Raw genomic sequence first — 144179 nt, forward strand, 5'->3', positions numbered from 1 at the left:
CTATTGTCGTTCTTTTAACGCAACGTAACGTAAACAACACTGCTAGCTAGCCAGCCAGCCCCGAATAGTAGCACTGTAGAAACTATTACACTCAACGGAACGACTTGATTAGTGTAGTGTCAACAACGCAGCTACTGCCAGCTAGCCTACTTCAGCAGTACTGTATCATTTTAATCATTCTAGTCAATAAGATTCTTGCTACGTAAGCTTAACTTTCTGAACATTCGAGACGTGTAGTCCACTTGTCATTCCAATCTCCTTGCATTAGCGTAGCCTCTTCTGTAGCCTGTCAACTATGTGTCTGTCTATCCCTGTTCTCTCCTCTCTGCACAGACCATACAAACGCTCCACACCGCGTGGCCGCGGCCACCTAATCTGGTGGTCCCAGCGCGTACGACCCACGTGGAGTTCCAGGTCTCCGGTAGCCTCTGGAACTGCCGATCTGCGGCCAACAAGGCAGAGTTCATCTCAGCCTATGCCTCCCTCCAGTCCCTCGACTTCTTGGCACTGACGGAAACATGGATCACCACAGATAACACTGCTACTCCTACTGCTCTCTCCTCGTCCGCCCACGTGTTCTCGCACACCCCGAGAGCTTCTGGTCAGCGGGGTGGTGGCACCGGGATCCTCTTCTCTCCCAAGTGGTCTTTCTCTCTTTCTCCCTTACCCATCTGTCTATCGCCTCCTTTGAATTCCATGCTGTCACAGTTACCAGCCCTTTCAAGCTTAACATCCTTATCATTTATCGCCCTCCAGGTTCCCTTGGAGAGTTCATCAATGAGCTTGATGCCTTGATAAGCTCCTTTCCTGAGGACGGCTCACCTCTCAAAGTTCTGGGCGACTTTAACCTCCCCACGTCTACCTTTGACTCATTCCTCTCTGCCTCCTTCTTTCCACTCCTCTCCTCTTTTGACCTCACCCTCTCACCTTCCCCCTACTCACAAAGCAGGCAATACGCTTGACCTCATCTTTACTAGATGCTGTTCTTCCACTAACCTCATTGCAACTCCTCCAAGTCTCCGACCACTACCTTGTATCCTTTTCCCTCTCGCTCTCATCCAACACTTCCCACACTGCCCCTACTCGGATGGTATCGCGCCGTCCCAACCTTCGCTCTCTCTCCCCCGCTACTCTCTCCTCTTCCATCCTATCATCTCTTCCCTCTGCTCAAACTTTCTCCAACCTATCTCCTGATTCTGCCTCCTCAACCCTCCTCTCCTCCCTTTCTGCATCCTTTGACTCTCTATGTCCCCTATCCTCCAGGCCGGCTCGGTCCTCCCCTCCCGCTCCGTGGCTCGACGACTCATTGCGAGCTCACAGAACAGGGCTCCGGGCAGCCGAGCGGAAATGGAGGAAAACTCGCCTCCCTGCGGACCTGGCATCCTTTCACTCCCTCCTCTCTACATTTTCCTCCTCTGTCTCTGCTGCTAAAGCCACTTTCTACCATTCTAAATTCCAAGCATCTGCCTCTAACCCTAGGAAGCTCTTTGCCACCTTCTCCTCCCTCCTGAATCCTCCTCCCCCTCCCTCCTCCTCTCTGCAGATGACTTCGTCAACCATTTTGAAAAGAAGGTCGACGACATCCGATCCTCGTTTGCTAAGTCAAACGACACCGCTGGTTCTGCTCACACTGCCCTACCCTATGCTCTGACCTCTTTCTCCCTCTCTCTCCAGATGAAATCTCGCGTCTTGTGATGGCCGGCCGCCCAACAACCTGCCCGCTTGACCCTATCCCCTCCTCTCTTCTCCAGACCATTTCCGGAGACCTTCTCCCTTACCTCACCTCGCTCATCAACTCATCCCTGACCGCTGGCTACGTCCCTCCCGTCTTCAAGAGAGCGAGAGTTGCACCCTTCTGAAAAAACCTACACTCGATCCCTCCGATGTCAACAACTACAGACCAGTATCCCTTCTCTCTTTTCTCTCCAAAACTCTTGAGCGTGCCGTCCTTGGCCAGCTCTACCGCTATCTCTCTCAGAATGACCTTCTTGATCCAAATCAGTCAGGTTTCAAGACTAGTCATTCAACTGAGACTGCTCTTCTCTGTATCACGGAGGCGCTCCGCACTGCTAAAGCTAACTCTCTCTCCTCTGCTCTCATCCTTCTAGACCTATCGGCTGCCTTCGATACTGTGAACCATCAGATCCTCCTCTCCACCCTCTCCGAGTTGGGCATCTCCGGCGCGGCCCACGCTTGGATTGCGTCCTACCTGACAGGTCGCTCCTACCAGGTGGCGTGGCGAGAATCTGTCTCCTCACCACGTGCTCTCACCACTGGTGTCCCCAGGGCTCTGTTCTAGGCCCTCTCTTATTCTCGCTATACACCAAGTCACTTGGCTCTGTCATAACCTCACACGGTCTCTCCTATCATTGCTATGCAGACGACACACAATTAATCTTCTCCTTTCCCCCTTCTGATGACCAGGTGGCGAATCGCATCTCTGCATGTCTGGCAGACATATCAGTGTGGATGACGGATCACCACCTCAAGCTGAACCTCAGCAAGACGGAGCTCCTCTTCCTCCCGGGAATGACTGCCCGTTCCATGATCTCGCCATCACGGTTGACAACTCCATCGTGTCCTCCTCCCAGAGCGCTAAGAACCTTGGCGTGATCCTGGACAACACCCTGTCGTTCTCAACTAACATCAAGGCGGTGTCCCGTTCCTGTAGGTTCATGCTCTACAACATCCGCAGAGTACGACCCTGCCTCACACAGGAAGCGGCGCAGGTCCTAATCCAGGCACTTGTCATCTCCCGTCTTGATTACTGCAACTCGCTGTTGGCTGGGCTCCCTGCCTGTGCCATTAAACCCCTACAACTCATCCAGAACGCCGCAGCCCGTCTGGTGTTCAACCTTCCCAAGTTCTCTCACGTCACCCCGCTCCTCCGCTCTCTCCACTGGCTTCCAGTTGAAGCTTGCATCCACTACAAGACCATGGTGCTTGCCTACGGAGCTGTGAGGGGAACGGCACCTCAGTACCTCCAGGCTCTGATCAGGCCCTACACCCAAACACGGGCACTGCGTTCATCCACCTCTGGCCTGCTCGCCTCCCTACCACTGAGGAAGTACAGTTCCCGCTCAGCCCAGTCAAAACTGTTCGCTGCTCTGGCCCCCAATGGTGGAACAAACTCCCTCACGACGCCAGGACAGCGGAGTCAATCACCACCTTCCGGAGACACCTGAAACCCCACCTCTTCAAGGAATACCTAGGATAGGGTAAGTAATCCTTCTCACCCCCCTAAAAATATTTAGATGCACTATTGTAAGTGGCTGTTCCACTGGATGTCATAAGGTGTATGCACCAATTTGTAAGTCGCTCTGGATAAGAGCGTCTGCTAAATGACTTAAATGTAAATGTAAGCCATTAAAAGGTAATTTACCACCTTCACAAGTGTAGTCTCAGTGCTATGATGGGGTCTAATACGAGTTATCTGTGAGTTGTCTGAGAATTTATAGCATGACTTTTGATGCTCCTTGGTTGGGGTCTGAGCAGATAATTTGTTGCGATTGTGATTATGATCAGTGATTAGTTCATTGACTATAACTGCCTTTGAAGTGAGGGATCTAACACTAAGTAGCCCTATTTTGAGATGTGAGGTATCACGATCTCTTTCAATAATGGCAGGAATGGAGGAGGTCTTTATTCTAGTGAGATTGCTAAGGCGAACACCGTCATGTTTAGTTTTGCCCAACCTAGGTCGAGGCACAGACAGTCTCAATGGGGATAGCTGAGCTGACTACACTGACTATGCTAGTGGCAGACTCCACTAAGCGGGCAGGCTGGCTAACAGCCTGTTGCCTGGCCTGCACCCTATTTCATTGTGGAGCTAGAGAAGTTAGAGCCCTGTCTATGTTGGTAGATAAGATGAGAGCACCCCTCGAGCTAGGATGGAGTCAGTCACGCCTCAACAGGCCAGGTCCTGTTTGTGGGAGAGTCCCAGAAAGAGGGCTAATTATCTACAAATTCTATCTTTTGGGAGGGGCAGAAAACAGTTTTTAACCAGCGATTGAGTTGTGAGACTCTGCTGTAGAGCTCATCAACTCCCCCTAACTGGGAGGGGGCTAGAGACAATTACTCGATGCCGACACATCTTTCTAGCTGATTTACACGCTGAAGCTATGTTGCGCTTGGTGACCTCTGACTGTTTCATCCTAACATCGTTGGTGCCGACGTGGATTACATACTCTCTACACTAGCCTGTTTTAGTTTTAGCCAGCACCATCTTCAGATTAGCCTTAACGTCGGTAGCCCTGCTACCTGGTAAACAGTGTATGATCGCTGGATGATTTGTTTTAAGTCTAATACTGCGGGTAATGGAGTCGCCAATGACTAGGGTTTTCAATTTGTCAAAGCTAATGGTGGGAAGCTTCGGCGTCTCAGACTCCGTAACGTGAGGAGTAGAGACCAGAGAAGGCTTGGCCTCAGACTCAGACTCGCTGCTTAATTAATGGGGAAAACCGGTTGAAAGTTTGTCGGCTGAATGAGCGACACCGGTTGAGCATTCCTACAGCACTTCCACCCAGCTCCACGACCACGGGTAAAACCTTGCTGAGATTATCAATGTATTTGTTACATTGTTGTATCATCAATTTCTCTAGCCGAAATGTCTTGATGGCCTTGACCAGTTCATCTTTGCTTGTAGGTTTAGCAGTTATGGATTAATGTTTTCAGTTGATGCCAAACAAGTTAGATCGGGTTTAAATCAGGAGACCTACATGTAGAGATTTAAAAAAACATTTGTATATATACTGTAGGTCTACCGTAGGCGGTTTATTTATTTCTATTTAACCTTTATGTTACTACATAATGGTCTACTTTCTCTGCGGGCATCTTGACCCAGTTTATGTCCTCATTTGCAATGCAAACCCGGTTGGTAGTGTGTTTTGGGTCATTGTCTGCATTTGGAGAAGAAACAAATGTATTTAGCCTAACAGGCAACTTTAGATACAATACTAGAAACATACATGTAAATAGGCCTAAACATAACAAAATATTGCTATACTCCTACCTTGAAAGAAACGATGTGGTCCCAGAAACACCTCTCTGACATAGGGTCCAGCATATCACTTGAGGATTTATTGATGACTCCAGGATGCTGGCCTTCTAGGCAGAGTTCCTCTGTCCAGTGTCTGCGTTCATTTGCCCATTTTAATCTTTTATTTTTATTGGCTAGTCTGAGATGGCTTTTTCTTTGCAACTCTGCAGAGAAGGCCAGCATCCCGAAGTCGCCTCTTCACTGTTGATGTTGAGACTGGTGTTTTGCGGGCACTATTTAATGAAGCTGCCAGTTGAGGACTTGCGAGGCATCTGTTTCTCAAACTAGACACTAATGTACTTGTCCTCTTGCTCAGTTGTGATCAATTAGCCTTTTAAGATGATAAAACTCAGATTAGCTAACACAATGTGCCATTGGAACACAGGAGTGATGGTTGCTGATAATGGGCCTCTGTACGCCTATGTAGATATTCCATTAAGGATCTGTCGTTTCCAGCTACAATAGTCATTTACAACATTAACAAATGTCTACACTGTATTTCTTATCAATTTGGTGTTATTGTAATGGACGAAAAAATGTGCTTTTCTTTTAAAACAAGGACATATCTAAGTGACTCCAAACTTTTGAACGGTAGTGTACATATTAACTTGTCTTACCGAGCCTTTCCATAAGTCCATGTAAGTTTTTTCAACTGTCTTCTGACTGTGATTAGAACGATGTTGATGTGCCGTGATGCAAGCAGATTACACATGGCATTTGCCGATCGCTCATCATTTTCATTCATCAGTGAGTCGATGGCTTGAATAGTCTTGCTGGAAATGGAATTCAACGTAAAAATGTGCAGCATACAGTAAAGATCAGCAGTCGATTTATTTAAGGATTATTTTTAGCATTACTAGGCCTACTTTGCAGTATTGTCACCTACTGTACCTGTTCGTTTTCCTGGGATTTCGCGTTCGGCGGAACACAGGCATCTGATGATAGTGTCTGCGAATAGCACTGTCCGTGACTAAAATCCCCAAGTCTACCAGTATCTTTTAAATGTCTCCAGTAGATTTTCCGTTCCCCCTGAAAGCCCTAATCTGCTCACTTAAATTAATAGAGTTCCTGGTCATGGTGCTGCAGTATGTTGTTACAGCATAATCAAAGTGAGAACAATCGGCGATCTGCTGTATTCTTATGCCCTACTGTAAACTGAAAGTCACACCTTTCCAGTACTCCTCAACCCGCCCCAAACTCCACCCTTAACACAGTTACCATTCAAAAACAAGCTGTTTCTCTAAAGAAAAATATGACAATGCGACCAAACAGACAAAATGGACAGTGTTTTCTTCCAGTCAGCTTCTTTCTATGGTGCTACCCGCTTCAGGGTTAGGACTGTAAACACCAGAGGACATGAAAATGAGCTGGAGCTGAAAGGATCACCAAAACTAAAAAGGCATTTAGGTTTCAGTGTGTTTTCAAATTTTTTTTTTATATAGCCTATCAATGTGTAGGCAAACTGTGTATTAAAATCTATAGTGATATAAAAATATTATTGTGCCCTAAAAACGTGAATGTGTTTTTGCAGAGCATACAACCATGCCGACAACCATCCGTGAACAAAGGGCTGGACAACGGGCTGCACCGAAAAAACAAATGGTTGACAAGAAAGCGATTATTGTTGCCAGATTCTTAAAAATGTGTACGCAGCATGTGTGTGTTGGAGTTACTTTTAATTCTTAATTGATCTACCGTTTCTATCATAGGCCACTGTAAATCAATGGGGGCTCAGGGCGGTACCATTCTGCTCATCTGATGGAGGTGCACATGGATCAGATTCAAACTTTGAAGACCGAGATCGAGTCATTGAAGGCAGACCAGCAGAAAGAGAAACATTATCTGAGGGCAGAGATACGGGCGACAGCTGATGCATTGGTCCAGAGCCAGGCAGTATTGGCAGAGAGTCAGGCGGCATTGGTAGAGAGTCAGAAGGAGAATGACGCATTGAAGAGGGCGAGGAACGATATGGATTCACAATCCATGCCAGGCACACCTGTGAGCTCTGGAAATCCACCTCCGACAGGCAGAGTCAATATACCTGGCAGGTTCGTCAGGTCGTCGGTTCACCCTGACATTTCCATTCCTCTCCTGACAACAGAACTCCACCAACTGCACACCAGGCACAGGCAAGGGCCGTCCGAACAGTTATGCTGTTCTGCTATTCCAAGGATGTGTAACCGAAGCGAGATACCACGGGTGGAGACAGAATACCAACTGGGATATATCCCGAGGCAAATGTGGCTTAGTGAACCTCAGAGTGTTCATCATTAATACTGTGTCTCAGAAGTTTCTCTCCATGACTGATGCAACCCGAAAAAGAATTAAAGACAGAGTTAATGAGTACTTGAGGTCACAGAGAAAGTTTGGACATGGTCTGCTCTCCCTTATGTAAGGAATTAGGCACTTTACCATGTTTACTACAGCATTACTGTAGGTTATGTTTACTTGTCAGACTGAACAGTAGTCTAATAAACAAATGCAGACGGCTTCTATCTTCCAAATCATTAAATGTTTATTATCCAAATGTTTAAATTGCGTGTGGGCAACCTCATGTCGGATAAAGCATATTCTGGACAGTACTGCATTTCTTCCTCAGTATCTTCATATTAAAATAATGATACAAATACAGATGTTTATTTAGTTATTGATCAATAATGATTTACTATGGGAATAAATATCAATGAATGACAGAAATATTGGAACAAAGCAGGCTAATGAAGGTAAACAAATTGTTGTTTACTGGAAAACACTCTTCAAACACACACAGTCAGCACTGGGATGTCCTTGTCCAAAAACTAGGGAATGTGGTTTAAAATGGTTTTTCTTCTTCTTGCTCACTCTAGGTTATATGAAAATGAAATCATCGCCAAAATAGTTATTTTTTAAACAAAGCGATTATTATTTTAGAATTATATTAAAGACCCTCAGATATTCCCACATATCAGATATTCATTTAGAATCCTCCAATCCTCTAAATGTAATTATTGATGGAGAGTCACGCCATAGAAAAAAATATTTTTAGATATACTGTAGGCCTACCGTAGGCGACATGAGGTGCTGATAAAAGTGGTGTAGGTCTTATTTAAAAAGCATATTGAAGTTAGTACTGCTCTTACTGTAGTACAGCGCCATATTTTCCATTCCATCCTAACAGAAACGCTGAGTTTTTCATTTTTCTTGGAATAGAAACACCATAATATTAATCAAATTAACAAAAAAATAAAAAAATAAAATCAAAAACAGGATTTAAATTATCTCGTACAGCCACTATTGAAGGCTATCAAATGCTTCTCAAAGATGCCCTCTGGTGGTCAAACTAGCACTACCTAGCATTATTGGTAACAATGATTGACAATTAAATAACATGCCACAGAATTCTGCGGCAGCCCGCAGGGTGTGCTGCAGTGTGGCGCAACTTTTAAAGGAGTAACCACTGTAGGTCTCCTGAATTAAACCCGATCGAACTTGTTTGGCATCAACTGAAAACATTCATCCGTAAATGATACAAGTCTCCCCCTTCTTGACAAGAGTCTATGGTCCTGCTAATAGCCCATAATGGGTGGATGGATGGCTTATTTTGTATTACAATGTATTGAACAAGTTAATTAATTACACTCATTTACCATTCTCATTGTCGGACTGGAAACGTTGTTTGCAGAGTTCACGATCTCGTTTTCATGTCCTTGTGTAAACGTGAGCGGTTGTAATCTGAATACAAGGGAAAAGTCCCGGTAATAGCCCATCCTAGAAACGTTTGCAGAATTCACAGCCTGCAATGCTTGTTTTCTCTCCCAGTCAGGCAAAGTACAGCGGCAAAGTAAAGTCAGGCAAAGTACAGCGCTATCTTCTCTCCATAGTACTCTCGGATGTGGTCCAGAGGCTGGAAGTTCTGGCCCAGCGAGCCCAGTACTGTCGGAGGATCTGCCTCATGCTCAAGGACTGGGAGTCCACCGCCTCCCCCTCTGGCATCTCAAATGGACCCTGCAGGGACATCAGAAGACAGAGGCAGACGGTGGCTAACTATTCAGGTTTGGGGTTACAGGCAGAGTCAAAGGTGCCATGCACATTGTGACTTGACATTCAGTGGCATGAGACGCCCCATTCCAGATTACGGTAAGGTTTAACATTACAGAGTCCGATTCATAAGATTAGTGAGATTTTGAGTTATGTTTATCAGAAGATCCCTGGGAGTGGGTGGACAGAAATGAAATCATATGCACATATACAGTGCATTCGGAAAGTAGGAGGAAACCTGGCACAATCCTTACGGTGAAGCCTGGTGGTGGCAGCATCATGCTGGGAGACTAGTCAGGATGGAGGTAAAAAATGAACAGAGCAAAGTACAGAGATCCTTGATGAAAACCTGCTCCAGAGCGCTCAGGACCTCAGACTGGGGCGAAGGTTTACCTTCCAACAGTACAACAACACTAAGCACACAGCCAAGACAACACAGTAATGGCTTCGGGACAAGTCTCTGAATGTTCCCGAGTGGCCCAGTCAGAGCCTGGACATGAACCTGATCTAACATCTTTGGAGAGGATTGAAAATAGATGTACAGCAACGCTCCTCATCCAACGTGACAAAGCTTGAGAGGAGAAACTCCCCAAATACAGGTGTGCCAAGCTTGTAGTGCCATACCCAAGAAGACTCGATGCTGTAATCGCTGCCAAAAGTGCTTCAAGAAAGTACTGAGTAAAGGGTCTGAATACTTATGTTATTGTGATATTTCATTTTTTTCATGTTTTTCTTTGTCGTTATGGGGTTGTGTGTGTAGATTGATGAAATAGTTTTTTCGCCCATCAATTTTAGAATAAGGCTGTATTGTAACAAAATGTGGAAAAAGTCAAGGGGTCTGAATACATTCCGAAAGCACTGAACATATTTGTTTTAAGGAAATTGGTTGAACTGGGAAATAATACAAGCCTAACAGATCCACATCTGGTACTGGTAGCATATTGGTTTTATAGTTGCCACCTGTAATAGTCTGTTGTATAGCAATGCACAATTGAAAGGTCTGCTCTGTCATTTGTTGAGTTGTTCCAGCAAGTTAACAAAGATTTAGGTAAACACGATCTCTAAAAAGGAACATGGGTGATTAATCTCTTCTATCCAGTGGTATAAAATATTTAATTAAAAATACTTTAAAGTACTACTTAAGTCGTTTTTGGAGGTATCTGCACTTTTATTTTTGACAATATTTACTTTTACTCCCAAATATTTTCCCTGGCATCCAAAAGTACAAGTTCGATTTTGAATGCTCAGGCAGAACAGAATTCACGCACCTATCAATATAACTTGTTGTCATCCCTACTGCTTCTAATCTGGTGGACTCACTAAACACAAATACTGCATTTGTACATGATTGTTTTTTAAATCGTGCTGTCAGGTTTGCTTAATATAGGGGAATTTGATGTATTGCGTTTACTTAAGTATGACAATTGAGTACTTTTCCCACCACTATACTTAAGTACATTTAAAACCAGATACTTTTACGAGAGTCATTTTCTATCAAGGTATCTTTACCTTTACTCAAGTTTGAAATGTAATACTTTTTCCACCACTGCTTCTGTCCCTGACCATCATGATTTTAAACTAATCATCTCTAACCTTACAAGTTATTTAATGAAATATGTTACCTAATAATTTTGTAGCCATTAGTTCAGTGGCTGGTTGACACATTTTATAGAAACTATGCAGTTGGTGATTAGAAAAAATCCATGCTTTTAGCAATTGAACCATTTCTGATACCCTTGCCAACCCTCAGCAGCCACTAACAATACATATTTCAGACTCATATTGCATGCATTTTCATTATTAGACATCGGTGAATGCCATTAGAACATTTCAAATCAAATTGATTTTCTTACTTGCAAGCCTTTAACCAACACTGCAGTTTTAAGAAAGTATTTACTAAAATAAACTGAAGTAAAACGTTATATATATATATTTAAAGACTATCATTTAGGAGCAACAATAAAATAACAGTTGCAAGGCTAAATACAGTGGGTATTGGTACAGACTCAATGTGCGAGGGCACAGGTTAGTCGAGGTAATTGAGGTAATATGTACGTAGGTAAAGGTAATGTGACTATGCATGGATAATAAACAATAAACATAGCCATTTGTTTAGCTTGGGGGTAGAAGCAGTTAAGAAGCCTCTTGGATCTAGACTTGGCGCTCCGGTACAGCTTGCCGTGCGGTAGCAGAGAGAACAGTATATGACTAGGGTGGCTGGAATCTGACAATTTTTAGGGTCTGCCTCTGACACCATTTGGTATAGAGGTCCTGGATGGCAGGAAGCTTGGCCCCGGTGATGTACTGGGCTGTATGCACTACCCTCTGAAGTGCCTTGCGGTCAGAGGCTGAGCAGTTGCCATACCAGGCGGTGATGCAACCAGACAGGATGCTCTCGATGGTGCAGCTGTAGAACCTTTTGAGGATCTGAGGACCCATGCCAAATCATTTCAGTCTCCTGTGGGGAAATAGGTATTGTCATGCCCTCTGCAGGACTGTCTTGGTATGTTTGGACCGTGAAAGTTTGTTGATGATGTGGACACCAAGGAACTTAAAGCTCTCAACCTGCTCAACTACAGCCTTGTCGATGAGAATGCGGGCGTGCTCGGTCCTCCTTTTCCTGTAGTCCACAATCATCTCCTTTGTCTTGGGCACCTTGAGGGAGAGTTTGTTATCCTGGCACTACACGGCCACTCTGACCTCCTTCCTATTGACTGTCTGATTGTTGTCGTTGATCAGGCCCTACCACTGTTGTGTCTTCGGCAAACTTAATGATGGTATTGGAGTCGTGCTTGGTCATGCAGTCATGGGTGAACAGGGAGTACAGTAGGGAACTGAGCCTGCGTTTAAACTATACATGCTTAAGACCTGTCTTAAGCATGTATGACCCTAATGTATTATAATCATCTCATAATGAACGTGACTAAATCATTTCTCTCCCTATCCAGGTTTTAATCTCAACATGTAGTCCATAAATTCTCAGATTAACACAATTAACTCATTCATTTACACTGTTTTCCCTTCTCTTCTTTCTCTTAATTTGAGCTCACCTGTGTTCATTCAGTTTCACTCTTATGATGCACACCCTATCAGGAATCAAGGTAAGACCCATATGCAGACTGTCGAAGTAACAATGTTTATTATAGCAACAGGTGCAGGTAACAACATGTCAAGGCAGGCAGGGGTCGATAATCCAGAGTATAGGGACAAAGGTACAGGATGGCAGGCAGGCTCAGGTCAGGCAGCGGTCGGTAATCCAAAGGTTTAATATGCAAAGATGTGAGGACGGCAGGTGGGCTCAGGGTCAGGGCAGGCAGAGTAGGCGGGCTCAGAAACAGGACAAACAATGGTCAAAACCAGGGGGCGAGAAAAGGAGAGATTGGGAAAAAGCAGGAGCTGAGAAAAACGCTGGTTGACTCGACAAACTGTCAATGGACAAACAGAGAACACAAGTATAAATACAAAGGGGATAATGGGGCAGATGGGCGACACCTGGAGGGGGGTGGAGACAATCACAAGGACAGGTGAAACAGATGGGTGTGACAGTACCCCGCTCGAGTAGTCTCAAGATCCTGGTTGGCTCGCTCCGACTGGCCATTGGACTGGGGGTGGAACCCAGAGGACAGGCTGGCCAATGGCCCAATGAGGGCGTAGAATGCCTACCAGAACCGGGACGAGAACTGAGGGCCCCGGGCGGAGACCATGTCCATGGGCAGTCCATGGATCTGGAAGATGGTTCCCAATCAGAGACAATGACTAACACCTGCCTCTGATTGAGAACCATATCAGGCCAAACATAGAAATAGACAAACCAGACACACAACATAGAATGCCCACCCAGCTCACGTCCTGGCCAGTACTAAAACAAGGAAAACACACACAAACGATGGTCAGAACGTGACAGGAGCTCAGATGAAAACATGTAATAACCTAATATCCAATGTTTCAATAGACAAGCTGTCTTCATCAGGGTATAATGACAAACACTGTGGGGTGACTAGTTTATATAGTGTCAAAGGACACACACAGGTGTCTGTAATCATGGCCGGGTGTTGCCTGATATCATTGGTTAATTCTCAGATTTAAAAAAATAACATACCAAAAACATGAATTGATAGCATACGATCATAGAAACAATTTGGCTACATAGGCCTAAAGACATTTACAATAGCAAAATCACAATAATGGCTTCAGATCAAAGTTTACATTGAGACCTGTCACATTCTGACCTTAGTTATTTTATTTTATCTTTGTGTTAGTTTGGTCAGGGCGTGAGTTGGGTTGGGTAGTCCATGTTCTCTTTTCTTTGTTGTATATTTCTGTGTTTGGCCTGGTATGGTTCACAATCAGAGGCAGCTGTCGATCGTTGTCTCTGAGAATCATACTTAGGTAGCCTGTTTTCCCCCATTTTAGTTGTGGGTGATTATTTTCTGTTGAGTGTTTTTCGTCACCTTACAGCACTGTTCGTTTGTTGTTTTTGTTGTTTTGTTCAGTGTTCAGTTGTTTTATTAAAATAAATGGACACTTACCACGCTGCGCATTGGTCCTCCTCTTCTTCCACCACGCTGCGCATTGGTCCTCCTCTTCTTCCACCAATGACAGCCGTTACAAAACCGAGACGAGCAAGGATCTTTAAATTAAAGATCCAGGCAGCCTCTCGTTTTAACAATAAATTGTCAAGGTTAGCCTCCCGGGTGGCGCAGTGCCACCAGAGACCCTGGGTTCTCGCCCAGGCTTTGTCGCAACCGGGAGGTCCTTGGGACGACGCACAATTGGCCTAGCGTCGTCCGGGTTAGGGAGGGCTTGGCTGGTAGGGATATCCTTGTCTCATCGCGCACCAGCGACTCCTGTGGCGGGCTGGGCGCAGTGTGCGCTAACCAAGGTTGCCAGGTGCACGGCGTTTCCTCTGACGCATTGGTGCAGCTGGCTTCCGGGTTGGATGCGTGCTGTGTTAAGAAGCAGTGCGGCTTGGTTGGGTATCGGGGACGCATGACTTTCAATCTTCGTCTCTCCCGAGCCCGTACGGGAGTTGTAGCGATGGGACAAGATAGTAGCTACTAAAACAATTGGATACCACGAAATTGGGGAGAAAATAAAATATATATATATATTTTTTGTCAAGGTTAGAGATCGACCGATTAATCGGAATGGCTGATTAATTAGGGCCGATTTCAAGTTTTCATAACAATCGGAAATCTGTATTTTTGGACACCGATTTTGCCGTTTTTTTTTACGCCATTATTTAACTAGTCAAGTCAGTTAAGAACACATTCTTACTTTCAATGATGGCCTAGGAACGATGGGTTAACTGCCTTGATCAGGGGCAGAACGACAGAGTTTTACCTTGTCAGCTCAGGGATTCAATCTTACGGTTAAATAGTCCAACGCTCTAACCACCTGCCCCACGAGGAGCCTGCCTGTTACGCGAATGCAGTTAGAAGCCAAGGTAAATAGCTAACTAGCATTAAACTTGTCTTATAAAAACAATCAATCAATCAATAATAATCACTAGTTATAACTACACATGGTTGATGATATTACTAGTTTATCTAGCGTGGAATGCCATCCGTTAGATAAAATACAGAACGGTTCCGTATTTCACTGAAAGAATAAACGTGTGTTATGTTATAATTAAGTCTGATTTGATAGAGCAGTCTGACTGAGCGATGGTAGGCACCAGCAGGCTCGTAAGCATTCATTAAAACAGCACTTTTGTGCGTTTTGCCAGCAGCTCTTCGCATTGCTTCAAGCATTAGCTGTTTATGACTTCAAGCATATCAACTCCCGAGATTAGACTGGTGTAACCAATGTGAAATGGCTAGCCAGTTAGCGGGGTGAGCGTTAATAGCTTTTCAAATGTCACTCGCTCTGAGACTTGGAGTAGTTGTTCCCCTTGCTCTGCATGGGTAACGCTGCTTCGAGGGTGGCTGTTGTCAATGTGTTCCTGGCTCAAGCCCAGGTAGCGGCGAGGAGAGGGATGGAAGCTATACTGTTACACTGGCAATACTAAAGTGCCTATAAGAACATCCAATAGTTAAAGGTATATGAAATACAAATCATATAGAGAGAAATAGTCCAATAATTCCTATAATAACTACAACCTAAAACTTCTTACCTGGGAATATTGAAGACTCATGTTAAAAGGAACCACCAGCTTTCATATGTTCTCATGTTCTGAGCAAGGAACTTATACGTTAGCTTTCTTGCATGGCACATATTGCACTTTTACTTTCTTCTCCAACACTTTGTTTTTGCATTATTTAAACCAAATTGAACATGTTTCATTATTTATTTGAGGCTAAATTGATTTTATTGATGTTTTATATTAAGTTAAAATAAGTGTTCATTCAGTATGGTTGTAATTGTCATTATTACAAATAAATAAATACAATTGGGCGATTAATCGGTATCGGCTTTTTTGGTCCTCCAATAATCGGTATCGGCTTTGAAAAATCATAATCGGTCGACCTCCAGTCAAGGTCACCCCCTCTCCTAGGGAGGGTGACACGTTCGATGCCGATATAACTTAGGGATGAAATCAAGCGGTTGGCTTCCAAAAAGTGGGATGCAACTGGATAAGTCGAGTTTTGCACCTAATGGTGCTCCGAGAATCGTACTTTTAATTTGCGCTTTGTTTTACCCACAGAATTTTTACCATAAGGACAAGTTCCAAGATAAATAACTGCCTTAGTGGAACAAAGGTGTGATAACACCTTTTGATTGGGATCTGTTTCCCTGTTTTGGGGGTGTTTGAAGGATCTACATTTATAAGTGCCATTGCATTGAGCACAGCCATTACAATTGTAGTATCCATCCAGTAGGGGCGCAAATAGACATTGTGCAGGGATATCTTGGGGTGGTAAATCAGAGTTTACCAATTTATCTGAGGTTTGTGCCCCGCGAGAATATGACCAAGGGATGGTCCGAAAACACATTACCAATACTGTCATCAGATCTTAGAATGTGCCAATGTTTGAACGATTCCCTTCATTTGTTCAAAGCACTTTGAATAGTAGGTAGTTCTTTGCATCTCAGCCATATTCTTTTGATTCAACATAATTGGCTGTAGGGCAAACTGTTTTCAAGGGACTGTTACGATCAGTAGGTTTCCTGTAAAGATCAGTGTATAGAACACTATCCTCACACAAGATCAGAAGATCAAGGAAACTGATTTGAATGTGTGTCAGATTGCACAGTAAATCTCAGATGCGAAGAACAAGAGTTAAGAAAAGCATGGAATGCCTGGAGCTGTTTTGCATCACTCCTCCATAGAACAAAAATATCATAAATATACTGTTTCCAAATAATGATGTTAGAGGATATTTTAGAGGATTGAAAATGGACTGTTTCTCCATGTAACCCACATACAAATTAGCATAGTTAGGAGCCATGGGGGATCCCATAGCAGTACCCTTCATCTGAATAAAGAAATAATTTAGAAACATGAAGTAGTTGTGTCTGAGTACTATTTCAGCCAATGTTATAATGCATGCACTGGAAGGTAGTTCATTAGGGTCACGTTGCAGAAGAAAATGTTCCATAGTTTCAATTACCGCCCTCGTGTGGAATATTTGGGTATAACGACTCAACATCAAAATTAACTATGAAAGTATTCTCAGGGAGAGGATCAAGAGATTCAATAATATAGATCATACTGCTGGTGTCCTTTACAAAGGAGGCGAGATGTTCTGCAAGTGGTTTAATAAAGAAGTCAACAAAAGTCGATAGAGGGGCCATTAATGCATCAATGCCCACTACAATAGGGCGCCCTGGAGGTTTTGTAACATTCTTGTGTAATTTTGTAAAAGTGTAGAAAATGAACATTTTAGGGTGTTAAATAACCAAAAAGTAACAAAACTTCTTGGCTATCTGACCAGAAATTAAATACCCATATAAGACAGTAAAGATAGTGTTCTTAAATTGGACAGTGGGTCGCTTGAGTTTCTTGTAAAATGTGTTGTCAAGCAGTTGTCTATGACACTCATTAACATAAATGTTCCTATCCATGAGTATAACCGACCCACCCTTATCAGCAGGGCGGGTAAGGACTGATGTTTCAGATTGTAAATCAAGCAAAGCTTTTTTCCATCCTTTGGTAAATTATGGAAAGATTAAACTAGAAACGTCCCCTTTTCAGGACCTTGTCTTTCAAAGATAATTCATAAAAATCCAAATAACTTCACAGATCTTCATTGTAAAGGGTTTAAACACTGTTTCCCATGCTTGTTCAATGAACCATAAACAATTAATGAACATGCACCTGTGGAATGGTCGCTAAGACACTAACAGCTTACAGACAATTAAGGTCACAGTAATGAAAACTTAGGACACTAAAGAGGCCTTTCTACTGACTCTGAAAAACACAAAAAAAGATGCCCAGGGTCCCTGCTCATCTGCATGAATGTGCCTTAGGCATGCTGCATGAGGACTGCAGATGTGGCCAGGGCAATACATTGCAATGTCTGTACTGTGAGATGCCTAAGACAGCACTACAGGGAGACAGGACAGACAGCTGATCATCCTCGCAGTGGCAGACCATGTGTAACAACACCTGCACAGGATCGGTACATCCGAACATCACACCTGCGGGACAGGTACAGGATGGCAACAACTGCCCAAATTACGCCAGGAACTCACAATCCCTCCATCAGTGCTCAGACGGTTCGCAATAGGCTGAGAGAGGCTGGACTGAGGGCTTGTAGGCCTGTTGTTAGGCAGGTCCTCACCAGACATCACCAGCGACCCACCGTCGCTGGACCAGACAGGACTGGCAAAGTCTTACTTCAAAAAAGAAGTCTGAGTATGTGCAGGTGAGCAGCCTACATGTTCAGTAGAAATATCACAAATAGGGGAGCTAAATGATTCTAAATTATTTCTAAAAAACTTACATGTCTACCTTAACATTGAAACCGTTGCACGGAGTTGTAGGCACAAAAGATAACCCTTTATCAAGAAAGGAGACATGGGCAGGGCTCAATATCTTGCGTGATAAATAGAAGACACTCAGTCCCGTGGGTTCTGGGACCGTGTGAACGGTCCCCTCTGCCTCTGGTAGTTGTTTCTTCTTACCCCGTCTGGTGTGGCATCTCGTCGCACGTGTCCGGGGCCACCTCCGGGCTTCTGTCGGCCCCGTCGGAGGCGCTGGTTTTAGAGTGTTGGTCAGACAGGGGTGGATAGAAGTAAGCGGACACCCTCCAACATCTGTCATGGAGAGGGGCAGGACCTCTTTCATCAGGGTTTCTCCAGAAGTAGCCTTTGTCTTGGAATCATTTCTTGATTTTATGCTCCTTTATTTTTGTAGACTACTTGTCCTGGAGTGCTTGATTAGTTTTCATCAGTTCATTGAATATGCCATCATTAACATCTCCTTGCAGAGCTGTGCGATTCTCTTCAATCGTGTTATCCATTTCAATCAATAGTTTCCATTTAAATCAATAGAACATTTGTTCAGGATGGCACACCAGCTCTCGCACAAGTCTTCCATGCCAGATACAGTTGGGACATACTTAAGACACAGAAGTGACTGCCTGCTGTATCTATGTATGTATGTACCCTGTCCTGAGACAGGTTTTTTCAGACCGTGATCACTTGACAGCAGACTGGCTTAGTTGTTTCTCAGAGATGGAGAGAGGCACAAGCAAGTCGCTAGGCAGGTGCTGACTGACAGGACAGTGTTCATTAGGCACCAAACAGAAGAAAATGGGGCTGAAACAGGACTAACCTACCTGGACTAACAAATGCTCATTTTCATTTTTTACATTGCAAAACATTTTTTTTAAATGTTTTCCGTTGCATGCCCTAATGAACACAACAACCCTGGTGGTTTTTGTCTAGTCTCGCTGGCAACCCTGTTTCTACTATCAAAACTCAAAATGGACCTTAAAATTTATTTTGACTTCAGTTTTTAATTTCAACACTCATCTCCAAGAAATGCCGGCCGGTAGCTTTTAGCATAATGTTCCACATTGGAATAAAAAAGCCTAAGTAAGTAAATAAGTCAAATGATAGCTTTCTCTTCACCAGGCTTTAATACAGTTCAGATAGTGTGAAAAGTATATGACTAGATGGCTGAAGAAATAAGAGAATTGTGGAGTGACAGAGACAGACAGGTACACAGCACATCAGACCAAATAGAGAACACTTAATGACATTAGCTGGCTAATTAAAGGCTTTTACACACTTTCAAGTTATAATTTTTGCTTGCACTTTAAATATAGACCTGTGTAATTTCATGAAGTAAATATTTAAGGCTAACCCCGACCAACCCTCTATGTGAAAGCACTTCCCCCTGACTTCTAACCCCTGGCCTTGTGTACCTCGTCATGGAGTTTGGAGGGCACAACGCTCAATTCTAAATGTGTAGTGCAGAATAGACATAGCTAACTCTCTCTGTGTTAGATATTTGATTCCACAAAATGTATGATACTGACCGTTATAATGAACTGGGAAGATGAATCATCAGCGTCCGTTATTGTTGCGAAATTGAATGGCAGATCTTTCCAGGGCAGTTCACCTAAACAGGGGGGCTTCTGATTGAAGCCAATATCAACTGACTGTAATTGGTTAAACCTCATGGTCTTACATTAGACAGCACAACTCCATCTACCTGTCGTGATACAATGGGATTGTCCTGTACGGGTTAGGATTTGGTGTGGTGCAGTGCTAGTATGCTCATGAGTAATGCCACATCTCCATGTCTTCTAGTGAAACAACTTTGCAAAGTGCAGACAGGAGCAAGTAGAGATAAAACATTAACATAGCTTGATTGAACAAGAGTCCAACAATATCCAGATTAACAAAGGTATCCTGTACCCACCCTCCCTCACGAAAAGACAGTCTTGCAGCACTTTGGAGTAGAGCATGTACAAACAAGGAGTTCTTTAGGAACATATTTCTTCTTCAACATATCCAGTCATTTCAAATACATCTTTTTGGAATGTGAGGTGAAATCACTGCAGCTGACTTGACATTGTTGATAGTCCAACGTAAGTGGGGATGAAGTATCAAAGCAATCTGCAAACATATGCACACGTGTACATATGCACACTATGCACGGATGCACCCACGAACAGGCACACACACACGCACACACACGCACCCACACAACCGCAAGCATACACACACATGCAGAAACTGTCCTTTTGCAATGAAGCTGACAGCTTAAACACAGTAAACATCAAACAAGCTTCGAAGGTTGTTCATACACACATACACAACTTCGGCCCCTTAGCGTACAGAGAAACAAAGAATCAACTGGAGACAAGGAACAAAAAATGATAATAATAATATCTTTGGCAAAAAGCAGTTTTAAAAATGAGAATGTCATTTTAACTTTGTCAACTTCAGAATATGCCAATAAAAAACAACAACAACTAAAACACACAGGTAAGCAAGTGGTGAGTGTCCCTACAACCGGAGTCACAGCCAGTCCAGCACTGTCTGTAGGTCCCAGATGGACCTCTGCTCATCTTGTGGTTGGATGCTTCAGTGTGAAGTTTCCCTTAAATACAGATCTCCGATCAGCTTTCCCTCCCCTATTCCTAATCTTAACCATTGTTGGGGAAAATGCTAAATTGAACCAAGATCAGCATCTAGGGGCAACGCACCCTACTCCTGGTTGGATCAACATTGTTAAGTGGCTTTCCTATGTATCCTTTCTATGTACTCAAATTGCTCTCCACCAATCTTTAAGAAATGGGATAGCTATAAGCAATATGGTGGCAAGGCCTATCAGTAGGCTTCAATATTGCTTTCACCTGTCCATTGATTTTGTGTTTAATGATTTTGATTTTGTATATTTTGAATATTAAGATCCTCACCCCTGCTATGAGGTCACAATGAAGCACATTCAAAAAGATGAATTGTGATGTCACAGAGGGAGCTGAGTGGTGTCTGTGAGGACTCACAGAAGCCAGTGCACTTCATGTGAAGCAACAGAGAAAGAGGGAGAGCTGAGTCTATATGGCTCCATCAGCCACATTGTACTATATGTATACTATATAAGGAATGCAGGCCGGAAGCAGTGGTTCTCTCTTGTGGAAGGAAGCCTTATGTGCCTCAAGGCAAGTAATATAGGGAATAGGGATGACATTTGAGATAAAGCCATATACAATGTTCAATCACGGTGAAGTTTCTGCACTTCCTGTGAGGTCATAGAGGCAGCTGAACCCATCCTGTGATGTCACAGCCAAGTTTCTGTGCTTCCTGCGAGGTCACAAAGGCAGCTGAACCCATCCTGTGATGTTACAGTGGTTTCAGTGAGAGCCCTCAGTCAGTAGAGGGCTCCGGTTTAAATTGTAAACAGGACACACAGCGAGTACAGAGACAACACAGTAGCACAGAGAAAGGGGAGGGGATAGACAGTCTATAGTGGCTCCTCCTCCCCGGCCCCCTACCAAGTCCAGCAAATAATAAATAAAACGTGCCTTTGTGCCCCACCGGTGGAGGGGTTGACTGGGGCATGGAGAAAGAGGAATAATACCATAACACTGGAATTACACACACATCAGCTGATTACAACATTTCTCTCCACGTGACGTGCCTCCCTCTCGCTCACCTGAGTCTGTCCTGCTCTACCTACAAACCACTAGTAATCCAGCATCATGTACAAAGAAAAGAAAACTAGAAGAAAAAACATCAGATGATTAGTTAGAGGTTCTCTTCCTCCTCCTCTTGATTCTCCAAACAGCTTCCACAGACAGCACCCCCCCACTGGTTCTCTAAGGCCCTACCACACCACGCAGCGGTGACCCGAGTTCATAGGGGAGCCAGTGGGGCATTGGAAGTGCTCAGCAAAGTCTGGCGAGTTGGAGAGGGTGCCGATGACGCGATATTTTGGGGGGCTGTGGGGGTCCGTCATGAGTCCTTCGTGGGCGCTCTCCGGGGTTCGCACGGAACACCACACCTGAGAGAAGAGAGGATCTTCCGATAAATTAAACAGGCAGTAGCTAGATTACTCTCCTCTCTAGCTTCCCAACTGTTGCATAGTGTTTTAATAGTGTTTTATTTATTTGTACCCACATTTGTTCATCCACTTCTCCAACAGTAGTTTTAATATTCCACTCTTACTTTCACCCCCAATTGCATGTGAACTCCATCTCATTTCACCCTCTTGTCTTATATCATGATGTAGGAGTTCATCCTGAGAGCGTGACCTGACTTGAAAAACTTGGGCCCCTAGTTTTATAGCTTATGATATTGTCATGCAAACCCTGAGCCCTAATCATGAGTATTTGATACGTGAACTTTATTAGGATGTGTGTAACGCATCTAGTTGACACTCTCATCACCTACCTGGGCAAATCCCACAAAGAATAGTTGGTCATTGGTCAGGTTGACCGCTGGCAGCCTCTTCTCCTCACCGTTCTCCTGCACCCACGCCTGGTACGCCTGAACACAACAGGACATTTGTTTTTACAATAATAACATTATCCGCCACTCTGATGGCCCTGAGGTGAAGTATAGTAAGACTATTGTATAGTATAATAAGAGTCTGTAACGGCGTTCTTCGTTTGTAGAAAGAGAGTCGGACCGAAATGCAGCGTGGTGGTTACTCATGTCTTTAATAAATGAAGAGCGATACATGAAATAACTTAATACAAAAGCAAAACAACAAAAGGAACGTGAAAGGCTGTAATTAGGTTATCTGGTGAAACAACACAGAGACAGGAACAATCACCCTACGGAATACACAGTGAAACCCAGGCTACCTAAATACGGTTCCCCATCAGAGACAACAAGAATCACCTGACTCTGATTGAGAACCGCCTCAGGCAGCCAAGCCTATACTAGACACACCCCTAATCAACCACAATCCCAATGCCTACAAAAACCCCAATACGACAATACAATAACCCCATGTCACACCCTGGCCTGAACAAATAATTAAAGAAAACACAAAATACTAAGACCAAGGCGTGACAGAGTCATGCTGTCCAGGATCCCACCACTGACACCATGTGAAATAAAACCGTAATAACATCATAGTAACATGTTGTTACATAGTAGTAACTATGCAATTGCTTTATAAATACATAGCAATGGATTTGGCAATAATGGATTGAGCTATAACTGCTCAACCCCATTACTGTTACAAAATAACTGAACTTTACTACAGCTAATAATTATTACAGTGATAAATAAGTTAGTATGTGAGCAACTAAATGTAATACATTATCAATTCGGGAGACCTACTCACCTTATAGGCTGCCTTTAGGCCTCCGTTGTCAGCAATGTTCTCTCCCAGCGTCTGCTTGCCATTTATATGCTCCCCATTGATTGTAAACCCGTTGTACTGTTCCACCATGCATTCCGTGTGGTTCTTAAATGCTTCCACAGAGGAATTTTGCCACCATGGTCGAAGGTTACCGTCTTTGTCGTATTCCCTGCCTGATTAAGGAAAAATCATCTTAAATAGTGCTTAACCTTTACAAACATGCACACCTAGTAATCATGTCTGTGCATGCATGCTAGTGTGTGTTGGTCAGTTGGTGTTTTGTGAGGATGCGTCCATGAGTTCTGTGGAATCTGTTAAATGTGGACACCAACCTTGGTCATCAAAGGCATGAGTGAGCTCGTGTCCCATCACCACTCCTATCCCCCCGAAGTTCAGTGCTCTGCAGAGAATTCACATGGGGTCAGAACAGCAAGCGAGCGCACACACACACACACACACACACACACACACACACACACACACACACACACACACACACACACACACACACACACACACACACACACACACACACACACACACACACACACACACACACACACACTCACTCACTCACTCACTCACTCACTTGGGGTGATCCTGGGCATAAAAGGGTGCCTGAAGGATTCCAGCTGGGAAGACAATGCCATTCTTGGTGGGCATGTAGTAGGCGTTGACTGTGGGAGGGGTCATACTCCATCTAGAAGGATGGTGGCAGAGATGTGTATAAAAAGCAAACCTGTGAAAGCTGGTGAGAGTAGGACGACTAATTGTCATTCTGAAATGGACTTAATGGAATAGTATGTGTTTGATACCGTTCCATTCATTGTGCTCAAGCCAATACAATGAGCCTGTCCTCCGTGACACCAGACAACACTGGAGCAAAAAGCATCCAACTTAATGTAGTGTTTGACCAGAGTCAAATTTGTGCACTTTATAGGGAATAGAGCGCAATTTCAGATCAAATGACGATGGTGATGTTGATAATGATGATGAGTGCAGCTGATGAAGACTCACTGGTCTCTGTTGGGCGGCTTGCGGAGCTGATCGGCCATCACCCTGGCGGAGAAATTGTAGAAGTTGAGTGCGTTCTGAAAGAAGTTTTCTTCCGAGACGTCATACTATGGAGAGGGACAGACATACAGACAGAATGACGGGCAATAAATAATTACTCACTGATTAGAAACATTAAAAGGTGTCGTTGTCATTTCACCTTCAACTTCAACTTGTTTGAAGAACTCACAGGGTTCAATGTATGGGACTCAATGTATGGTGTTCAATCATGACACATCTCAACAAAAGGTACTAACTCACCCCGTCATAAACATCATCCAGTTCTTTGGGTTCCAGGATGAAGTCAGGGAATCCAATCATGTCGTAGATGGCGTCTGCCTGAAGACCAAGAGAGCAAAAGGGATAAGAGAGGGCAAGATGGAGGAAGGGGACAAGAAACCTCCTGATTTCAACATTTGGAGGTCTGGAAAAAGAGGGCTAACTACTGTATTGTAACCTGTAAACCCATATTACTCCCTCCCTGTTCTCTCTCTCTCTTACATGTGCGCAGGTGTGCACAGGTATGCATGTGCACGCGCACGCACACACACATTCTTTCACAGACATAGATAGCCTCTGGCACCCAAACATAGCCTATCCAGTAGGTGACATCATCTCTGACCTTGTCTTTGGCTGCCTGACGCGTTTGTTTGTCCATCCACTTGAGGTGATCAAGAGCATCTTTGAAGGCAGTACGGATTTCATTGATCATCCCCTCTGCCTTATTGTGGGGTGAGAGACAGACATTAAATGTAAGAAGCAAGAAAGAGGGAAAGATGATGTAGATCCTTCTTTGACAATTACACTTAGATATAGACTAAATACCCGGGGCAATCTCGCGAATTATAATAAAAACCAAGAACACTTGCACGTGAGAGTCTATTTCCAACCTGTATAAAGCTACCAGCCCTTCTTCTGTGCCTCCTCTCTCTCCCCTTCCACATCTCTCTCTTCTACTTGCCCCTCTTTTCTCTACCAGATAACAATCTCTCCATTTTAATAGCATGTTTTTTCTCTCCTATATTGGTCTCTCCCCTCTGCAGGACAGAGAACTATTACTAAATTAGTATTTACTTAAATGTAAACATTTATAATAATTTACAGGAAATATATAAACATTATAATCTGTACAATTCATAAGTATTTATAACATTATACAAAGCATTCATAAGTATTCATAAACATTTAAGCATTTAAAATAGATTATACATGAAAATTATAATAATGTCCAAGGAGAATAAGATCATTTTTTAATGACCTTTTATTAGGCCTATACATGGTAACCACTAGGGGACAGTCATGGATTGTTCACCATGGTAAAACACTTGAATAGACTCTAATGCAGTTGTGCGCCTATTATACTCACAATCTCTTTGCTGTGTTTATCAAACGTAGCTTTGACAAAGAGTGCTCCCAGGGCGAAGCCAAGCGTGTCATCTGTGTTCCCAATGCAGGTCTGCCATCGTGGTGTGCAGGACTGAGCGAACACACACACACACACACACACACACACACACACACACACACACACACACACACACACACACACACACACACACACACACACACACACACACACACACACACACACACACACACACACACACACACACAATAAGTTTCTCACCAGCTGTTTACTGTGCTGAGGCAGCACACATTCCTTGCTGTGAGCCCAAACAGAGTCTCACATACAAATCACCAGGTCTAGTTACCCTGACACAGATTAAGCATAGTCCTGGACTAAAAAGCTTACTAAACAGAGAATCTCCATTGAAATGCCTTTTTAGTCAAGGACTAGGATTTATCTGTGTCTGGGAAACTGGCCCTAACAAGGTATTTCCTGACGCAGGGTTATCCCTAGGGCACTACTTTTAACCGAAGCCAAAAGTCGGACTCAGCCTAAAAACACACCTTCTTGGTTCCATACAGGCTCTCTAGCAGCTTGTCCTGGGCGTTCTCAAAGCGCTGGTCCAGACTGGACGCTCCTTTCTGCACCAGGTTCCAGATCATGTAGTTGTTGAGCAGGCTGAGGGCGGGGAGAGACAGAAGAGACAGGGAGAAACAGGGAGAGATGAGGAGAGACGGGAGGAAGAGGCAACATGAGGACAAGTTGGTGACAAGGATAAGAAAATAAAAAAATAGTTGGGGCAATCCAATGACTGTGTTTCCTCATGGGCAAAGCTGGTTGCATGGACGTTATTATGACGTATTTCATCATGTTATGGTCAGGTCAGGTTATATAAAGAATTTTGGTAACACTTTCTACGAAGACCATATGCATAATGTAGGCCGTCATTGTAAATAATAATTTGTTCTTAACTTACTTGCCTAGTTAAATAAAGGTTAAATATATATATTTTAAATACACAGCAATATACAGTACCAGTCAAAAGTTGACACACCTACTATTTTAATGGTTTATCTTTGCTATGTTTTTATTTTTTTACTATTTTCTACATTGTAGAATAATAGTGAAGACATCAAAACTATGAAATAACACATTTGGAATCATGTAGTAACCAACAAAGTGTTAAACAAATCAAAATGTATTTTAGTCGCCACTCTTTGCCTTGACAGCTTTGCACACTCTTGGCATTCTCTCAACCAGCTTCATGAGGTAGTCACCTGGAATGCATTTCAATGAACAGCTGTGTTTGTTAAATGTGTGGAATTTCTTTCCTCCTTAATGCAGGGGTGGTATACAGAAGATATCCCTATTTGGTAAAATGACCAAGTCCATATTATGGCAAGAACAGCTCATGTAAGAAAAGAGAAATGACGGGTCCATCATTACTTTAAGACATGAAGGTCAGTCAATTCGGGAAAAATTTGAAGAACTTTGAAAGTTTCTTCAAGTGCAGTCGCAAAAACCATCAAGCACTATGATGAAACTGGCTCTCATGAAGACCGCCACAGGATAAGAAGACCTGGAATTACCTCTGCTGCAGAGGATAAGTTTATTAGAGTTACCAGCCTCAGAAATTGCAGCCAAAATAAATGCTTCAGAGTTCAAGTAACAGACACATCTCAACATCAACCGTTCAGAGAAGACTGAGTGAATCAGGCCTTCATGGTCAAATTGCTGCAAAGAAACCACTATTGAAGGACACCAATAAGAAGAAGAGACTTGCTTGGGCAAAGGAACACGAGGAACACTGACATAAGACCAGTGGAAATCTGTTCTTTGGTCTGATGAGTCCAAACTTGAGATTTTTGGTTCCAACCGCCATGTCTTTTTTGTATTGGGTTCAAACACACCAAAGCACCCACATGACACATAAAACAAAAGATAAAACAGTGAACTGTTTGTACTGAATTAGCTAAATATAAAACAGTACATCATATAACATCCCTACACCACCACATATCCACAACACAAAATGTTCTATACAACAATATCACAATGTGTGCGTATGCATGTGTCTGTACCTTTGCGTGTGTCTCTTGTAGTTCCATAAGTGTGTCTTTTTACTTGCTTTTTCAATCTGATTCTACTGCTTGCACGAGTTACCTGATGTGGAATAGAGATCCCTGTAGTCAAGGCTCTATGTAGTACTGTACTTGATCCACATTACAGCAGGGGGTGTAAAGCCATAACACATACGTTTTTCTATGATTGATAATGTCAAAAGCTGAACTGAAGTCTCACAAGACAGCCCCCACAATCATTTTATCATCAATTTCTCTCAGCCAATCATCAGCAATTTGTGTAAGTGTTGTGCTTGTTGAGTCTTTGTGAGATGCAGAGTAGGTGAACCAATGATCTCCTCACTTGTGGTTCTGTGAAGCATGGAGGTGGAGGTGCGATGGTGCTTCGCTGGTGACACTGTCTGTGATTTATTTAGAATTCAAGGCACACTTAACAAGCATTGCTACCACAGCATTCTCCAGGCTGTGAAAGGGCTATTTGACCAAGGAGTTCTCAACTGGCAGCTTCATTAAATAGTACGCGTAAATAACCAGTCTCAATGGCAACAGTGAAGAGGCGACTCCGGGATGCTGTTGCAAAGAAAAAGCCATATCTAAGACTGGCCAATAAAAATAAAAGATTAAGATGGGCAAAAGAACACAGACACTGGACAGAGGAACTCTTCCACAAGGCCAGCATCCCTGAGTCACCTCTTCACTGTTGACATTGAGAACTATTTAATGAAGCTGCCAGTTGAGGACTTGTGAGGCATCTGTTTCTCAAACTAGACATTCTAATGTACTTGTCCTCTTGTTCAGATGTGCACCGGGGCCTCCCACTCCTCTTTCGATTCTGGTTAGAGCCAGTTTGTGCTGTTCTGAGAAGGGAATAGTACACAGTAGTGTACGAGATTTTCAGTTTATTCGCAGTTTCTCGCATGGAATAGCCTTAGAGTTTCAGAAGAAGGTTTTTTGTTTCTAGACATTTTGAGCCTGTAATCGAACACACAAATGCTGATGCTCCGGATACTCAACTAGTATAAAGAAGGCCAATTGTATTGATTAATTAAATCAGAACAGGTTTTCAGCATAACTGCAAAATGGTTCTCTGATGATCAATTAAGAGCTAGACCTCAGCTGAATCTGGTAATGAATGGTGTGGCTGTTGAACAAGTTGAGGAGACTAAACTCCTTGGCATTACCTTAGATTATAAACTGTCATGGTCAAAAACATACAGATTCAATTTGGTTGTAAAGATGGGGAGAGGTCTAGCCGTAATAAAGAGTTGCTCTACTTTTTTGACACCACATTCCAAAAGCAAGTTCTGCAGGCTCTAGTTTTGTCTAATCTTGATTATTGTCCAGTTGTGTGGTCCAGTGCTGCCAGGAAAGACCTAGTTAAGCTGCAGCTGGCCCAGAACCGAGCAGCACATTTTGCTCTTCATTGTAATCTGAGGGCTGATATAAATACTATGCATGCCAGTCTCTCGTCAAAGAGTTGAGGAGAAACTGACTGCATCCCTTCTTATTATAAGAAACATTAACTTCACTAGGGTAGGGCAGCATTCGGAATTTTGGATGAAAAGTGTGCCCAAATTAAACTGCCTGCTTCTCAGTCCCAGAAGATAGGATATGCATTTTTCTTTTCACCTTTATTTAACCAGGTAGGCTAGTGGAGAACAAGTTCTCATTTGCAACTGCGACCTGGCCAAGATAAAGCATAGCAGTGTGAACAGACAACACAGAGTTACACATGGCGTAAACAATTTACAAGTCAATAACACAGTAGGAAAAAAAAGAGTCTATATACATTGTGTGCAAAAGGCATGAGGAGGTAGGCGAATAATTACAATTTTGCAGATTAACACTGGAGTGATAAATGATCAGATGGTCATGTACAGGTAGAGATACTGGTGTGCAAAAGAGCAGAAAAGTAAATAAATATAAACAGTATGGAGATGAGGTAGGTCAAATTGGGTGGGCTATTTACGGATAGCCTATGTACAACTGCAGCGATCGGTTAGCTGCTCAGATAGCAGATGTTTGAAGTTGGTGAGTGAGATAAAAGTTTCCAACTTCAGCGATTTTTGCAATTCGTTCCAGTCACAGGCAGCAGAGAACTGGAACGAAAGGCGGCCAAATGAGGTGTTGGCTTTAGGGATGATCAGTGAGATACACCTGCTGGAGCGCGTGCTACGGGTGGGTGTTCCCATCGTGACCAGTGAACTGAGATAAGGCGGAGCTTTACCTAGCATGGACTTGTAGATGACCTGGAGCCAGTGGGTCTGACGACGAATATGTAGCGAGGGCCAGCCGACTAGAGCATACAGGTTGCAGTGGTGGGTGGTATAAGGTGCTTTAGTAACAAAACGGATGGCACTGTGAAACTGCATCCAGTTTGCGGAGTAGAGTATTGGAACCTATTTTGTAGATGACATCGCCAAAGTCGAGGATCGGTAGGATAGTCAGTTTTACTAGGGTAAGTTTGGCAGCGTGAGTGAAGAAGGCTTTGATTTTCGATTGGAGATGTTTGATATGAGTCTGGAAGGAGAGTTTACAGTCTAGCCAGACACCTAGGTACATAGATTTCCACATATTCTAGGTCGGAACCATCCAGGGTGGTGATGCTAGTCGGGCGTGCGGGTGCAGGCAGCGAACGGTTGAACAAATTACATACACATTCAAGAAAAACAATCACATTCCTCAACAAATAAGTCCTCGATAAATATTTTGAATTGCATGAGAGGCATCTTGGTTTTACTAGCGTTTAAGAGCAGTTGGAGGCCATGGAAGGAGTGTTGTATGGCATTGAAACTCGTTTGGAGGTTAGTGTCCAAGGACGGGCCGGAAGTATACAGAATGGTGTCGTCTGCGTAGAGGTGGATCAGGGAATAACCCGCAGCAAGAGCAACATCAATGATATATACAGAGAAAAAAGTTGGCCCAAGATTTGAACCCTGTGGCACCCCTACTGAGTCTGCCGTTAAGAATATGGTGATTGACAGAGTCGAAAGCCTTGGCAAGGTCGATGAAGACGGCTGCACAGTACTGTCTTTTATCGATGGCGGTTATGATATCGTTTAGTACCTTGAGCGTGGCTGAGGTGCACCCGTGACCGGTTCGGAAGCCAGATTGCACAGCGGAGAAAGTACGGTGGGATTCGAGATGGTCAGTGACCTGTTTGTTGACTTGGCTTTCGAAGACCTTAGAAAGGCAGGGTAGGATGGATATAGGTCTGTAACAGTTTGGGTCCAGGGTGTCTCCCCCTTTGAAGAGGGGGATGACTGCGGCAGCTTTCCAATCCTTGGGGATCTCAGACGATATGTAAAGAGAGGTTGAACAGGCTGGTAATAGGGGTTGCGAAAATGGCGGCGGATAGTTTCAGAAATAGAGGGTCCAGATTGTCAAGCCCAGCTGATTTGTACGGGTCCAGGTTTTGCAGCTCTTTCGGAACATCTGATATCTGGATTTGGGTAAAGGAGAACCTGGAGAGGCTTGGGCGAGTAGCTGCGGGGGGGGGGGGCGTAGCTGTTGGCTGAGGTTGGAGTAGTCAGGAGGAAGGCATGGCCAGCCGTTGAGAAATGCTTGTTGAAGTTTTCGATAATCATGGATTTATCGGTGGTGACCGTGTTACCTAGCCTCAGTGCAGTGGACAGCTGGGAGGAGTTGCTCTTGTTCTCCATGGACTTCACAGTGTCCCAGATCTTTTTGGAGTTAGAGCTACAGGATGCAAATTTCTGCCTGAAGAAGCTGGCCTTTGCTTTCCTGACTGACTGTGTGTATTGGTTCCTGACTTCCCTGAACAGTTGCATATCGCGGGGACTATTCAATGCTATTGCAGTCCGCCATAGGATGTTTTTGTGCTGGTCGAGGGCAGTCAGGTCTGGAGTGAACCAAGGGCTATACCTGTTCTTAGTTATGCATTTTTTGAATGGAGCATGCTTATCAAAAATGGTGAGGAAGTTACTTTTAAAGAATGACCAGGCTTCCTCAACTGCGGGATGAGATCAATATCCTTCCAGGATACCTGGGCCAGGTCGATTAGAAAGGCCTGCTCGCAGAAGTGTTTCAGGGAGCGTTTGACAGTGATGAGGGGTGGTCGTTGGACTGCGGATCCGTAGCGGATACAGGCAATGAAGCAATGATCGCTGAGATCTTGGTTGAAGACAGCGGAGGTGTATTGGAGGGCCAGTTGGTCAGGATGACGTCTATGAGGGTGCCCTTGTTTACAGATTTGGGGTTGTACCTGGTTGGTTCCTTGATGATTTGTGTGAGATTGAGGGCATCTAGCTTAGATTGTAGGACTGCCGGGGTGTCAAGCATATCCCAGTTTAGATCACCTAACAGAACAAACTCTGAAGCTAGATGGGGGGCGATCAATTCATAAATGGTGTTCAGGGCACAGCTGGGAGCTGAGGGGGGTTGGTAGCAGGCGGCAACAGTGAGAGATTTATTTCTGGAGAGAGTCATTTTTAAAATTAGTAGTTCGAACTGTTTGGGTATGGACCTAGAAAGTAGTATGACATTACTTTGCAGGCTATCTCTGCAGTAGACTGCAACTCCTCCCCCTTTGGCAGTTCTATCTTGACGGAAAATGTTATAGTTGGGTATGGAAATCTCTGAATTTTTAGTGGCCTTCCTGAGCCAGGATTCAGACATGGCAAGGACATCAGGGTTAGCAGAGTGTGCTAAAGCAGTGAGTAAAACAAACTTAAGGAGGCTTCTGATGTTGACATGCATGAAACCATATAATTAGTAGATTTGGATAGAAAACACTCTGAAAACACACAGTTTACAAAACTGTTACAATAATTGTCTGTGAGTATAACAGAACTGATATGGCAGGCGAAAATACAACCAGGAAGTGCTATTATTTTTCCATTGAAAGCCTATCCACCATACAAAGAATAAGGCCCTAGTTCACGAGCTCCGTGTCTTCCTCCACATGTAGCCAGTCGTTAGGCATTGTTTCAGGCTTTTACTCTGAAAAATGAGTGAGATACAGCTCTGTCATTCAGTGGCCAGTGGAAATTTCCATTCAACAGCCATGCGCCCTGATCGTGAACGTGCCTTTCTTGTTTCCTATTCCTATTCCTTGTTTCCTTTTCCTATTGACAAAGCTTTTGTCCAGTTGAAATATTATTAATTATTTTTGACAAAAACAACCGGAGGATTGATTTTAAACATTGTTTGGCATGTTTCTACTATCGTTTGGCATGTTTCTACTTTTATTGTACTTTTTATGAACTTTGTCCTGGAATTCGTGCCCGCGCTTTCTGCATTCGGATTACTGGACAAAACACGTGAACAAAAAGGAGGGACATTATCGACCAAAATGAACATTTATTGTCTAACATGGAGACCTGGGAGTGCCACCAGATGAAGATCATCAAATGTAAGTGATTTATTTTAATGCTATTTCTGACTTTTATGACACCTCTCCTTGTTTGGAAAATGGCTGTATGGGTTTCTGTGGCTTGGAGCTGACCAAACATAATCGCAGTGTGCTTTCGCCATAAGGCATTTTTGAAATCTGACTCAGCGGTTGCGTTAAGGAGAAGTTTATCTATAATTCCATGTTTAACACTTGTATCGTTTCTCAATGTTTATGATGAGTATTTCTGTTATTGATGTGGCTCTCTGCATTTTCACCGGATGTTTGCTTGAGACAATGCGTCAATGTAAACTGAGATTTTTGGATATAAATATGAACTTTATCGAACAAAACATACATGTATTGTGTAACATGAAGTCCTATGAATGCCATCTGATGAAGATCATTAAAGGTTAGTGATTAATTTTATCTCTATTTCTGCTTTTTGTGACTCCTCTCTTTGGCTGGAAAAATGGCTGTGTTTTTCTGTGAATAGGTACTGACCTAACATAATTGTTTGGTGTGCTTTCGCAGTAAAGCCATTTTGAAATCGGACACCGTGGTTGGATTTACAAGAAGTATATATTTAAACTGGTGGATAATACTTGTATGTTTGAGGAATTTTAATCATGTGATTTCTGTTGTTTTTAATTTGGCACCCTGCAATTTCAATGGCTGTTGTCGAGGTGGGACGCTAGCGTGTCAAATGTGTCGAAAATCACAAATTGGTTGCATAGTCAACTTCCACACACCTCTGACACACACACTTATCCCACAAGACATGCCACCAAGGGTCTTTTCACAGTACCCCCCTCACCCCCAAAAAATGTGTGTGGTTCTGTCCTTGAGCTGTTCTTGTCTATTGATGTTCTGTATAATGTTTCATGTTTTGTGTGGACCCCAGAAAGAGTAATGGGGATCCTAATAAAATACCAAAAACAGCAAATACCATATGGCTACATATGGACAGTACCAAAATAAATGATCTAATGACTGCCACAATCTGAGGAGCTGGGAAGTTTATTTCCCTCATATAACATCCTATTTATTGCAAAAATGTTGTAGAATTATTTAAATTGAAAAATTCTACGTTCCGAATCCGGCATCATTTGCATGTCAATTCATAAACCATGTGCCATGGAATCTCTTCCCAACTATTTTTCAATCTATATGGCACATCTGTAAATGTTTTGGCCCTTAAATGAAACTGGTATATATATTTATTTTTCACACTTTATTATTTTTTTTAAAAACAATTTGGGTCTTTAATGAAGGGCCAACAGACAGGGCCACTTTTTCCCCCTTCCACTTACCTCGTCCATTTTTGTAGTAAGGCTGCAATTAGTTGGTTGTAATTTTGGATAGAGCAAGGATTTCCATATATTTGTGTTAACTGCATGTGTAACATTCACTACCATTCAAAGGTTTAGGGTCACTTAGAAATGTCCTTGTTTTTTGAAGAAAAGCTCATTTTTGGTCCATTAAAATAACATCAAATTGATCCGAAATACAGTGTAGACATTGTTAATGTTGTAAATTACTATTCTTGCTGGAAATGGCAGATTTTTAATGGAATGTCTACATAGGCATACAGAGGCCCAATATGGCACATTGTGTTAGCTAATCCAAGTTTATAATTTTAAAAGGCTAACTGATCATTAGAAAACCCTTTTGCAATTATGTTAGCACAGTTGAAAACTGTTGTCCTGATTAAAGAAGCAATAAAACTGGCCTTTAGACTAGTTGAGTATCTGGAGCATCAGCATTTGTGTGTTCGATTACAGGCTCAAAATGGGCAGAAACAAATAACTTTCTCCTCAGCCTATTCTTGTTCTAAGAAATAAAGGCTGTTCCATGCGAGAAACTGCCAAGAAACTGAAGAACTTGTACAATGCTGTGTACTACACCCTTCACAGAACAGAACAAATATTTTGATTGCAATAATAAATATATATGCCGATAGTGGACAACCTTGTTTTAATCCTCTTGACAGTTTAAAACTTTCTGAGATGTAGCCATTATTTACTATTTTACACCTAGGGTTAGTATAAATAACTTTGACCCATTTTATAAGAGATTCTCCAAAATTGAAATATTCCAGGCATTTATATATAAACTTTATCAAAGGCCTTTTCAAAGTCAGCTATGAATTCCAGGCCTGGATTCCCAGATATTTCATAGTGTTCTATTGTTTCCAGTACTTGTCTATTATTATCTCCAATGTATTGTCCATGTAAAAAAAAAACTGTCTGATTAGGATGCATAATATCCAACAATACCTTTTTAATTCTATGCGCGAATAGTTTTAGCATCAAGACACTGAAGTGAAAGAGGCCTCCATTTTTTTTTACATTGGATCCTGTTTCAGTATTAATGAAATCAGACCTTCTTGTTGAGTGTCCGATAATCTACCATTTATACAGGAGTGGTTAAAACATGTTAATAATGGTCCTCTGAGTATATAAAAAAGGTTTTGGTATACCTATATAATAATAATAATAATATATGCCATTTAGCAGACGCTTTTATCCAAAGCGACTTACAGTCATGTGTGCATACATTCTACGTATGGGTGGTCCCGGGAATCGAACCCACTACCCTGGCATTACAAGCGCCATGCTCTACCAACTGAGCTACAGAAGGACCTCCACTGGTATGCCACCCAGCCCTGGAGTTTTTCCAGACATAAAGGCTTTAATTACATCAAGAAGTTCCTCCTCTGTAATTTGGCCATCACATGAGTCCTTCTGTGCAGCTGTTAATTTTACAGTAATAGGGAAAAAATCCATACAATTAGCTTTGGTTAGTGGAGATGGAGGAGACTAAGATGAAAACATATTCTTAAAGTATTTTACTTCCTCTTTCAAAATATTGTTTGCTGAATGATGGGCGACTCCCAGTACATTTTCTGTAAATCATTTTTGGTAGCATTTCAATTTTGAAGATTAAAAAATAATTTTTCACCCTATTCCATCCAGTTCAATTTATTATTATAATATATTACGCTGGATCTTTTCTTTATTTTGAGCCTCTATGGTACAGTTAAATTGATATCCATCTACACTGTTAGTCCTTTCATTTTCTTTGTTAATATGAACTCTTTTGAACTACATTTCTTTTGTTTTAGAGATGAGTATGGAATTGCATGGCCTCTAAGGCACATTTAAAAGTGTCCCATACAATTAGGGGGATCTGCTTTTACCTATGTTATGTCGGAAAAAGACCGTTATAAATTATTCTGTCCTATTTAAAAACAAGTTATCATCCAATAGTCTTTAATTCAATTTCCAATATCCTCGACCACGTGGAACCTCCGTAAGCGAAATATATATGCCAATTATGTGATGGTCCGACCGCATTCTGTCCCCATCAACACTTTTTAAACTTTTGGTGCCAGAGAGAATGACATAAGAAAGTAATCAAGTCGACTAGATTGATTGAGCCTACACCATGTATATCTCACTAGGTCTGGAAATGTAAGCCTCCATTTACAATTGACGTCGGAAGTTTACATACACTTAGGTTGGAGTCATTAAAACTCGTTTTTCAACCACTCCACAAATTTCTTTATAACAAACAATAGTTCTGGCAAGTCGGGTAGGACATCTACTTGGTGCATGACAAGTAATCTTTCCAACAATTATTTACAGACAGATTATTTCACTTAAAATTCACTGTATCACAATTCCAGTGGGTCAGAAGTTTACATACACTAAATTGACTGTGCCTTTGAACAGCTTGGAATATTCCAGAAAATTATTTCATGGCTTTATGCGTGTGTGTGTATGCGCGTATATATATATATATATACACACACACACACACACGCATACTCAGGCTGACTGGCTCTCATTCAGGCAAATGAGAAATAAGTGCACTCAGGCTATCCGGAAGGCCAAAGTAAGTACCTTTATAAGGAGCAGGTCTCACTCTGTGGGTCTAACCCCAAGAAGTTCTGGAAAATGGTTAAAGACCTAGAGTATAAACCCTCCTCCTAACAGGTGCCCACATCGCTTAATGTTGATGTGGTTGTTACTGACAAGAAGCACATAGCTGAGCTCTTTAATCATCACTTCATTAAGTCAGAATTCCTATTTGACTCAGCCATGCCTCCTTGCCCATCAAACATTTCCTCATCTCCCACCCCTTCTAATGCAACTAGCCCCGATGCTTCTCCCTCTATTTCCCCTGCCCCGCTACAAAGTTTCTTCCTGCAGGCGGTCACTGAGTCCGAGGTGCTAAAGGAGCTCCCGAAACTTGACCCCCAAAAAACATCTTGGTCAGATGGTTTAGACCCTTTATTCTTTAAGGTTGCTGCCCCTATAATCGTCAGGCCGATCTCTGACCTTTTTAACCTGTCTCTCCTCTCTGAGGAGATTCCCATTGCTTTTAAGGCAGCCACAGTTAGTCCTTTATTTAAAGAGGGAGATCAAGCTGATTCTAACTGTTATAGGCCAATTTCTATGTTGCCCTGTTTATCAAAAAGATGGAAAAACGTGTCAATAAATCAACTGACTGGCATTCTTGATGTCTATAGTATTCTATCTGGAATGCAATCTGGTTTTCACTCATGTTATGGATGTGTCACTGCAACCTTAAAGGTCCTCAACTATGTCACCACTGCCCTTGAATCTAAGCAATATTGTGCTGCTATTTTTGTTTGACTTGGCCAAAGCTTTTTATACGGTAGACCCTTCCATTCTTGTGGGCCGGCTAAGGAGTATTGGTATCTCTGAAGGGTCTTTGGCCTGGTTTGCTAACTACCTCTCTCAAAGGGTGCAGTGTATAAAGTCAGAACATCTGCTGTCTCAGCCACTGCTTGTCACCAAGGGAATACCCCAAGGCTCAATCCTAGGCCCCAGGCTCTACTCAATTTACATCAACAACATAGCCCAGGCAGTAGGAAGCTCTCTCATCCATTTATATGCATTTGATACAGTCTTATACTCAACTGGCCCCTCTGAATTTGTGTTAAACTCTCTACAACAAAGTGTTCTTAGTGTCCAACAAGCTTTCTCTGCCCTTAACCTGGTTCTAAACATCTCCAAAACAAAATGTATGTGGTTTGGTAAGAAGAATGCCCCCCTCCTCACAGGTGTGATTACTACCTATGAGGATTTAGAGCTTGAGGTAGTCACCTCATACAAGTACTTGGGAGTATGATTAGATGGTACACTGTCCTTCTCTCAGCACATATCAAAGCTGCAGGCTAAAGTTAAATCTAGACTTGGTTTCCTCTTTCAACCCAGCTGCCAAACTAGCCCTGTTTTAGATGACCATCCTACACATGCTAGATTATAGAGACATAATTCATAGAACGGCAGGTAAGGGTGCTCTCGAGAGACTAGATGTGCTTTACCATTCGGCCATCAGATTTGCCACCAATGCTCCTTATAGGACACATCACTGCACTCTATAGGCATCTGTAAACTGGTCATCTCTGTATACCCGTAGCAAGACCCACTGGTTGATCCTTATTTATAAAACTGTCTTAGGCCTCACTCCCCCCTATCTGAGATATCTACTGCAGCCCTTATCCTCCACATACAATCCCCGTTCTGCCATTCACATTCTGTTAAAGGTCCCCAAAGCACACACATATTCCTGGGTCGCTCATCTTCTACGATAACCTGCCTAAATGACTACCGACCCGTAGCACTCACGTCTGTAGCCATGAAGTGCTTTGAAAGGCTGGTCATGGCTCACATCAACACCATTATCCCAGAAACCCTAGACCCACTTCAATTTGCATACTAGCCTAACAGGCCACCCCTGGGGGTAAGTGTAGGTAACAACACATCGGTCACACTGATCCTCAACATGGGGGTCCATCAGATGTACATGCTCAGTCCCCACCTGTACTCCAGACCCCAGCACCTCTCTGATTCAGAGGTTTAAATGCGGAAGACACATTTCAGTTGAAGGCATTCAGTTGTACCCTCAACGGGTTCTACAGCTGCACCATCGAGAGCATGGAGCATGACTGGTTGCATCACCGCCTGGTATGGCAACTGCTCGGCCTCCGACCGCAAGGCACTGCAGAGGGTAGTGTGAACGGCCCAGTATATCACTGGGGCCAAGCTTCCTGCCATATATCCAGGACCTCTATACCAGGTGGTGTCAGAGGAAGGCCCTAAAAATTGTCAAATACTTCAGCCCCCTTAATCATGGACTGTTCTCTCTGCTACCGCACGGCAAGCGGTACTGGAGCGCCAAGTCTAGGTCCAAGTTGCTTCTAAACAGCTTCTACCCCCAAGCAATAAGACTCCTGAACATCTAATGGCTACCAAGACTATTTGTACTGCTGCTACTCTCTGTTATATTATCTATGCATAGTCACTTTAAAAACTCTACCAATAGTGGTTCCTCCTTTAAAAGTTGTGTCATACTGCAGCACACCTTGCGGGTTGCTGCAGAATCCTATGGCACGCTATTATAGCAGGTTTGTGTATTATATAGTGTATTATAGCAGGTTTGTGTTTTTTGTCATGAATCTTGTTCTGGAGGCAGCTCTGCGAATTGTCAGTTGCTGGCACAGCCACAAAGTCATTACATTTTAAACCTGACCTTGTGTAGCAAAAATCGCAGTTCTGCCTCCAGGACAAGACATGAAAAAAACTGGTAGCGCAGAAGAATGGCTGCCGATTCAGCTATGTCACAATGTGTTACGGATGGACCTTGGAGTATTTCCTGACCACGTGACCTGACTTTTGGCTGACGGGGGATAAGTACGACCAGGTTGAGTTACGTCCAGGTCCTTACCTGCGCTCAGTCTTGTTGATCAGGTCAGACACCTGCTGCAAGTACTCCTTGGCATATAGCACCACAGGCTCTGTGTCGTTCAGGTCCAGAGGGGACAGGGCAGAGGACAGGTAGTCCAGCCAGTCCACTGCCGGAGCCAACAGCTGAGGGCGAGAGAGGTTAGAGGTCAGGGGTCACCCTTATGAAAAAAACAGTTCAACACAAAAACAATGTTTTTAGACATTTTCAGAACTCAAAAGTGTCCCACATAACTGCATCTTTTAATTTAGACACAATTTTGTATCTATTCAATTCATGATGCATATTGTTGGATCCACACAAGAGATCTCAACATTGTATTGTATTTTTAAGCAGTTGGAATTCCCTCCATATAGATAGATGGTGGACTAACCACAATACCATATGGCTACATGATTTAGGCTACATTCCAATTTCTCCCGAAGTTTGCACTAATACACTCCCCCCCATGGACTTAAAAGGAATGGACTCGCGTAAGGAATATGGTGGAAATTCCCTCCAGCCATGCTTGATCCAAACCAATGATTTTAAATGCATTAGTGAAGGGAGAAGGGTAGAGAATCTGAACGCAACCTTTGATTTGTAAACTATTCCTTAAAACTAAACCAAATTATCCATAATATTTAGAGAGAGAGAGAAAGAGAGAGCGCGAGAGAGAGAGACAAAACAGTGAGAGGACCCTGCAGCCCTCATAAATTTGTATTCCAGGTCCCAGACGCAATCACAGCCGCCCCTATCCTGGAAGGTAAGAAGGGGTATTACAGTAAAATCCTCAGCCCTCAGCCCCAGACCCACATCCAAACTGCTTTAATCCAGAACGTGGGAGCCGAGGACAGAGCAGGGAGGGAGAAAGATGATGGGATGGAGGCTGTTGTTTAGTTGTTTGGTCTTTAATGCACAAAAAAGTACAGTAAATACAAACCTGCCAAGTAAAATAAAGGCTAAATAAAATTTAATAAATACAAATATAGTATGACTACCTGTTTTTTCTGACAATCCTTATGATGCATTGTAACATGCTTAATAATTAGTGTGGTCACAATACCAGAATTTTGACACAATATATATTACCGCCACGAGTCATGACTGCCATCAAATTCCATGTGACCGTAACTAAGCATCTCCAAAACTGCATTCTGATGCCGGTACCTAATGGCCTGGAACTCAACGCCCTATTGTCTAATCACTCTGACATCAATGCAAATGCAATTGAAAATTAAGACAAACACTTCATGAGAGCCCTGGCATTCAGAGTTTAAGCGGAATAGGATCACCTGTTGCGCAACGAGAGCCAGCATCTCAAAGCTGCTTGATGCATGGAATTAAATAAGTGTTCCTATTAACCCATGTTGCCAAGATTTCTATAGGTTATGCTATGCAATTATGTGAGAAAACAGAGTTTGATGGTCTCTATTAAAAAGAGGTGGGGACTGAGCATGTACACCTGATGGACCCCCATGTTGAGGATCAGTGTGACTGATCCCACTAGTTTTCTATAGCCTTGGCATAATATATTTATTTCTCAACTCTCCTAAAATAAAGCACGTTACCTACCTGGCTGGCATGAAAATGAACAGTGGGAAAAGCGTTGTCGGATGACATGTCATTTTCACCTGCCCCTGTTCTGATAGGTGTATGATTATGCCCCATTCTAAATACAAAATAATTCTACACATTCAGTACCAGTCAAAAGTTTGGACACACCTAGTCATTCAAGAGTTTTTCTTTATTTTTTACTATTTTCTCCATTGTAGAATAATAGTGAGACATCAAAACTATGAAATAACACACAGGGAATAATGTAGTAACCAAAAAAGTGTTAAACAAATCTAAATACATTTTATATTTAAGATTCTTCAAAGTAGCCACCCTTTGCCTTGATGACAGCTTTGCACACTCCTGGAATTCTCTCAACCAGGTAGTCACCTGTGATGCTTTTCCAAAAGTCTTGAAGTAGTTCCCACTGCCATGGTTTCACCTGTCACGATAGGGCAGCAGACTGTCCTAGTGGCATTAATAAAACTCAGGTGTATTCTATTTACTCATTATGATTTCTCTGAAAGAGGTGTGTTTTCTGTTGTCCTTTGCAGAAGCTTGAATTTATTTCCTGTGTGTGTTTGTTTCCCCGAGTGAGTTTGAGACCTAGTGTTTGTTGTTTTTCTAGTGTACTGTGATCCTTTGGCTACCGTTTCTCAATAAAGTATTTATGTTTATCCTTAAACAATTATTCCTCGTCTGGTCTCTTCTCTGCACATGGGTCCAACCTCACCACATCACAGCAAGCTTCTGACAAACATGGACCCAGCAGAGATCAACCAGATCAAGAATGTTGTAATCCACCAAGGAGCACTGCTGGTGCGGCAGCAAGAACAACTCTCCCAAATGTCAGAGACTCTCCGGGCACTTACCGACTCCCTCCAACGACAGTCCAACCTCAACCCAGGAGGAGTCAATGCCTATGTCTCATTGCCCAGTGCTACAGGCATCGCCATAGTTCCTCCAGGGAACCTGCACAGGTAACCCAAGATCCCAGCCCCGGAGCGGTAGGACGGCCAGGGGTTCAAGGGTTTCCTCCTGCCTATTCGAGCTACAGTCCTCCTCGTTCCACACCGATCAGACCATGATCATCTCTCTACTCTCGGGCAAGGCTCTGGCGTGGGCAATGGCGGTGTGGGAACAGAAGCCACCATCCTGCAACTCCATATTAGCTTTGACTGCAGAGCTGCGATGAGTCTTCGACCACTCAGTTGGCAGACGAGAAGTGGCCTGCTGACTGTTCAACTTCCGCCATGGGAACAGACCAGTGGTTGACTTCGCCATCAACTTCCACACCCTCGCCGCCAAGAGTGGGTGGAATACGGAGGCCCTAGTCACCGTTTTCCACCTGGCTTTGTTTTACTCCAAGGAGTAACTGGCTTCTCGGGAACTGGGAGGGGATATTGAGGCCCTGATAACGCTGGCAATCAAGATCGAAAACCACCTCCCAGAACGCGTGAGACAGCGCATTTTTTGACACCATCCCCGTATCCCGGTTTCCTGAGCACCCCACGCCCACCATTGTGGAGTCCATGCAGCTGGGACACACATGGCTGAGCCCACACATGGCTGAGCCCACAGGAGTGTGACAAGCACATGCGAAGGCTGCTGCCTCTACTGCGGAGGTCTCAGCCATCTCCGTGCTACATGCCCAGAGTGGAGGGGATTCACCAGATTCAAGCCTTCGTGGACTCCGGGGCTGCAGATAATCAAGACTTTGACAATAGAATTACAAATCCAGTGTGTGAAATGTCCCATCCCTCTACAGATTCATGCCCCCATTGGCTCTGGCCAGGTGGAATATCAGACCAAGCCCATTCTACTGCAGGTTGGGGTGAATCACTCAAAAGTTTTCGTTTGATCACGGCTTCCGAGAACTTCCTTATCCTAGGGTACCCCTGGCTAGCGCTACATAACCTACTACTCTCCTGGTCCACAGGACACCTACTAGACTGGGGTAAGAACTGCCAGACTAAATGTCTAAGACCCCCACCTAGAGCCTTGCCGCATTCCCCTGCTTCCATTGAAGACCAAGACTTTTCCGCTCACCCTCCTGAATACCTTGAATGCCTTCAGTAAGAGGCCACCCGACACCCTCCCTCCTCATCGTCCATACGATGGGTGAAAAGCTTGCCCAAAGTAAACTGCCTACTACTCAGGCCCAGAAGCTAGGATATGCATATAATTGGTTGATTTCGATAGAAAATACTCTAAAGTTTCCAAAACTGTTACAATAATGTCTGTGAGTATAACAGAGCTGGTTTGGCAGGCAAAAACCAGAGAATAATCCATCCATGAAGTGGGATTGTTTTATGTTTGTAGTTTTCTATTGAATGCCATTACAGTATCCATTGACTTAGGACTCAAATTGCACTTCCTTAACTTCTTGCTAATCCAGCTAATGTCAGATTTCAAAAAGGCTTTACGGCGAAAGCAAACCAGGTGATTGTCTGAGGACAGCGCCTCATCATACAAATGCATAAACAATCATTTTCAACCAGGGAGATGCACCACGAAAGTCAGAAATAACGATATAATTCATACCTTAACTTTGAAGAGCATCTTCTGTTGGCACTCCAAAATGTCCCATAAACATCACAAATGGTCCTTTTGTTCGATAAATTCCTTTGTTATTTCTCCAAAATGTCCATTTATTTGGCGTTTGATTCAGAAAACCACCGGTTCCAACTCACCCAACATGACTACAAATTATCTAATAAGTTCCCTGTAAACTTGGTCCAAACATTTCAAACAACTTTCATAATCCTACTTTAGGTATCCTAAAACGTAAATAATCAATAAAATTTAAGACGGAATATACTTTGTTCAATGGCGGATAAAAGCAATGTGGAGCAAGCTCCAGGTCGCGCCCCCCAAACAAAAGAGTCCACTTGGCTTGACACTAACTCTGAACAGCCCTACATCTTCATTACTCAACAGAAAAGCATAAACCAATTTCTAAAGACTGTTGACATCTAGTGGAAGTCATAGGAACTGCAACCAGGTGCCTCAGAACTCTAGTTCCCCATAGAAAACTAATTGAAAACACAGTGAACTCAAAACACAAAAAAATCATGGAAACTTTAGAGTGTTTTCTATCCAGATCTACCAATTATATGCATATCCTAGCTTCTGGGCCTGAGTCGCAGGCATGTAACTTTGGGCACGCATTTCATCCGGATGTGAAAATACTGCCCCCTTTCCCAAACACGTTATTAAGGTTAGGGTGGTCACTGACTAGCCCCGTCCCGCTTCACTCAAACAAGTCCAGCGCTTCCTCGGGTTTGCCCATTTTTACATGCGTGTTATATGCAACTTCGGTGCGGTGGCAGCGCATCTCACGGCCCTAACCCGCAATTCTCAGACCCGTTTTGGCTGGACCCTTGAGGCTGACAGGGCATTCATAGAGCTCAAGGGACATTTCACCTCCGGACCCATCCTCGTTCATTCTGATCCTACTTGGCCCTTCGTGGGAGAGGTGGACGCCTCGGTCACCAGAGCACGGGCGGTTCCTTTCACAGCGGCACTGTGCCTTTCTTTCCAAGTGGTTTTCGCCAGCAGAACACAACTACGATGTAGACAAAGCTTTTGGTAGTCAAGTGGGCACTCGAGGGGTGGAGACACTGGTTGAAGGGGGCACCTCATCATTTTGTGATCTGGATGGACCATAAGAACGGTCTCCATTCAAGAAGCCAGGAGGTTGAACGCTTGCCAGGATAGGTGGGCTCTGTTTCTTAACAGGTTCAACTTCACTCTTGCCTATCACCCGGGATCCAAGAATCAGAAAGCAGATGCCCTGTGCCACCAACACGATGTCCCTCTCCTTGCCAACACGATGAGAGGGACTCTGAGCCCATCATCCCCAGCTCCCGCATTGTGGCTCCCGTGTATTGGAATATAGAGACCACGGTACGACAAGCCCAGACCCGAGAACCTGAGCCCGGCAGGGGTCCCACTAACAGACTTTATGTTCCGTGATCAGCCCGTTCAAGTGCTACAATGGGGACACTCCTCTAAATTAACTGGGCATCCAGGGGTTAATCGAACACTGGAGTTCCTGAGGCGGAAATTCTGGTGGCCCAACATGATTGATGTGAGCTCTGTTGTTGCGGCCTGTTCCACCTGTGCCAAAGCAAGTCCTCAAGTCGGCGACCGGCTGGGTTGCTCCAACCTCTGCCCATCCCCAGACGGCCCCTGTCCGTAGACTTTATCACAGGGTACCTCCATACCAAGGGCTTACCACTATCCTGATGGTCATTGATCGGTTCTCCAAGGCAGACCATTTCATTGCCTTACCTAAGTTGCCCTCAGCAAAGGAGACCACTGATCTCATGATTACCAATGTCTTTCGACTACACGGACCTCCCCAGGACATTGTCTCGGATCGTGGACCCCAGCCACACGGTATTGGAAAGCCTTCTGCTCCCTGCTCGGGGTGTTGTAATTCTCTTCTCGAGGTTCCAACCACAGTCAAATGGACAAATGGAGTGGGCCAACCAGGAGCTGGAGAAGTTTCTTGTCTGGGTGGAGTATGATCACAACACACTGCCAAACTCGTCCACAGGACTGTCGCCGTTTGAGTGTCAGTTCGGGTCCTCCCCCTCGTCCTCCCCCTGGATCAGAGAGTGATCCTCCTTGCTCTGCTTATCTGCCTGACACCAACACCAGGCAAACTGGCACCAAAGGCCTGTACAGGCTCCTCCGACCTGGTCAACGAGTGCGGCTGTCCACCCGTGTCCTTCTCTTAAAAGGTGGACATGCGGAAGCTCGCTCCACAGGACCATTCAAGATCCTGAGTTGCATCAACCCAGTCACCTATCGTCTCCAACCTCCCAGGTCTATGAGGGTCTGTCCATCCTTCCATGTCTCCTGTCTCAAGTTGGTAAGGACCAGTCTCTTCTCTCCCCCCACACCTGTAATGCATCAAGATGGCGTAGCAGTCGAACGTCTTGTCGTGTCGTGTCCCTTGTATATATAATTTTTTATATTTTTTAAACATATTTTTCTTCGCATATCTTTTAAAACATTTTGTTAAACCTCAACTTCCAAATACTCTCCTGCAACCCGCCTCACCCAATGTAGCTATTTTCTTCTAAAGTACTTATATCTACTTTGGATCCGAAACCCCTCAACTGAAGCTAGCCAGCTAACTACCAGCTAGCTACCAGCTATCAGTCGGCAAACCATTGCTAGCGGTCTTCAGCTAACTGGTCATCAGCTAACCTTTAGCTCAGAAAGCTCACACTGCTATGCTTTATCTTGGCCAGGTCACAGTTGCAAATGAGAACTTGTTCTCAACTAGCCTACCTGGTTAAATAAAGGTGAAATAAATAAAAAAAATGACACTTGCCTCTCTAGCTGTAGCCACCAAAAAACGATGAGGGGAAAAAAAGTTGGTCACTCACACACTCCTCCAATGACATGCCATCCTCCCAGCAGCTTGCTAGCTAATGTTAAGTTGGGTATTTTTAGCTTGCTAAATAAATACGCTAGCCCAGGGGTGTCAAACTCAACACACAGTCCATCTTGAAAAAAACACAATGAACTCAAGGGACAGATTTTTTTTTAAACATGCAACTGCGACCCAAATTGGACCGTAGCCTAGCTAGGACCTTGGCATGTGCCTGTACACTTTACAAACCACTGCGGGCTGTAAATGGGACACACCGATGCGAGCCCATCAGGCTGTAATATCATATAGTAGATGACTCAACTGTTGACTCATTTATACTCGTGTGTGTGTCCTATTCGGCCCTCGGGCCTTGTGTTTGACACGTCTGCTAGCCTATTAGCCACATTATGACTGACTTGTGATCGTTGCCCTTGCTAGCTTGATTGTTTTGACATTCCCAGCCTCAGCTAAAGTCGTCCATTTTTGTTCAAAATATTGAGTCAATGAAACTGAAACACTGAAACACTCCACTACCGAATGGGTGGAGGCAGCAAACTATGTACCAGGCCAGCTATGATTTACAACCTGATATAAATATTTTTGGACTACCAAGAAATGTATTGTTGAATTATATTAAATCATACATTGAACTACATCCATCTATTCTGCCAATAATATTTTACTTCACGTCATGGAATTTTGAGTCAAATAGAAGCTATTTTTAAAACCCGTTTTTAAGCATGAACTGGGAATTTGATGTTATTTACTGATGTTATGATTGTCTGCAAAGTAGTTAAAACGCTGTCAGTTCGACTTGAATTGTTACGCAGAAATGATTTGATATTTGGGTCCACTTTTGAGGTCTGAAATATACCCTTTAATTCAAGTGTCCTTGCACTTAACACCGTTTTTTGATTATCGATATTTAGTGCACATGTGATTAAGTTTCCAGATCATATGGCTACTGTATTGATACAAATAATCCGTATTCTGCCAAGTAGGCATATGCTACTTTGTACTTAACTTTTAATTGAGGTTTTGGCAAAGCCTTTCCAGCTACCCGAAGATGGTTGTCATTATCATCGCTAACGGTTACACAAAGTGGTAAACATATGCGCACTGCACACTCACAGGCAGGGGCATTCCAGTATGGTTGCCTCTTCAGAAAGTTGCAGGGAATACAATGCATTCTGTTAATGTATTATGATAAACTTTGACAAATACATTTTTCTAATAAGTTCAATACATTTAGTTGATTTGCAAACGTGAGACACGTTTGATAGATGAACCGTTTCGGTGTAATGTGCAACACTAGTAAGGATAGGATCATAGTAGCTCCCATTCATTTACTGTATGTCTATGTATACCGGAGTTGTAGTAGAAAACGTTAGGGGCCTGTCATGTCATCATTAAAAGCTTTGCTCATCGATAATATACTCCCCTTTTAAGATGTTTTTTGCTACAGACAACGGAAATGTGTGTTTCTTATTGGACAAGTCCAGCGAGTCCTTCCCTGTTTTAATCCATTTGCTTCTGTTTGGTGCCTAATGAACATGACCCTGGAGATTTAATGTAATGATCCAGTGTTTAGAACCATCAGAAACAGAACAAAGGATTTACGACATTGCCATTCAAATTCATGCCTTATCAACTCGACTGTGTTTGCAGGCTTAAGATGAACAGACTGATTTTCTAGAGTGATATTCAAATTTCAGAAGTATATACAATCTACCCATTACCACCCATTTCACTAATTCAACCCATCCTACAAATGATGACTTTCAATTCCTATGAAACAGAGAACCATCTCAACTGACTCTCCATTCATTCATTCTATCTTTTTGTTGATGAAAGGCTCCTCCATGTCCACCAACCACTAGCATTCCCTTCACCATCTCTCTGCAGTTCTGCTGCTGCCTTGGAGATAGAAGACCTTAGCAACAGCTCTTGGCAACAGTCACCTTGGCAACCAGGGAAACATTCCAAAACAAAAAAGAGGACTGCAGGAGAGGCAGAGTACACAGACAAATGTGTGAAGAGGCTTTCAGAAGGTGGTGGTGAGTTGGTGTGGGAGAGACTGCGAGAAAAAGCCATGCATGTTTTGACACTGTAATGGAGACAGAAGAAAATGTGGGAACAGACTATTAGATTAAGAACAAACTTTACAGCCTGATCTGATGGCATGGGGTTCTGATCCACTCAAAATCCACCCCACAAAAAATCCACCTCACATATGTACCTCTCTCTCGCCCCCTCTCTCTCTCATACATACTCACATCCAAGCAACTGCTTGCACATGGAAGTGCACATGTTCTCTCTGTAATCCCCCACCCAACAGACGCATACACACCTGCAGTTCGGCGATGGTGATCTTGTGGTAGATCTTCTCCTCATCGCGAAGTTCGTCCGGCGGTACAGTGATGTTGGCGAGCGCCGTTTCAAAGTCTAGGATCTGCTGCATCTGGCTTTGTGTGGAGTTCTTATCCCCCCCCAATAGCAGGCTCAGCTCCACCATGTAGTCCAGATATGCCTTCAACACCTGGGAGGGGACACAGGATAAGCACAGGGTTGTGTTCACTTGCCACCAAATGGAAGACAACGGTGCGAAGCGGAGTGAAACGGGGAGGTACAATCTGAATTTGTTCAATGAGAAACACCCGTTTTAGTTTTTCATTGCAAACCCTCCACGTGGATTTTGTTTTAGGCCTGCTATAGTTCATGTTAACCAGTGGAGGCTCCAGTGGATGACCATCCCCATTGAATTGAAGAAAAAAATGAATATTGAAACAGTAAAAAAAAGTTATCTTTTTTAGATAAAACTATTCTAAATATATTTTACATCACCAAATAATTGATTAAATCAAAAACTGCTTCGCAATGAAGGTCTACAGGAGCCTCAGCAGCACTCTGTGGGGTAGTACCATGGTTTAGCCAGACAGCAAGCTTATGTCAAATCTAGGAGGCTCAAGGTTATCACCCCCTTCCATAAACTTACACAGTAATTATGACATCTTCCAGAGGACTTCCTCCAACCTCTCAGAGCTTTTGCAGCATGAACTGATATGTTGTCCACCCAATAAAAGGACCAGAGAATGCATCTAGTGCTGAAAGCATAAGCTACAAATAGCTAGCATTGGAGTGCATAAAATGTGGTGAGTAGTTAGCTCAAAAAGAGATAAAAACAAGAGTTGAACAGTTTTGAACAAAGAGAGAGAGAGAGTTATCTATATTTCATAGTTTTTTGTTTTGTCAAATGTAGCTAGCTAGTTTAGCCTACTTAAACATCTGGCTCAAATAGAGAGTGATGCTATGTTAGCTAGCTGGCTATGGCTATCCGACACTGTCAAGGTAAGCTTTTGGTTGTATTAATGTATTGAACCCGGGGCTCGCTGATGTAACTGCTAAACTGATTGCTGTGGACTACACTGTACTGCATGATTGTAGCGGGTTTACTAACGCGTTAGTTCTAGTAGCTATGTTGACTTTGAATTGACAATGATGTAGGCTGTGTGTAGCGGTTAGCAGTCATGATATGAAGGTTTGGCTTGGAAAGTTTGTTTTACCTGGTCACAGACAGCTGATGTGTTGTGCACTGAAGTCCACAAACAAAGAGAAAAGGTAAAAGGAGGAGAGCCCGTAGATGCAAAAATGTATTATATATACAATGAGCTGTTTGTATGTGTCTGGTATGAAAATGAACTGTGTTTGCGTGTGATCTGGGGTGTATTCATTCCACAGATTATGTTTAAAAACATTTCTTAAACAGAAGCAAACAAAACAGGGATAAACATACATGAATTTGTCAAATAGAAACTCTTGTTTTCAAATGTTGGACTAATGATGACACCCTAGATTAGCTAGATGCAGTCAAGAGTGCAAGGTGGTATTGAATGTGCTACTGTCAGTCACCTTGATTACTCAAAATGCTCTCGACCTCTGCACCTACATTGTAAACTTTCATTCATAGGCTAGGTTGTAGCAACCTCATGATGGGTACAGGGAAAATTTGAGTATCATGTAGTAGCCTAAACCTATCGATGTTACATTGAGCTGGGGGAATGGAATATGAATGACAGTCATCCAAAATGCTATAATAGAAATAAGGCCATGTTCATATAAAAATAAAAAAAATCCTCCCTCATCTTAAATGGCACCGACCACTACTAGTGTTAACACACTTGATTTTAATCAGCTGCTCCTTAGGACCTTAATTAGCTGAATCAGGTGTGTCATAGTAAGGCTGCACATCTAGTTGGTGTCCAGTTGGGCCAAGAGTTGTTGTTGACCACATGACCGGATCAGAAAAAAAAAACCTCTGGCTACAGTGACTATAACTAAGGCTCAGAGTTCTTCCAGGTGAAACACCATTTATTAGTGAAAATTCCCGATTCTACTCTGGTGTGGTATAGTCACAAGAGAATGAGAGCAATCAAAATTAAACACTTGCTGCTGGCTTCATTTTCAGTGGAAGGTTTCAGTCTTTCTAGTTTGTTGTAAAGTGACCACCACGCTGCTAAAATATGCTGGGTTGTGTCAGAGAGATTTGTGACAGGCTATAGGGAGGGTAAATTAGAATGGAACAACAAGATACACGTCAACCTTTAGATAAACAGATAATGGATGACTCCCTCCACAGAATCCTGTGCAGATACATTTATTTATTTCACCTTTATTTATATGGAGGGGAAGCCACCATCTTCTGCAGACAGTGCATGTATGGCTACATGATGATATTTTGTGTTTTAATGATGTTGTGAAGCTTGAAATTTTGAACGAAATTCCTAAGCTTTGGATAATAAATTAACTGGGGAAGACAGGCTCATAGTAATAGCTGGAACAGAATCAATGGAATGGTATTCAACAAATCAAACACATGGTTTACATTTGTTTGATGCAATTCCATTTACTCAATTCCAGCCATTATTATGAGCCATCCTCCACTCAGCAGCCTCCTGTGACAGTAATTTACTGTATTTGAATTTATTATGGTACCTCATGTTGACAGCCATAGGTAGGAAAAGACCACACATGTACTGGCTGGCCCCCACCCACCTGAACTTTACTCACCTTCTCATTGGCTGTCTTGTTGAGGTAATAGTCCCGCGAGGGGAGGAACAGCCCCGATTGATCCACCTGTCAGAAATGCATCAAAAGGTGAGCAAACACACTAATCATAAGGGAGAATGAATTGCAGTGCGTGGAGTCCATTCACTATCATATTCGGCACCTGTTATTATATAAAAGCTTAAAATATGTGCGTGCATGTGCACGTCTGTCTACGTGTGCCCGCGTGTGTCTGTCTGTGTCTATGCATGCATGCCTATATGTTTGTTTGTGTATGCTAGTACATATATTTTCATTTAAAAAGACCCAGAGCCAGAGCAGCTGACCTGGATGACATTGCTGTTGGAATTCTTGGGGTCCACGCTGACTCCGATGGTGAAGAAGGGCTGGGCACGGTAGGGGCCCGACACTGTCTTCAGAACCTCCATGAAGTTGTCCTTTTCCCAGGGCCCTGTGATGTTCCAGCCCCCTGTCTGCAAACACACACACACACACACACTAGAGAGACTCAACGAATACAGAAAAGAGCTGCTCTTTTTTATGGCAACACTAAATACATTTTTGCCCCACTGTATATATATATATATATATTGTGCTCACTTCGCTGTGCCTCACAAGTAGTACAATCTGTTATCTGTTACCAGTGTGATGATATACAGTGGTCTGAGAAGATCAATATTGCAGGGCAATTCAAGCATAGCCAATACGGAGTGAAAATGTACTGTGTCTATAGCCTACTGCACAAACCTCATTACTACAGAACTGTTTTTCATTTATTAATGTTGCATAGGCTTGTATTTTGACTTAGAAAGGGATCTTGACTCTGGCCACTGACCTAGAGGGAGTTTCCATGTACAAACCATTCCCTTTCAAATCCTTGAAGTATACACACTTTTGGAGAAATGAGAGTTTATTGGGATGCAGTGTGTGTGTGTGTGTGTGTGTGTGTGTGTGTGTGTGTGTGTGTGTGTGTGTGTGTGTGTGTGTGTGTGTGTGTGTGTGTGTGTGTGTGTGTGTGTGTGTGTGTGTGTGTGTGTGTGTGTGTGTGAAGGGGGCGGTGTCTGAAGCAAAGCTGACCTTTGCGATGAGGTCAATGAGGGGCGTGGCTCCCAGCTCCTCGATGTGCTGCTCGTTGAGACAGGACAGGTAGTAGAACTGGGTCTTCCTCTCGGCGTCACTGCTGGAGTTGAATGTGCCGTTCTCTAAAGTAGTAGAGAAAAAGAGGGGGAGGGAAGAAGATGAAAAGATGGATGAGAACAGAGGTTAATGTGATTATGTGACATTCTGATCAAACCGGACACATGCATGTTGATTTTGTACCCCCACACCAGACACGATCAGGACACTCAGGTTGAAATATCAAAACAAACTCTGAACCAATTATATTAATTTGTGGACTCCATCAGGTTTTCTTCCAGAATGGTCCTGTATTTGGCTCCATCCATCTTCCCATCAATTTAAACCATATTCCCTGTCCCTGCTGAAGAAAAGCAGGCCCAAACCATGATGCTGCCACCACCATGTTTGACAGTGGGGATAGGGTGTTCAGGGTGATGAGCTGTGTTGCTTTTACGCCAAACATAACGTTTTGCATTGTTGCCAAAAAGTTCAATTTTGGTTTCATCTGACCAGAGCACCTTCTTCCACATGGTTGGTGTGTCTCCCAGGTGCCTTGTGGCAAAGGACGGCCAGTTCTTGGTAGATTTGCAGTGGTCTGATACTCCTTCCATTTCAATATTATCGCTTGCACAGTGCTCCTTGGGATGTTTAAAGCTTGGGAAGTCTTTTTGTATCCAAATCCGGCTTTAAACTTCTTCACAACAGTATCTCGGACCTGCCTGGTGTGTTCCTTGTTCTTCATGATGCTCTCTGCGCTTTTAACGGACCTCTGAGACTATCACAGTGCAGGTGCATTTATACGGAGACTTGATTACACACATGTGGATTGTATTTATCATCATTAGTCATTTAGGTCAACATTGGATCATTCAGAGATCCTCACTGAACTTCGGGAGAGAGTTTGCTGCACTAAAAGTAAAGGGGCTGAATAATTTTGCACGCCCAATTTTTCAGTTTTTGATTTGTTAAAAAAGTTTGAAATATCCAATAAATGTCGTTCCACTTCATGATTGTGTCCCACTTGTTGTTGATTCTTCACAAAAAAATACAGTTTTATATCTTTATGTTTGAAGCCTGAAATGTGGCAAAAGGTCGCAAAGTTCAAGGGGGCCGAATACTTCCGCAAGGCATTGTACATCCACAGGAGGACAGGCAACATAATACTAACTAGCCATTGTGGGCACATACTGTGACCCTGCTCTAGACATGCTAACGCGACCAAGGACCAACTAGTGAATTCATATCTTGATTAGAAATGTGCCTCCACCCTGCTGCCCTCCCAAAAAATGTATCCAGTAACTTAACGTTATGAACAAGGATGGTATGTATAGGGTGACATTCTCACAAGGACAATATAGTTTGAATAGCATTTTATTTACAATACATGGCACAATTAGCTTTTACCAACTAGCTGGCTCTGTACAGCAACGGTGCTAGGTGGCAGGGTAATAATTAGCCAAGTTGCTACCTAAGGGGGGACATACACTGCTCAAAAAAATAAAGGGAACACTACATTCACATTTACATTTAAGTCATTTAGCAGACGCTCTTATCCAGAGCGACTTACAAATTGGTGCAAACACCTATGACAACCAGTGGAACAGCCACTTGCATCTAAATCTTGTTGGGGGAGAAGGGGGGTGAGAAGGATTACTTACCCTTACTTACCCTTACTTACCCTATCCTAGGTATTCCTTGAAGAGGTGGGGTTTCAGGTGTCTCCGGAAGGTGGTGATTGACTCCGCTGTCCTGGCGTCGTGAGGGAGTTTGTTCCACCATTGGGGGGCCAGAGCAGCGAACAGTTTTGACTGGGCTGAGCGGGAACTGTACTTCCTCAGTGGTAGGGAGGCGAGCAGGCCAGAGGTGGATGAACGCAGTGTCCTTGTTTGGGTGTAGGGCCTGATCAGAGCCTGGAGGTACTGAGGTGCCGTTCCCCTCACAGCTCCGTAGGCGAGCACCATGGTCTTGTAGCGGATGCGAGCTTCAACTGGAAGCCAGTGGAGAGAGCGGAGGAGCGGGGTGACGTGAGAGAACTTGGGAAGGTTGAACACCAGACGGGCTGCGGCGTTCTGGATGAGTTGTAGGGGTTTAATGGCACAGGCAGGGAGCCCAGCCAACAGCGAGTTGCAGTAATCAAGACGGGAGATGACAAGTGCCTGGATTAGGACCTGCACCGCTTCCTGTGTGAGGCAGGGTCGTACTCTGCGGATGTTGTAGAGCATGAACCTACAGGAACGGGACACCGCCTTGATGTTAGTTGAGAACGTCAGGGTGTTGTCCAGGATCACGCCAAGGTTCTTAGCGCTCTGGGAGGAGGACACAATGGAGTTGTCAACCGTGATGGCGAGATCATGGAACGGGCAGTCCTTCCCCGGGAGGAAGAGGAGCTCCGTCTTGCTGAGGTTCAGCTTGAGGTGGTGATCCGTCATCCACACTGATATGTCTGCCAGACATGCAGAGATGCGATTCGCCACCTGGTCATCAGAAGGGGGAAAGGAGAAGATTAATTGTGTGTCGTCTGCATAGCAATGATAGGAGAGACCATGTGAGGTTATGACAGAGCCAAGTGACTTGGTGTATAGCGAGAATAAGAGAGGGCCTAGAACAGAGCCCTGGGGGACACCAGTGGTGAGCGCGTGGTGAGGAGACAGATTCTCGCCACGCCACCTGGTAGGAGCGATCTGTCAGGTAGGACGCAATCCAAGCGTGGGCCGCGCCGGAGATGCCCAACTCGGAGAGGGTGGAGAGGAGGATCTGATGGTTCACAGTATCGAAGGCAGCCGATAAGTCTAGAAGGATGAGAGCAGAGGAGAGAGAGTTAGCTTTAGCAGTGCGGAGCGCCTCCGTGATACAGAGAAGAGCAGTCTCAGTTGAATGACTAGTCTTGAAACCTGACTGATTTGGATCAAGAAGGTCATTCTGAGAGAGATAGCGGTAGAGCTGGCCAAGGACGGCACGCTCAAGAGTTTTGGAGAGAAAAGAGAGAAGGGATACTGGTCTGTAGTTGTTGACATCGGAGGGATCGAGTGTAGGTTTTTTCAGAAGGGGTGCAACTCTCGCTCTCTTGAAGACGGGAGGGACGTAGCCAGCGGTCAGGGATGAGTTGATGAGCGAGGTGAGGTAAGGGAGAAGGTCTCCGGAAATGGTCTGGAGAAGAGAGGAGGGGATAGGGTCAAGCGGGCAGGTTGTTGGGCGGCCGGCCGTCACAAGACGCAAGATTTCATCTGGAGAGAGAGGGGAGAAAGAGGTCAGAGCATAGGGTAGGGCAGTGTGAGCAGAACCAGCGGTGTCGTTTGACTTAGCAAACGAGGATCGGATGTCATCGACCTTCTTTTCAAAATGGTTGACGAAGTCATCTGCAGAGAGGGAGGAGGGGGGAGGATTCAGGAGGGAGGAGAAGGTGGCAAAGAGCTTCCTAGGGTTAGAGGCAGATGCTTGGAATTTAGAATGGTAGAAAGTGGCTTTAGCAGCAGAGACAGAGGAGGAAAATGTAGAGAGGAGGGAGTGAAAGGATGCCAGGTCCGCAGGGAGGCGAGTTTTCCTCCATTTCCGCTCGGCTGCCCGGAGCCCTGTTCTGTGAGCTCGCAATGAGTCGTCGAGCCACGGAGCGGGAGGGGAGGACCGAGCCGGCCTGGAGGATAGGGGACATAGAGAGTCAAAGGATGCAGTAAGGGAGGAGAGGAGGGTTGAGGAGGCAGAATCAGGAGATAGGTTGGAGAAAGTTTGAGCAGAGGGAAGAGATGATAGGATGGAAGAGGAGAGAGTAGCGGGGGAGAGAGAGCGAAGGTTGGGACGGCGCGATACCATCCGAGTAGGGGCAGTGTGGGAAGTGTTGGATGAGAGCGAGAGGGAAAAGGATACAAGGTAGTGTACTACCACATCCTAGATCTGAATGAATGAAATATTCTTATTAAATACTTTTTTCTTTACGTAGTAGAGTGTGCTGACAACAAAATCACACAAAAATTATCAATGGAAATCAAATGTATCAACCCATGGAGGTTTGGATTTGGAGTCACACTCAAAATTAAAGTGGAAAACCACACTACAGGCGGATCCAACTTTGATATAATGTCCTTAAAACAAGTCAAAATGAGGCTCAATAGTGCATGTGGCCTCTACGTGCCAGTATGACCTCCCTACAACGCCTGGGCATGCTCCTGATGAGGTGGCGGATGATCTCCTGAGGGATCTCCTCCCAGACCTGGACTAAAGCATCCGCCAACTCCTGGACAGTCTGTGGTGCAACGTGGCGTTGGTGGATGGAGCGAGACGTGATGTCCCAGATGTGCTCAATTGGATTCAGGTCTGGGGAACGAGCGGGCCAGTCCATAGCATCAATGCCTTCCTCTTGCAGGAACTGCTGACACACTCCAGCCACATGAGGTCTAACATTGTCTTGCATTAGGAGGAACACAGGGCCAACCGCACCAGCATATGGTCTCACAAGGGGTCTGAGGAGCTCATCTCGATACCTAATGGCAGTCAGGCTACCTCTGGCGAGCACATGGAGGGCTGTGCGGCCTCCCAAAGAAATGCCACCCCACCCCACACCCTGACTGACCCACCGCTAAACCGGTCATGCTGGAGGGTGTTGCAGGCAGCAGAACGTTCTCCACGGCGTCTCCAGACTCTGTCACATGTGCTCAGTGTGAACCTGCATTCATCTGTGAAGAGCACAGGGCGCCAGTGGCGAATTTGCCAATCTTGGTGTTCTCTGGCAAATGCCAAATGTCCTGCACGGTTGGGCTGTAAGCACAACCCCCACCTGTGGACGTCGGGCCCTCATACCACCCTCATGGAGTCTGTTTCTGACCGTTTGAGCAGACACATGCACATTTGTGGCCTGCTGGAGGTCATTTTGCCGGGCTCTGGCAGTGCTCCTCCTGCTCCTCCTTGCACAAAGGCGAGGTAGTGGTCCTGCTGCTGGGTTGTTGCCCTCCTCCAGCCTCCGCCACATCTCCTGATGTACTGGCCTGTCTCCTGGTAGCGCATCCATGCTCTGGACACTACGCTGACAGACACAGCAAACCTTCTTGCCACAGCTCGCATTGATGTTCCATCCTGGATGAGCTGCACTACCTGAGCCACTTGTGTGGGTTGTAGACTCCGTCTCATGCTACCAGTAGAGTGAAAGCACCGCCAGAATTCAAAAGTGACCAAAACATCAGCCAGGAAGCATAGGAACTGAGAAGTGGTCTGTGGTCACCACCTGTAGAACCACTCCTTTTTTGGGGTTGTCTTGCTAATTGCCTATAATTTACACCTGTTATCTATTCCATTTGCACAACAGCATGTGACATGTATTGTCGGTGTTGCTTCCTAAGTGGACAGTTTGATTTCACAGAAGTGTGATTGACTTGGAGTTACATTGTGTTGTTTAAGTGTTTCCTTTATTTTTTTGAGCAGTCTATATCACTAGGGGGGACAACATATACCACATCTTTTATATATTGTTTTACTATACTTTAAATATGCATAAGTTATCTTAGATAACTGAGGTGGTTCCCTCCAGAATGAATCCCTTCCGTCGGTTTAAACTTTATTATGTTCGCCCTGGATAGAGCTCGACAGAGGTTCAGTTTAACATGGTAGCATTTTGGTCTAGTCTAGGAGAGGTAAATATAGCAGCCTTCCAACAGGGGGAAGGCCAGCATAGGGGTCCAAGCTTTTCTGAGTATTTTGTTGTTCTTAGCAGTTTTTTATTTTCTTTATATTTTATTACTTTGACCTTTCAGCACACTGCCCATGTGATTGCACTAACATTCATTTCTGATTACTATATATTCTAGGCTCCACATGCTTTATCAGCTGGAACATGAAATGAATTAACCAGGTGGTCAAGTGTAGCCGAGTGTTACGCTCATCTTAAGTCCTTAAGTTCAGACATTGTTTTTCTCCAAGAGACCCATTTCTGGTCTAGCGACCATGATAAACTAAAGAGAGGATGGGTAGACCAAATATTTCACTCCAACTTTGGTGCTAAGGCCAGAGGGGCAGCCATCCTTATCAGAAAATGCACCCAGTTTGTCTCCTCCAAAGTAATTTCAGATACTAATGGCAGATATATTATAGTGATGAGGAAATTGTTTAGCACACAGGTTATTCTGGCTAACCTCTATGGTCCTAATTGGGATGAAACACAATTTTTCTCTGACCTCATCGCAACACTTCCTGACCTCAACTCATATTTTTATCGTGGGCGGAGATTTCAAATGTGTATTGCATCCAAGTCGAGACAGATCCAGACCGAAGCCCAACAATATGATTTCAAAATCAGGCGCAATAATCAACTAATTTCTAGAATCATATAATTTTTTGGATCAATGCAGGAGGAGCAATCCCACTGCTAAACAGTACTCCCCTTTCTCTCCAGTACACCGCTCATACACTAGGCTTGACTTTTCCCTGCTGGTCAATAGAATTCTTCCTTTTGTAACTAATAGCCAATATCACAGCATCATTATCTCAGACCATAGCCCTGTTCAGCTAGATATTCGCTTTCCGGACAGAACTGTGTCCCAAAGCGCGTGGCGACTTGACAAACTACTATCCTGTAGTGCCTTTAAAAAAGACATATCAGATCAACTGCACCCCTGACGTGTCTCACTCAACTGTGTGGGAGTCGTTAAAAGCATTTCTAAGGGGCTGAATTATTTCATACACAGTGTATGACAACAAACAGCACACCAAACACTTATCGGAGCCACACTACCATTCAAAAGTTGGCGTCACTTCGAAATGTCCTTGTTTTTGAAAGAAAAGCACATTCTTTGTCCATCCAGTTTACGCTGTTCTTTGAAGGGAGTAGTACACAGCGTTGTCCGAGATCTTCAGTTTCTTGGCAATTTCTCGCATGAAATAGCTTTCATTTCTCAGTACAAGAATACGTTTCGAAATAAAGGGCTGTTTCTGTCCATTTCGATCCTGTAATCAAACCCACAAATGCTGATGCTCCAGATACTCAACTAGTCTAAAGAAGGCAAGTGTCACGCCCTGACCTTAGTTTTCTATGTTTTATTTTGGTCAGGTCAGGGTGTGACGAGGGTGGGTATGCTTGTTTGTCCTGTCTAGGGTTTTTTGTATATCTAGGGGTTTTGTTAGTCTAGGTTTATTATAGGTCTATGGTGGCCTGAATTGGATCCCAATCAGAGACAGCTGTTTATCGTTGTCTCTGATTGGGGATCCTATTTAGGTTGCCATTTCCATTTTGGTTTTGTGGGTTATTGTCTGTGTAGTTGCATGTCAGCACTCGTTGTATTAGCTTCACGTTCGTTTTGTTAGTTTGTTTAGTGTTCTTCGTTAATTAAAAAATATGTATTCATATCACGCTGCGCCTTGGTCTCTTCACTATGACAAACGTGACAGCAAGTGTTATTGCTTCTTTAATCAAAACAAAGGTTTTCAGCTGTGCTAACATAATTGCAAAAGCATTTTCTAACGATCAATTAGCCTTTTAAAATGATAAACTTGGATTAGCTAACACAGTGTGCCATTGGAACACAGGAGTGATGCTTGCTGATAATGGGCCTCTGTACGCCTATGTAGATATTCCATTAAAAATCAGTCGTTTCCAGGTACAATAGTCATTTACGACATTAACAATGTCGACACTGTATTTCTGATCAATTTGATATTATGTTAACGGACCAACATTTATTTTCTTTAAAACACAAGGAATTTCTAAGTGGCTCCAAACTTTGGGACGGCAGTGTATCTCAACTCATTCTAGATATGCCTCTTCAACTACTGATACACCAATCGGAATTTGACAATCTTTCAAAGAAACAGAGCAGCTTCTGTTTAAGTCGAGGCAAAAATTCTATGAACACGGAGAGAAAGCTGGCAAGTTGTTATCTCACCAGGTTCGACAATCTGCTGCGAGCAGCACCGTACCTGAAATCTGTGTTGCAGCTGATTTAACTTCTACTAATCCCAAAGAAATCAACAATCAACTTAAGCAATTCTATTCTACTCTTTACTCATCAGAGGCTCTTCCTGACACATCTCCTATGCATGCATTTCTAGACAATGTGGACATCCCACATCTCAACTCAGCTGAACAAACCAACATGGATGCCTCAATAAATGATGAAGCTAATCTGGCAATCCAGTCCATGCAGAGCAGTAAAGCTCTTTTGGTTTTGCTTTAAAAAAAGACAAGAATCCCTAGAATGTGGCTCACAACGCCGTATAAGCCTTTGGTGCTGCGATTATAAAATGCTCACTTAATGTCCTCTTGCACCCTTTAGAGACAGTGATGCCTAATATAATTAGCTCTGACCAAACCAGATTTATCTCAGGTAGGCAATCTTTATACAATATGCGCCAGCTATTTAACATTCTTTATTCTGCACACTCAACTCTACAGCCAGAGGTTGTCATCTCTCTTGATGCTGAAAAGGCTTTCGACTGGGTTGAGTGGGAATATCGAAAGATTTGGGTTTGGCCTCTCATTCCTTTCCTCAAATAAGATTTTGTACTCGTCCCCAGTGGCTTCTGTTCGCATCAACAATGTTACCTACATCTACTTCCCTCTCCCAGGGGGGCCAGACAGGGTTGCTGTTTATCCCCTTTCCTATTTGATATGGATATCGAGCCTCTTGCTCTCGCCCTGTGGGCGGAGGAGAGGATTAAGGGAATATTAAGGGGCAACATAACTATCAACTTATACGTAGACAATCTTTTATACATCTCTAGCCATGTGGAGTCTATACCCTCTCTCTTGGACATGGTACAAGGTTTTGGGACATTCTCTGGTCTCGATGCTACCTTCTCTCCTTGGTAGAGCAACATGCTCAATGCCTGTGTATTTGAGGGAGGATACAACAATGCAACAAATACATTGATCATCTTAGCAAGGTTTTACCCGTGATTGCGGAGCTGGGGGGAAGTGGAACTAAAATGTAGCTGAAATGTACAGTAGTTGAAATAAACATCTGCATTTTGAAAGAGTATTTTTATCATTATTTTATTAACTAAACCATAAAGATGTTGATGAACAAATACTGTACAGTATATGCTTATCCAACATTGTGAGGTTGCATGAGGTTTGGAATTAGAAATGTTACTTTAGAGCACTTGATACATTGCAAGTTGGGGGGATTTTTTTGTTTTACACCTAGCCGAGCTATTAGACCATCCTTTTTTAAATAAATGGAGGTATGAAGAGTCTATTGTCCTGTTAATAGCCCATCATGGAAACCTTGTTTGCAGAATTCAAAGCCTGCTACGCTTGTGAAAAACAAAATGCCTCCAGCTGTCCATCCCTACTGTAAATAATAAAACAGCATCTATAGGTGGTACAAATATTTGATTGAATTAATTTGTTTTTTTTAAACACATAACTTTCAATTTTATACTAACAGGTGGTTGTCATGGTGAATAATCCAATAATAATTGGTATGACATGGTTCTCGGAACTCACTAAATGCAAATACTTGCAGATCAATAAAATGTCCCTGTAGATCTAATAAAAATGTAGAGGATTGGAGGATTCTAAATTAATATCTAAAGGGACTTTTATACAATTATAATGCAGGGTTAAAAATGAATGAACATATTTGTAGGGGTTGATACATTTTTCGTTAGGGCAAATCTGCTCTGTGGTATTGAGTTAGAAATGTAAAACCTTACATGCAAAATGTAAGCCCCTTAGGGGGCTTTTTATAAGTATAATGCAGGGTTAATAATAATAATAATTGTTGGATAACAGCTCGGCTTGAAGTCGTGCACAATTCATTAATTTAGGTAGAGATACATTAGCGCCTTGGGACCCAAAATCATCCCTCTAACTCCCCCTTGCGGTGGTCTGGAGCAGTGTTTCCCAAATGTTTTATAGTCCCGTACGCTTTCAAACATTCAACCTCCAGCTGCGTACCCCCTCTAGCACCAGGGCCAGCGCACTATCAAATGTTGTTTTTTTTGCCATCATTGTAAGCCTGCCACACCCACACTATACATTTATTAAACATAAGAATGAGTGTGAGTTTGTCATTACTTTGCTTGTGGGACGTGACAAAGAGCTTTTATAGGACCAGGGCACAATTAATAATCAATAATTTAGCTATTTATTTAAAATTGTGAATAAATCACCACGGGTTAATGAGAAGGGTGTGTTTGAAAGGATGCACATAACTCTGCAATGTTGGGTTGTATTGGAGAGATTCTCAGTCTTAGTTCATTTTCCACACAGCCTGTGCCTGTATTTAGTTTTCATGCCAGTGAAAGTCGAGAATCCACTCTCACATACACTACCGTTCAAAAGTTTGGGGTCACTTAGAAATGTCCTTTTTTTATCCATTAAATGGATCAGAAATACAGTGTAGACATTGTTAATGTTGTAAATGACTATTGTAGCTGGAAATGGCAGATTATTTTTTCTACATAGGTGTACAGTAACCATTTCTAAGTGACCCCAAACTTTTGAACGGTAGTGTAGGTACGTGGTTGCAAAGGGCATCCGTGTCTTAACAGTGCGCTTTGCCAAGGCAGGATACTCTGAGTGCAGTCTGATCCAGAAATCTGGCAGTGGCTTCTGATTAAATTTTTTTCTGTTTTCACAGAACCGCTTGTTGCAATTTCAATAAATTTCAAGAGACTCTCCTGTTCAGATATCGGTAAGTGGACTGGAGGAAGGGCATGGAAGGGATAACGAATCCAGTTGTTTGTGTAATCCGTTTCGAGGAAAGTACCTGCGTAACAGCACACCCAACTCACTCAGGTGCTTTGCTATATCACATTTGACATTGTATGTAATCTTGAGTTCATTTGCACACATAAAAATCATACAATGACGGAAAGACCTCTGTGTTGTTCTTCGTAATGCAGACAGAGGGGAGCTCCAACTTCTTAATCATAGCCTCAATTTTGTCCCGCACATTGAATATAGTTCCTAGATTCAGGTCATTCAGGCGAGAAAAAACATCACCCAGATAGGCCAGTTGTGTGAGAAACTCGTCAGCATGCAAGCGGTCAGACAAGTGAAAATTTACATTTACAATAACTGGCACCGGAGGTAGCCAGGTATTCATCAGAACTGCACTGTGAGTGGCCTGCATTCCCAGGTCTGGGTTGTGTCCCAAATGGCACTCTATTCCATTTATAGTACACAAGGGCCCTAGTAAAAAGCACTATAAAGAGAATAGGGTGCCATTTGGTATTCATCCCTGTTCTGCCCACTTAGCAAGACAAGCTGAATCAGCTGGCCTAAAAAAACACAACGTACTGTAAATGCTGACTAGCCTGCTCCAGTGGCGTAGGCAAAAATTGCTGTGTGGCTGGGCATGAGTAAAAATGGCTGGACCAACATTTTCCAGTAAAAATACCACAACATATTTAAGTGAAAATTAGTGCAATCACATTGCATCATTTAACACAACACAGAATACATGCGACCAAGAAACACCACAAATTTCCCTTGGAAAACAAGCCCGTTATTAGGCCATTTGCCAAGTAGGCAGCACAACTACACAAGTTACAACCGCTTACAACCCCGCTGACAAAACTGGATGGCTTCCGTTTTGTAAGCTCAGACCCAACTTTGCTATTTTGTGATTATTTTGTTGTTTATTTTTACTCTTTTTTCACAAAATGTATCTGCTATTATTTCTTACAACCAACAACAAATCTTGACCATCAGATCGGCAGTTACTTACCCCAAATCCGGCTTCTACTTAGACTCATCTGCCCTGGGCTCTTTCTGTAATTCCAACCCAATTCTTGGGCTACCCAAGAGGAAATGCCGGCGTTACAGAGGCAAGAGAGGGGACATCCTGGTGAGATTAAGGCAAAGGGAAAACCGGCCACCTCTTCCCTCCATTCTACTGGCTAAGTCACTTGACAATAAGATGGATGACCTCCGATCGTGGATTTGCTTGCAAGGGGACTCTTGGAACTGCAATATTCTTTGCTTTTCGGAAACATGTCTCTCAGACAAGATACGGCTATGGATTCTCCATTCACCGGGTGGACAGGACAGTGGAGTTGTGGAAATTGAAGGAGGGAGGGGTTTGCCTCTTCATCAACTCCAACTGGTGTACTAATTCCAGCACGGTGGAAGTGTCACTGTTCACCCTTCTTGGAATACCTGGTGGTCAAATGCCGTCCCTTCTACCTCCCGAGGGAGTTTTCAGCTGTTATCGTGACTGCTGTATACATTCTACCTCAGGACGATAAAAATAACAAGCTGACGCTTAATGAACTGTACATGGCTATAAACAAGCAGGAAACCCTACATCCAGAGGCTGCCTTTCTGGTTGCCAGTGATTTTAATTTGGCGTCCCTAAGACACGTGATACCCGACTTCCATCAACACATCTCCAATGCCACTAGGGGCGATGAAGTCCTAGACAACTGCTACTCTACCCACAAGTAAGCATACAAGCCCCCCCTCCCCCCATCTGCCATTCGGCAAATCAGATCATGACTCCGTACTCTTGCTTCCTGTAAAGAGCAGGACTACCGCACACAGAGCTATCATAGACAACCCTGATGCTACGACCGAAGACAGGAATAACTACAAGAAGGCCCGCTATGACCTCCGCAGAGTCACCAAACGAGCAAAAGGACAATATAGGAATAAAGTGGAATTATAATACACAGTCTCCGACGCCCAACGCATGTGGCAGGGGCTAGAGTCCATTACTGATTACAAAGGAAGACCCAACCATGATCTGCCCAACCATGTCTCTCTACCAGACAAACTCAATGCACGCTTTGACAAAATTGAGCTGGATGTGAGGGCTGTCACCGACCCAGAGGACTGGGTGATCTCGCTCTCCGAGGCCGATGTGAGAAGGGTCTTTAAATCAGGTCAACACCCGCAAGGCCGTGGGCCCCGACAGTAGTCCAGCATGAGCAGATCAGCTGGCAGGCATATTCACGGTTTTCAACCTCTCCTTGTCCCAGTCTGTAATACCCACATGTTTTAAAATGACCACAATCATCCCTGTTCCTAAGAACTCTAAGGGTTCATGCCACAATAATTACCACCCTGTAGCACTCACTTCTATCATCTGAAGTGCTTTGAGTGGCTGGTAATCATAAACATTAACTCCACCATCCCAACCACCCTAGACCAACTCCAATTTGCATACCGCCCCAATAGATCCATAGATGACGCAATCTCAATTGCTCTCCACACTGCCCTCACCCACCCAGATAGGCATTCCTCTTATGCGAGAATGCTGTTCATTGACTACAGCTTAGTGTTCAACACCATTATCCCCTCCAAGTTTAGGACTCTGAACACTTCCCTCTGCAACTGGATCCTGGACTACCTGACGGGTCAACCCCAGGTGGTGAGGGTAGGCAACATCCCCTCCACCATGCTGACCCTTAACACAAGGGCCCCACAGGGGTGTGTTCTTAGTCCCCTCCTGTACTCCCTGTTCACGACTGTGTGGACATGCACGATTCCAACATCATCATCAAGTTTGCTGACGACACGACGGTGGTAGGCCTGATCACCGGCAATGGTGAGTCAGCCGACAGGGAGGTCTGTGACCTAGCAGTGTGGTGCCAGAGCAACAACTTCTCCCTCAACATCAGCAAGACCAAGGATCTGATCGTGGACTACAGGAAACGGGGGGCGAGCACATCCCCATCCACATCAACGGGGTGGCAGTGGAGCAGGTAGACAGCTTAAAGTTCCTCTATGTCCAAATCACTAAAGACTTAAAATGATCCAAATACACACGCACAGTCGTGAAGAAGGCTCGACAGGGCCTCTCCCCCTCAGGAGGTTGAAAAAGTTTGTCATGCTCCCTCAAATCCTGAAAAGGTTCTACAGCTGTACCACAAAGCATATTGACTGGCTGCATCACTGCTTGGTATGGCAATAGCACCACCCTGGATCGCATGGCGCTATGTTACAGAGAGTTGTGCGAACAGCCTAGTACATCACTGGGGCCGAGTTCCCTGCCATCCAGGACCTCGATATCAGGCGGTGTGAAAAGAAGGCCCAGAAAATTGTCAAAGACCCCAACCACCCAAGCCATACACTATTTTCTGTGCTGCCACACGGCAAGAAGTACCGGTCAGTGGTGACCTGTCATTCAGGGCCTGTTTTGGGCCCCATCTGTTTAGCTAAATATAAATAAATCAATATAATTGGTTCCTTTGTTGTCTGTCTTGTATGTTATTTTGGTATTGTGTCTCACATTAGTTTGCAAACAATGTAAAAAAATATATTGAGTTATTAAAGTTAATACAGTACAAACATGGTCTCTTTTTTGCTTTCTTGAGTAAGGAAGCTCCAAAATGCAGGTGTTTCAGCCTCGCTCAGTGCTTTCTGTGGTGGTGGGGCAGCCAGCGGAAAATACAGAGCATAGGGGTTGGTAATGTTCTCTAGTTGCACCGTGATTGGATCAGTGTTCTGTCATTACGTAACGGCAACATCTATGGGGAAAGCTTGAAAATTCAAGCCCCTTGGGTGCTGCCATGGTTACATTAGAAGTGCCCATCCAGGAAAGCTCAAGGTCATTGGCAACGTGAAATCACATTATACCTACCATAGCTTTGATTGGAATGATCATGTCAACATCATACTCTCTAAACCTTAGCTAGCAAGCTAGACAAGCAGTCGTCATCATGAATCATGTCGACAATTTACTTGCAAATCCTGTTCAATCCTTGTCATATGAAGAGAAATTCTAGATAAAATGTATCGGTGCTCATTGGCCATTAACATTACACAAGGAAATCACAAATTCAACAATGAGTGGTTTGGAAGGAATCGGTGGCTAACTAAGCTTGCAAAGCAATCACAAGCCTGCTTCACGTCTGGGTTTAAGGGTCTCTTTCTTTTCAAGCTTAAAAGGCTAAACATTAACATACAACACCATGGGCCAGAAAAGGTTGAATATAATGAACAATGAAGTCAATTCAGCATGACTTCTGTCGCGTTCAAAACAACTGGAAACTCTGAACTGGGAAATCTCAGACTTCAGTGAGTTCAAGACAACTGGGAAGTCTGAAAAAAATTTGCTCCCACTGGGAAAATACATTTTGAACGGTCATCCAACTCGGAAATTCCAAGTCGGGAACTCGGACCTCTTTCTAGAGCTGGAACCTGAAGATCACTAACATCATGATTCTATATAGTTTTTTCCCCCCAGAGTTCACAGTTGTCTTGAAAGCACCATAAATCCAGAGAATGCTAGACTTTGATGACAAAGTTTGATGACAACATTTGCCCACAAGAAGGACCGCTGCGTCCAAAAATGCTGCTGCATAATCACGTAATATGCCAGGGAGATATATCTGCTGTAGCTAAGAAAGTAATACTAAGTGTATTTTATGTTGTAAGCTGTTAGTAGCCCATGTGCCTCACCTTAATAATTTGGCCCCTTTCTCCCCTCTTAATTTAGCCTACTTTCCTGACATGGTGGTGCACATGTAGCCTATAGTCTGTTTTAGAGAAAGGTAATCATTGCATTTTGTAAGAGCTTTCATTGTCTGCTTATATGCCCCCTTTAATTATCCTACGGTTCTGACTTGGTGTACAGGGAGAATACTGTACGAACGGCCCATGTTCTGAATGTTCTGTCGCTGTAGATTTAAATAAATGCTGAACAAATTATTATATATTGACTATGTCCGTCCTCTTTCTCATTAATGTCTTAAATCGAAATTAAGGAGTGCCTCTTATCCGCTCGCCATTCCCTTATGCCACATATGTCAGAGTCAAGGCCCGCGGGCCACATCCGGCCCGCGAGAAGGTTTTTTACGGCCCCTGGGATGATCTTGATTTATTATTAGAACCGGCCCGCAGACCGCAGCAAGCCGGCAGCCCGCAGATCTTTTACACGCACCAATACTACATTTCCCACAATGCAACGGTGACGCACCGAGCAGTAGGCTGCTTCATTTCAATATTTATTGGCACAGCAGTTGTCAGCATCACAGTAAAATTAACTTTCAGATACCCATCAAAAATGGCAAAACGGAAGGTGGACACTGAGAACCGGGGTTTCAAACAAGGTGGGAGTCGGAGTATTTGTTCACGGAGGTAGCTGGAAAACCTGTGTGTCTTCTGTGTGGAGAAAGTGTGGCGGTACTGAAAGAGTATAATCTGAGACGACATTATGAAACGAAACACGCGGACAAAAACAAGAATATGGACATGGAACAAAGGCTACAAAAGGCAGAGGAATTAAAACGAGGCCTCAAATCTCGACAGGCTCTGTTCAAAAAAGCCAAATCACAAGGCCAGGCTGCTGTCAAGGCCAGTTTTATTTTGGCAGAAGAGATCGCTAAATCAGCCCGGCCATTTACGGAGGGGGATTTCATCAAAAACTGCATGATTAAAGTTTGTGACGAAGTTTGCCCAGAAAAAGGCAACTCTTTTTAAATGTGAGTCTGAGCAGAAACACCATTGCCGAGAGAGTAGACCAGTTGTCCATCAATCTAAAAGAGCAGCTTGTGAAAAAGGGAAAAGATTTCATTGCATATTCCTTGGCTGTGGATGAGAGCACCGACATTTCTGACATTGCCCAGTTGTCAATTTTCATCCGCGGAGTGGACTCCAGCCTAAGCGTGACAGAGGAGTTTTTGGCTTTACGTCCTATGCATGGCACAACTACGGGGCATGATTTGTATGAAGAGGTGTCAAGATGTGTAAATGAGATGGAGCTGCCTTGGGAAAAACTTGTGGGTTTGACAACCGACGGAGCACCTGCGATGTGTGGACACAGGAGCGGACTGGTGGCGAAGATACGGGAAAAGATGCAAGAGGAAAACGCGACAGGTGAGCTGACAGCTTATCATTGTATCATACACCAGGAAGCGTTGTGCGGTAAAGCCTTGAAAATGGAGCATGTAATGAGCATCATCACGCGCACAGTTAACTTTATCAGAGCCAAAGGTTTGAATCACCGCCAGTTCAAGGCATTTCTGACGGAGTTAGAAACGGAGCATGGTGATTTGCCTTATCACACAGAGGTGCGATGGCTAAGCCAGGGAAAGGTGCTTCAAAGATGTTTCGAGCTTCGTGAGGAGATTTGTCTGTTCTTGGACAGCAAAGGGAAAGACACAACACAACTCCGAGACGAAATGTTTCTGTGTGAAATGGCTTTTCTGTGTGACATTACGAGTCATCTGAATGCAATGAACTTGCAGCTGCAGGGTCGGGATCGTGTCATCTCTGATATGTACAGTACAGTGAAGGCATTTAAAACCAAACTGACTCTGTGGGAGACGCAGATGCGGAAAGAAAATTTGAGCCACTTTCCCAGCTGCCAGACCATGAAAGAGAAGCTCTCTACCAGTGCGTTCCCGAGCGCACAGTTGGCTGATAAAATAGGTATGCTTGCCGCTGACTTTCGACGCCGATTTGCTGACTTTGAAGCACAAAAAGCAGGTTGGAACTGCTCGGTAACCCATTTGCTGTTGACGTGGAAAGCTCACCACCAAACCTCCAAATGGAGTTGATTGACCTCCAATGCAATGATGCACTGAGGGCAAAATATGCGGCAGTGGGTGCTGCGGAGTTCGCCCGTTTCCTCCCCGACACAATGCCCCAGCTGCGCATCCAGGCTGCTCAAACGTTGTCTATGTTTGGCAGCACATACCTGTGTGAACAACTGTTTTCTTTGATGAACTTGAACAAAACATCACACAGAAGTCGACTTACTGCTGAACACCTCCACTCAATTCTGAGGATTTCCTCAGCTCAGAGCCTTACCCCGAACATTGATGAACTTGTGGAAAAGATGGGACACCACCAAGTATCACCCTCAACCTCAAACAAGTGAACATTACTGTGCAATCACATATTTAGAGTTTTTACTCAGTTCAAGTTTAAAAGTTAAAGTTTAATATTTGTTTTCACTGCATGTTACTTCTCCTTAAACAAAGTGTTGTTTTTGATTAATAGATTTTTGCACTTTATTTTATTGTATTTCAATCCAATTATATTTTAAAAATATTTCAGTTGAGTGGATGATAGAAAATTGCTATTATTGTTTTTTTCTTTGAAGTAAATTTAGCCCACTTTTGCTAAAATAGAAAATATAGGCTACTGATGGTGCCTTGAATACCGGTTTCTTTCATTTAATGTTCATGTTATGGGAATTTTTATATAAAGGAAATTTGTCTTTTGTGTCTGTTGAAAATTAAAGATTACTGACAGAGCCATAAGAAAATATTGCTTTATTTATCTGATCATATTGGAATATATTTGTTAGGTTTTCAGTAGGTTCAATTAGGTTCACTAGACTATATGCGTCATTTAAACATTTTTCAATGAACATTCGAACAGTCCGGCCCTCGGCTTGTAGCTAAATTTTTTATTTGGCCCTCCGTCCATTTGACTTTGACACCCCTGCCTTATGCCATAGTTTGTACATCTCAATTGTCAGTCGAAATCACATTTGTTTAAGCAAGTCAACCATATCAGCTGTTTTTTTTAAAGGCAGTACATGAGGCTGAATGAACTGTTTACTGCAAGACAAGGCTCCGCTGATAGCCAGGAGTAGGATTCACTCCATGGTGCTGAAAAGAAAGCTCTGCTGTTGGGACAGCTTTACGTAGGCCCTAACAGTTTGTGGGCACCGTTTGTCACCGTTATAGTGGAATGAATGTATTGTTTAGTGTTGTTTTGTCTAGTGATTTTGCTGGCATCAATCCCCCCAAAAATTGGGGGAGTTTGCCTCATCAACATTTACATACTAAAATCGCTACGAGTACCGATGCATCAAGTCTGACACCAACAGGCTCTTGAACAGCTTCTATCCCCAAGCAATACAACTGATAAATAGCTAATTGCTACATGGACCAAGATTACCTTGTATCTTTATTGACCTTTAATTACAACATTTGCACTGTCTCTATGCACTCTCACATGGCCCTACACACTCACACACTCTCACTCTAACATACATAAACACTCAGTCCATAATTTCCTCACTCACACATAATATGCACATCCATTTATACTGACTCTACACACCTGTACACCCACTCACATGCAAGCTCTTGCTACGCTGTTTCTTATATTCTGTTGCCTAGTCCCCTTACCCTACCTCCATCACTCCAGGAGCCCTGCACATTTAAGTATGGTATTGGAACGGACTATTTCCTGTATATGGTATGCTTACTTACTTACTTTATTGTGCATTTCAGATTTCTTATTTCTCATGGGTTTTTTCCAAGTAATACATTGTTATTGATGATTGCGTGGTTGCCTTCTGAGTTTGCAAGAAAGACATTTCACTGTACTTGAGCATGTGACATTAAAACTTTTACTGTCCGAGTCAAACACTAAAAAACACAAACATAATGAAATAGGCTACACAACATCAGAGGCGCTGCGTGAGATCCATGTTAGGGGAAGCAGCTTAGCCCCCGCTAGAGGAAAACATTTTAAGAGGATCCTGGGAAAAATATGCCTTTTATAAAACACATTTCATGCAGTTCTATGACGTATGTATGGAATCATCATCAGAATCCTTAATAATAGGCATACTACAAAAATTACAGGGTAGGCCTAATCTGCTGATACTGACAAATTAATTGCGGTAATATGTACATGAATGTTGAGTTTTTAAAGTGACTATGCATAGATAACAACAGAGAGTAGCAGAAGAGTAAAAGGAGGGGGGGGCAATACAAATAGTCTGGGTAGCCATTTGATTAGATGTTCAGGAGTCTTATGGCTTAGGGGAAGAAGCTGTTTAGAAGCCTCTTGGAACTAGACTTACGGAACCAAGCTCTGGCACCGCTTGCCGTGCGGTAGCAGAGAGAACAGTCTATGAATAGGGTGGCTGGATTCTTTGACATTTTTTAGGGCCTTCCTGACACCGCCTTGTATAGAGGTCCTGGATGGCAGGAAGCTTCGGCCGTACACACTACCCTCTGTAGTGCCTTGCCGAGCAGTTGCCATTCCAGGCAGTGATGCAACCAGCCAGGATGCTCTTGATGGTGCAGCTGTAGAACCTTTTGAGGATCTGAGGACCCATGCCAAATATTTTCAGTTTCCTGAGGGGGAATAGGTTTGGTCGTGCCCTCTTCACGACTGTCTTGGTGTGCTTGGACCATGTTAGTTTGTTGGTGATGTGGACACCAAGGAACTTGAAGCTCTCAACCTGCTCCACTGCAGCCCGTCGATTAGAATGGGAGCATGCTCGGTCCTCATTTTCCTGTAGTCCACAATCATCTCCTTTTTCTTGATGTAGTTGAGGGAGAGGTTGTTGTTCTGGCACCACACGGCCCGGTCTCTGAACCCCTCCCTATAGGCTGTCTCGTCGTTGTCAGTGATCAGGCCTACCACTGTTGTGTCATCGGCAAACTTAATGATTGGAGTCGTGGGAGTAGAGGAAAGAACTGAGAATGCAATGTGGAGGGGCTCCTTTGTTGAGGATCAGCATGGCGGATGTGCCATCATCATGGCAGCCTTGTCAGGAAGTCCAGGATCCAGAGGGAGGTGTTTAGTTCCCGGGTCCGTAGCTTATTGATGAGCTTTGAGGGCACTATGGTGTTGAAAGCTGAGCTGTAGTCAATGAATAGCATTCTCACATAGGTGTTCCTTTTGTCCAGGTGGGAAAGGGCAGTGTGGAGTGCAATAGAGATTGCATCATCTGTGGATCTGTTAGGGCGGTATGCAAATTGGTGTGTGTCTAGGGTTTCTGGGATAATGGTGTTGATGTGTGCCATGACTAGCTTTTCAAAGCTCTTCATGGCTACAGACGTAAGAGCTACGGGTCGGTAGTCATTTCGACAGGTTACCTCAGTGTCCTTGGGCACAGGGACTATGGTGGTCTGCTTGAAACATGTTGGTATTACAGACTCGGACAGGGAGAGGTTGAAAATGTCAGTGAAGACACTTGCCAGTTGGTCAGTGCATGCTCGCAGTACACGTCCTGGTAATCCGTCTGGCCCTGCGGCCTTGTAAAATGTTGACCTGTTTAAAGGTCTTACTCACACCGGCTGCAGATTGTGTACAGAGTGTGATATCACACAGTCGTCCAAAACAGCAGGTGCTCTCATGCATGTTTCAGTGTTATTTGCCTCGAAGCGAGAATATAAGTGGTTTAGCTTGTCTGGTAGGTCTGTGTCACTGGGCTGCTCTCAGCTGTGCTTCCCTTTGTAGTCTGTAATGGTTTGCAAGCCCTGCCACATCCGATGAGCGTCGGAGCCAGATCTTAGTCCTGTGTTGACACTTTGCCTGTTTGATGGTTCGCTAAGCTAAATTCTAGCTATGTTTGTTGACACCATACAATGCATTCTGGTTATCATGTGAACAGTTATCAGACCAAATATGTTATAACAAAACGAGGTGAAGGGATAATTCACTCAACTGACTTAAATTGTAACTTTCGTTACTCAGGGTTGACAGCTCAGACCCCCTTTCCAGGGGTTTTATTTAGCTTATAAACTTTTCCTTTGTTTGGCCCCCATTTATTGATAAATCCTCTATTATAGTAATATTTTCTGCCTTATATCCCCCCACGATACCTTCCCCCATTTCTACCCCCCATGGACTTGAAATCCCCCACAAACTCCCCTAAAATAGTGTCACCAAATCTGGCAACCCTGTTTAGCTTTCGCACTATGGTTCGGCTATGCAGTAGGCTTGTATGTGGGGTGATGATCTTTGAGGTGATAACATTTTATTTGCTTTGTGATTTATCAAAAACTGTAAATGACTTGTTAAGTCATGTGCTCCAGTTCTTGTCTACAATGTAACAAGTAAATCGAATATTTGCAATATGCTGAAAAGTGGCCAAACTAAGTTCATATTTTTCAGGCAATGGGCGCTGCCTTCTTCAACTTTGACTTTGTTTATTTGCATCTTATAGTGAATGGCATTCTGGGATTAGGGAATTTTCACTTGTCAAACATAAACAAACATGGCCGCCATAATAAAGAACATATCTGCTGTTAGCTTACCTCTTTTCGAAACAATATTATATTTCCTTGTGCTCACCAGAGATGTGGTACATTATAAACAAGTCTAGCTGTTAGGTCGCTAACTTACATTTTGTTTTTTGTCAGCACAACCTGCTATTTTGACTGGTTTATGAAATGAGTTTGGCTGTGGATGTTTTCTGTGTGATGTTTAGATGATGAAGTTCGCATTTATCTTTTACATTACAACACCTTCATTTCCCCATCAATACAAACATTGTTTCGATGCTTTTCAGACAACAATCCTGTTCAGACACGTTTAGACACTCAACTGTCACCAAATTGTACCACTAATCAGTAGATGACTTCCATATTTTGATATGGTAATACGGTATGTTTGTGCATGTGTGTGCATGGGTTTGGTTCCAACTCACCCAGCAGGTGTTTAAGGACAGCCTGGTTCTGGTCCCAGATGCTGTTGAAGGTGCTCCAGCGAGAGCGTCCATCAGGGAGGGGGTTCTTGCGGACCCAGCCCCCGCAGGCATACTGGTAGAAGTCTTGGCAGGGGTCGGCGCTGCGGTCCAGGGCCTCTACGATCTTACTGGCCACCGTAATACAGGCCTCGGTCAGACAAAGGCTCCGCGCTGGGTCTGGTGTCAAGGTAGAAAAACAGAATTCTGTAATGCTTTATAAAGCCTGCTGGTATAATGCTTCATGATGTTGTTATAATGCATTGTCACAAGAGTTTTGTCACAAGCATGTACGGCCCCATAATGCCTTAATAATCATTCATCACGATACTGCTAAACACCAGCCAGTTGAAATGTTGATACACAGAGAGACCATAACATATTATAAGCCGTATTGTAAAGACGTAACACATGTGTGTGTGTGCTCATGTATGAGTGTGTATTTGCATGCATGCGTGTGTGCGTGTAACCAAAAGCCTCTCACCTTTGTTGTAGCGTATGCCCAGTGTGACGGCACATCCGAACAGGGCGAGGAGAGAGGCAAGCAGCACGCCAGCCAGCACCACCTCCATCTGCGTCCTCCTGCCCAGGGGACTGAGGAGTTGGATGCCGCCCTTCCGGAAGCCAACCTGTGGAAATACATGAGTCAGAGACAGAAGAGAGGATGGGATGGGATGACATCACATCACAAGTACCACAGACATAGCCAAGAGGGCCTCCATTCATGCAGAACTGTGGTGGAGTTCTAACACTCCCTGCACATGTCACATATACAAAAATCCCCATTGGAGACCGGGGTTTGATTCCTGTGTTCACCCTTCCTACAGTTTTTTCCCACCTGCCTGAATATATAAAAAAATATATATACATATTTTAAGCCTCCATTCCTCTTTCCGAGTGACTTTCTAATGAATGAAATACCGCTATGAGGTTAATCTCGGAACCGAGAACCCATTTTCGCATGATCACTGGCCAGCTCTCGATTTGGCATTCACTCTGTCACGAGGTACTACTATGAAGTATCAATTTAGTGTAGTTTAAAAAAAATGTAAACAATAACATTGTTTTGCACTAAGTAAGGGAGGATGTGGGGGTTGAACCCCGGTCTCGGGTGGGAATTAAAAATAAATATGAAATTACTAACACTAACTTTGCTGATAGCTACTTTATTGAGGAACAATTAACTTACTATAACTGAGCTATGTAGTTGTCCCACCTATGTCACACCCTGATCGGTTTCACCTGTCTTTGTGCTTGTCTCCAACCCCCCCAAGGTGTCGCCCATCTTCACCATTATCCCCTTTCATTAATATCTGTGTTCTCTGTTGCTAGTTCGTCTTGTCAGGTCTTACCAGCGTGTTTCCCATTTTCTCAAGGTTCTGTTTCCTAGTTTCCCCGGTTCTGACTATTCTGCCTGCCCTGACCCCGAGCCTGCCTGCCGTTCTGTACCTTACTGACTCTGCCCTGGATTACGGACCTCTGCCTGCCCTTGACCTGTCTTTTGCCTTCCCCCTGTTTGGGTCAATAACCATCTGTGATTCTAGCTGTCTGCATCTGGGTCTTATCGTGAGTTCTGATAACCTAGCCGTCTTAAGAAGAATGCACTAACTGTAAGCTGCTCTGGATAAGAGTGTCTGCTAAATTACTAAAATGTCAATTTAAAATGGGGTAGCATACAGTATGTGACTCAGAGACTGACATTAGAGTCTGAAAGATACCTCCTAATCGCATAAGCCAGGAGTATTTTTTTGGTTGCACGAACATTATGATCACTTGCCTGAAAATGTAAATGAGCTATTTACACCCAGAAGTGCCATATACACTAAGTATACCAAACGTTAAGACCACATTCCTAATATTGGGTTCCACAATCCATGTCTCAATTGTCTGAAGGCTAAAAAATCATTCTTTAACCTGTCTCCTCCCCTTCAATCTACACTGATTGAAGAGGATTTGACAAGTGACATAAATAAGGGATTATAGCTTTCACCTTGATTCACCTGGTTAGTCTATGTCATGGAAAGAGAACGTGTTCTTAATGTTTTGGAATTGTATTTGTATTTTGGTTGTTATCAGTAAAACAATTCTCAGAGCAGACTCAACTTTCCCAACTGCCATAAATACTATGAATTGTTTCACTTAAACAATGAGGAGGAACCAGAAATTTCAGTTTAAGGCTATTGGAATTCTTTGCCGTTTGGTTTTAACTTGTTTTATTACCTGCCCAATGGGACAACCAAAGAGCAGGCTCAACTTGCTCAACTGCTCAAGGTCAATTGCTACGGGCAATAAGGCAACCCTCAATGGCAATCACTGTTACTAGCCAGGAGCGATACCGCTGGACCACAGGCTCTGCACACATTACATGTCTAAAGGTAATGTGCTACTACTGTTCATCTGCAGTAATAATCAACTGAACCTTCTACACACTTTTCCTCAGACAATAATGTCCTCTTTAAAATCAGTACTGTAACATCTATGTGTCACTGGGCTTTGTCATCTATGATGACACTTAGTTCTGACTGTTTACAATGACATTTCAGGGACCAAATTCAAGAGAAAGCACGAGACAGACATGACAAATCCATTGTTCACAAATCCATTGTTCTTCCTTTTTTATGGTTTCCCACATAACATCATACTTTGATTAAGTCTTTTCTGTTTCTCATTGTTGGGCTAATAGAACAGGAGTTTAAGCCCAGATTCTGTGTAATAATGCTCCGGGGTGAAGTTTCCCCTAGGTACCTTAGCCATTAGTGGGGGAAATGAAAAACTGACCCATGATCGGCGTACAAGTCGAATTCACCCTAGTCCTATAATAACACACTGACATTGTGTGGCCTCTCCATTTTCATTGACCTCTGACCCCCACACATCAACCAATGAGCTCAGACTGACCTCCACACTGTCCGGAGACATGCCTCCATCGGCTGGGTTTTCTGCCGCCTCCTCCTCCTCAAATGTTGCGCGCTTGTAGCTGGACATCTGCATGGGGAAGAAAGGAAGAAAAGAGTTTGCATCAATAATAATAGAAGATAAATAAAAAAAAATAAGAGGAAGAGAGTAAGCAGTACAGAGAAGTTACAGGACATCACAGCAGTACCGACTTGGAATGAAGGAATGTATTAGAGAAACCAACCAGGCCACACATGAGAGAGAGAGAGGGAGAAGAATGGAAAAAGGAGAGAGATCCCCCTGGGGTTTCTCATCCCTGCCATTCCGTCACACTGCATTACCCCCTCTTCACACACTAAGGTGTGTGTGTTTAGTGATGGAAAACAGAACACAGGAGTATGTGTTTGTGTGTCCTGATCTTGATGCGTTTTGTGAAACTTTGATGATTGTCATTTCTGTCCTTTGTAGAATGATCATCATGTGACTACTACATCTTTGTAACATGGCCCCCTTATGAGTGGCCCCTGAGCTGTGCCAGACACCCCCCACTCAGAACAGAGCTGCAGACTAAATACAGGAGCGTCAGGGGATGGATCCAAATCCTTGTGTTTAATTAACCTTCTCAGGTTATAACATACCACACGCACAAGCACGACATACACACAGTTTTTATTTAACAATGGATAACTACAATAATGTTTTAGTTACACAGGCAAATCTAAATAACTTCCTCATCCATGGTTAGGTTAATTTCATGGTGACAGGGGGCAGTATTTTCACAGATTTTCCCGTCCTCAATTTTTTTTATTATTTACACGTAAAAAAATACCTAAAGTTGTATTACAAAAGTAGTTTGAAATGTTTTGACAAAGTTTACAGGTAACTTTTGAGATATTTTGTAGTCACATTGCACAAGTTGGAACCGGTGTTGTTCTGGATCAAACGCGCCAAATAAATGGACATTTTGGATATATATCGAAGGAATTAATCGAAACAAAAGGACCATTTGTGATGTTTATGGGATATATTGGAGTGCCCACAAAAGAAGCTCGTCAAAGGTAAGGCATGATTTATTTGTATTTCTGTGTTTTGCGTCGCGCCAGCAGGGTTGAAATATGCTTTCTCTCTTTGTTTACGGAGGTGCTACCCTCAGATAATAGCATCGTTTGCTTTTCGCCTGAAAAGCCTTTTTGAAATCTGACATGTTGGCTGGATTCACAACGAGTGTAGCTTTAATTTTGATTCTTACATGTGTGATTTCATGAAAGTCCCACATAACCCAGAGGTTAAAAACAACTCAAGTTAAGACAACATAATAATTCAAAGCAGAAGTGTTAGAAATGAAACAAATTCATTGGACCAGCGCCGGAGCGAAAATGACGGAGTGAATGGTAGCCATACAGAAAGTTCGCCATCAAAGTAGAAAAGAAAAACACAACCGTAGTGTATTTCAGCTAACTACTCAAACACATAGCATAACTTTTTTTACTGCCATTCTATTTATTTAAATGTGTTGAATGGTCTAATGCTCTGGTCTAATGAATGTGTTTGTTTTCGAATGCTCAGCATGGAATTATTACGTTGCGTTGACCTTCATTATTTTAAACCTTTTAACCTTTAAACATTAACATTTCTGTGAACACAAACATCGTTGCATAGAAACACCAGCGTGCTCCTCACCAAAGCCCTTAACATACCACATACCTCTGCCAGTTAAAAGCACTCTCCTCATCACAGATAACTCCATAACAGTCTCTGTATGACACTAATTCTAAGAATGCCCTCATGCTGGACTGGCTTGTATGGAAGACGAGCTCGGGGATGACATTCCAAACAATGAACTTCCCGAATCATCATAACAACATTCTCTCTAAAGGTAAATGTTAGGTTCCATCTGTGACCTGTTCCAACTTCCAACCCTTTTAGATCCTACAGTGGGGAAGGTCGTAATGGGCCGTTGTCTCCATGAGAACATTACTCATCAACAAGCCTCAGAAAGAGCACACTGACATAAGCACAACGTGTCCCTTCACATTTTCTGGTTGAAAAGAAACCATATAAACAACGTGGGAAAATCCCTTGAGACACACGCTTGCACACTAACAGACCCACACACACACACTTGCACGCAAAGTACTCTCTGTATGACCTTTCTAATAGGCTACTCTCAAAATCTTCCTTTCATCCGCCCACATCACACTGACCATGTTCCTCTCTCCTTTACACCCCCCCACAACTCGTTTCCTCCTATCCAATCCAAAGCCATCACCACAAAATAGACTAGCTTTCTAGGAATCATGTGAGCTCTATTCATGGCATTTCTATCTACAATATTCAGTACGCTGCGTTCTCCTGATCACGACCCAGCTAGGAAAAGGACGTATGCCTGGTAAACCTTGGTCTCTTCCAACAGCCACTTCCTCTTCGAGTCCATTAACAAAACCCCATACTATAGATACTGAGCACACTTAATGTCCCTAGCTAGTGGGTATATTGTTATCACATCTTAAAACTGTGACTTGGTATAAGACCCAGGCTACGTACCAAATTACACCCTTTTATCTATTTAGTGCACTACCTTGACCAGAGCCCATCGGGGATTGAAAAATCATAATCAGTCAACGCCGATACCGATATCGATTATTAGAGGACCAAAAAAAGCAGATACCGATTAAAATTGGCTGATTTTTATTTATATATTTGTAATAATGGCAATTACAACAATACTGAATGAAAACTTAATTAACTTAATATAATACATAAATAAAATCTATTTAGTCTCAAATAAATATTGAAACATGTTCAATTTGGTTTAAATAATGCAAAGACACAGTGTTGGGACTGAAAGTAAAAGTGCAAAGCGCTGTGCTCCAACCATTGCGAAGAGCTGCTGGCAAACACAGGAAAGTGCGGTTTGAATGAATGCTTACGAGCTTGCTGCTGCCAACCACCACGCAGTCAGACTGCTCTATCAAATATCAAATCATAGACTTAATTATAATATAATAAAACACACAGAAATATGAGCCTTAGGTCATTAACATGGTCAAATCCGGAAACTACAATTTCGAAAACAAAATGTTTATTCTTTCAGTGAAATACGGAACCGTTCCGTATTTTATCGAACGGGTGACATCCATAAGTCTAAATATTGCTGTTACATTGCACAACCTTCAATGTTATGTAATCATTGTGTAAAATTCTGGCAAATTAATTACGATCTTTGTTAGGAAGAAATGGTCTTCACACAGTTCACACTTGTAACGAGCCAAGCAGCCCAAACTGCTGCATATACCCTTACTCTGCTTGCACAGAATTCAAGAGAAGTGGCACAATTGCCCTAGTTTTAAGAAAGGCATTGATTTTAAGAAAGACATTGATGTTCATGGTTAGTACATTGGAGCGACGACAGTGCTTTTTTCACGAATGCGTGTGTTAAATCATCACCCGTTTGGCGAAGTAGGCTGTGATTCGATGATAAAATTAACAGGCACCGCATTGATTATTTGCAACGCAGGACAAGCTAGTTAAACTAGTAATATCACACAACCATGTGTAGTTAACTGGTGATTATGTTAAGATTGATTGTTTTTTATAAGATACATTTAATGCTCGCTAGCAACTTAACTTGGCTCCTTGCTGCACTCACATAACAGGTGGTCAGCCTGCCACATAGTTTCCTCGTGGAGTGCAATGTAATTGGCCATAATCGGCGTCCAAAAATGCTGATTACCGATTGTTATGAAAACTTGAAAATCGGCCCTAATTAAATTGGCCATGCAGATTAAGTCGGTCGACCTCTAGTCTGGTCAAAACACTATGTAAGATATACAGTAGGGTACCATTTTGGAAGTAACCACAAACAAAGAAATGCAGTAAATGCCCACAGCCATTTGTAGTGAAAAGTGATCCTGTTTTGTGATTATTATTACCACCATTATCATTTATTTCTGGATCCCCAGAACTCTGTATGAGAAGTAAACAGTTTCTAAACATTTCCCGAACTCTGTGTGGCCAGGGAGGACAAGCAGTCTTTTCACCGAGGCTATAATATGAATCATGAATGTGGAGTAGCCAATTGCATAGGCTGTTGCGGGAACAGCTGGAGGGTTCAGGTGGGGTCATAGGAACGGGGATGACGCTGAACATGTGTGGTTGCTTTACTGGAAATTAGAACGCAACGGTGCCAGTAGGACAGCACCAGAGAAACAATCCCCAGAACTCTGTATGAGAAGTAAACCGTTTCTAAACATTTCCCAAACTCTGTATGCAGAGTAACTACATAATAGACCAGTATCCTGTCCAGGGGGGGATAATTGTATATCAAGCTACCTCACGCTGTAGAAACAGGAGATAGTCAGGCAGGATCGTTACTAGTCGAATGTACAGTATATACAGAAGAAATGTTGTAAAAGAAAAGTTGTAAAAGCCTATTATTGTTATTATATTTCGTTATTCTAGTAACATTTTGATGACAATTTCCCTGAGATAAATGTTGTATATAATGCGCTATGGGCAATTCTGGCTCGGACAAGGCTTACTTACTAACGTTTTAATCTAGTGTATGAGGAGTAACCAGTACATAAAACCGAAACTCAGTGATGTGAAGTTAGGCTGAACAACACAGAGGCCTGCACTGAAATTGGAGTCAGTGGAAGCTGCTGAGTGGAGAACTGCTCATAATAATGTCTGGAATGGAGTGAATGTCCGTCCTCCCTCAGCAGCCTCCATTGGTTAGAGTATGTGCAACAAATTACTATGGTAGAGGTTAGAGTTACAATGTTCACACACACAGATTCAGTACCAGTCAAAATTTGACACCTACTCATTCAAGGGTTTATCTTAATTTCTACTATTTTCTACATTGTAGAATAGTAAGTGAAGACATAACTATGAAATAACACATAGGGAATCATGTAGTAACCAAAAAAAGTTAAACAAATCAAAATATATTTTAGATTCTTCAATGTGGCCACCCTTTGACTTGATGACAGCTTTGCCCACTCTTGGCATTCTCTCAACCAACTACACCTGGAATGCTTTCCCACCAGTCTTGAAAAGAGTTCCCACATATGCTGAGCACTGTTTTTCCTTCACTCCGTGGTCCAACTCAAACCATCTCAATTGGGATGAGGTCGGTTAATTGTGGAGGCCAGGTCATCTGATGCAGCACTCCATCACACTCCTTCTTGGTCAAATAGCTCTTACACGGCCTGGAAGTGTGTTTTGGGTCATTGTCTTGTTGAAAAACATTTGATAATCCCACTAAGCGCAAACAAGATGGATGGCATATCGCTACAGAATGCTGTGGTAGCCTTGCTGTTTAAGTGTACCTTGAATTCTAAATAAATCATTGCCTTGTTTAAGTGTACTTTGAATTCTAAATAAATCATTGACAGTGGTGTCACCAGCAAAGCACCCCCACACCTTCACACCTCCTCCTCTATGCTTCACGGTGGGAACCACACATGCAGAGATAATGCGTTGGAACCAAAAATCTCAAATTGGGACTCATCAGACCAAAAGGACAGATTTCTACTGGTCTAATGTCCATTGCTCGTGTTTCTTGACCCAAGCAAGTCTCTTATTATTATTGGTGTTCTTTAGTGGTGGTTTATTTGCAGCAAATCGACCATGAAGGCCTGATTCACTCAGTCTCCTCTGAACAGTTGATGTTGAGATTTGTCTGTTACTTGAACTCTGTGAAGCATTTATTTGGGCTGCAATTTCTGAGGGCTGGTAACTTATCCTCTGAAACAGAGGTAACTCTGGGTCTTCCTTTCCTGTGGCGGTTGTCATGAGAGCCAGTTTCATCACAGCGTTTCATGGTTTTTGCGACTGCACTTGAAGAAACTTTCAAAGTTCTCAAAATGTTCAGGACCGACTGAACATCATGTCTTAAAGTGATGGACTGTCGTTTCTCTTTGGTCTTTTACCAAATAGGGCTATCGTCTGTATACCACCCCTACCTTGTCACACAACACAACAGATTGTCTCAAACATATTAAGAAGGAAAGAAAACCCCTCAGGGGTGCGTGCTCTGTCCCCTCCTGTACTCCCTGCTCACTCATGACTGCACGACCAGGCACGACTCCAACACCATCATTAAGTTTGCCGATGACACAACAGTGGTAGAACCTGATCACTGACAACGATGAGACAGCCTATAGGGAGGAGTTCAATGACCTGACCATGTGGTGCCAGGACAACAACCTATCACTCAACGTGATCAAGACAAAGGAGATGATTGTGGACTACAGGAAAAGGAGGTCTGAGCATGCCCCCATTCTCATCGACGGGCTGTAGTGGCACAGGTTGAGAGCTTCAAGTTCCTTGGCGTCCACATCATCAACAAACTAAAATGGCCCAAGCACACCAAGACAGTCGTGAAGAGGGCACGGCAAAACCTATTCACCCTCAGGAGACTCAAAAGATTTGGCATGGGTCCTCAGAAGGTTCTACAGCTGCACCAACGAGAGCATCCTGACGGGTTGCATCACTGCCTGGTAAGGCAACTGCTCGGCCTTCAATGGCAAGGTAGGTGTCACGTCCTGACCATAGAAAGCCTGTATTTTCTATGGTAGAATAGGTCAGGGCGTGACTAGGGGTTTTAGTTTAGTTTATTATTTCTATGTGGGGTTCTAGGTTTAATTTTCTATGTTGGGGTTTGTGTATGATTCCCAATTAGAGGCAGCTGGTAATCGTTGTCTCTAATTGGGGATCATACTTAAGTCATTTTCCACCTGTGGGTTATGGGATATTGTTTATGTTTAGTTGCCTGTTAGCACTGCATTGTCGTCACGGTTCGTTTATTCGTTATTGTTCTGTTTTTTCTAAGTTTCACTTTCTAATGTGGAACTCTACGTACCTTGGTCCATTTATGCAAACGATCGTGACAGTAGGGCAAACGGCCCAATACATCACTGGGGCCAAGCTTGCTGCCATCCAGGACCTCTATACCAGGTGGTGTCAGAGGAAGGCCCTAAAAATTGTCTCCAGCCACCCTAGTCATAGACTGTTCTCTCTGCTACCGCACAGCAAGCGGTACCGGAGCGCCAAGTCTAGGTCCAAGAGGCTTCTAAACAGCTTCTACCCCCAATCCATAAGACTCCAGAACATAAAATGGCTACCCAGACTATCTGCATTTGCCCCCCCCCCCCTTTTTACGCTGCTGCTACTCTGTTATTATCTATGCATAGTCACTTTAATAACTCTACCTACATGTACATATTACCTCAATTACCTCAACTAACCAGTGCCCCCACACATTGACTCTGTACTTGTACCCCCTGTATATAGCCATGCTATTATTATTTTACTGCTGCTCTTTAATTATTTGGTACTTTTTTTGTATTTTTCTTAAAACTACATTGTTGGTTAAGGACTTGTAAGTAAGCACTTCACTGTAAGGTTCTATGTGGGGTTCTAGGTTTAATGTTGTATTCAGCGCATGTGACAAATAAAATGTGATTTGATTTGAGATTGCATTTTTTTTTACTTTTAACAAGTCACACCTGTTAATTGAAATGCATTCCAGGTGACTACCTCATGAATTTGTTAGAGAGAAGATCAGGAGTGTGCAAAGCTGTCATCAAGGAAAAGGGTGGCTACTTAGAAGAATCTCAAATTATTTTGATTTGTTTAACACTTTTTTTGGTTACTACATGATTCCGTATGTGTTATTTAATAGTTGACATCTTCACTATTATTCTACAATGTAGAAAATAGTAAAAAATAAATACAAACCCTGCAATGAGTAGGTGTGTCCAAACTTGTACTGTACACACACACATACACAAGCAGGTCTACTTCTTGGGGCTAAATCCACGGGGGTGTTCTTCCACCTATACCTAAACGGAATCCAGAGAGTATAAGTTTCCGTATTTGTGTGTATATCTGCACGTGTGTGTGTGTCTATGTACATAAATGGGTAAGAGTGAATCTGCATGCGTGCTTGCCTGTGCGTGTGTGCGTGTGTGTGTGTGTGTGTGTGTGCGTGTGTGTGTGTGTGTGTGTGTGTGTGTGTGTGTGTGTGTGTGTGTGTGTGTGTGTGTGTGTGCGTGCGTGTGTGTGTGCGTGTGTGTGTGTGAGAGGAGAGAGAGAAAAGAGAGAGAGGGAGGGAGTACCCGTGCTGAGGGAGGCGAAGGGAAGGGAGAGGTTTTCCCGAGCTGCAGGAGTGGTGCGGGACTTTCACTGTGCGGAATGTGATTGTTTGAAGTGGTTTCCTGAGGAGTGTTTTTGAAGGAAAGCGACATTGGTGGAGTTCACCCTGGCACAATTCAGCCTTCTGCCCCCAAGAGCTGGAAATACAGTCAACCCCCCATCTCACCACTGTATCGCCACAGAGGTCACCACAGTCCCCACACACATATGCAGGCACGCATACATGCACATACACACGCACACATATAGAGATGATACACATTCTGTTGTATAAACACATATACAGTTATCATGTTATACATACTCTCACGGAAACAAAACCTTCTTTGACTGGGTGAGATGAGGACTCGCTGACTAGAATACTAAGCAAGAGAAAATTACCGAGGGACTGCGTGAGAGAGAGATAAGGAGGACTATGGGAGAGAGGAAAGAGGGTGACACAGAGAGAAGTACAGAAAGAGAGAGGGACAGACAGAAAGAGAGAAAGGGGGACAGAGAGAAAAGGAGAGAGGGAGAAGTAAAGAAAGAGAAAAGGGAGAGGGATAGACAGAAAGGGGGGAAAGAGAGAGAGAGAGAGAGAGAGAGAGAGAGAGAGAGAGAGAGAGAGAGAGAGAGAGAGAGAGAGGGGAGGGAGGGGGCAGTTTACTACAGGACCCTGATTCCCCGAGTGTAGGTGCTCAGACACACAGACGCCATGAGACATGGGCGAGGTCCAACTCACTAAACACAAATAATCACCAGCATCACTCTCAAGCACACACACAGTAAAGGCACACACAAACAAATACTAAAGCTGTGTTTCACTGTGACTTGCCAAGTTGCCTGGGGAAATGTAACCAATAGATGTCACAAAAGTCTTAAATTTAACTAAATGTAATCTATGTATTCCCCAAAGTAATGATTTATCATGAGAGGGCCATAAACAACAACTAGTAATGTTGCATACTCTAAGGTGGAAATCTAACTTTTCTGGTAAAAATTGTTAAACTGCTGAGGTGTAGTCACTTTTGAGGAAGGACACAAGCTCAAGAACATAGTACACATATGAAATACTATATGAATATGGCTTGAAATGACTTATATTTTTTCTAAATGATTAACTATAAGATTTTACCTTCCTTATTACTGTAAAATACATATTTATATATTTTGCTTTAGAGAAAATGTGCATATTTTCTAAAGGTCCCTCTTGATCAAAACATCTGTTCTCATCGTTGTGAATGTCTCACAGAGCTCTAGCTTGGATCACTGAACTCGTTAGGAACTCACCTTTCATCTCATATTAATATTGTTATTTTTGATTACTGGCTACAAATCAATCTCTGAATGTGCTACAGTGTTGAAACCACTCTATCCTGCTGCGTTACGATGTAAGGATTCCAGGCATATGCATTGTTAGTTGGTGTGATGTATGGATCAGCCAGGAGTTGGACAGTCAGAATAGCGAATGAAATGGGGGACATCCCAGCTTAAAATGGTGTCAGATTTCCTTTTCCTTCAGTCTGCGGTCCAACTCATCCCAAACCATACCGAATGCTATGGTAGCCATGCTGGTTAAGTGTGCCTTGAATTCTAAATAAATCACTGACAGTGTCACCAGCAAAGCACACCATCACACCTCCTCCTCCATGCTTCATGGTGGGAACCACACAAGCGGAGATCATCCGTTCACCTACTTGTCTCACAAAGACATGCAGTTGGAACCAATAATTCTCAAGTTTGGACTCATCAGACCAAAAGGACAGATTTCCACAAGTCTAATGTCCGTGTTCCTCCTGTCCCTATGCCAAGCGAGTCTCTTCTTATAATTGGTGCCCTTTAAGAGTGGTTTATTTGCAGCAATTCGACCATGAAGGCCTGATTCACTCAGTCTTCTCTGAACAGTTGATGTTAAGATGTGTCGGTTACTTGAACTCTGTGAAGCATTTATTTGGGCTGCAATTTCTGAGGCTGGTAACTAACTTATCCTATGCAGCAGAAGTAACTCTGGGTCTTCCTTTCCTGTGGCGGTCGTCATGAGAGCCAGTTCCAACATTGCACTTGATGGTTTTACGACTGCACTTGCTTATTTGAGCTGTTCTTGCTATAATATGGACTTAGTCCTATTTGGTAAAAGACCATCTTCTGTATAACATCCTTACATTGTCACAACACAATTGATTGGCTGAAACACATTAAGAAGGAAAGAAATTCCACAAATGTACTTTTAACAAGGCACACCTGTTAGTTGGAATGCTAAGAGTGTGCAAAGCTGTCATCAAGGAAAAGGTTAGCTACTTTGAAGAATCTCAAATATATTTTTATGTTTAACACATTTTTGTTACTACATTATTCCATGTGTTATTTCATAGTTTTGATGTCTTCACTATTTTTTTTTAAATTGTAACCTTTATTTAACTAGACAAGTCAGTTAAGAAGAAATTCTTACTTACAAAGACAGGCTACACCAGCCAAACCCAGAGGATGCTGGGCCAATCGTGTGCCGCCCTATGGGAGTCCCAATCACGGCCAGTTGTGATACAGCCTAGAATCGAACCAGCGTGTATGTAGTGACGTCTCAAGCACTGAGATGCAGTGCCTTAGACCGCTGGGCCACTCAGGAGCCCAATGAGTAGGTGTGTCCAAACTTTTGACTGGTACTGTAATTCTAACCTTAACCCTAAGAAATAGCATTTGACTTTGTGGGGACTAACAGAATGTCCCCAGCTGGTCCAATTGGTATTTTTTTACTATTCTTGTGGTGACTTCTGGTCTCCACAAGTAAAGGAAAACACACACACACTTGCCTCTGCTACAGTGAGATCACAAACTAAACAGACACTGCACCCTGGGAACATCTGAACGGTTGCTGATTTGTACCTAGGGGAAACAGGCAGGGCCATTGAATTAGAAACACTGTCAGGAAACTGACCTTTTACCTCTGATATTGGATCTGTAACAACCCACATTATATGACAACTTGCCAAAAATGTCTCTTTCAGCTTATCTAAATAAGACGTTTAAAGTCAATAGTGAGAACGGCAAATACATCAGACATAAACCAAGCAGCACAAAACAGGAACTCTAACATAAATAAACGAAAATGCTTTAGAATCCGTCTTAAACTTTAGGATCGATTATTTCTTGCCCCGACTTCAAGTTGATGGTTTTGTCAATATTTGAGTGTAAACAGTTATATTGCAACAAACATCAGCACGAAACAATCTGTCCCTTGCATCACCAACATAAATACACGCACACGTGCAGCCAGCTGTGGGCCGATTTTGTCCTTAGAAGCAGTAAGTAAATAATGTCCCTCTTTGCTTACATCTCAGAGCAAACAAACTCCCTGTCCCTCTCTCACCACCTTAGTGACCTTCACAGACACTCACACTGGACCCTCAAAAGGTACTGTGCGTTTCTGTGTGGATGTGCATATATGTATATGTGTGTGTGTGTGCACGTGCGTGTGTGAGGATCCTGTACCTTTTCAAACCCCTTTATCTATGAGGACTGGAGGGCAGAGCGCTGCTCACAATCACACACACACGCACACGCACGCTGCTCACTAGCGACTTAGAAACGGAAGTCAGGGTTCAGCAATCTCCCTTTCCTCTTTTCTTCAATTCGTGACCTCTCTCTCTTCTCTCTGAAAATGAGTCCAAGCCAAAGAGTCACAACAACTCCCTCCCACACAAACACACACTTTTTATTGCCCCTAGCAACAGCCTAACACACACCCCGGCACAGCTGTCATCCGCTGGTTTAAGGGCAATAAGCTTATTCTCTCAGGTTAGAACAATCATACGAAAGAAGTAGGGAGATAGAAGGAGAGAAAAAGAAAAAAAAGAGATGGAAGGATAAATGAGAACATTTCCACTTTACTTACCTTTAATAAAGTATTCAAGAGTTAGAGTTCTCTCCGTCTCCCTCTCCCACTCTCTCCTTCTCTATGCAGTTACTGAATGACTATAAACACTGAGCACAAAGCAATTGAAGAGTGAGGGAGGGTAGGAGGAAGACAGTGGGAGTGAAAGAGGGCGAGTTACAGAGTAAGAGAAAGCAGACAGACAGCAAGAGCGAGACAGAGCGAATGAAAAACAGAGGGAGAAAGTGAAGGAGGAAAGGCGGGATTCTGCTAAGGAGGTGGGGGTGGGGAGGACAAACAGAGAAAGAAAGGATAGGGATTGACAGTGTGAGATGAAAACTGATTTTGATATACTTCTTAGAAAAGGAGAGGAACAAGTGTAAGAAAAGGGGAATTACACAGAAACAAGCATTGACGATGAGATAGAGAGGTGAAGTCGAGAAAGCAGAGAAAGATGGATGGGTCATTTTAGCCCATAGGAGGGGAAAGGGGGGGGGGGGCATTTTCTTTGAAAAGCTTGCTTCTGTGTGCATTATTATAAAAAATATTTAAAAAATAAAAGTTCCAAGAGTGAGAGAGACAGACAGGTAGAGAGAGAGCAAAATACAGACATACATAGAAGCCTGACAAGAGAAAGGCTAATTCATCTTTTCGTCAGTGTTTTCCTGTTCTTGCAAACATTTTACAAATTGTGGAGTATAATAAACCTAGATTTGGTATCTGTACTGACAATAATAACATGCCCATTCATCCATGGAGCGCAACACTCTTAGAAAAAAAAACAGTGCCATCTAGAAGCTGAAAGGGTTCTTCGGCTGTCCACATAGGAAAACTCTTTTTGGTTCCAGGTAGAACCCTTTTCTTCAGTTCTACATGGAACCCAAAAGAGTTCTGCTTGGAACCAAAAAGGGTTTTCCTATGTGAACAGCCGAAGAACCCTTTAGGAAACCTTTTTTCTAAGAGTGTACCAAGCCATTCATCTGTTCAGTGGCCAGTCATCTTGCATTTCCATACCTCTACCCATAGAGGGCGGCCTCCGCCCCCTCCCCTCCCTGGTTAGTCAGCCACCACAGAGAGGTTGCAGTCCAAACGGAACGCTATTCCATATATAATGCACTATGTTTAGCCAGAGCCTGCATGACTGTTGTTGTTCGCGCACAGAAAGGATATTCTCTTCTCTGCTGACAACAAAATGCTGCCCTAATTAAGCTAGCCACTTGAGCACACTACGAGCGCTGTAAATGAACAGGCACAACAAACAAAACCAGGGAGGCTGCCACAACTCTTATGAAAATCTTACATAAGCAACAGCAGTCCAGTATTGTTTGAACACTAAGCTTATCATGCTTTAATTGATGTGCATCTGTAAAAGGCTGACGAATTTGGTGCTAATGCACACGTATGCACACACAAAGAAACACAAGCTCAAACTAACAAACGTACACATTTCCCTCTTTCCTCTCTCCGTCTCAGTCCAACAAACACACATTACAGATGTCATTCCTCTGTTTGTTAGTGTGTGTACACTGAAAAAAATACACGCTCTCTGTTAATCTCTCTCTCCTGTTTCTCTCCTCCCCTGACCCCTACGCATCCCCTTCAGTGCGTCATCAATTAAAGAGAACAGCAGAGTGAGAGTTTAAGAGAGGGAGGGGCAGACGGGGAGAGGGAGTGAGACAGTAGGGTCCTCCCAATGGGGAGAGAATAACGTCACTGATCTAGGCATCAAGGTTACTCCTCTTTCTCTTCTCTCTCTATCCTCTACAGAGAGTAAGGAGGGAAGACAACAGGGAGAAAGGAGAGAAGGCTGGAGGAAAGAGCGAAAGAAAGACAAAAGGGGAGGACATCAGAAGAATATTCCGGATAAGAAAAAGGACCATGTCCGTCTCTACAGAAAATGTCAAGGCCCTCTTGCCCCTTTACAGTGGTGTAAAGTACTTCATAAAAATACTCCTTAAGTAGTTTTGGTGGGTGGGGTACTGTGTTTGCAAATTATGTCTGAGTGTTGGAGGGTGCCAGTCTGTCCGTAATACATATGAAATAACAAAATTGTGCTGTCTGGTTTGCTTAATATAAGGAATTTGATGTATAGCATTTACTTTTACTCAAGTATGACAATTGAGTACTTTTTCCACCACTGTATTTAAGTACATTTAAAACCAGATACTTTAAGATTTTTACTCAAATAGTATTTTACTGGGTGACTTTTACACGAGTAATTTTCTGTTAAGGTATCTTTACTTTTACTCAATATGACAATTTAGTACTTTTTCCACCACTGTGTGAGTGCAATAACAGTGTTCAATTCTCCAGGTGTCTTGTACAAACACACTGTACACAGTCCGCAAGTCTACAAGATTAAGGGAACTACATGTAGTGATACACTACATGACCAAAAGTATGTGGACACTGCTCGTTGAACATCTCATTCCAAAATTATGGGCATCAATATGGAGTTGTTCCGCCCTTTGCTGCAAAAACAGCTTCCACTCTTCCAGGAAGGTTTTCCACTAGATGTTGGAACATTGCTGCGAGGACGTGCTTCCATTCAGCCACAAGAGCATCAGTGAGGTCGGGCACTGATAATGGGCGATTAGGCCTGACTCGCAGTCGGCATTCCAATTCATCCAAAAGGTGTTTGATGGGGTTGAGGTCAGGGCTCTGTGCAGGCCAGTCAATTTTCCACACCGATATCAACAAACCATTTCTGTATGGACCTCGCTTTGTGAACTGGGGCATTGTCATGCTTTGTCAACAGGGAAGGGCATTCCCCAAACTGTTGCCACAAAATTGGAAGAACAGAATAATCTGGAACATCATTGTATGTTGTAGCATTAAGATTTCCCTTCACTGGAATTAAGGGGCCTAGCCAGAACCATGAAAAACAGCCCCAGATTATTATTCCATTCCACCAGACTTTACAGTTGGTATTATGCATTGGGCAGGTAGGGTTCTCTTGGCATCCGCCAAACCCAGATTCGTCCGTCGGACTGCCAGATGGTGATGCATGATTCATCACTCCAGAGAAAGTGTTTCCACTCCTCCAGAGTCGAATGGCGGCGAGCTTTACATTACTCCAGCCAACGCTTGACATTGCGCATGTGATCTTAGGCTTGTGTGTGGCTGCTCATCCATGGAAACCCATTTCATGAAGCTCCCGACGAACAGTACTTATGCTGACGTTGATTCCAGAGACAGTTTGGAACTCAGTCGTGAGTGTTGCAATTGAGGACAGACAATTTGTTTGCGCTTCAGCACTCGGCGGTCCCATTCTGTGAGCTTGTGTGGCCTACCACTTTGCGGCTGAGCCATTGTTGCTCCTAGACATTTCCACTTCACAATAACAGCACTTACAGTTGACCGGGACAGCTCTAGCAGGGCAGAAATTTGATTACCTGACTTGTTGGAAAGGTGGCATTGTATGATGGTGCCACATTGAAAGTCACTGAGCTCTTCAGTAAGGCCATTCATTCTACTGCCAATTTTTGTCTATGGAGATTGCATGGCTGTGTGCTTGATGTTACACACCTGTCAGCAACTGGTATAGCTGAAATAGCCAAATCCAATAATGTGAAGGGCTATACTTTTGTATATACACCACCGTTCAAAAGTTTGTGGTCACTTTGTTTTTGAAAGAAAAGCCCTTTTTTTGTCCATTAAAATAACATCAAAATGATCAGAAATACAGCGCAATCTGGCTCTAACCAGAATAGAAAGAGGAGTGGGAGGACCCGGTCCACAACTAAGCAAGACGACAAGTACATTAGCGTGTCTGGTTTGAGAAACAGAGGTCTTACAAGTCCTCAACTAGCAGCTTCATTAAATAGTACCCACAAAACACCAGACTCAACGTCAGCAGTGAAGAGGCGACTCCGGGATGCTGGCCTTCTTGGCAGAGTTCCTCTGTCCAGTGTCTGTGTTCTTTTGCCCATCTTGTAATCTTTTATTTTTATTGGCCAGTCTGAGATATGGCTTTTTCTTTGCAACTCCTAGAAGGCCAGCAATGCTGAAGCTCCAGATACTCAACTAGTCTAAAAGCCAGTTTTATTGCTTCTTTAATCAAAACAAAAGTTTTCAGCTGTGCTAACATAATTACAAAAGGATTTTCTAATGCTCAATTAGCCTTTTAAAATTAGACAAACCAGCCTAGACAAACCAGCCACAAAAAAAATTGACTTCTTAACCTCATTTCTATGGGGCCCTGAGTATGAGACCTTACAGGGGCCTAAGCTTATAGTGTATAACTGAGGCCCAGAGTTGTTTCTGGTTAGGTCATGTGGTCAATATCAAACTTTGGGCCCTGCTCATACCCACAACTACCCCCTCATGCCTATTCACCCCTCCTCTCATGTCCATCACAGGCGCTACAGTGCAGAGTTGGCAGAATGTTAAACAACGAACAAACGAACGAACGAACGAACGAGAGAGATGTTGTCAGATGACAAGGAAGGAGTAAGATTTGCCAGGACAGATGTTATGGAGGAAGAGAGTGAAGAGGACTTAAAATATGTCAGAGAGAATGTAAATAAAAAGCAGTAAACAGAGGAAAAGAAAACAGACCCCATCCCACTTTAGGAAACATGCTAAAGTGGATGACAGTCAGCGACAAAAGTGAAGTGTTTTGCAAATCTTGATCATGAGCCTGCATAGGGTTATTACATTTTTTTTGTGTAAAATCTCAAATTATGGCACCCTTTTCTCTAGATAGTGCACTACGTTTGGCCAGCCCTTTGTAGGAAATAGGGTGCTATTTAGAATAAGGCCAATGACCTCCCCAGCCCTACCGATGGATCCAGGACAGATGGAGAGTCTTGCTTCAGACAGGAAGGAGCTCACCCCACCGCCCTAAGGCAGGACACACACGCACACACAGGATACCCAGCCCTGATAAACCCCGGGTTCAGGTCACTCAAGGGCCTCCTACTCCAGCCATCACTCAGTCTTGGCCTTTCCCATCACACCCTCAACTGGCCACAACAAAGCAAATGCTAACACTTTATTTGAGGCTGAGGCCACACAGAGATGTATGACAATGTATACGCGTTTTGCTTCAAAAACATGGTTTAAAAATATAGCATTTTGATCTCATGACAGGGATGGTCAGTCATTGCATCTATTTTTATTTTTTTATTATTTCACCTTTATTTAACCAGGTAGGCTAGTTGAGAACAAGTTCTCATTTGCAACTGCGACCTGGCCAAGATAAAGCATAGCAGTGTAAACAGACAACACAGAGTTACACATGGAGTAAACAATTAACAAGTCAATAACACAGTAGAAAAAAAGAGAGTCTATATAGATTGTGTGCAAAAGGAATGAGGAGGTAGGCGAATAATTACAATTTTGCAGATTAACACTGGAGTGATAAATGATCAGATGGTCATGTGCAGGTAGAGATATTGGTGTGCAAAAGAGCAGAAAAGTAAATAAATAAAAACAGTATGGGGATGAGGTAGGTAAAATTGGGTGGGCTATTTACCGATAGACTATGTACAGCTGCAGCGATCAGTTAGCTGCTCAGATAGCAGATGTTTGAAGTTGGTGAGGGAGATAAAAGTCTCCAACTTCAGCGATTTTTGCAATTTGTTCCAGTCACAGGCAGCAGAGAACTGGAACAAACTGCGGCCAAATAAGGTGTTGGCTTTAGGGATGATCAGTGAGATAGCACGCGCTCCAGCAGGTGTACGGGTGGGTGTTGCCATCGTGACCAGTGAACTGAGATAAGGTGGAGCTTTACCTAGCATGGACTTGTAGATGACCTGGAGCCAGTGGGTCTGGCGACGAATATGTAGCGAGGGCCAGCCGACTAGAGCATACAGGTCGCAGTGGTGGGTGGTATAAGGTGCTTTAGTAACAAAACGGATGGCACTGTGAATACCTAGGATAGGATAAAGTAATCCTTCTCACCCCCCTTAAAAGATTTAGATGCACTATTGTAAAGTGGCTGTTCCACTGGATGTCATAAGGTGAATGCACCAATTTGTAAGTCGCTCTGGATAAGAGCGTCTGCTAAATGACTTAAATGTATGTAAATGTGAAACTGCATCCAGTTTGCTGAGTAGAGTATTGGAAGCAATTTTGTAGATGACATCGCCGAAGTCGAGGATCGGTAGGATAGTCAGTTTTACTAGGGTAAGTTTGGCGGCGTGAGTGAAGGAGGCTTTGATTTTAGATTGGAGATGTTTGATATGAGTCTGGAAGGAGAGTTTACAGTCCAGCCAGACACCTAGGTACTTATAGATGTTCACATATTCTAGGTCGGAACCATCCAGGGTGGTGATGCTAGTCGGGCATGCGGGTGCAGGCAGCGAACGGTTGAAAAGCATGCATTTGGTTTTACTAGCGTTTAAGAGCAGTTGGAGGCCACGGAAGGAGTGGTTGGAGGTTAGATAGCACAGTGTCCAAGGACGGGCCGGAAGTATACAGAATGGTGTCGTCTGCGTACAGGTGGATCAGGGAATCGCCCGCAGCAAGAGCAACATCATTGATATATACAGAGAAAAGAGTCGGCCCGAGAATTGAACCCTGTGTCACCCCCATAGAGACTGCCAGAGGACCGGACAACATGCCCTCCGATTTGACACACTGAACTCTGTCTGCAAAGTACTTGGTGAACCAGGCAAGGCAGTTATCAGAAAAACCGAGGCTACTGAGTCTGCCGATAAGAATATGGTGATTGACAGAGTCGAAAGCCTTGGCAAGGTCGATGAAGAAGGCTGCACAGTACTGTCTTTTATCGATGGCGGTTATGATATCGTTTAGTACCTTGAGTGTGGCTGAGGTGCACCCGTGACCGGCTCGGAAACCCGATTGCACAGCGGAGAAGGTACGGTGGGATTCGAGATGGTCAGTGACCTGTTTGTTGACTTGGCTTTCGAAGACCTTAGATAGGCAGGGTAGGATGGATATAGGTCTGTAACAGTTTGGGTCCAGGGTGTCTCCCACCTTTGAAGAGGGGGATGACTGCGGCAGCTTTCCAATCCTTGGGGATCTCAGACGATATGAAAGAGAGGTTGAACAGGCTGGTAACAGAGGTTGCGACAATGGTGGCAGATAGTTTCAGAACTGGAGGGTCCAGATTGTCAAGCCCAGCTGATTGATACGGGTCCAGGTTTTGCAGCTCTTTCAGAACATCTGCAATCTGGATTTGGGTAAAGGAGAACCTGGAGAGGCTTGGGCGAGTAGCTGCAGGGGGGCGGAGCTGTTGGCCGAGGTTGGAGTTGCCAGGAGGAAGGCATGGCCAGCCATTGAGAAATACTTGTTGAAGTTTTCGATAATCATGGATTTATCGGTGGTGACCGTGTTACCTTGCCTCAGTGCGGTGGGCAGTTGGGAGGAGGTGCTCTTGTTCTCCATGGACTTCAGTGTCCCAGAACTTTTTGGAGTTAGAGCTACAGGATGCAAATTTCTGCCTGAAGAAGCTGGCCTTTGCTTTCCTGACTGACTGCGTGTATTGGTTCCTGACTTCCCTGAACAGTTGCATATCGCGGGGACTATTCGATGCTATTTCAGTCCGCCACAGGATGTTTTTGTGCTGGTCGAGGGCAGTCTGGAGTGAACCAAGGGCTATATCTGTTCTTAGTTATGCATTTTTGAACGGAGCATGCTTATCTAAAATTCTAAAATGGTGAGGAAGTTACTTTAAAAGAATGACCAGGCATCCTCAACTGACGGGATAGGGTCAATATCCTTCCAGGATACCCGGGCCAGGTCGATTAGAAAGGCCTGCTCACAGAAGTGTTTTAGGGAGCGTTTGACAGTGATGAGGGGTGGTCGTTTGACTGCGGATCCGTAGCGGATACAGGCAATATACAACTGTCTATGAATTTCAGAGTGCTAACATTTCTCCAGCCCACTCAGCTGTTTAACAAAACAAGTGTTTGGGTGACGGCTTTGTTGCTTTTCGAATCTTGGATTGTTCCCTTTCATGCTTTTGGGGTGCATTTCCTCCACATTGTAAGCATGTATAGTGTAGCATCATCTCATAATGATCCTGAATTAAATCAGTTAAATTTGCTAGACAGAGATATTATTATCATAAGCCTTGTAAGAAGTTATCTAAATGCAACATGCAACAATTTCAAAGAATTTACTGAGTTACAGTTCATAAGGAAATCAGTCAATTTAAATAAATAAATTAGGACCTAATCTAGGGATTTCACATGACTGGAAATACAGATATGCATCTGTTGGTCACAAATACGTTAACAAAAAAGGTAGGGGTGTGGATTAGAAAATCAGTCAGTATCTGGTGTGACCACCATTTGCCTCATGCAGCGCAACACATCTCCTTAACATAGAATTGGTTAGGCTGTTGATTGTGGGCTGTGGAATGTTGTCCTCTCCTCTTCAACGGCTGTGCAAAACTGCTGGACATTGGCGGGAACTGGAACACACTATTGTACACGTCGATCCAGAGCATCCCAAACATGCTCAATGTCTGGTGAGAATGCAGGCCATGGAAGAATTTGGACATTTTCAGCGTCCAGGAATTGGGTACAGATCTTTACAACACGGGGCCGTGCATTATTATACTGAAATATGAGGTAATGGCGGCGGATGAATGGCACTACAATGGGCTTCAGGATCTTGTCACAGTATCTCTGTGCATTCAAATTGCCATCAATAAAATGAAATTGCGGTCATTGTCCTTAGCTCATGCCTGCCCATACCATAACCCCACCGCCACCATGGGGCACTCTGTTCACAACATTGATATCAGCAAACCGCTCACCCACACGTCTGCCATCTGCCCAGTACAGCTAAAACCGAGATTCATCCACAAAGAGCACACTTCTCCAGCCTGCCAGTGGCCATCGAAGGTGAGCATTTGCCCACTGAAGTCAGTTACGACACCAAACTGCAATCAGGTCAAGACCCTTATGAGGACGCAGATGAGCTTCCCTGACTGAGACAGTCTCATCAGCTGTCTGGGTGGCTGGTCTCAGACAATCCCGCAGGTGAAGAAGCCGGATGTGGAGGTCCTGGGCTGGAGTGGTTACACGTGGTCTGTGGTTGTGAGGCCGGTTGGACGTACTGCCAAATCCTCTAAAACAACGTTGGAGCCAATTTACGGTAGAGAAATAAATATTCAATTCTCTGGCAACAACTCTGGAGGACAGTCCTGCACTTGAGGCATCTGTGGTATTGCGTTGTCTGACAAAACTGCACATTATGGGCGACCTTTTATTGTCCACAGCACAAGATGCACCTGTGTAATGATCATGCCGTTTAATCAGCTTATTGATATGCCAAACCTGTCAGGTGGATGCATTATCTTGGCATAGGGGAAATGCTCACTAACAAGGATGTAAACAAATTTGTGCACATTGTTTAAGAGAAATAAGCTTTATGTGCATATGGAAAACTTCTGCGATCCTTTATTTCAGCTCATGAAACACTTTATATGTTGTATTTATATTTTTGTTCAGTGTATGTAAACGTATGTTACTCACTCCTGTGCGAGTAAACATATCATGACATACACACACGTGTGCATGTCTATGCATGTTACTATGCGGGACAGACCTGAGGTGCTCTGATGTCCTACATTCTAAAGTGTGATAAGATCAGCCCTTTGAGGCAGTGTAAATACCATTGGTCTTCTTAACACAGGTACTGGGAACAGTAGAGGCCTCGTAACAGTTTTTTCAGCTAATTTTGAGTTAGTGCACGGTGTGTCTAGCGGGTGACAGCCTTGCTCGACTGTGACCCAGTGCACAGATTGCGTTATTAATGATGTTCATTAGAGAGATCATGAAGATATTCAGAAATCACCCCGGGGACTACAGGGCACTAATTGATTCACGGAATATTGGACAGTGGTCGGGGACCGCTCTTCCAGCTCCTTAGGCCTACATTACAGACAGGCCTATAAAGAGCCATATGCCTCCATACCGAACCCATACAGTAGGCCTACTTTACCTGTTCTCAGTTTGATGACAGACAGACAGACTATCCAGCCCATATTTGACCTAGATAGCCTTATCTGTTGGAACACAACACACATTTCACATCTCACTTTGTCATCATAATACTGTTTCAATACTTAACAGATGCAAATTTTTTGCATTTTTACATCGATAATATTTAGGTGACGACACAATGCAACATCACCAACAACAGGTACAGCCTGTCAGACTGGAATCTCTACATAACCTATCCTGTGTTACCGGTCAACAGCTGTGTGTTAGTTATCATGGTAGAATACATTTTATTTATTTAACCTCTATTTAACTAGGCATGTCAATTAAGAACAAATTCTTATTTAAAATGACGGCCTACATGGCTTTACTCTAGTTCCATATCATGTCCATGCCTACATTGGCAACAGTGTCTGGGCAAGGCACACCCAGTCAACAAAATACAAGATCCAGACAAAAAATATATACATTATGTTCAAAACCAAGCACAAATGAAAAAGCAAAATGGAAAAGTTAAAAAATAAACAAGTCAGGCCTAGGTTAATTATAAGCTAGTGCAACCAACTGAGGTTCAGACCGAGGGTCTCCTAAGATCCACAACTGTGTGAGCCTGCAGCACTAAAGCCCATGCAAATGTGGTTCTGAAACACCTCTGTTTACGATTGCCCACAATACAATTAATCTAGGCTAAATAATGTAGCCAGAGGTAGCAAACACCATCCGTGTTTGATCAAGCCTAGGGCCCCACACCAAGATGACACTGAATAAAACCTCAACCTTTCTATGACTATTTACTGGTAGTATCAGCCCATGGGCCTTGGACTAAGCAATGAGCTCTAACAACTTCAAATATATACAATCAAATTATTAAACGTAAATAACATGTAGTCCTATGCTGGGGAAAAGCATGAGTGTCTGAGGCTGCACCTTCTCTTATGAAATCATTTTGATGAATTATGAAAAAATACAGACGTTTGTATGGAAAGAGCAAGCGCACTAATTCCATCATGTGCAGTGAGCACCGAACACAGTATTTTATGATGGATATGAGGAGGACCAAAGCCTACCTGGGAATCTGCTCGAGCATTATTGTCCGCATAGCCTATAACATGTGCAGAATATAAACAAGGCATATTCTAATCATGACTGGTAAATTGTTTTAGCTGTAAGAAACCCGATCAAATAAATACGGTGATTGATTGCAATGGGTTTCGATCACATACAGTACGCGAGTTCGCTGCGCTCTCTCTCCTAATACATTATGAGAAGAGTAACATTATGTTCGAGAAGATGATCAAATATGATCATTACCAGACTTACGTTGTTCCGCAAATCTTGCAGAGCTACGCTCATCGTGCAACAGACAGCAACATCGACGGCGGGGCGAGCGCGACAGACTCTCTACCACTGCTGTTGACGATTCCAGTGGCTGGATCGCGAAGCCATCTCTCTCCCGCTCTCTCAAATCCTGCGGAACAACAAAAGGACATATACTAAACCTTTCTCACACATATCTATCCGTGTTGCTCTAGGATCGCAATGGACTGTGCCCGCCAGAGCATAACATTACCTAATGCCAAAGCGAGTGCCTCTCGAAAGCAAGCAGAATAGGCCTACAGCAAAATGTTCCATCGTTGGGAGAAAAAGCCCTTTCACGCGTGCAGTCGGCTAACCCGGGGATGAACGAGAAGGAAGATCGCAATCACCCTGCAGACTACACCCCGCCCTCCTTCTACCCCTTCCTCTCTCTCAATTAAATTTAAATTTAAGAGCTAAACTGACATGGGAAACATATGTTTACATTGTCAAAGCAAGTGAAATAGATAATAAACAAAAGTGAAAACCAATAAATCGCTTTCTCTCACACACACACATACACACACACACATGCCTTCCGTTGCCAAGACAAAAACATTTATTGTAGGCTAGGCATCGGGTTGGGGTGCTGAAGGATCATTCTAGGAAAGAGAACTGTGGTGAGATAGGCTACACAGGGAAGGGCAACAGATGTGTGCCAAGATAAGAAATGCTGACTTCACCCTAATATTTTTAAAACTTACAGAAATGCACCTGATTACACACCCTTTAGAAAAAGTTCGATTTTACTGGGGCTCAAGTAGGCCTACTTGCACATCTCCAATTAGTGTAGGCTACAAAATATCAGAGGTGTGTGTATGTTCGATTGTTAACTTGCTTGTGTGTCTGTCTGTCTCACATTTGAGCATTTATACACTGCATCAGTCAAATATTGTAAGTGGCTGGCCAGTAATTGAAGAGTGCTGCAATGGCTACAAACCAAAACAAAGATGCATTGTCTGGCTTCAGACCAGAGCACAGGTGTAGTGAATTGAAGAACCTCTGAAATTGCTGCAGTTTTGTAGTCCAGAAATAATGCATTGGGTGACAAGTCACAGATTATCAACATTAGGAGGTCATTACATATATATAAGGGTGTACTGCATTAATTATAAACCATCTGTGTCCCAAATTGCACCCTATCCCCTATAGTTGTTACACCCTGATCTGTTTCACCTGCCGTTGTGCTTGTCTCCACACCCTCCAGTTGTCGCCCATCTTCCCCATTGTACTTATGTTCTCACTTTGTTTGTTGCCAGTTTGTTTTGTTTCGTTAAGCTTACCAGTGGTTTTTCCTGAGCACCTGTCTGTCGCTAGTTTCTGTTTTCTAGCTTCCAGTTTTTGACCGTTCTGCCTGCCTTGAACCTGCCTGTCATTCTGTACCTTGTTATACAACTCTTGTTTACTGACCTCTGCCTGCCTGCCGTTCTGTACCTTTCGGACTCTGTTCTGGACTACTGACCGCTGCCTGCCTTTGACCTGTTGACCTTTGTTGTTCCCCCCGTATTTTTAATACACTTTTGTGAGTTAGAAACTGTCTGGGTCTTCTCCTGAGCCTTGACAGTACGAACTGGCCATGACGGACCCATCAAACTCGGACCAGCTCCGCAACGCCGTCTCCTTCCAAGGAGCCACCATTGGAAGGCATGGAGTTGCTTCGTGGTCTTAAGGAAGGGTTCCAGACCTTGGCCGAACACCATGACCACGCGTTGAACACTTTACCGGAGCAATTCCTTGGGTTGTCTGTCAGACAGCCTACCATGACAGTAACCTCCCAGCCTCTCAGTAAACCCTGCTGTTAGCAGCGCAGCCTCCTTGATTTTTCAAGAGCCCCGCTTACCTCACAGGAACACTTCGCTGGAGAGTCAGGAACCTGTCGGGCAATTCTCATGTAGTGTTCTCTCATCGAGCTGCAGCCCTGCTCCTTCCCCTCGGACAGGTCGACGATAGCGTACCTCATCACGCTGATGTCCAGGAGGGCTCTCACCTGGGCTATGTCTGTGTGGGAACAACAGTCGGTCATGTGCTTCAGTCTGGAAGAGTTTGTGGCAGAGGTGAATGTTTTTGATTCTCCATTGTTTGGGAGAGAGGCTGCCCGGAAGTTATTCCAGCTTCGGGAAGCCTCCCACCATGCAGTGGATTTCCGCATGTTGGCAGGTAAGTGCCTGGAACCCGAAATCGCTGTTCGACACGGCTTATCGGAGGAGGTTAAGGGCGAACTAGCAGCCCGGAACTTACTGACGGATCTCGACTCGCTCATTGCCTTAACCCCGGGGAAGACTGTACTCTCTGTCAGGTCCGGAGACCAAGGCTATGGAGACCGACATCGACGACACTCTAGCTACAGGGTGTATCAATCCTTCCGCCTCCCCTGCCGTTGCAGTGTTCTTTTGTGGAGGACAAAACCTTCTCCACAGCTTGGGGTTGGGTCCTGGTGGAGGCACGAAGAAGAGCAGCCCGGGCCCTCCTCGAGGTGCAATGAAAACGGCGCATGTGGTCCTGGACCGAGGACACTGCTACCTCGGTCATGAGGTAGTGGTGACTGACTGAATGGTGATTACGATCTGACCGAGTGGAAGTGGCAAGACTGAGTATTTGTAGAGGTCTTGATTATGGAACGGGTTGCAGTTGGTGGGGATCTGCTCTGACTCCAGCACACCTGTCTCCAATCACATGCACAGAGGGAGAGAGAGAGAGAAAGCGTGTACTGGGGGAATGGTTGCAGGTCAAGGATACACCAGATGTCCACTAGGGGGTGTGGCAGGAGCAGATTTGACATAATGACAGTGTTATGACCAATGACAAATTATGCCAGCTGTTATGACATATTATGACCGTGTCATAATGTGTTATGACACTGGGGGTAAAGTAAAGTGTTACCAGTGATGGTAAGGTTACTGGCTGATAAGACAATTATAAATGACAGTATCAAGAATCAATGAGTAAAATATATCATCAATCGAAACAACTATTGAGCAGCTGTAAATCGTACATACTGTGCCTACAATATATCACTGATCTATGTCCTGTAAGGGACCCCTGCCCTCAACTTCCGGATTTGTCTCTATGCTGTTGTGATATTTGTTGCTACTTGGCTAACTTTTCAATTTTTACTTTTAATACATTTACCAACGTCTTCGTTTTTTCCTCGCTCAACTTTTTCAACCCGGACGCTTTATCTGGACATGGTTTCACAGGACCTCCACCAGCCAAAAAAGCTAAGCAGTAACATTAACATCAACAACTAACAACTCATAATTTACAGGAGAACTATTGCCTAATGGTGAGGATAGTCGTGTTGCAAGCACAGCTTCAGATGCAATTTTTAGGCAAGGGCAATATGAATATGAATTCCCCCTGCACAGTCCCCACAGACAGACAATTTTTCTCAAGGCTTCTGGAAAGAAAGAAATGCTGTCAGCATGCTCAACCGGTGTCGCTCGTTCAGCCTACAGACACTTTCAAACAGTTCTCCCCATTAAGCAACGAGTCAGAGTCAGAGGCCGAGCTTTCTCAGGTCTCTCCTCTGCCCGTTACAGGGTATGAGCCGCCGAAGCCTCACAATATTAGCTCTGACAAATTGAAAACCCTAGTCATTGGCGACACCATTGCTCACAATATTAGAGTTAAAAAGAATCATCCAGCAATCATACACTGTTTACCTGGGGGCAGGGCTCCGTAAAGGCTGATCTGAAGATGGTGCTGGTTAAGGCTAAAACTGGCAAGTGTAGAGAGTATACGGATGTTGTTATCCACGTCAGCACCAACGATGTTAGGATGAAACAGTCAGAGGTCACCAAGCGCAACATAGCTTCAGCGTAAATCAGCTACAAAGATGTGTCAGCATCGAGTAATTGTCTCTGGCCCCCTCCCAGTTAGGGGGAGTGATAAGTCCTACAGCAGTCTCACAACTCAATCGCTGGTTGACAACTGTTTTCTGCCCCTCCCAAAATAATTTGTAGATAATTGACCCTCTTTCTGGGACTCACCCACAAACAGGACCAAGCCTGGCCTGCTGAGAAGTGACGGACTCCATCCTAGCTGGAGGGGTGCTCTCATCTTATCTATGAACATAGACAGGGCTCTAACTCCTCTAGCTCCACAATGAGCAGGCCAGGCAGCAGGCTGCTAGCCAGCCTGACAGCTCGGTGGAGTGTGCCACTAGTACAGTCAATGTAGTCAGCTCAGGTATCCCCATTGAGTCCGTGTCTGTACCTCGATCTAGGTTGAGCAAAACAAATCATGGTGGTGTTATAATTAGCAATCTCACTGGAATAATGACATCCTCCATTCCTGTCATTATTGAAAAAGATTGTGATATCTCACATCTCAAAATAGGGTGAGTTGACGTTAGATCCCTCACTTCCAAGGCAGTCATTGTCAATGAACTAATCACTGATCATAATCTTGACGTGATTGACCTGACTGAAACATGGCTCAAGCCTGATACATTTATTGTGTTAATTCTTAGGGATAGGGGCAATATTTTCACGCCCGGATGAAAAGCGTGTCCAAAGTAAACTGCCCAGAAGCTAGGATATGCATATTATTAGTAGATCTGGATAGAAAACACTCTGGAGTTTCTAAAACCGTTTGAATAATGTCTGTGAGTATAACAGAACTGATTTGGCAGGCGAAACCCAGAGCACAATCCATCCAGGAAAAACATTTGAGATCAATCTGTTTTCCATTAGTTTTCTATGGTAATCCCTTTTTAATAGGAATCTGGTTACAGTTCCTATGGCTACCACTAGATGTCAACAGTCTTAGAAATTGGTTGATGTTTTTCTTTTGAGAAATGAAGAAGTAGCCCTGGTCTTTCCATGTGTCACTCCAGGTGGACCTCGCTTCACTTTGTTTCCGTCCGGTATTGAACACAGTTTATCCCGTCTTAAATTGTGTCGATTATTTATGTTTTACAATACCTACGTTTGGATTAGGAACGCTGTTTGAAATGTTTGGACCAAGTTTACAGGAAATGTATTTTAATTATTATTTTAATTTTTTTAACCTTTATTTAACCCAGGCAAGTCAGTCAATGACGGCCTGGGAACAGTGGGATTTGTACCTTGTCAGCTCGGGGGTTTGAACTCGCAACCTTCCGGTTACTAGTCCAACGCTCTAACCACTAGGCTACGCTGCCGCCCCAGCAGCGTATTAGATACTTTGTAGTCATGTTGGGTGATTTGGAACCGGTGTATTTTCTGAATCAAACGCACAAAATAAATTGACATTTTGGGGATATAAAGAAGAAATTTATCGAACAAAAGGACCATTTGTGATGTTTCTGGGACATTTTTGGAGTGCCAACAGAAGGAGATCTTCAAAGGTAAGGCATGAATTATATAGTTACTTCTGAGTTCTGTGTCGCACCTGGCTGGTTGAAATCTGATTTTCATGTGTTTGTATGCGGGGTGCTGTCCTCAGATAATCGCATGGTCTGCTTTTGCCGTAAAGCCTTTTTGAAATCTGACACTGCGGCTTGGTTAACAAGAAGTTAAGCTTTATTTTGATGTATTATACATGTATGTTTTGTGAAAAAATTTTATGAGTATTTTTGTTTTTGAATTTGGCACGCTGCAATTTCACTCGATGCTGTCAAATCAATTACCGGGGTCTGAGCGGGAAGGGATCACTAAGAAGTTAAATGAGGCACCTCCTCCAGGTTACAGTAGTGGCCATATTCACTGCACATTCCGCAAATGCGGAGGTGTTGCTTACATTTATAACAGCAATTTTCAATTTATAATATAGTGAATCTCCCATTCCTCTCAAACATTTTAGAAAAAGCTGTTGCTCAGCAACTCACTGCCTTCCTCAAGACAAATGATGTATATCAAATGATTCAGTCTGGTTTTAGACCCCATCATACCACTGAGACTGCACTCATGAAGGTTGTAAATTACCTTTTAATGGTGTCAGACCAAGGCTGCATCTGTCCTCGTGCTCCTTGACCTTAGTTCTGCGTTTGACACCATCGATTACCACATTCTTTTGGAAAGATTAGAAACCCTAATTGGTCTTATCTGTCGGAAAGATATCAATTCGTCTCTGTGGATGGTTTGTCCTCTGACAAATCAATTGTAAGTTTCCGTGTTAGGACCACTATTGTTTTCACTATATATTCTACCTCTTGGGGATGTCATTCGGAAACACAACGTCAACTTTCACTGCTATGCGAACGACACACAGCTGTACATTTCGATGAAACATGGTGAAGCCCCCAAATTGCCTACCCTGGACAAAACAGAGATGCTAGTTCTTGGTCCCAAGAAAAAAAGAGATCTGCTGTTGGATCTGCCAATGAATCCTGATGGTTGTACAGTCGTCTCCAATAAAACTGTGATGAACCTACTGCGTTACTCTGGAGCCTGACCTCTCTTTTGACAGGGACAGCTTTTTTTCCATCTTCGTAACATTGCAAAAATGTGAAACTTTTTGCCCAAAAATGATGCAGAAAAGTTAATCCATGCTTTTGTCACTTCTAGATTAGACTACTGCAATGCTCTACTCTCCGGCTACCTGGATAAAGTGTTAATTAAATTTTACGTTCCCCGTTTCTGAGTTGTTTTGGGGTTGTATGTGTGTATTTCAGGAAATGGCTTCCTGGATTCTAAGCAGCTGATTGGTCGGCCCCATCAACGATTGGAGCTCTGAACCCTCCCTCGTGTCAGGGGAAACAGCTGTTTTCAATTACAAACTCCTTCTACAGCTTGACAAGCCAGTGTTTCTTTGAGGAAGAGAGAGCTTCTTTGATGTCCTGTGTTGGTTGTTGCGCAGAGACTGTTTTTGTAAAGTATTTTGTAGCTGGTCCTGCTGAGGTATGTGTATGCTAAAAGGACTGTGTTTGAGGTTATTGAAATTGTTCACTTGAAGTTAGTAATTAGTCTGTTTTTGTTCCCAGGGGAGAAGGGGAAGGCACCTTGGGAGTGTTTAGGCAAGAGGCCTGCAGGCATACATATACCCGTAGTATGTACTCTGTCTATGCACACTAGGTAAGACCTGGGCGGATCAGCCCCTGCATTTGTTTAGCGCCAGGTGGCATTACAAATAAGTAAGCATTGGGTAGGTAAGGTAGGAGAGGGGGCTCTTTAACATTTACGTTCTTTGCTTTGGTTCTGTCCAGACCCTTTTCCCCAAATTACCATGTGAAGGAAAAATAAATTCCCTGTTAAAGGTAATATTCTCTGCAACTGTCATCCTTACCCACACCTCAACTCAAATAAAATAAAATCAAATGAAATTTTATTTGTCACATACACATGGTTAGCAGATGTTAATGCGAGTGTAGCGAAATGCTTGTGCTTCTAGTTCCGACAATGCAGTGATAACCAACAAGTAATCTAACTAACAATTCCAAAACTACTGTCTTATACACAGTGTAAGGGGATAAAGAATATGTACATAAGGATATATGAATGAGTGATGGTAAAGAGCAGCATACAGTAGATGGTATCGAGTACAGTATATACATATGAGATGAGTATGTTGACAAAGTAAACAAAGTGGCATAGTTAAAGTGGCTAGTGATACATGTATTACATAAGGATGCAGTCGATGATGTAGAGTACAGTATATACGTATGCATATGAATAATGTAGGGTAAGTAACATTATATAAGGTAGCATTGTTTAAAGTGGCTAGTGATATATTTACATCATTTCCCATCAATTCCCATTATTAAAGTGAGTTTTGGGTCAGTGTCAATGACAGTGTGTTGGCAGCAGCCACTCAATGTTAGTGGTGTCTGTTTAACAGTCTGATGGCCTTGAGATAGAAGCTGTTTTTCAGTCTCTCGGTCCCAGCTGTGATGCACCTGTACTGACCTCGCCTTCTGGATGATAGCGGGGTGAACAGGCAGTGGTTCGGGTGGTTGATGTCCTTGATGATCTTTATGGCCTTCCTGTAACATCGGGTGGAGTAGGTGTCCTGGAGGGTAGTTTGCCCCCGGTGATGCGTTGTGCAGACCTCACTACCCTCTGGAGAGCCTTACGGTTGAGGGCGGAGCAGTTGCCGTACCAGGCGGTGATACAGCCCGCCAGGATGCTCTCGATTGTGCATCTGTAGAAGTTTGTGAGTGCTTTTGGTGACAAGCCAAATTTCTTCAGCCTCCTGAGGTTGAAGAGGCGCTGCTGCGCCTTCTTCACGACGCTGTCAGTGTGAGTGGACCAATTCAGTTTGTCTGTGATGTGTATGCCGAGGAACTTAAAACTTTGCTACCCTCTCCACTACTGTTCCATCGATGTGGATAGGGGGGTGTTCCCTCTGCTGTTTCCTGAAGTCCACAATCATCTCCTTAGTTTTGTTGACGTTGAGTGTGAGGTTATTTTCCTGACACCACACTCCGAGGGCCCTCACCTCCTCCCTGTAGGCCGTCTCGTCGTTGTTGGTAATCAAGCCTACCACTGTTGTGTCGTCCGCAAACTTGATGATCGAGTTGGAGGCGTGGGTGAACAGGGAGTACAGGAGAGGGCTCAGAACGCACCCTTGTGGGGCCCCCGTGTCGAGGATCAGCGGGGAGGAGATGTTGTTGCCTACACTCACCACCTGGGGGCGGCCCGTCAGGAAGTCCAGTACCCAGTTGCACAGGGCGGGGTCGAGACCCAGGGTCTCGAGCTTAATGACGAGCTTGGAGGGTACTATGGTGTTGAATGCCGAGCTGTAGTCGATGAACAGCATTCTCACATAGGTATTCCTCTTGTCCAGGTGGGTTAGGGCAGTGTGCAGTGTGGTTGAGATTGCATCGTCTGTGGACCTATTTGGGCGGTAAGCAAATTGGAGTGGGTCTAGGGTGTCAGGTAGGGTGGAGGTGATATGGTCCTTGACTAGTCTCTCAAAGCACTTCATGATGACGGAAGTGAGTGCTACGGGGCAGTAGTCGTTTAGCTCAGTTACCTTAGCTTTCTTGGGAACAGGAACAATGGTGGCCCTCTTGAAGCATGTGGGAGCAGCAGACTGGTATAGGGATTGATTGAATATGTCCGTAAACACACCGGCCAGCTGGTCTGCGCATGCTCTGAGGGCGCGGCTGGGGATGCCGTCTGGGCCTGCAGCCTTGCGAGGGTTAACACGTTTAAATGTCTTACTCACCTCGGCTGCAGTGAAGGAGAGACCGCATGTTTTCGTTGCAGGCTGTGTCAGTGGCACTGTATTGTCCTCAAAGCGGGCAAAAAAGTTATTTAGTCTGCCTGGGAGCAAGACATCCTGGTCCGTGACTGGGCTGGGTTTCTTCTTGTAGTCCGTGATTGACTGTAGACCCTGCCACATGCCTCTTGTGTCTGAGCCGTTGAATTGAGATTCCACTTTGTCTCTGTACTGACGCTTAGCTTGTTTAATAGCCTTGCGGAGGGAATAGCTGCACTGTTTGTATTCAGTCATGTTGCCAGACACCTTCCCCTGATTAAAAGCAGTGGTTCGCGCTTTCAGTTTCACGCGAATGCTGCCATCAATCCACGGTTTCTGGTTAGGGAATGTTTTTATCGTTGCTATGGGAACGACATCTTCAATGCACGTTCTAATGAACTCGCACACCGAATCAGCGTATTCGTCAATATTTTTATCTGACGCAATACGAAACATGTCCCAGTCCACGTGATGGAAGCAGTCTTGGAGTGTGGAGTCAGCTTGGTCTGACCAGCGTTGGACAGACCTCAGCGTGGGAGCCTCTTGTTTGAGTTTCTGCCTGTAGGCAGGGATCAACAAAATGGAGTCGTGGTCAGCTTTTCCGAAAGGGGGGCGCGGCAGGGCCTTATATGCGTCGCGGAAGTTAGAGTAACAATGATCCAGGGTTTTACCACCCCTGGTTGCGCAATCGATATGCTGATAAAATTTAGGGAGTCTTGTTTTCAGATTAGCTTTGTTAAAATCCCCAGCTACAATGAATGCAGCCTCCGGATAAATGGTTTACAGTTTGCAAAGAGTTAAATAAAGTTCGTTCAGAGCCATCGATGTGTCTGCTTGGGGAGGGATATATACGGCTGTGATTATAATCGAAGAGTATTCTCTTGGAAGATAATGCGGTCTACATTTGATTGTGAGGAATTCTAAATCAGGTGAACAGAAGGATTTGAGTTCCTGTATGTTTCCTTCATCACACCATGTCTCGTTAGTCATGAGGCATACGCCCCCGCCACTCTTCTTACCAGAAAGATGTTTGTTTCTGTCGGCGCGATGCGTGGAGAAACCCGTTGGCTGCACCGCATCGGATAGCGTCTTCCCAGTAAGCCATGTTTCCGTGAAGCAGAGAACGTTGCAGTCTCTGATGTCCCTCTGGAATGCCACCCTTGCTCGGATTTCGTCAACCTTGTTGTCAAGAGACTGGACATTGGCAAGAAGAATGCTGGGGAGTGGTGCGCGATGTGCCCTTGTTCGGAGTCTGACCATTTCCCTCTTTTTCGGAGTCGATTTCTTGGGTCGCTGCATGCGATCCATTCCGTTGTCCTGTTTGTAAGGCAGAACACAGGATCCGCGTCGCGGAAAACATATTCTTGGTCGTACTGATGGTGAGTTGACGCTGATCTTATATTCAGTAGTTCTTCTCGACTGTATGTAATGAAACCTAAGATGACCTGGGGTACTAATGTAAGAAATAACACGTAAAAAAACTAAAAACTGCATAGTTTCCTAGGAACGCGAAGCGAGGCGGCCATCTCTGTCGGCGCCGGAAGACAGTCACATACCCTTTTCACTCCACGGGGAGTTGAGTGTAGCAGGGTGTTGCGTTCCCTCCAAGAGGCGCACGTAACAAACTTCAGTTAGTGCTAAACACGGCTGCTAGAATCCTGACTAGAACCCAAAAATGCGTCTTCCTGTTAAGGCAAGGGCTGATTTTCAAGGTTTTACTGCTAACCTACAAAACATTACATGAGCTTGCTCCTACCGATCTCTCCGAATTAGTCCTGCCATATATATATACATACATACTGACATACATACACGTATGCTACGGTCACGACGCAGGCCTCCTTATTGACCCTAGAATTTCTAAGCAAACAATTGGAGGCAGGGCTTTCTCCTCTAGAGATCCATTTTTATGGAATGATCTGTATATCCATGTGAGAGATGCAGACTCAGTCTTGACCTTTAAGTCCATACTGAAGACTCAAGTGAACGGTAAGGCACTGGAGTGAGGAACTGTCCTTGCTCTTTCTGCCTCTCTCTCTTGCTGGCTCCCCTCTCTCCACTGACATGCTCTGCGTCTGACCCTATTTAGGGGGCTGAGTTACTGGCTTCCTGGTGCTCTTCCATGCCGTCCCTAGTTTTACGCCCCCTCTGGCTCGTGAGGTGGAGGAGATCTTTGTGGGCTATACTCAGCCTTGTCTCAGGGTAGTAATTTGGTGGTCTGTTGATATCCCTCTAGTTGTGTGGGGGCTGTGCTTTGACAAAGTGGGTGGGGTGATATCCTAAATGGCTGGCCCTGTCCAGGGGTATCGTCGGACAGGGCCAGAGTGTCCCCTGACCCACCCCTGTCTCAGTCTCCAGTATCTATACTGCAATGGTCTATGTGCCGGGGGTCTAGGGTCAGTCTTATATCTGGAGTAATTCTTCTGTCTTATCTGGTGTCCTGTGTGAATCTAAGTACGCTCCCTCTAATTCTCTTTCCCTCCCCTCCCGGAGGACCTGAGCCCTAGGTTCATGCCTCAGGACTACTTGGCCTGATGACTCCTGGCTGTCCCCAGTCCACCTGTTCGTGCTGCTGCTCCAGTTTCAAAACTGTTCTGCTTGTGGCTAGGGAACCACGACCTGTTCACCAGATGTGGATATATTCATGTGCTACCTTGTCTCAGACCTGCTGTTTTCAACTCTCTCCCTACCGCACCTGCTGTCTCGACCTCTGAATGCTCGGCTATAAGAAGCCAACTGACATTTACTCCTGAGTTACTGACCTGTTGCAGCCTCTACAACCACTGTGATTATTATTTGACCCTGCTGGTTATCTATGACTGTTAGAACATCTTGAAGATCAATCTGGCATTAAATGGCCATGTACTCTTATAATCTCCACCCAGCATAGCCAGAAGAGTGGCCAACCCTCTGAGCCTGTTTCTTCCTAGATCCTGCCTTTCTAGGGAGTTTTTCCTAGCCACCGTGTTTCTACATCTGCATTGCTTGTGGTTTGGGGTTTTAGACTGGGTTTCTGTATAGCACTGTGTGACATCTGTTGATGTGAAAAGGGCTTTATAAATACATTTGATTGACTACTTGAATGTAATTCAATATAATGTGGTGAGCCTACATTCAATGTTTTTAAAACACATCATTTTTAGTTTTTTTATTTATTCATATAAAGGCTCTCTCCTGTAAGGCTACTGCTCTCTGTAATTTCTTGGGGTTTACAGTAAAGTATTGAAGCCAACCTTTGCCAGCAGCCAAACCCAAATGTCACAAATTGCAGTCCTGTCAATCATTCAGCCTCCATGGCTTTGCATGTTCTATTATTAAAAACACAGACAAGCCTTAAGTGCCATAAACTACTGTGGGAAACAAATTGATGGTTTCACCTCTGATATATAATTGACCTACCTATACCATGACCTATATTTGAGTGTGGTTGGTGGCAAAGTTTAACATTATTGCATGTATGTTTTAAGGTACTGTACAATCTATAGTGAGAAAAACAAAACATTTTTATAGGTCTACATATAAAACAACCTTATCTCGAGGGTTTATACATTTCTGTTGTAAAACATTCATGGCTAAACTAGTACATCAATTTATTATACAATTTTATACTACATGCAACTTCCTCAACAGTCTGCAGTATGATACAGCCATGTATATTCCATTCATACTTCTTGTTCAAGTTGATGATCAATTTGCTTATCAGTGGTAAAAATAATAAAAATCCAATTTTATTGGTCATATACACATGGTTAGCAGCTGTTATTGGGAGTGTAGTGAAATGCTTAGTTCCGAAATTATGCAATGTGTAACAATTCCGCAACAAATACCTACTACACACATGTAAAGGAATGTAATGAATATATAAATACATGGAAGAGCAATATCAGGGTGCATAGGCTAAGATGCAAAATATAGGATAGAATACAGTATATACATATGAGATGAGTAATGCAAGATATGCAAACATTAAGGTGACTAATGTTGCATTTATGTACGCAGCAGTATCTCTGAGCTCGTTATGGCTGTTTAAGTAAGATGCCCTCAATTTACCAGGTACAACCCTAAATCCGTAACCATGGGCACCCTCTTAGATTATCATCCTGACCAACTTGCCCTCTAAATACACCTCTGTCTTCAACCAGGATCTCAGCGATCACAGACTCATTGTCTGCGTGCGTAATGAGTCCGTGGTCAAACGACCACTCCTCATCACTGTCAAACACTCCTTAAAACAATTCAGATAGCAGGCCTTTCTAATCGACCTGGAACATGTATCCTGGAAGAATATTGACATCATCCCGTCAGTAGAAGATGACTGTTTGCTCTTCAAAGTGCTTTCCTCTCCATCTTAAATAAGCATGCCCCATTCAAAAAATGTTCAAATAAGAACAGATTTAGCCCTTGGTTCACCCCAGACTTGACTGGCCTTGACCAGCACAAAAACATCATGTGGCGTTCTGCATTAGCATCGAATAGCCCACGCGATATGCAACTTTTCAGGGAAGTCAGAAACCAATATACTCCGTCAGTTAGGAAAGCTAGCTTTTTCGAACAGAAATGTGCTTCCTGTAGCACTAATCCCCCTCCCCCCCATCCAATTCTCCTTTTCCCAAATCCTGACAGCTGATGTTCTGAAAGAGGTGCAAAATCTGGATCCCTACAAATCAGCTGGGCTAGACAATCTGGACCATCTCTTTCTAAAATTATCCGTTGAAATTGTTGTAACCCCTATTACTAGCCTACTCAACCTCTCTTTCGTATAGTCTGAGATACCCAAAGAATGGAAAGCTGCCGCGGTCATTCCCCTGTTCAAAGGGGGAGATACTCCAGACCCAAACTGTTATAGACCTACATCCATTCTGCCCTGCCTTTCTAAAATCTTCAAAAGCCAAGTTAATAAACAGATCACCGACCATTTCGAATCCCACTGTACCTTCTCCACTATGCAATCTGGTTTCCGAGCTGGTCATGGATACACCTCAGCCACGCTCAAGGTCCTAAACGATGTCAAAACAGCCATCGATAAAAGACAGTACTGTGCAGCCGTCTTCATCAACCTGGCCAAGGCTTTCAACTCTATCAATCACCGCATTCTTATTGGTAGACTCAATAGCCTACGCTTCTCAATTGATTGCCTCGCCTGGTTCACCAACTACTTCTCAGATAGAGTTCAGTGTGTCAAATCAGAGGGCCTTTTGTCCGGACCTCTGGCAGTCTCTATGGGAGTGCCACAGTGTTTAATTTTCGGGCCGACTCTTTTCTCTGTATATATCAATGATGTCACTCTTGCAGCAGCAAGGCGCTGGTAATTCTCTGATCCGACCACGACACCATTCTGTATACATCTGGCCCTACTTTGGACACTGTGCTAACAAACCTCCAAACGAGCTTTAACGCAATACAACACTTTTTCCGTGGACTCCAACTGCTTTTAAATGCTAGTAAAACTAAGTGCATGCTCTTCAACCGATTGCTACCCGCACCCACCCTAGACTGTAACCACACCTTCAAAACTCACATTAAGCATCTCCAATCCAAAATTAAATGTAGAATTGGCTTCCTATTTCGCAACAAAGACTCCTGCACTCATGCCAACAAACATATCCTCGTAAAACTGACAATCCTATTGATCCATTACTTTGGCGATGTCATTTACCAAATAGCCCCCCAACACTCTCCTCAGCAAACTGGATGTAGTCTATAACAGTGTCATCCGTTTTATCACCAAAGCCCCGTATACTACCCACCACTGCGACCTGTATGCTCTCGTTGGATGGCCCTCACTACATATCCGTCGCCAAACCCACTGGCTCCAGGTCACCTATAAGTCTTTGCTAGGTAAAGCCCCGCCTTATCTAGGCTCACTGGTCACCATAGCAACACCCACCCATAGCATGCGCTCCAGCAGGTATATTGCACTGGTCATCCCCAAAGCCAACACTTGCTTTGGCCGCCTTTCCTTCCAGCTCTCTGCTGCCAATGACTGGAACGAATTACAAAATCTCTGAAGCTGGAGTCTTATATCTCCCTCTCTAACTTTAAGCATCAGCTGTCAGAGCAGCTTACCGATCACTGTACCTGTACACAGCCTATCTGTAAATAGCACACCCGACTACCTCATCCTCATATTATTACTTACCTTGCTCTTTTGCTCCCCAGTATCTCTACTTGCACATCATCATCTGCACATCTATCAATCTATGGCCTATCTATTGCCTACCCTCCTACTCTTCTACATTTGCACACACTGTACATATATTTTTTGAAAAATAGATATATTTCTCTTTTGTGTTATTGACTGTATGTTTGTTTTTGTGTAACTCTGTGTTGTTGTTTTGTCACACTGCTTTGATCTTGGCCAGGTCTCAGTTGGAAATGAGAACTTGTTCTCAACTGGCCTACCTGGTTAAGTAAAGGTGAAATAAAAATAAATAAATTGAATATGTCCGTAAATACACCAGCCAGCTGGTCTGCGAATGCTCTGAGGATGCGGCTAGGAATATTGTCTGGGCCGGCAGCCTTACGAGGGTTAACACGTTTAAATGTCTTACTCAATTTGGCCACAGAGAAGGAGAGCCCACAGTCCTTGGGAGCTGGCCGCGTCACTGGCACTGTGTTATCCTCGAAGTGGGAAAAGAACGTGTTTAGCTTGTTTGGCAGCAAGACGCAGGTGTCCACGACATGGCTGGTTTTCCTTTTGTAGTCCATGATTGTCTGTAAACCCTGCCACATACGTCTTGAATCTGAGCCGTTGAATTGCAACTCCACTTCGTCTCACTATTGACGTTTTGCCTGTTTGATTGCCTTGCAGAGGGAACAACTACTCTGTTTTTATCCTGCCATATTCCCCGTCCCTTTGCCATGGTTAACTGCGGTGCTTCGTGCTTTCAGTATTACGTGAGTCTGTCCACGGTCCACCCTCTCTATTTGGCTTGGGCTGACTAGACGGTGGTCGCCTGGGCTTCCGAATGGCGAAGTGGTTTAAGGCAATGCATCTCAGTGCTAGAGGTGTCACTCTAGACATCCTGGTTCAAATCCAGGCTGTATCACAACCGGTTTTAATTGGTAGTCCCATAGGGTGTGCACAATTGACCCAGAGTTGTCTGGATATTGCCGGTATAGGTCTTCATTGTAGATAGGAAGTTGTTCTTAACTTATTTACCAAGTTAAATATATATATATATTAAACTGTTGAAATTGGCAAACAGCACTCTCTAGTGGATATCAATGTGTATTATTTTTAATACCCACCCCCTTCACCTTTACAATGAAAAGAGTCCTGAACATGCCATGAGACCTCGTAATAGGGTTAAACCGTGGATTCTTTCCCAGCATTCCCTTACAGAAAAGATTACAGTAGTGTAGTAACTGCAGTGTACTGTGTTATTTTGGATGCAGTACTTACTTACTGCCCTACAAATAACTGGTGTTTTGTCCGCCGTACTTGGAGCCTAACTGCAGTTATACTGTACTGTGTTCTACAGCTATACTGCACTGTAACCGCGATCCTCTTTTGTAAGCTGCCGCTGCATTATGTCAACATGTGTGCAGAAACTCGCCACAATGCTTTTTAAAATAAGTCCTTTTTGATCCCTCATAATTCTGGTGAAGGTAAATGGCTGGCCTTTGATGCTAGATTTGATATTGAGAATTTAAAATGTCACTCTGAATGTGGGTTCGCTCAACAAAGATAGGTATTTTAAGCTTTTCTGCTAAAATGTTATTATGCAAGACTGTAATTGGGTAAAAGTTTAAAGACTGTCAGTCAGTTAAGACCATTGTGATACAGACTAACCCAGCTGCGAAGCCTTTTTTCAGCACTGTTATTGAATTGTTGTATATATTTTTGTCTTTTCTGGTTTTTGCTTTCCTCTGTTTTGAAAAGTGCTATACAAATTAAATGTATTATTATTATTATTAATTAAAGTGATGAGAGACTTTGTATAATTTCAGCCAGTGGTTTCGAAAGCAGCGCTCATGAGCAAAAACGGGCAGTAGGACTCTGACCACAAATCTATCACACTGGTGACCAACTAATCTCTTGGACAACAAGGCAAGAGTAAACATGCCATCCCACACAAATGATGCAGCGAGGAAGTTACAGAGGCATAAATATCATACCACCCCAAAAATGCTAACGTCCCCTGTTTTTGTAATGCTGAAAGGTTAGAATGTCTTGGAGGTATGATATTTGTGCGTCTGTAACTTTCTCACCTCATCATTATTCACAATTCATACACAATAATGTATAATTCTTTAGAAACCTATTCTATTCTTATTTACAATAAAAATGACTCCAAAATGACTAAATACATTATTTACCATTCATTTCTATTGGGCACAAAATAATTTGAAACACAACCAAAACGAACATTAAATGCATCCAACACATTGGTAGAATCAGAAGCTCAATGTAATCATTGCGTGCTAGGAATATGTGTAACGGTTTTCTTCTGGGGAAAGAGAGGCGGACCAAAATGCAGCGTGGTTAGTTTTGTCTTTAATAAAGATGAAAATACAACAATCTACAAAACAAGAACCGGGGGAGAAAAAAAAAACAGTCCTATCTGGTACCACAAACACAAAGAAAAGGGACAATCGCCCACAAAACCCAACACAAAACAGGCTACCTAAATATGGTTCCCAATCAGAGACAATGACTAACACCTGCCTCTGATTGAGAACCATATCAGGCCAAAACATAGAAATAGACAAACCAGACACACAACATAGAATGCCCACCCAGCTCACGTCCTGACCAACACTAAAACAAGGAAAACACACACGAACGATGGTCAGAAAGTGACAATATGGGTCCAAATACTAAACTTTTGATTACTTTAATACACATACACTACCATGGGATCACTTAGAAGTGTCCTTGTTTTTGAAAGAAAAGCACATTTGTTGTCCATTAAAATAACATCAAATTGGTCAGAAATACAGTGTAGACATAGTTAAGTAAATGACTACAGTAGCTGGAAACAGCAGATTTTTTATGGAATATCTACGTGCGTAGGCGTACAGAGGCCCATTATCAGCAACCATCACTCCTGTGTTCCAATGGCATGTTGTGTTAGCTAATCCATGTTTATCATTTTAAAAGGCTAATTGATCATTAGAAAACCCTTTTGTAATTATGTTAGCACAGCTGAAAACTGTTTTTCTGATTAAAGAAGCAATAAAACTGGCCTTCTTTAGACTGGTTGAGTATCTGGAGCATCAGTATTGTGGGTTCAATTACATGTTCAAAATGATCAGAAACAAAGACCTTTCTTCTGAAACTTGTCAGTCTATTCTTGTTCTGAGAAATGAAGGCAATTCCATGAGAGTTGCAATGTCCTCCCCCACCCTCCTTTCGGGAAAAGCTGACCACGACTACTTTTTGTTGCTTCCAGCCCATAGACAGAAACTAAAACAAGAAGCTCCCGCTCTCAGGTCTGTTCAACGCTGGTCCGACCAATCTGATTCCACTCTTCAAGATTGCTGCGATCACGTGGACTGGGATATGTTCCGCATTGCGTCAAACAACAACATTGATGAATACGCTGATTCGGTGAGCGAGTTTATTAGCAAGTGCATCGGCGATGTCGTACCCACAGCAACTATTAAAACATTCCCAAACCAGAAACCATGGATTGATGGCAGCATTCGAGTGAAACTGAAAGTGCGAACCACTGCTTTTAATCAGGGCAAGGTGACCGGAAACATGACCGAATACAAAGAGTGTAGCTATTCCCTCTGCAAGCCAATCAAACAAGCTAAGCGTCAGTATAGAGACAAAGTAGAGTCGCAATTCAATGGCTCAGACACAAGAGGTATGTGGCAGGGTCTACAGTCAATCACGGATTACAAAAAGAAAACCAGCCCCGTCGCGGACCAGGATGTCTTGCTCCCAGACAGACTAAACAACTTCTTTGCCCGCTTTGAGGACAATACAGTGCCACTGACACGGCCCGCTACCAAAACCTGCGGACTCTCCTTCACTGCAGCCGACAGGAGTAAAACATTTAAACGTGTTAACCCTCGCAAGACTGCAGGCCAAGACGTTATCCCCAGCCGCGTCCTCAGAGCATGTGCAGACCAGCTGGCTGGTGTGTTTTACGGACATATTCAATTAATCCTTAATCCAGTCCCCACATGCTTCAAGAGGGCCACCACTGTTCCTGTTCCCAAGAAAGCTAAGGTAACTGAGCTAAACGACTACCGCCCCGTAGCACTCACTTCCGTCATCATGAAGTGCTTTGAGAGACTAGTCAAGGACCATATCACCTCCACCCTACCTGACACTCTAGATCCACTCAAATTTGCTTACTGCCCCAATAGGTCCACAGGCGACGCAATCGCAACCACACTGCACACTGCCCTAACCCATCTGGACAAGAGGAATTCCTATGTGAATGCTGTTCACCGACTACAGCTCAGTATTTAACACCATAGTACCCTCCAAACTCGTCATCAAGCTCGAGAGCCTGGGTCTCGACCCTGCCCTATGTAACTGGGTACTGGACTTCCTGACGGGCCACCCCCGGGTGGTGAGAGTAGTGAGGTCTGCACAACGCATCACCGGGGGCAAACTACCTAATAATAATAATAATATATGCCATTTAGCAGACGCTTTTATCCAAAGCGACTTACAGTCATGTGTGCATACATTCTACGTATGGGTGGTCCCGGGAATCGAACCCACTACCCTGGCGTTACAAGCACCATGCTCTACCAACTGAGCTACAGAAGGACCAGGACACCTACACCACCCGATGTCACAGGAATGCCATAAAGATCATCAAGGACAACAACCATCCTAGACACTGCCTGTTCACCCCGCTATCATCCAGAAGGCGAGGTCAGTACAGGTGCATCAAAGCAGGGACCGAGAGACTGAAAAACAGCTTCTACAGTCACCACTAACATTGAGTGGCTGCTGCCAACATACCGACTCAACTCCAGCCACTTGAACAATGTAAAAATGATTGAAAATAATATATCACTAGCCACTTTAAACAATGCCACTTCATATAATGTTTACATACCCTACATTACTCATCTCATATGTATATACTGTACTCAATACCATCTACTGCATCTTTCTGTTCTGCACCATAACTCATTCATATACTTTTATGTACATATTCTTCCTTTACACTTGTGTGTATAAGGTAGTTGTTGTGAAATTGTTAGGTTAGATTACTCGTTGGTTATTACTGCATTGTCGGAACTAGAAGCACAAGCATTTCGCTACACTCACATTAACATCTGCTAACCATGTGTATGTGACAAATAACATTTGATTTGATGTCTGCAACCATATCTACAATAAGCACAACACAGATTGTTTTAAGGTCTCCACAACATAAAAAGCAATCATCAAAGTTCTTCACTTTTATAAAGAAACTTCCAGGGACATATTTTAACAAATGCAACTGATGTTAGGATTTACTCCACTTCAGTACATTCAGGAGATCTATCAATCTATCAATTGATTCTTACTGTGGAGAACCTATGTGCCTCTGGGTAGCAGATGCTGTTTGACAGACTCTTGGATGAGTTGTTAGTATCTTTATCATTACTTCAGTTTGGAGGCAGTGGTGTTTCTGGCTTGCTGTTTTGGACTTGGACTGGCTTCTTGTCTCCTCTAAGTGCATTGATTTTGTTTTCAGTAATTTAGTTTAGTTTATCCGACAAGTCATTTAGATTGCTAGCTAGCGTTAGTTTTTATTTGAAACTGGAGATGGCACAGGCTTGGACATCACAGAGACTTGTTGTAGTTTTGAGTGGATCCCCCCCTACTCAAGCCTGCTTTAGAGCATCAGAGGAGCAGAGAACAGCGTGGCAGAGTAGAGTGCTGAGAGTGGAGAGTGAAGGCTCTTGACTGACTTTCAGGAGACCGTATGGCCTATGTGCAGCCCACCAGAATTGGATGTGACCTGGACGCTCCAGCCTCTGTTGAAGACCATCGTCCAACCCAAGCACTGCATGTACTTGCGTCTTTGAGATGATCTGTATAACGGAAAGCGCTATATAAAATAAATCTATTATTATTATACTGTGCACAATCAATGTTATAGGTTGTCGACAGTAGTAGAGTCATCAACTGCACAGCCCATAATTGAGGGTCGAAGTGCTTCTGTTGTTGACTTGGGCACAAAGCCTGTGTAATGTAGGCCTACATTTTATCACGTTACCGTATGTAATCCATGAATTCTGGCCTCAAAGCGGAACATATCAAATGCTTGCTGTTGCATTTTTGACAATTAGAATGGGCAAATATATCCACTAGGGACAAAGTTCAATTAAGAATAATAAAGCAACGATTTTTGGAGCATTTTGTTTGGGATTGTTTTATTAGTAATTTTGTTCGATCATCTACTCACAACAGATGGATGTTCAGGGATGATGTTGCCTGCTCCATTGTACAACCTGCCTGGTCCATCCTCCTCTTCTTAACATTTGCTGAGAAATTGATGTGCTGGTATTGGGCTACTGGTAACTGTGGAAAGTAGGGGTGCAACTTTCACTGGGGACATTTACATGTTTTATTTGACCTTTATTTAACTAGGCAAATCAGTTAAGAACAAATTCTTATTTAAAATGACCTACCCCAGACGACACTGGGCCAATTGTGCACCGCCCTATGGGACTCCCAATCACAGCTGGATGTGACACCTCTTGCACTGAGATGCAGTGACTTAGACAGCTGCGCCACTCAGGTGTCCTGACATGCCCCCTCCACATTCTGAAATTGCATTTTTGTCCCCACCAGTTTTATCATTGCACTGTGATACGAAATGCTTTATGGCTTGAGTACAATAATACGGTAAATTGCTGCGTGCTGCTTTGGGCCGCCCAGAACGGCTCACTTGTGAGCGTGCTAGGAGCATATGGCAGGATATAGCAGCAGTCTGGTTGTGCATCAAGAATTCAGCATAGGAAGTGTGTGTGAAGGTTTGCTTATTAAATGGGTAAATAGTTTGATCCATTCTCTATTTCATGAATTTATTCACAGGTAAATAGTAATATGCTCGAAACCGCTCTGGTGACAAACAAACGTTGCTGCCCTGTTTCCAATCGTCCACATGGCTGCGAGAACCTACTGTATTCAAGTAAGTACATTTTGAAAATGTAAAAAAAAAAACATTTTTATTATTAGCTAACAAGCTACAGTGCAGGCTAACTAAAATGAGCTGCTAACGTAGCTAGCTAGCTATCTAGCCAACTGTACATATTTATAGCTAGCTAGCTAAGTTAATTAAATATCACCAGCTACCTAACTTCATATTAGCCAGCTATCTTTATGTATTTATCACTGTAAAAAAAACTCCAAATTTGTTGGTAACTAGCTAACAGCCATGGAGGAGGGTGAAAGGATAAAAGCCTCAACTGTCAAAGAAGGGAGAGAGTAGGCTATTCTGGACAGGGCAGGTTGTTTTGTGTAGTTCCAGTGCCTAAAGCGTGAGGACAGAGATAATAGTAACATAATATACAGTGCTGTCTAATTGGAGTATAATGAAGTCTGTTTCTAGTGATGTTTAATGTCCTCAGATACAGAGAGCTGTGAAAGCAGATGCAGCTGAAGATCAGTGGTTCTCAGTCCTGGTCCTGGGGACTCAAAGGGGTGCATATTTGAGTTTTTGGCTTAGCACTACACAGCTGTTTCAGATGATCAACTCATCATCAAGTTTCAAGTGGTATTTATTCATTTGTTATGCTATCCTTGATATGATCCTGCTGTTGTCACATACTACACATTCACACGCATCTATCTATCAAATGTTATCATGATTTGTTACAAGAGATATTATACTTTAGTAATCCACAATGACCTGGTGATGTAAACGTCTAATAATGACATTGTCTTCCATATTCCTACAGATACCTTGCAACTGGAGATTCCTTCAAAAAGATTACCTACAGTTATCGTGTAGGGTTGGGTGACCAGGGCCATCTGGGACTTCCTCGGGGTGGAATTCAGGCGTGTGTGAAGACCACCTGTGTCCTGCATAACTTCATGAGGTTGGACACGAGGACCAGGAGGGGATCTGCATCTTGTCATCATGTGTCAGAGGAGAGGTCTGCTGCTCTGCAGGATCTTTCAAGGATGTGGGGCCAACAACGAAGCACGGGAGGCAATCCGTGTGAGGGAGATCTTCACCTCCGACTTCTTCTTCAAAAAAAAACTATTTTAAGAGCCATCCACATTGAAAGAGAAGTATTCTTCCATTTACTTAGCTATGTCAACTGCAGTTATTAAATTCCAATTTTTTTCTCCCTTTGATTTCTATTTCTCAGGAGTGAGGTTGCTGTTAAGGTAAGGGTGATATCTGTACAACAAAGAACAGGCTCCTTTAAAACATTTTGAATAATTAGACGCCCTATAACCCACACCTGCACACTTGTGTGTTAATCTGATTGATCAATTGTGTTGTGCAGTAAGCAGGCTCAGGTGGATAACTTGCTCTTTCCCCTTTCAAAGAATAGGCAAGAGGACCAACCATGGAGAAAAGTAAGAGACTTCATTATTTATATTTATATAACTATGCTATATTGTTTGTCCTTCTGTGTCTGTACATGTTTTTCAGTATAAAGTACTCTCCAGCCACTTAGGTGAGGCCTCAGACACAGATTATTGTTGAACACTGGAAATGATTTGGAAAGGCACACACCTGTCTATCGAAGGTCCCACAGTTGACAGTACATATCAGAGCAGAAACCAAGCCATGAGTTTGAACGAATTGACCGTACTGCTCCGAGACAGGATTGTGTTGACTCACAGATCTGGGGAAGGGTACTTAAACATTTCTGAAGTTTTGAAGGTCCCCAAGAACACAGTGGCCTCAATCATTCGGTTCCTTCAGCAAACTCCAAGTGGGCTGTTGTGCCTTTTACTGAGGAGTGCCTTCAGTCTAGCCACTTTGTACCCTTCTCCAGATCTTTTCCTCGACACAATCCTTTCTCGACGCTCAACAGACAACTCCTCCGACTTCATGGCTTGGTTTTTGCTCTGCACTGTTAACTGTGGGACCTTATATAGACAGGTGTGTGCCTTTCCAAATCATGTCCAATCAATTGAATTTACCACAAGTGGACGCCAATCAAGTTTGTATTTGTATTTGTATTTATTATGGATCCCCATACTCTTCCTGGGGTCCGGCAAAATTATGGCAGTTATAAAATAAAAACATTATAATACATTCATTACAGAATTCACAATACACTAAGTGTGTGGCCTCACTAAGTGTGTAGTCCCATACTCCACTACCACATATCCACAATGCAAAATCCATGTGTACGTGTGTGTATAGTGCGTATGTTATCATGTGTTTGTATGCATGTGTCTGTGCCTATGTTTGTGTTACTTCACAGTCCCGCTGTTCCATAAGGTGTATTCCTAACTGCTTTTTAAATCTGATTCTACTGCTTGCATGAGTTACCTGATGTAGAATAGAGTTCCATGTAGTAATGGCTCTATGTAGTACCGTGCGCCTCCCATAGTCTGTTCTGGACTTGGGGACTGTGAAGAGACCTCTGGTGTCATGTCTTGTTGGGTATGCATGGGTGTCTGAGCTGTGTGCTAGAATTTTAAACAGACAGCTCGTACCTTCAGCTTGTCAACACCTCTTACAAAAACAAGTCATGAGGGAGTCAATCTCTATTCCACTTTGAGCCATGAGAGATTTACATGCATGTCATTAATGTTAGCTCTCCATGTACATTTAAGGGCCAGCCGTGCTGCCATGTTCAGAGTCAACTGCAATTTTCTCAAGTCCCTCTTTGTGGCACCTGACCACACGACTGACCAGAAGTCCAGATGCGACAAAATCAGGGCCTGTAGGACCTGCCTTGTTGATAGCGTTGTTAAGAAGGCAGAGCAGCGCTTTATTATGAGCAGACTTTATTATGACTTGGGTGACTGCCCTGTCCTGAGCCAACTGAACAGTAGTCCAGATACGACAAAACCAGGGCCTGTAGGACCTGCCTTGTTGACAGTGCTGTTAAGAAGGCAGAGCAGCTCATTATCATGGACAGACTTCTCCCCATCTTAGCTACTGTTGTATCAACATGTTTTCACCATGACAGTTTACATTCCAGGGTTACTCCAAGCAGTTTAGCCACCTCAACTTGCTCAATTTCCTCATTATTCATTACGAGATGTAGTTGAGGCTTAAGGTTTAGTGAATGATTTTTTTTCCAAATACAATGCTTTTAGTTTTGGAAATATTTAGGAATAACTTGTTCCTTGCTACCCATTCCAAAACTAACTGCAGCTCTTTGTTAAGTGGGTGGCAGGTAGCCTAGTGGTTAGTGTGTTGGGCCAATAACCAAAAGGTTGCTGAATCGAATCCCTGAGTAAAATTCTGTTGTTCTGCCCCTGAACAAGGCAGTTAACCCTGTTCCCCAGTAGGCTGTGATTGTAAATAAGAATTTGTTCTCAACTGACTTGCCTAGTGAAATAAATAAAACCATTTCAGTTGCAGTAGTACCTGATGTGGGTAATGTTGAGTCATCTGCGCACACGGGCCTTACTCAAAGCCAGTGGTATGTTAGTAAAGATTGAAAAAGCAAGAGGCCTAAACAGCTACCCTTGGGAATTCCTGCTTCTATATGTTTGTGAGGCTTCCATTAAAGAACACGTTCTGTTAGACAAGAAACTCTTTATCCACATTATAGCAGGTGGTGTAAAGCCAAAACACATACGTTTTTCCAAGCGGCAGACTATGATCGATAATGTCAAAAGCTGTACTGAAGTCTAACAAGACAGCCCCCACAATCATGTTATAATTTATCTTAACCAATCATCAGTCATTTGTGTAAGTGACGTGCTTGTTGAGTGTCCTTCCCTATATGCATGCTGAAAGTCTGTTTACTGTGAAATAGCATTGTATCTGGTCAAACACCATTTTTTCCAGAGGTTTACTCAGGGTTAGTAATAGTCTGATTGGTAGAAACATCTCAAAGATGTTTCCTGAGCTCAATTTCGAGTGTCATAGCAAAGGGTCGGAATACAGGTATTTCTGTAAATACGTTTTTTTTTTTTGCAAACATTTCTAATAACCTGTTTTTTTTTCACTTTGTTATTATGGGGTATTGTGAGTAGATTGCTGAGGAAATGTTTTTATTTAATCTATTTAAGAACAAGGCTTAACAAAATGTGGAAAAAGGCAAGGGGTCTGAATACTTTCCCAAGGCAGTGTGTGTGTGTGTGTGTGTGTGTGTGTGTGTGTGTGTGTGTGTGTGTGTGTGTGTGTGTGTGTGTGTGTGTGTGTGTGTGTGTGTGTGTGTGTGTGTGTGTGTGTGTGTGTGTGTGTGTGTGTATTTATATATATATATATATATATATATATATATATATATATATGGGTGTATATTTATGTATATAATATATTTATTTTATTGTATGTATGTGTGTGTACCTTATCTTGTCACAAGAAATCCAGAGCTAGGTGGCTAGTGACTCTGAGGGTGTCTCAGGGGGACTGGAATTTCCATTTCACACCTCACACCTCTACAATATACAGTGAAACATTAGTATATAAGCACCCCCTAATTATTATTATTATTATTATTATTATAATTTTAACAAGTAAAGACAACTTTCACGTTTCACTTCCCCTTCTGACAACGACTTGAACTTCATTATGTTTCTTCACTTCGACATCATGGACCCAGCCATATACAAAGTACACTCTTAAAAGTAGTGGTGACTCAAAAGTAGTGGTGACTCGAGGAACTCTGGAGATCCTCAAGGAACCCTTGGAGTTCCTCAAGAAACCATTGCTAGTCAATGGTTCATATTTTCACCTTCGGTTAGTTGAGGGGTTCTTCGAGGTCCAATGCAACCATTCTTATATCAACATCAAATCCTTTCTGGGTAACAATTACTGGAGTGGCAAATACCAAAAGAGTTATTGATGCCACTTACTAGTGACCTGGGAATAATTCCAATACCCACAATCCAATAAAAGAGGAATCCAAGAAAATGTTTAGTCCATTTATGTTCCTTCTTTTCAATAATCAAAAATCAAACAGATACGATACAATGCGATGCGGTTGTCTGTGCTCCCAGGCACACTAGTTCCCACCTACACAATAACCAGGCAGCCATGTACAGTCAGTATAATCAACGGGGACAAATGAAGTCAGCTGCTCAACAGGTATGTAAGCATCGGTAAGTATAGGGAAGAAATTAATAGAAAACAAAAAATGATAAATAGCTCCTACATTCCGCCACCTAATTGTGGCTACAAGTTGCAAAGCAATTACATTTATCAAAATATTAAAGGAGCCTAAATAAAGCATTATTTTATATTTCATATGTCATATCATCTTTTTTTCAATACAGTATTTCATAGTTCTTTGTGTGTTAGTCCTATGTTGGGACCCATGTTGGGACCCATGTTGGGACCAATCAGGGGCCTCATCAGTGTACGTGTCTTTGTCAAGTGTCAGTATATGTATTCGTCCTCCTCGGTTGCTTGCTGATTGGTCGCTCCAAGATGCTTGTCTTGGTCTTGAGGAGTACATGCCGCACCTGACCCTTAGAATCAGTAAGCGGTTTGATGACAATGGCCATCAACCAGGAGTTTAGTGGTACTGTACAAGGGTCCACGACAAGCATAATGTAATCTGTACTGAGACTCCTTTTTGAGAGGGTCCATTTTTACCTTTACTCTCTGACCCATCTTTTCCAGAACAGGTCCATCAGACACTGGATCTGTTTCCATCTTCAAGTCTTCCTTTCTGAAATAGCCCAGGTGGCATGATGGGTTTCTCATTCAGTTGCAGAAGGTGGTTTGGTTTAGGGCTTCCAGGTCATTGAGGTCATCAGACACTGTTGTGATTGGCTGATCATTTAGGATAGCTTCCACTTCACAGAAAGCTGTCTGTAAGCCTTCTTCATCTTGTGTTTGCTATCTCAAGACTGAGGTCATAATGGATTTTACCTGTCATTTCAGCCGCTCCCACACGTGAGCTTTGAGAGGTGGCTGCCTTTGGATAAGATGGGAGGATGCTTGATGTTCTCTAGACTTGCTGCCTTAGCCTTCCTCCCAAATCTCAACACACCATCCTTCATCAAGCCTGAAGATGGTGCTGTTTCTATTCAGATCTGTGCCTCTTTCCAAAGCAGCCATTTTCTCTCTTAATAAACATTAACGCTGGCTGTAACATAATTGATTTTTCAGCCTGCGTCATGTCGTCCTCAGAGAGACTTTGGCCACTCCGTGAAGTCTGTGATTCAATTGTTTCTTTGTTCTTACCCTTCTTGAGTTATTTTCTTTTCTGACTCACTTGCTATAGCTACTCCATCATGACACATTTTGTATTATCTGGTTTGTGGGGCTCTTTTCTTCCTTAACCACTATGAGATTGACAGTAATGTCTTTCTTGACCTCAGGGTCATCAGGAGAGATGGGGCTCAGCTCTTCTGGTAGTCCTGAGCAACTGTTTAGTTTGGTTTATTAGGATCCCCATTTACTACAGCTACTCTTCATGGGGTCCACATAAAACGTACAAATACATGTCAAGGTAAGAACAGTTATAGACAAGAACAGCATAAGATATGACATTAAATTAAAAATAAAGAATAACAACCAAAGAAGAGCTATATATTGGAAAGACACCAAGAGACAACAAAAATACTATTTACACGCTATTAATATATACATATTCATATTTTTATATACAGTAAAGTTAAATGAAATCTTAAGAAAAAGAGAGGAGCTGTGATAAAATATGTTTCTTATCTGTGTTTAAAGCTAAACCTGCTTTTTGCCTGAGTAACCTCTGATGGCAGAGCATTCCATCATGACATGGCTCTTCACAACTGAGCAATGCATTAAATCTGGTTTTGGTTTGGGTACGGTGAAGAAACCCATAGTGGCGTGTCTGGTTGGGTATGTAATGTACCTCTCCCCATCTTCACATTAGTCCATCCAATGTTTCTCCTAGGAGTTCAGCTTCTTCAACTTGTTCAATGGTCACATGCTTTATGCACAACTCCAGTTGGGGTTTAGGTCCAAGAGAATGCTTTGAACCAAATAGAATGCTTTTAGTTTTAGATGTATTTAAGACCAGTTTATTGTTACTTATCTATTCTGACACTGACTGTAACTCTTGGCTAAGAGTCTCAGTGAGCTTACATAAAATTACATATTGGACATTAAGAGACTTGTCCCAAAGACAAGCCTGCATTGTCTTGGCTGCGTGCTTAGGTTCATTGTCCCGTTGGAAGGTGAACCTTCGCCCACGTCTGAGGTCCTGAGCTCTCTGGGGTAGGTTTTCATCAAAGATCTCTCTTTACTTTGCTCCGTTAATCTTTCCCTCAATCCTGACTAGTCCGCTGAAAAACATCCCCACAGCATGATGCTGCCACCACCATGCTTCACCATAGGGATGGTGCCAGGTTTTCTCCAGAAGTGACGCTTGGCATTCAGGCCAAAGAGTTCACTCTTCACTTCATCAGACCAGAGAATCTTGTTGCCCATGGTCTGAGAGTCTTTAGGTGCTTTTTGGCAAACTCCAAGCGGAATGTCACTAGCCTTTTACTGAGGAGTGACGTCTGCCTGGCCACTACCATAAAGGCCTGATTGGTGGAGTGCTGCATGGCTGGTTGTCCTCTGGAAGGTTATTTTTCCTCCACAGAGGAACTCTGAAGATCTGTCAGAGTGATCATCGGGTTCTTGGTTACACTCCTGACCAAGGCACTTCTCCCCCAATTGCTCAGTTTGGCCTTGCGGCCAGCTCTAGGAAGAGTTCCAAACTTCTTCCATTTAAGAATGATGGAAGCCACTGTGTTCTTGGGGACCTTCAATGCTGCAGAAATGTTTTTGTACCCTTCCTCAGATCTGTGCATCGACACAACCCTGTCTCGGAGCTCTAGGGACAATTCCTTCTACCTCATAGCTTAGTTTTTTGCTCAGACATGCACTGTGAACCGTGGGACCTAATATGTGGCTGACTGGCTCAATTCGGTCACTTATAGTGAAATTTGAAATTGTGTTTTTTACTCTGGATAAAATTAGAGACTCGGAGCTAGAACATAGTATATCTTACACTACAGTTGAGGAACAATGGAATAGTAATTCTGCTTTGAAAGTTGATAAACTTGGAACATCATTTTTTAGAAAATGGCTCTTGAATGTTTCGGTAAACCTACCAGAGAGCTCTTCTTTGTCAACACCCATTCAGCATTGTTCCCACCCTCTTAACTCTTAGCCCCACCCATCTCTTTAAGCATTCACGTGAGGCCATGTACTAAACAACCAACAGGCAGCATGACATCAGTAGCCTGGTGGTCAAAAATAACATAACTACTGTATTTTAACACCAATAAACCCACCTGTTTAAAAATGAATTCAGCATATGTCAATCTAGCAAACCAGGCAACTAAAATAAACTTTCTAAATAATGTTTTGGTTAATTTCTAGCTTGTTAGCTAGCTAATGTTAAATGAACTGACTAGCAGGTTCAAATAATGACCATGTCATATAGCTGACAACGTCTTCACTTTAGCTCATTTTTCTTCATTGTTACAAGAAAGTAACAAGATCATTATTTACAATTTAATGTTGGACCAATTACAGAAAATATCCTATGGTTTTGAGTGTGACGAAATAAAAGCAGGGCAATCTACCAGAGACTTTTAGAACTTGTACCCTGTACCATTGACCTAACGTTATATCCTATATTACCGTCTCTGGTAAACACATAATATATCATATAAAACAGTTCATTTGTCACATGCACAGGATACATAAGAAGTAGTGAAATGGTTACTTGCATAGTGAAGTCTTGTTTAGACATATAAGCTAGCTATCTTGCTAGCTAGCTAGCTAAACCATAATCGCAACTCATAGCATTACCACCGTCAATCTGCAGCTAACCAACCAGGTTCAATGTTAGCTAGCTAGCTAACATTTGGGAATAAGTAGCAAATCAAATGGCTCTGAGATACGAATAATAATACTAGATAGATCATACATGTAACGTTAGTTAGCGAGCTAGCCAGATAATGTTAGCTAGCTATCTAACAGTACGCTGTCATTTACAATGAAAACAACTTTCTGACAAAATTTGAAATGTTTAATATCTGAAAATGTAGTTAGCTAGACTATCTCACTTCTATATATGGGTGGATGCTTCTCCTTCTCTGTCACGGATGCCATGGTTGCCCTTAGTTTGAAGATGTAATCCGGAGACAGATGTTTTATACAACAGCCTTCTCTGTGTTCTCTTTTTGACTCCCTCTGCATATTTGCAATCAAACGCCAGAAATTTCTACATCTGCTTAAGCTATCATACTCTAATTCCACCGGGCATTCCACTGATTTCAAAACACGGTCCTCCAGAAAGTGGAGAGTAACTCTTTTGCAGTTCTACTACATGATATCTTTCATAAAAGCCACGTTAGAAAGGATTACCTACACATACTGACCAGCTCATGTTATAGACAGATGCGTGCTACATGACAGACCAATCTGAACTCATCTCTCGGCATGTCCAGCCTACCCATTATCCCAGCCAATCATGGCTAACGGGAAGGTTCCTGCCTTTTTCCGTGGTAAAACAAACTAGGCTTGTAATTTAACAATTGAATTCGTATTTAAAGATGGCATACACATTTGTTATTATGAATGTTCACATGTCCCAGAAGGCATTTCTGCCAAAAGTTTTGAGTTAAAAAAAGTTTATGTTCAAAATGTTGTTGTTTTTTTGCAAGAATTTCAAAAACCTGTTTTCAAATTTGTCACGTGCGCCGAATACAACAGGACCTTACTTACAGGCTCTAACCAATAGTGCAAAAAAGGTATTCGGTGAATAGGTAGGTAAAGAAATAAAACAACAGAAAAAAGACAGGATGTATACAGTAGCTAAGCTATAAAAGTAGTGATGCAACGTACAGACACCGGTTAGTCAGGCTGATTGAGGTAGTATGTACATGTAGATATGGTTAACGTGACTATGCATATACAGTATAATGAACAGAGAGTAGCAGTAGCGTTAAAGAGGGGGTGGTGGGTGGGACACAATGCAGATAGCCCGGTTAGCCAATGTGCGGGAGCACTGGTTGGTCAGCCCAATTGAGGTAGTATGTACAAGAATGTATAGTTAAAATTACTATGCATATATGATGAACAGAGAGTAGCAGCAGTGTAAAAAATAGGGGTTGGGGGGGACACAATGCAAATAGTCCGGGTAGCCATTTGATTACCTGGTCAGGAGTCTTATGGCTTGGGGGTAAAAACTGTTGAGAAGCCTTTTTGTCCTAGAGTTCGCACTCCGGTACCGCTTGCCATGAGGTAGTAGAGAGAACAGTCTATGACTGGGGTGGCTGGGATCTTTGACCATTTTTAGGGCCTTCCTCTGACACCACCTGGTGTAGAGGTCCTGGATGGCAGGCAGCTTAGTCCCAGCGATGTACTGGGCTGTATGCACTACCCTCTGTAGTGCCTTGAGGTCAGAGACTGATCAATTGCCATACCAGGCAGTGATGCAACCATTCAGGATGCTCTCGATGTTGCAGCTGTAGAACCTTTTGAGGATCTCAGAACCCATGCCAAATCTTTTTAGTCTCCTGAGTGGGAATAGGCTTTGTCGTGCCCTCTTCACAGCTGTCTTGGTGTGTTTGGACCATTCTAGTTTGTTGTTGATGTGGACACCAAGGAACCTGAAGCTCTCAACCTGCTCCATTACAGCCCTGTCGATGAGAATGGAGGTGTGCTCGGTCCTCCTTTTCCTATAGTCCACAATCATCTCCTTAGTCTTGGTTACATTGAGGGATAGGTTGTTATTCTGGCACCACCTGGCCAGGTCTCTAACCTCCTCCCTGTAGGCTGTCTCGTCGTTGTCGGTGATCAGGCCTACCACTGTTGTGTCGTCTGCAAACTTAATGATGGTGTTGGAGTTGTGGCTGGCCATGCAGTTGTGGGTGAACAGGGTGTACAAGAGGGGACTGAGCACGCACCCCTAAGGAGCTCCAGTGTTGAGGATCAGCGTGGCAGATGTGTTGCTTCCTACCCTCACCACCTGGGTGAGGCCCGTCAGGAAGTCCAGGATCCAGTTGCAGAGGGAGGTGTTTAGTCCCAGAATCCTTAGTTTAGTGATGAGCTTTGAGGGTACTATGGTGTTGAACGCTGAGCTGTAGTCAATGAATAGCATTCTCACATAAGTGTTCCTTTTGTCCAGATGAGAAAGGGCAGTGTGGAGTGCAACAGAGATTGTATCATGTGTGGATCTGTTGGGGCAGTTTGCAAATTGGTGTGGGTCTAGGGTTTTTGGGATAATGGTGTTGATTTGAGCATTACCAACCTTTCAAAGCACTTCATGGCTACGGACGTGTGTGCTACGGGTCGGTAGTCAATTTAGGCAGGTTGCCTTTGTGTTCTTGAGCACAGGGACTATAGTGGTCTGCTTGAAACATTTTGGTATTACAGATTCAATCAGGGACATGTTGAAAATGTCAGTGAAGACAACTGCCAGTTGGTCAGCACTTGCCCGGAGCACACGTCCTGGTAATCCGTCTGGCCCCGCAGTCTTGTGTATGTTGAACTGTTTAAAGGTCTTACTCACGTCGGCTACAGAGAGCATGATCACACAGTCGTCCGGAACAACTGATGCTCTCATGTATGCCTCAGTGTTGCTTGCCTCGAAGAGAGCATAGAAGTGATTTAGCTCGTCTGGTAGGCTATTGTCACTGGGCAGCTCGTGGCTGTGCTTCCCTTTGTAGTCTGTAATAGTTTGCACGCCCTGCCATATAAGATGAGCATCAGAGCCGGTGTCGTATGATTCAATCTTAGTCCTATATTGACGCTTTGCCTGTTTGATGGTTCGTCGCAGGGCATAGCAGAATGTCTTGTAAGCTTTTGGGTCCCGCACCTTGAAAGCGGCAGCTCTGCCCTTGAGCTCATTGCGAATGTTGCCTGTAATACATGGCTTCTGGTTGGGGTATGTACGTACAGTCACTGTGGGGACAACGTCCTCGATGCACTTATTGATAAAGCCAGTGACTGATGTTGTGTACTCCTCAATGCCATCGGAAGAATCCCGGAACATGTTCCAGTCTCTGATAGCAAAAAAATGCCATGTCGTTTACCATCTGCTTCATCTGACCACTTTTTTATAGACTGAGTCACTGGTGCTTCGTGCTTTAATTTTTGCTTGTAAGCAGGAATCAAGAGGATAGAGTTGTGGTCTGATTTACCAAATGGAAGGTGACGGAGAGCATTGTACGCGTCTCTGTGTGTGGAGTACTGATGATCTAGAATTTTTTTCCCTCTGGTTGCACATTTAACATGTTGATGGAAATTTGGTAGAACTGATTTAAGTGTCCCTGCATTTCACTTTGTTATTATGGGGTACTTTCTTTAGATTGATGAGAAAAAGGTAATTAATCAATTTTAGAATATGGCTTTAATGTAACAAATATACAAAAATGTAATTGGTCTGTATACTTTCTGAATGCAATGTATATATACACTAGATGACTGACAGGGGGTGCTGTTTAGAAGCCACCACAGTAGCCGGTGGGTGAACCCTGATACACAATGCCTTCGGGAAGCATTCACACCCTTTGACTTTTCCACATGTACAAATTTTATCGTTATTTTGACACTCGCCTACACACACTACCCTATAATGCCAAAGTGGAATTATATTTGTCATTTCTTTTTTAAATTACAAAAAAATGTCAAGCTGATTTGAGTAAATACGTACTCAAACTATTTCTTATAAATAAAAATTCTAAATAAGGTCAGTAGTAAACAATACGTTGCATGGACTTATTCTGTGTGCAATAATAGATTTTAACCAGATTTTTTAATGACTACCTCGTGTCTGTACCCCACACATACAATTATCTGTTAGGTCCCTCGGTCGAGCCATGAATTTCAAACACAAAGACCAGGGAGTTCATCCAATGCCTTGCAAAGAAGGGCACGTATTGGTAGATACATTCATTTTTAAAGCAGACATTGAATATCCCTTTGAGCATGTTGAAGTTATTAATTACACTTTGAATGGTCTATCAATGCACCCAGTCACTACATACAGTGGGGCAAAAAAAGTATTTAGTCAGCCACCAATTGTGCAAGTTCTCCCACTTAAAAAGATGAGAGAGGCCTGTAATTTTCATCATAGGTACACTTCAACTATGACAGAAAATCACATTGTAGGATTTCTTATGAATTTATTTGCAAATTATGGTGGAAAATAAGTATTTGGTCACCTACAAACAAGCAAGATTTATGGCTCTCACAGACCTGTAACTTCTTCTTTAAGAGGCTCCTCTGTCCTCCACTCGTTACCTGTATTAATGGCACATGTTTGAACTTGTTATCAGTATAAAAGACACCTGTCCACAACCTCAAACAGTCACACTCCAAACTCCACTATGGCCAAGACCAAAGAGCTGTCGAAGGACACCAGAAATAAAATTGTAGACCTGCACCAGGCTGGGAAGACTGAATCTGCAATAGGCAGCTTGGTTTGAAGAGAGCAGTAAGCAGCTTGGTTTGAAAGCAGCTTGGTTTGAAGAAATCAACTGTGGGAGCAATTATTAGGAAATGGAAGACATACAAGACCATTAATAATCTCCCTCGATCTGGGGCTCCACGCAAGATCGCACCCCGTGGGGTCAAAATTATCATAAGAACGGTGAGTAAAAATCCCAGAACCACACGGGGGGACCTAGTGAATGACCTGCAGAGAGCTGGGACCAAAGTAACAAACGCCTACCATCAGTAACACACTACGCCGCCAGGGACTGAAATCCTGCAGTACCAGATGTGTCACCCTGCTTAAGCCAGTACATGCCCAGGCCCATCTGAAGTTTGCTAGAGAGCATTTTGGATGATCCAGAAGAAGATTGGGAGAATGTCATATGGTCAGATGAAACCAAAATATAACTTTTTGGTACAAACTCAACTCGTCGTGTTTGGAGGACAAAGAATGCTGAGTTGCATCCAAAGAACACCATACCTACTGTGAAGCATGGAGGTGGAAACATCATGCTTTGAGACTGTTTTTCTGCAAAGGGACCAGAACGACTGATCCGTGTAAAGGAAAGAATGAATGGGGCCATGTATCGTGAGATTTTGAGTGAAAACCTCCTTCCATCAGCAAGGGCATTGAAGATGAAACGTGGCTGGGTCTTTCAGCATGACAATGATCCCAAACACACCGCAACGAAGGAGTGGCTTCGCAAGAAGCATTTCAAGGTCCTGGAGTAGCCTAGCCAGTCTCCAGATCTCAACCCCATAGAAAATCTTCGGAGGGAGTTGAAAGTCCGTGTTGCCCAGCAACAGCCCCAAAACATCGCTGCTCTAGAGGAGATCTGCATGGAGGAATGGGCCAAAATACCAGCAACAGTGTGTGAAAACCTTGTGAAGACTTACAGAAAATGTTTGACCTCTGTCATTGCCAACAAAGGGTATATAACAAAGTATTGAGAAACTTTTGTTATTGACCAAATACTTATTTTCCACCATAATTTGCAAATAAATTTATAAAAAATCCTACAATGTGATTTTCCTCATTTTGTCTGTCATAGTTGAAGTGTACCTATGATGAAAATTTCAGGCCTCTCTCATCTTTTTAAGTGGGAGAACTTGCACAATTGGGGGCTGACTAAATACTTTTTGCCCCCACTGTAGATACAGCCATCTTTCCTAACTCAGTTGCCGGAGAGAAAGGGAACAGCTCAGGGATTTCACCATGAGGCCAATGGTGACTTTAAAACAGTTACAGAGTTTAATGGCTATGATAGGAGAAATCTGAGGACAGATCAACAACAATGTAGTTACTCCACAATACTAACCTAATTGACAGAGTGAAAGGAGGAAGCCTGTACAGAATAAAAATATTCCAAAACATGCATCCTGTTTGCACCAAGGCACTAAAGGAATAATGCAAAATACAAAGTGTTCTTTTTGGGGCAAATCCAATACAACATATTACTGAGTAACATGCTCCATATTTTCAAGCTGCATCATGTTATGGGTATGCTTGTAGTCGTTGGATTGGGGAGTTTTTCCGGATTAAAAATAAACGTAATGGAGATTAGCAGTGCTTAATTTGTAACTTGGAGGTGCCGGAAAAAATTGAGCAGTGAAAATCACCTTCATGATGAAACGTTGCATGCATATCATCGCATTTGCGTAGTGACAGAGCAGTAAGCAGTAGAGTAGAGACACTTACAGAAGTTGCCCAGTTGGTAAAAACATTGTAGCCTAGGGTCCAGTAAAAATGTGGCCTTTTATAAACGCATTTCATGCAATTCTACGTCATTTTACATGACTGGAGACTTGCTGGATCTTTCTTAATAGAGCACAAATTATGGAAATGATGCTACTTTGCCACTGACAAACGTTTTCCTGTCGCAACCGAGAGACCCATGAGGTGTCGTACAATTGGCCCAGCATTGTCTGGGTTTGGGGAGACTTTGGCAGGCTGGGATGTCCTTGTCCCATCGCGCTCTAGCGACTCCTGTGGCGGTCCGGGCACATGCATGCTGACACAGTCGGCAGTTTTCCTGCATTTACTCCGACACATTGGTGCAGCTGGCTTCCAAGTGAAGCAAGCAGTGTGTCCAAAAGCAGTGTGGCTTGGAAGGGTCATTTTTCGGAGGACGCATAGCCCTCAACCTTCGCCTCTCCCGTGTGCATATGGGAGTTGCAGCGATGGGACAAGACTAACTACCAATTGGTTACCACAAAATTGGGGAGAAAAAGGAGTAAAACGTTTTTTTTTATCTACAAAATGACCTTTTCTTGAATGATCAATAGCCTAGGCCTAGGTGTGTGGAGAGGCATATTGTAGGCTAGAAAGCTTTCCAGTTTCACTGACTCACCCAATAATGTGCATCTCTCTCGCTGGTGGTTTTACTTTGTAAAACAATATTTGGAAATGTATCAAATATGTTGGTAGCCTACGGCATAGATTCTTCTCTTTTCAACAGGAGCCATTTGCTTTCCAACCTGTGTTTTCCCTCGATTGTATTTTAAATATTGCAAAAGGACTGTTTTGTCTGCGTGCTGACAAATTTGCCACGCGTTCCCGAAATTGCATCTCCGTAATCGAGCATGGATAGGATGGTCATCATAATCGGGGTTATAGTTTGGCAGCTTGGGTGAAAGAGGAGAGATTACAATAGAGGAAACCATACTCCTAAGTACGTGTATGAGGTGACTACCTCAAGCTCTAAACCCTCAGAGGTAGTAATCACACCTGTGGGGAGAGTGGGCATTTTTCTTACCAAACCACATGACCTTTGTTTTGGATCTGTTCAGCACAAGGTTAAGGGCAGAGAAAGCTTGTTGGACACTAAGAAAGCTTTGTTGTAGAGCGTTTAACACAAAATCCGGGGAGGGGTCAGCTGAGTATAAGACTGCTTCCTACTGCATGAGCTATGTTGTTGATGCAAATTGGGAAAAGCGTGGGGCCTAGGATCGAGCCTTGGGGTACATCCTTGGCGACAGGCAGTGGCTGAGACAGCATGTTCTGACATTATACACTGCACACTTTGAGAGAGGTCGTTAGAAAACCAGGGCAAAGACCCCTCAGAGACACCAATAATCCTTAGCTGGCCCACAAGAATGTATCAAAAGCTTTGGCCAAGTCAATAAAAATAGCAGCACAACATTGCTTAGAATCAAGGGCAATGGTGACATCATTGAGGACCTTTAAGGACTAGTGACACATTTATAACCTGAGCGTCAACCAGATTGCATACCAGAGAGAATACTATAGACATCAAGAAAGCCAGTCAGTTGATTATTGACAAGTTTTTCCAACACTTTTGATGAACAGGGCAAAATAGAAATAGGCCTCAGCTTGATCTCCCCCTTTAAATAAATAACAAACCGTGGTTGCCTTTCAAGCATTGGGAACCTCCCTAGAGAAAAGAGACAGGTAGGATTGACGATTATAGGGGCGGCAACCTTAAAGAAGAAAGTGTCTAAACCATCTGACCCAGATGTTTTTTTGGGGTAGATTTAAAGGAGCTCCTTTAGCACCTTGGACTCAGTGACTGTCTGCAGGGAGAAACTTTGTAGCAGCGCAGGGGAAAAAGAGGGAGGAGCATTGGGGCTAGTCACGTTAGAAGGGGTGGGAGGTGAGGAAATGTTGGACGGTCAAGGAGGCATGGCTGAGTCAAATAGGAATCCTGACTTAATGAAGTGGTGATTAAAAACCTCAGCCATGTGCTTCTTGTCAGTAACAACCACATCATCAACTTTAAGGGACATGGGCTGCTGTGAGGAGGAGGGTTTATTATCCAGGTCTTTAAGCATTTTATAGAACTTCTTAGGGTTAGACACACAGAGAGAGAACTTCTCCTTCAAGTAACTACCTTTGGCCTTCTGGATAGCCTGCGTGCACTTATTTCTCATTTGCCTGAAGGAGAACCAGTCACAGGCTGTAAAACAGTTATCACTAAGGTCATTGCAGAAAACACCAGACTGATACCTATCAGAATTATTTGTGAGGAGAGAGCTTAGGGCAGCTAAGGTATAGGCCGGTGCTGATGAAGGACGATAACACCCAGCAACAGTCGACGAAGAGCTATTTGAAAGTGTAATGGTTAAAACCAGCAAATCAAATTGTATGGGGACAGACTTGGTGGAAAACATTGAGCACTGAAGGTGATCCTTGGTAAAAATTGCCAATCCCCCACCTTTGGAAGATCTGTCTTGCCGAAAAAGGTTATAACCAGAAAGGTTAACATCAGTATTCAAAACACTCTTTCTTAACCACATCTCTGTAATGACAAACACATCTGGATTTGAGCTGTGAACCCACACTTTCAATTGATCCATTTTAGGTAATAAGCTTCTAGTGTTAACGTGCAGAAAACCCTGGCTTTTACAAGAGCAGAAATTAGTGAAACAGAAACCAGAGCACAAATCAGAATTGTGGCTAGCAACAGCAGATGGGCCAGGGTGTACATGCACATTTCCAGATATCATCAACAGTAATACAATCAATGCACGGCAGAGGACAGGGAGAGAGCTCTGCTGTGTTGATTTATGACATTTGCATGTGCATTAGATGGCAACAAGATCATATTTCATCAGGTAACATGAATACAAAACCGGCGAGTGGTGGTTTGAATAGGATGGGAGGCCAAGAGTCTGTGTAACCAATAGAGAGAGAGTCAGAGTCCCGAGTGTGTGAACAAACATAGTCTGTCCCACGGTTGGGTAAACAAGAAGGTTCATAGTCAACAAAGCACGCAAGAGTCATGAGTCAAATAGGAAAATGCACAAGAAAAAAATGTAACTACCTGGGGCTAGCCATTGTAAGTTCAGAGTCACTCGCCCCAACAGTGCCTGTGTGCTGGAGGTGAGTGAAAAACTTGGGCCAGACAGGGGGAGAAAACCAGGGCAGAAGGTCTGTGCTCAAACAATTCGAGATTTCTCACCGTTGCCGCTTGTTATGGACCCCCGTCAGGCCCCAGCTGTGCCCATATGTGAATTGATCGCCCCACATCTATCTGCAGAATTTGTACTGTTGGGTGACCTAAACTGGGACATGCTTAACATCCCGGCCATCCTACAATCTAAGTTAGATGCCCTCAATATCACACAAATTATCAGAGAACCTACCAGGTACAACCCTAAATCCGTAACCATGGTCACCCTCTTAGATATCATCCTGACCAACTTGCTCTCGAAATACACCTCTGATGTCTTCAACCAGGATCTCAGTGATCACTGACTCATTGCCTGCGTGCGTACTTTGTCAGTAGTCAAAACACTTCAGAGAGTAGACCTTTCTAATCAACCTGGCCCATGTATCCTGGAAGGATATTGACCTCATCCCGTCAGTAGAAGATAACTGGTTGCTCTTAAAAAGTGCCTTTCTCTCCATCTTAAATAAGCATGCCCCATTCAAAAAATGTAGAACTAAGAATAGATATAGACCTTGGTTCACCCCAGACTTGACTGACCAGCACAAAAACATCCTGTGGCATTCTGCATTAGCATCGAATAGCCCCCGCGATTTGCAACTTTTCAGGGAAGTCAGGAACCAATATACTCAGTCAGTTAGGAAAGCTAAGGCTAGCTTTTTCAAACAGAAATGTGCTTCCTGTAGTACTAATTCCAAAATTTTTGGGACACTAAAGTCAATGGAGAATAAGCACACCTCCTCCCAGCTGCCCACTGCACTGAGGATAGGAAACACTGTCACTACAGATAAATCTGCAATAATCAATCATTTCAACAAGCGTTTTTCTACGGCTGGCCATGCTTTCCACCTGTCTACCTTTACCCCGGCCAACATCTCAGCATCCCCTGCAGCAACTTGTAAATGCATGTAAGTTAGACTGTAAACTCTCCTTCCAAACTCACATCAAGTATCTCCAATCTGAAATTAAATCTGGCTCCCTATTTCCCAACAAAGCCTCCTTCACTCACGCTGCCAAACATACCCTTGTAAAATTGAATATCCTACCGATCCTTGACTTCGGCGATGTCATTTACAAAATAGCCCCCAACACTCTACTCAGTAAACTGGATGTAGTCTACCACAGTGCCATCTGTTTTGTCACCAAAGCCCCATAGACGACCCACCACTGCGACCTGTATGCTCTCGTTGGATGGCCCTCACTACGTATCCATCGCCAAACTCACTGGCTCCAGGTAATCTATAAGTCTTTGCTAGGTAAAGCCCCGTCTTATCTCAGCTCACTGGTCACCATAGCAACACCCACCTGTAGCACGTTCTCCAGCAGGTATATTGTACTGGTCATCCCCAAAACCAACACTTGCTTTGGCCACCTTTCCTTCCAGTTCTCTGCTGCTTCTATTTTTATTTTATGTTGTGTTATTGACTGTACAGTACGTTTGTTTATGTGTAACTCTGTGTTGTTGTTTTTGTCGCACTGCTTTGCTTTATATTGGCCAGGTCGCAGTTGTAAATGAGAACTTGTTCTCAACTGGCCTACCTGGTTAAATAAAGGTGAAATAAAATGAAATTTAAAAAAGACGGTGAACTGATCGCCAGATGAAATCCAAGCAGCAGTGCAGCAGGCAACTGGAGTTGGTGTCACCCACTTGGGAGAAGCTTTTTTCTGGAGACAGATTTCTTGTAGAGTAGAATGTCTCAGAACAGCAGGAGGGGGCTTCAAGGCCTCTGGATTTGGGTGAGGTAGTCTGCCGTTTGTTAAGCTCAAAGGCTTCGACACCTTTCACTTCACAAGTCAGTGCTAATTGATGTTGTATATGGTCTGTCTGGTCTGTCTCAGTTCCAGGTTGGATGGTGTCCTTGCTAGTAAAAATCCTCCAAGGACATTTAGTCCAAAAAGATTCTATAAGGAAATACATGATAAAGTGCAAAGCTGGAGGGATGAGAGAGAGATCTTAGAAAGTGAATCTCATTCTCGTTGTGTGAGAGATACAGGAGCACTTCTCACACAGCCATGGTCACCAGTTGGTCTCTCACATACAGGAGGTTACAATGTTGCACAAACGATTAACCAGGCTGGCCCAACTCCAATCAACTCTTAGAATATAGGCCCAGGTTGAAATATTTTTTTTTGTGGGGGCAAGAGAATTAAGAGG

The 144179-nt window shown here is 43.4% G+C and overlaps 1 protein-coding gene across 4 annotated transcripts; it reads right to left on the bottom strand.

The window, feature by feature from the left end:
* Positions 1–19060: 19060 nt before the first annotated feature.
* On the bottom strand, positions 19061–101878 carry LOC118366021 (endothelin-converting enzyme 2-like). 4 transcript variants are annotated; one of them, XM_052491639.1, is made up of 20 exons: positions 101714–101878; positions 101464–101611; positions 78214–78300; positions 75800–75944; positions 75280–75495; positions 52955–53079; positions 52204–52350; positions 51881–51946; positions 49164–49352; positions 39868–40010; positions 26235–26349; positions 25690–25800; positions 24946–25044; positions 24585–24662; positions 24288–24391; positions 23860–23970; positions 23603–23670; positions 23253–23443; positions 22349–22444; positions 19061–21959 (listed from the first exon to the last, which is right to left on the bottom strand). In XM_052491639.1, the coding sequence occupies exons 2-20, from the start codon at positions 101494–101496 to the stop codon at positions 21783–21785; spliced, it is 2301 nt and encodes a 766-aa protein (XP_052347599.1). In that variant the 5' UTR covers positions 101497–101611; positions 101714–101878; the 3' UTR covers positions 19061–21782. The 4 variants fall into 4 exon arrangements, with proteins under 4 accessions (XP_052347599.1, XP_052347598.1, XP_052347601.1 ...); XM_052491638.1 differs by having other exon boundaries at positions 101455–101611; XM_052491641.1 differs by lacking the exons at positions 101464–101611; positions 101714–101878 and adding exons at positions 89839–90001; positions 90242–90393.
* Positions 101879–144179: the final 42301 nt, after the last annotated feature.

The sequence above is a fragment of the Oncorhynchus keta genome, chromosome 33, assembly GCF_023373465.1.
Source record: "Oncorhynchus keta strain PuntledgeMale-10-30-2019 chromosome 33, Oket_V2, whole genome shotgun sequence".
Lineage (NCBI taxonomy): Eukaryota > Metazoa > Chordata > Actinopteri > Salmoniformes > Salmonidae > Oncorhynchus > Oncorhynchus keta.

What these genes read in the sequence shown, in the direction of transcription:
- LOC118366021 (XM_052491638.1), bottom strand. Translation starts at nt 101,496, where the DNA reads ATGAGCGTAGCTCTGCAAGATTTGCGGAACAACGTAAGTCTG. An exon ending in GTCAGGCAGCCAAAGACAAG is followed by an intron (nt 24,663 to 24,945) that starts GTCAGAGATGAT and finishes CTTGGTCTTCAG; the next exon opens with GCAGACGCCATCTACGACAT. An exon ending in TCATGCCTTTGATGACCAAG is followed by an intron (nt 23,444 to 23,602) that starts GTTGGTGTCCAC and finishes TTCCTTAATCAG; the next exon opens with GCAGGGAATACGACAAAGAC.